The 126205-nt window shown below is 23.3% G+C and overlaps 10 protein-coding genes across 12 annotated transcripts; all 10 read right to left on the bottom strand.

The window, feature by feature from the left end:
- Positions 1 to 7410: 7410 nt before the first annotated feature.
- On the bottom strand, positions 7411 to 11962 carry LOC127284819 (zinc finger protein 271-like). The gene is made up of 3 exons (XM_051310520.1): positions 11950 to 11962; positions 10198 to 10443; positions 7411 to 7697 (listed from the first exon to the last, which is right to left on the bottom strand). The coding sequence occupies exons 1-3, from the start codon at positions 11960 to 11962 to the stop codon at positions 7411 to 7413; spliced, it is 546 nt and encodes a 181-aa protein (XP_051166477.1).
- A 547-nt stretch (positions 11963 to 12509) lies between these two features.
- On the bottom strand, positions 12510 to 32659 carry LOC127286096 (zinc finger protein 569-like). Of its 3 annotated transcripts, none has more exons than XM_051312402.1 (3): positions 32569 to 32659; positions 13833 to 16651; positions 12510 to 12779 (listed from the first exon to the last, which is right to left on the bottom strand). In XM_051312402.1, the coding sequence occupies exon 2, from the start codon at positions 16455 to 16457 to the stop codon at positions 13860 to 13862; it is 2598 nt and encodes an 865-aa protein (XP_051168359.1). In that variant the 5' UTR covers positions 16458 to 16651; positions 32569 to 32659; the 3' UTR covers positions 12510 to 12779; positions 13833 to 13859. The 3 variants fall into 3 exon arrangements, with proteins under 3 accessions (XP_051168359.1, XP_051168349.1, XP_051168368.1); XM_051312392.1 differs by lacking the exon at positions 32569 to 32659 and adding an exon at positions 18518 to 18664; XM_051312411.1 differs by lacking the exon at positions 32569 to 32659 and adding an exon at positions 18370 to 18498.
- On the bottom strand, positions 29564 to 32246 carry LOC127286488 (uncharacterized). The gene is made up of 2 exons (XM_051312927.1): positions 32031 to 32246; positions 29564 to 29861 (listed from the first exon to the last, which is right to left on the bottom strand). Exons 1-2 carry the CDS (start codon positions 32142 to 32144, stop codon positions 29607 to 29609), a joined length of 369 nt encoding a protein of 122 aa, XP_051168884.1. The 5' UTR covers positions 32145 to 32246; the 3' UTR covers positions 29564 to 29606.
- An 11145-nt stretch (positions 32660 to 43804) lies between the features above and the next one.
- On the bottom strand, positions 43805 to 50439 carry LOC127284808 (oocyte zinc finger protein XlCOF6-like). The gene is made up of 3 exons (XM_051310508.1): positions 50364 to 50439; positions 44490 to 44741; positions 43805 to 44097 (listed from the first exon to the last, which is right to left on the bottom strand). Exons 1-3 carry the CDS (start codon positions 50437 to 50439, stop codon positions 43805 to 43807), a joined length of 621 nt encoding a protein of 206 aa, XP_051166465.1.
- A 1843-nt stretch (positions 50440 to 52282) lies between these two features.
- LOC127284803 (longitudinals lacking protein, isoforms A/B/D/L-like) lies at positions 52283 to 52781 on the bottom strand. The gene is made up of 2 exons (XM_051310497.1): positions 52778 to 52781; positions 52283 to 52585 (listed from the first exon to the last, which is right to left on the bottom strand). The coding sequence occupies exons 1-2, from the start codon at positions 52779 to 52781 to the stop codon at positions 52308 to 52310; spliced, it is 282 nt and encodes a 93-aa protein (XP_051166454.1). The 3' UTR covers positions 52283 to 52307.
- A 1939-nt stretch (positions 52782 to 54720) lies between these two features.
- On the bottom strand, positions 54721 to 58762 carry LOC127286400 (uncharacterized). The gene is made up of 6 exons (XM_051312816.1): positions 58671 to 58762; positions 58346 to 58477; positions 58048 to 58101; positions 57696 to 57907; positions 55752 to 55911; positions 54721 to 55065 (listed from the first exon to the last, which is right to left on the bottom strand). Exons 2-6 carry the CDS (start codon positions 58443 to 58445, stop codon positions 54917 to 54919), a joined length of 675 nt encoding a protein of 224 aa, XP_051168773.1. The 5' UTR covers positions 58446 to 58477; positions 58671 to 58762; the 3' UTR covers positions 54721 to 54916.
- A 770-nt stretch (positions 58763 to 59532) lies between these two features.
- LOC127284800 (zinc finger protein 726-like) lies at positions 59533 to 85149 on the bottom strand. Its single transcript, XM_051310482.1, has 7 exons — positions 85110 to 85149; positions 84364 to 84680; positions 75934 to 75985; positions 75340 to 75480; positions 70511 to 70654; positions 62209 to 62286; positions 59533 to 60068 (listed from the first exon to the last, which is right to left on the bottom strand). The coding sequence occupies exons 1-7, from the start codon at positions 85147 to 85149 to the stop codon at positions 59785 to 59787; spliced, it is 1056 nt and encodes a 351-aa protein (XP_051166439.1). The 3' UTR covers positions 59533 to 59784.
- An 8431-nt stretch (positions 85150 to 93580) lies between these two features.
- LOC127284794 (zinc finger protein 154-like) lies at positions 93581 to 108684 on the bottom strand. The gene is made up of 6 exons (XM_051310468.1): positions 108501 to 108684; positions 105677 to 105840; positions 103545 to 103620; positions 98942 to 99031; positions 97844 to 97954; positions 93581 to 93852 (listed from the first exon to the last, which is right to left on the bottom strand). Exons 1-6 carry the CDS (start codon positions 108682 to 108684, stop codon positions 93581 to 93583), a joined length of 897 nt encoding a protein of 298 aa, XP_051166425.1.
- A 1232-nt stretch (positions 108685 to 109916) lies between these two features.
- On the bottom strand, positions 109917 to 111722 carry LOC127286540 (uncharacterized). The gene is made up of 5 exons (XM_051312998.1): positions 111542 to 111722; positions 111271 to 111381; positions 110778 to 111016; positions 110359 to 110539; positions 109917 to 110274 (listed from the first exon to the last, which is right to left on the bottom strand). Exons 2-5 carry the CDS (start codon positions 111344 to 111346, stop codon positions 110147 to 110149), a joined length of 624 nt encoding a protein of 207 aa, XP_051168955.1. The 5' UTR covers positions 111347 to 111381; positions 111542 to 111722; the 3' UTR covers positions 109917 to 110146.
- Positions 111723 to 115366: 3644 nt separating this feature from the next.
- On the bottom strand, positions 115367 to 121145 carry LOC127284788 (zinc finger and BTB domain-containing protein 17-like). The gene is made up of 4 exons (XM_051310457.1): positions 121136 to 121145; positions 120569 to 120904; positions 117025 to 117156; positions 115367 to 115715 (listed from the first exon to the last, which is right to left on the bottom strand). Exons 1-4 carry the CDS (start codon positions 121143 to 121145, stop codon positions 115390 to 115392), a joined length of 804 nt encoding a protein of 267 aa, XP_051166414.1. The 3' UTR covers positions 115367 to 115389.
- Between the last annotated feature and the right edge of the window lie 5060 nt (positions 121146 to 126205).

Raw genomic sequence — 126205 nt, 5'->3', positions numbered from 1 at the left:
TTTTTTTTTATTTTCATCAAAGAATAACTATTCTTTGATTTTATTGAAAATAATAATTAAAATAAAGACTGGTATGTAATTTGAAAAAAAATATTGCAAGTTTTTAATTTTTCAAATTTTTTTTTTTTTTTTTTTTTTTTTTTTTAATTTCCAACAAACAAACAAAAAATAAAACAGAGATTTAAAACATTTTTTTAATTACAAGAGGCAATTCAGAGTGCCATCGTCGTACATGTCTATAAACATTACTACTCGATTTATCTTTTTTATGACAATAGGGACACGCAAAACGAAGTGCTTGTCCGCATTTATGCCTTAATAGATCGAACATTCGACGAAAACCTGCATTGCACTGTGGACAAAGATAGCTGTCTAAAGGCGGTCGATTAACCCATTCTTGTGCTTTCATTTCTGAAACAAAAAAAATAAATTAATGAATGCAATTTCATTTTTTAAAAAAAATTTTTTCATTCAATTTCGTTTCGTTTATCTGTAAAAAATAAAATACATATATATATATATATAAAAATAAATAATATAGAAAGCCGTGCAAAAATGTATTGTAATGAAATTGCATGCAAAAAATTTATGAAAATGTATATGCGTATTTATAATAATAATAATAAATAATTTTACATTTTTATATTAGAAAATTATTCTATACGAAAAATTTCATGTGAAATTTTTATTCAAACTGTTTTTTTTTTTTGGAAAATTATTTTTCAAATTTTTCTCTACATCCATAGGGAAAAGATATATATTTTTCTCAGAGCTAAATAAATATTTTTGTTTCAAATAAATTTTATTAGAATTAAATAATAATTTTATTTGCTTAAAATAAAATTTTATTTATGCTAAATAATTTTTTTTTTAATTTAGTACAAATATATTTTTATTTGCTTCAAATAAAACGAAGCTGAAGTACGCAACGTTTATGAAAAACGATTTTTAAAGAAATAATTTTTTAAAATGAAAAATTCTATAAAAAATATTTTTCTATAATTTGTTGATTATTAAAAACTGCAATAAATATTTTTTTTAAGCAAAAAATTATAGAATTTTTCATTTTAAAAAATTATTTCTTTAAAAAGTCGTTTATCATAAACGTTGCGTATTTCAGCTTCGTCAAATAAAAAAGGCAATAAAATATTTTTTATTTTCTATAAAATCTTCCTATATAGTATTTACAGGTATTAGAAATAAAAAAAAATAATTTTAAACAACTCAAAAGTGAAAAAAAATAATTTTTTTTATATACGAATTTTTATTTTAAAAAAAGAAAATTTTTTTTTTAATAAAAATTTCACGTGAAATATCCCTTATATATTTATAATATTAATTATATTTCTTATAGTAGGAAATATAAGGATTTTTTTAAACTTGCCTGTATTTATCTGTTTTAATCTACTTTCGCGTCAATAAAGCAAACAACCCTTTGATTAAAATATATTTAATGTATATATATATTTTTTTTTGCATTTTCTTTAAATGTAAGTTTTTTGTTTTTTAGTTTTATGCACAATAAACTCAAATTTACAAACTACCGCTTCAATAATCATAAATCTTATTTCACAATATATTTTTACAATATTTGCTAAATAATTTGGTTCATTTTCACAAAATGTTGATATGTACAAAAAAATTACCATTTTTCTTTTTACAATTAAAAATCGAGTATGTCAAAACATTGGAGGAATCTCTATGTATAATAAATTAATAATATAGTCTTCATAATAAAAAATTAATTTTTCTATAATCAATTTTATTAATTAAAAAAATTAATAAAAGCAAAAATTGATTTCTTAAAAAATAAGAAGAAGGAAATTATTGATCGAATATTGAAAATGTTTATAAGAGACGCATGAATATTCATCACATTAGAAAAGTCGGAATTTTTGTGATGTCAAATTAAAAAATTATCCAATTTTTATTTAGCAGAATTTTATAAAGTCAATTTAATAATGAGACTAATTTTCATATCTAAGAATTTCTATTTAACTAAATTCTGATTTAAGGCCAGGTCCAAGTCGAGTCAGCTGTTCCTTTGAAGTTCAATGGAACAGCTGACACGACTTGGACCTGCACTGTAAAAAAAATTTTGTGTCGATTTACACGCCGAATGTAAAATAACTTATTCAACAATGTTAATTTATTATGCTTTGTAAATTTATAACGTTAAACATTTTAATTTTACACTGCTGAACGTTGTGAATTCACACGGTTGTGTAATTTTACAATGTTGGACATTGGAAAGTATGGCCACATATTTGTCTACAATTTTGAGAAATGATAGATTAGGGTACAAGGAATCTCGCTGTTCTCCGAGAAATACATAATTTTGCATTAAATTATTAAAAAATGAAGTTTAAAAAGTGTGATTTTTAAATGAAAATGAAAATAAAGATGGCGGCGCATACACAGACGTTGCTTGTGTGTATCAGTGCTTCAGTAAACTGCGCCAATTCGAGCGAGTAGCCACTGAATGAACTATGATATAATACATTATTTTACTATTTTTTTGCTTTATTTTTATTATTTTTGCGTTAAGTTATGGTAAATTAGTAGAACAGCGAGATTTCTTGTACCAAACAAAATCATTTCTCCAAAATTATTTTAACCCGAAATCATTTTTTATTTCAGAGAAAGTTTCAAACCACAAAAAAACGTCCTTTGCCCACATACCCTTAAAGGAAGAAACTTACATACGTAATTTGTGAAAAATAGCGATTTCATCCCCATTTACCCTAACTTACCCTACGTATTTTTTTAAATTTTTTTTTACAAGTGCCCAAAGTCTTTTATTTTAAAAAATTAAAAAAAAAATTCTTTTAAATACATGAAAAAAAATTAAAAATTTGGTACCAAAATATTCTGTAAAGTAAAAATTCATTTAAAAAATTCTGTTAAATGATAATTCGAAAAATGAAAATTCCTCCAAAAAAGTAATTACATATTTAATAAAATTCTTTAAAATAAAAATTCGGATAAAAGAACAATTCAGATAAATATAAATTCTTGTTTATGAAAATTTTGCTAAAAAAAATTCATAATATCCATAAAAAAAAATAAATGTAAATAATTGTATTATTTGAAAATTCGATCTATTAGAAAATTTTGCTATACAAAATTTCAGTTAAATAGAAATTCTATAAAATCAGAATTAAGTTACGATGGTAAATAGGTTTCTCCTATTAAGTATTTCATTAACCTAATCATATCTGATAAGGTAGAAATTTTATTGACCAACAGTCAAATTTGTATGTACGAAACTCGTACAAATATTTTCGTGCATGGTTTCTGAAAAAAGTGGATCGCCTCTCGCTGCTGGGGTATGATCCCAGAACCTTCTTATTGCCGGTAAGATGCTCTACCAATTGAGCTATAGAGAGACCCCATTATAATTGCTGAGCGAGGGTTCGCTTGGCCCACGTTGTGCGCAGTATCCGCTTATGGGTCCAGGTTTGTCAACATGAGGGAGGCGGGCGTGTTTGAGAAACCCGTGGAATCGATGTTCCGATCATAGGAATTTCGTCGGAATTCCATCGGAGCTCCAAAGAATTTCCGATGTGATTCCGACGGAATTCCGATTAATTTTTTCAAAATTTTTAGAGTCCTACATTAAGAAAATTATTATTATTATAAAATAGAACTTTTAACATAGAAACTTAACTAAAAAATTATCTTAGTGTATGACTCAGAAGATTGAATAATCAGAGAAACTTTGTAAAAAAAGTGTAATTTTGATGAAACATTTCCGACTTTAAAAGATTCCCCAGAAAGAGTTCCCTGGAGATTTCATCGGAGCTTTCTACAGAATTATATTCTAATATATAGTAATACTGGACAATGGAAAGCCAGTTGATTTCTAGCTCTGCTGATAAATATTTCATAAAAAATAAAATTCTTTTTAGTAAGGTTTCTATGACAAAAATTCTATTTTATAATAATAATAATTTTCTTAATGTAGGACTCTAAAAATTAAAAAAAAAGTAAATCGGAATCCCATCGGAAATTCTTTGGAACTCCGATGGAATTACGTTAAAAGTTCCGACGGAAATCTGATAGAACCTCCAGGGGGCACTTTCCGGAGAATCTTTCCAAGTGGGAGCTCGTGCTATTGTGGGCCGCTGATCGTCTGGGTGTACTGGAGGAGGATGACGATAGCGGCGATGAAGCGAAGGGAGGTCCCAGTGTCAGGCTGGAACCGAAGATGGACACTTACAAATGTGATGAGGCTGTGTCCACTGCCATAGGACGGTGTATTTCTTACGGCCGTATGGCTGCCGCAGTATCTAGCAGGCGTCTCTGTCCATTCTGCGTGTTCTGTTGCGTGGCGTCTGTAGACATTGGCGGACTGGTAGTGGCGGAGCACAGATCCAGTTCGTCGAAGAAGTCAGACCGCGAAATGTACGATCGGCTTGCTCGCGGACCTTCCTCCCATGATCCCATGATCTCCCATGACAATAAGGAGCAGCACGCCCTAAATGGTAACGTAGATTCGGTCGCGGGTAACGAGCCTACCAGGGCAGCGAAGGTGAAGAGGAGTTACACCGCATTCTGGGAGGGCCAAACGGAGATGGTGCGAGAGCTGGCTCCCTGGACAGATACTGAACTCAGGGTCAGTACCTCTGGTGTTGAAGAGGCTCTGGGGTTGATGGAGGTAGACGGAGACGGTGGTGGAGAAGCTGTCGAAGATAGTGATTCGTCCTCTGACATTGATTCGGAGGACGAGGGTCCCATCGGCGACGGTTTCAATGATACTTTGCAATTTAATAAGGACCGTCTTCCTCGGATGTCAAAGCACCCGATCAAATTACGTGCTTTTGCCCACCGGACAAGGTGGATTGGAATTGGGAGCAGTGGCTCTTTACACCACGGTGCTCTAGAATCAACATCAACTGGAATTGCGGAGAAATTGAGTGATGCTGGAGCTGGGGGCGGTGACGTGTCACATGAGCTTAACCCGGATCGGGCGTACTGGATATGGGGCCAATTGTGTTGCACGCCGCAATTGGCAGCCGGAGTATTGAGTTCTATCAAGGCCGAGAAAGTTGATTGGCGTGTCTTAGGTTTTAAGGTGGCATTATACGATTTGCTGCGTGAGGAAGTACTGACCATGCCCACTGGGGTTGATTGGGCATGGGCAGAGAAAGGGAGTCCGATCACGACAACGAGGCGGCCGACTATCTAGGGCACAGTACGTGGTTGTTGAGCCATCTCACCTACCCCCTGGCTTGGGTGATGGACCAGGTCAATGTACATACGCTGGGGAGGCGTTTAGCCGGACGGATGGTCTGGTAGATATTCACAGCCGTACGGATCGAATCATAATAGTGGTACCGTCGAAAACCAAAACTCACATCAGAGTGGGTAACACCACCCTGGCTGTGACACAGACGGACAGACACGGGGAAAGGCCTATCCCGGGAGTAATCTTGCCGGTTGATCTTACGCGGTCGGTAGGGGAGGCCGTCGTGAATGTGTTAAGCTCTAAGCGCAGTGTGCGTGCTGCATTCACGGCGTATGCGAATCCTTACTTTAGGAGCGGTTTCAACTGGTTGGAGATTGATAGTCTGGTTAGCGAGGCGACGGTACGATTTCATCCGCGCGTAGAGGTGGAGTGTGAGCCCGGGAAGAAAGGAGCCAAGTTTGCACAGGGCGCGCCAGTAGACGTTCTTAAGCGGTTGGGGCTGAAGCCGGCAGTCGCAGTTACCACTGAGACGCTTCACGACTACGGTGGTCAGAACGCGGTGACACCCATGAATCATAGGTTTGTCTGGAGGATGATGGCGCCGACGTTTCCAATTTTCAATCTTGGATTCTGGTTGAACATGGCGGAGGTGGCGGTGTGCACGGGGTGGGCCAAGTACAACACCTTTAATGTCGAGAAAGTGGACCTGATTGCTATCAGGATACACTCAAGCAACAGCGATAGATTGTAAAAAAATATATCAGATATGATTAGGTTAATGAAATACTTAATAGGAGAAACCTATTTACCATCGTAACTACAATATTAAAATCCAAAACAAAATTACCATCCTCACTAGATATTTTCTAAAGTTCTTAAAATATTGACGTTGAAAAGTCGTGTGCATGGTTTCTGAATTGAGTGGAATCGAGTCTCTCTGTAGCTCAATTGGTAGAGCATCTTACCGGCAATAAGAAGGTTCTGGGATCATTCCCCAGCAGCGAGAGACGATCCACTTTTTTCAGAAACCATGCACGAAAATATTTGTACGAGTTTCGTACATACAAATTTGACTGTTGGTCAATAAAATTTCTACCTTATTAGATATGATTAGGTTAATGAAATACTTAATAAGAGAAATAGGAAATATAAGTGAATCTAAATATAACCCTAGGTACAAGGAAATATTGACTGAAGGATTACCATATTATTTGAAAAAACTAAGGATAGGTTGGGAACAAGAAACTATAACGAGAATTAGATGTGGAAATATAGAAAGAACCAATAAATATTGGGCAAATGAAAGTGTATGGATTTGTAGAATATGTGAAAAAGGCTGGTGTTCTTTTAATCATTTGTTCAAAGAATGTTTAGGTACTAATAATTTAACTACGGATGTAAATATTGACAAGGTTAATTTATATATGATTGGATGTAATGATAAATATGATAAAAAAATAGTAAAAGCTGTATATAATATAGATAAAATACTTAAAAGTAAAGAGGTTTGGGGTTAAGTTTATTGTAAATTTATGTATAGATATGTATATGTTTAAGGATGGATGTGAATAGAGATGCACAGTAATTATATGTAAACCAAGTCCATTTCTGGGCCATTAGGCTGAAAATAAATAATATTATTTTATTACTTAATAAGAGAAACCTATTTACCATCGTAACTACAATAAATACACTAAAGCGTCAATCGAAAATACGTCAGTCACTTGTGGGGAAGCGGGTAGAATTTAGGTTATGACTGACGCCAGTGTCGTACTTGTGATTTTTAAAATTAAGGTGTATTCAGTGCCCACTAGTGAAAATTCCCTAGATAAAGTTCACATTGTTGCGCAAGGCACTTCATACGGCCCTGAGTGTTTTTATTTTCGAGCGATAAAAATCGTGTTAATCGAGAATAGCACTACACATTCGTCTGTTCTCGATTGACGTTTTAGTGTATTAAAATCCAAAACAAAATTACCATCCTCACTAAATCAGAATTTAGTTAAGTTTTTGGATACGAAAATTCGTCTCATTATAAAATCCACTTTATAAAATTCTGCTAAATAATAATAATTCGATAATTTTTAAACCCGATATTACAAAAATTCCGACAAATCTAAATGTGGGGAATATTAATGGGTCCCTAAATTTTTGTTCGAATGTTAAAAAATTGATAATGTATAATATAGTCGTCGTATTAAAAGAATATTTTTTTTTTTCTAATAAAGTTTTACGAGTGTTACAGTTTCACTGGGATGAACAGCTCTAACATGTTGATAAACATTGGAAGTCTTTTTACTGAGCAATTGACAATATGGACACTTGTATCTTGGCGGTTGATTGCATTCATAACGATAATGTCCCAACATTGTATCACGTCTTCCATAACCACTATTACATTTGGGACAATGAAATTTCCCCGTATATGAGTTGAAATGACTGTCATCTAATTTGGCTTTTCCAAATTTTGCAAAATGCCTCTGATGTGATCCACTGCGTTTTTTACCTGAAAACAATTTATAAACATGTCATTTATAATTTAAGAAAATAAATTTAATTTTTCAAAAAAAAAAATTCCATGTTTCAAGCTTATTTTAGTTTTTTTGTTTCATGCAATAAAAATAATATAAATCATGACGCTAAAAAAATGATAATTTTTTTTATAAATACATTCTTTGCTTTTTTATACCCTTTTTTTTAGCGTGAGAACGAAATGCATGAATATTGTAAAAAAAAAATAGAGAAGCGTTCTCATGATTTTTTTTTTAAACACTTTGTTTACATGAAATTGTTGATAAAGCACATTATGGGAGTTTTTACATTTTTATAAAAGGATATCGGAGTAATATTTTGCTTTATATATAAAAAAAATAGGTTTAATAAATATATATATTTAAATTATATATGATAAAAAACTTTATTTAATAAAGTTCAAAATAAATTTATATATTTGTAATTTATTTATATTTATACAATTTTTGTTCATTATTTTTTTTTACTTTTTTTAATATTAATAAATTTTCTCTATAAATATATTTTATTAGCTAATTAATAAACACATAAATAACAAATTTTTCATATTTTTTATCTAAAAATTTGAAATTTAATATTTTTGTTTCTCTTACGATTTTCACGAAACAGTAAAACCTGTTTTTTTTTTTTAATTTGTTACATCTTAAAATGTAAAGGTACTCTCACACCTTTTTGGCTGCCTGCCTGCAGGTTACCATGGCAACGCACGAGTGTGAGTGAGACAGAAAATTTGAATATTCAAATTTTTAAATTTTCTGTCGCACTCACTCTCATGCGTTGTCATGGTAACCTGCAGGCAGCCAAAAAGGTGTGAGAGTGCCTTAAAGCCTTTATGAAGGATTATGATCGTAACATAACTTCAAACTAATTGAAAAAATAGTTAAATTTCACTAAATTTATTTATTTTGACATAACTTAAAAATGAATTTAACTGATATTTATTTTTATAGTTATTTTTAACTAAATGATTAGTTGAAAAATTACTAATTTGTAATCATTTGGATTTGGTCTGATTTTTTTTTTATCAAATTAGTTATATTTTTACTAAATTCAGATTAAAAGTAAAAGTAAACAAACGGAAAAAGATTAAAATTTTCGGAGATAAAAAATAATTCCTGTAACATAACCTAAAAATTGTATCGTTTTTTAATCTGAGAGAAATTTTTAATTTTTTTAATTACACTTTCACAGAAACAGTTTTTAATTTTAAACGTAAAAAATTATATAGAGTTGGATTAACTATTGATTTGATTATCTAATTTCTTTTTAAATGAAAGTAGAATTTTTTTTTAAGGAGAATGGTAACAGTAACATAACCTTAATTTAAAAAATTATTTCCAACTATACATTTTTTTTGCGCAAGCTAAAATATAAGAAAAATTAATTTCAATCAATTTATGAAGATACACTTTTTGCAGAAGAAACGGTTTAATTTTTTTTTTAACGTTTTAAATGTTACGTGAAAAAATTCTTTTTTTTTAACATTTTGATTTTTTTTTCAACGCTGACAAAAATCGCAACTTTTATTCAATTTTTATCAAAAAAAATATTTTATTTTACTACTTGAAATATTATCTTCAATCGTAATTTTTTCAATGTCAAAAATATTTTCTTAAAAAATTATTTAATAAAAACAATTTGATTTATTTATAATTTTTGAAGAAAATATTTTTAAAAAAGGAAAAAATTACGATTATATAGAATGTTTAAGTGGATAAAATAATTTATTTTTTATTAAAATTGGATAGAAAATTGCAATTTTTGCCTGAGCTGAAAATAATATCAAAATATTAAAAAATCATTATTGAGGTTATGTTATACGATCACCAATCTCCAAATGTTAAATTTTGATCCTAAAATTTGGAAAATTTTGTTCATTAAATTTTACACACCTGAAGAAAAAATATAAATAATAATTTATCTCAGAGTTATATGAAAATATTTATTTATTTTAATAAAGAAGAATTTTATTTGTACCAAGAAAAATTTTTATTTGAAACAAATAAATAGTTTTTTTGCTCCGTGAAAAAATATATTTTTTTAAAATATATAATACCTTTTTTTATTCAAATACACACTAAAAGAAAAGATTTCTTTGATTTAAAGAAACCAATTTTTTTTTTACTTGTTTTCATTTATTCAAAATAAAATTTTCTTTGAAACAAAAAAAGCTTCTTAATTTCAAATAAAATTTCTTTAATTCAAAGAAATTCTAACACTAATATATAGGATCAAAAAAACATTTATTTGAATTAAATAAAAAATTTCTTTGAAACGAAGATAATTTTTTTTTTTTTTGTATCAAAGATAATTTGTCAAAGAAACCTTTTTTCTGGGTGTTCTATATATAATATTTGATTCAAATAAAATTTTCTCCAATTGCGTAAATTAAAAAAATTTGAATTTCAATGTAAAAATTAGATTTTCTTTTTATTTCTATGGCACATGATGAAATGTGCCTTGATTTACATCACCATATATATCAATGGCATAAACTTTCATAGTGACATGCCTTCTACGAACATGTCCATAAATACCCGAAGTCTTTTTACTTCGATGATCACAATAAGGACAGGCAAATCTTGGTTCTTGAAGACATTCATATTTCAAATGTCTCGTTAAACTTTGTTTTTGTCCAAAACTACTTGTACATTGTGGACAAGGAAATAATTTCTTGCCTATTCTTCGTGTATCGATGACGTAAGAACGTGTGCCTCTATCTGTAAAAATAAAAAACAAAAAATTACTCATTAAATAATCACCCAATTATGAAAATTTATATAAAAAAAAAAATATTTCTTACCAAAAAAAAAAAAATTTACAAACTTTATTTTTAAAAAATACTCTGAAAATATAAAGGAAAATAAAAAATTCTCGTTGATTTTTATAAATACAAATAAAAAAAAAAAGAAAATTGTTGAAAAAAAATTTTTTATAAATAAATAGTAAAGAAATAAAAAATTGTTAATTAAACGAAAAGGAAATTTTAGGAATATTATAAATATATATATATTTTAAAAATTAATTTTTTACAAAATATAATTACTAAACAATATTTTCTTTCTCTTTTTTTTTACGAATTTTCAAGGAGATCAATTACATAAACTTCATTCTCCTTATGTATTCTGAAAATATGTTTGCGTATATCGCCTTTAACTTTGCATTTATATTCACAATATGGACATTTATATCTTGGCAGTAAACCACAAGAATTTCGTAAATGCCAATTTAAATTATTTTTCCATGAAAAAGTTCTATTGCATCCTTCGTTTGGACAGATAAAAATATTTTGTATTCTTTGGTCTTCAATTGTTTCGCTTCCATGTTGAAAAGTAACATTTTGTTCGGCAGGATAAAATTGACTGTGAATTTCTTGTTGATCCCATTGTTGATAAATTACTGTAAAACAATGATACAATTGTGTTAATTAAAAATAAAATTACATTTTTTTTTTTTGTTATTTTCTAATTATTATAAAATATAATAAGAGACAAAAAATTTATTCAAATTAAAAAAACTCTGTTAAAACATTAATTTATCAATATTTACAAAAAAAAAAAAAATTCATAAACTTGGAAATATATAATTAATTTTTTTTAGAAATATAATTTATTTTTAAAATGTATTTCTAAAAAATGTGTATTGAAAAAAATTTGGTGCAACAGCTGCTCTAAACAAAAAATTTCTATATTCAACTAACTTCATAGTTAATATTTACTATAAGTTTTTATATGACTGAAGTTAACTGAATGTGGAAATTTTTCATTTGAGGCAATTATAGCACAAACATTATTTTCAATGTGGTTTCTAAAAAATATTATAAAAAAACAAAAACACTATGAAAAATAGTAATTAAATTAAATTTTTTAAATTGTATTTTAGTTTATTTTTTTAATAAAAGATGGATTTCAATTTTTTAAATTCAAATTATTTAGGTATTTTTTACAGTAATTAGAAAAAATTACTTTTTAAAATAATAATAACAATAATAATATAATAATAATAATAATATTTCTCAATGAATAGATATTAATTTTTGTTTCGATATAAATAATAATAATTTAATAATAATAAATAATAATAAATAAAGTAAATAATAATTTATTAGTAAATGAATAAAAAAAAATAATAATTTCTGATTGACTAGTAACAGAATTAAAAATCACAGTTGATAAAAACCTACTATGATTATTTATTTGAGAAGCAAATTTAACAAAACTTAAAACCTGATAAATCCATTTTTGACAAAAAAAATTTTACAATGATTTTTACAAATAATATGTTGTATTATGCATAAAAATTATGTTTGCCAAATAATGTTAAAAAATACATAGAAATTATGTTTGCCAAATAATGTTAAAAAATACATAGAAATTATGTTTGCAAAAAAAAAATGGTCAAAAATGGATTTAGCAGGTTTTGAAAAATTGCTTCTCATTTTTATTTCTTTCCCGCACAAATATTAATAAAAATCAACATTTGCGGAACAGTTTTTTCAAAAAAAAACCATGCAGATAATAAATATTGGAAAATAAAAATAAGAAAAGAAAATAAGCTGGAAGACGAGAAAAAAATATGAAATAAGTGAGAAAAAATTGAATTTAGAAACAAAATTATGAAAAGTTTTTTAAATTTAATTAAAAAAAAAAAAATTTGAATAACTGCATCTTTAATAGAAACTTTTCTCGTTTTCAAGCCATTTAATTTTTGTTTATCCCTTTTTTGTTTATGATTTAACTTAGAACACATTTTTATTATCCTTTTTTTTTTTAATTCATGTAATCAGTAGTATACAACAAACGAATAATTATTATATAATATATGTAGAAGATTTCAACTTTTAACATGAAATTACGGATATTTGAGAATAATTATTTTTAAATATAACTTTTGCTTCAAAAAACGAACACTTTAAATAACATCAATAAAAGTTTTAATATAATTTTAGAGTTCTTACAACTGTTTCTTTGGAAACAAAGATAACGAAATATTTATCAAAAAATATACCGATTGATGACTTGGAATGAATACATCAAAAATTGAGAAACGATGAATCCTGAAATAGAAGAATAAATATTTTTTGTTAATAAAAATTCTAGAATTGTTTTTTATTAAAAATAAAAATTTTAATTTATTTGCTAATCGAAAAAAAAATTAATTAAAATTTTTTCAATTTTTAAATTTCTTTTACGAATTTAATAAGTTAAAACTAAAAAAAATTTTTACTACCACTGTTTCTAATTTTCATTTTCACTTTCAGTTCCACTAATTATTATAAGTTTAACTCTTAATTTCACATTCACTAATTTCTAATCGGTGAAAGTGAAAATAAAAATGTAACTGAAAATAAGAATATCAGTGGAAGTAAAATATCTGAAATATTTTTCACTTTCAATAATTTCTTGTTGGCGGAAGTGAAAATTAGAATCAGTGGAACTCGAAATAAAAATAAAAAAAGAATTTGTTCATGTAAAATTTCTTTGATAGTGACTTCTTAAGAAAAAATTAATTTCTACAACAAAAAAAAATTGTTAATATATTTTGCAAAAAATGTAAAATAATAATAGAATTTTTTTTTACACTCGTTTTCCGTTTTTATTTAAATGCTTTATACATGGCCTTAAATACACTGAAAACAAAATTATTTGATTAAAATAATCGTTTACTTGACTGTTATCAAATAAATATTTTTAAATAATTATTATTTGTTTCAAATACAGAAAATGATTAGTTCAAATATAGTTTATTCGATTCAATTATTTGGTTTCAAAAATTTTTTTTGTTCAAGTAAATATTTATTTGATAATAATAAAATAACCGATTGAATCAAATAATTTCTTTTTCATTGTATTCTTTTCTTTAAATTTTCTAAGAATAAAAATTTATTTTTCCAGATTTTGATTTTATTTAAAAGATAAATCTGATGAGGATTCTTTTCGAGAATCGAAACATTGTATTTTTATTTATTTTATTAATATTAAATCCAAATTTACATTTTATTATCCTTTTAAAGCCAATGTAAAAAATACCTAAATAAAATTCTTTTGTTTTTTTTCAAAAGTATTAGTAATTTTTTTGTTAATAAAAAAAAATAAAGAATTTCAATTACCTGGAAAAAAATTAAATAATCAAAAATTCAATCAATTATTTCTATTTCATCGATGTTTGAAGACTTGACAGGAATCATGGAATTATTTTCATTAAAATGCTTCAGCTTCATATGTACATATCCTTCCTCTGGTTTTTTCGTTGTATAATCACAATAACGACATCGAAAGAACATTATTGAACTATCATCCGCTTCATTTGATTCAATAAATTCCATATTTTCTACACTATCATCATCATCATCGTCATCATCATCACTATCATCTGATTCACTGCTAACAATATCCACACATTCAATATCTTCATCATCAACATCAATGATTGTTTCTTTAATTTTTGGATGAACTTCTTTTCTTGTAATAAGATCAATAAGTGAAATATCTTCATTTGGATGTTGATTTTTAATATGATTAAAACCATTTAATTCCTCTTGCGTAAAATATTCACAATGTGGACATTTAAATCTTATTGGTTTTGATACACATAAACGTAAATGATATTTTAACATATGTTTTGTAAATTTACAACCACAATTATTTGGACATGGAATTTCATTTGAAGATGAATTTAATGTTTTTAATTTAGCATCATTTTCATTTTCCATTTGAACAAATTTTGTTATTTCTTCATTTAATGCCTCTTCGGTTAATTCTTTATCCGATAATTCCCCATCTGAATCACTGCCATTTGTAATATCAATTAAAGTCTCTTCTGGATCATCTAAAATATCCCAATAGCTAAGATCATTTGATTCACCATTTATTTCACGTGATTGTGAAAAATTTTCCGTCTCAGGAATATTTATAAATTCAATATCATCGAATGGATTTTTATCCAAATTTTTCTCATTTATTTGTAATTCGGAATTTTTTTTTGGAATTTTTTTCTCACAACTATTTTCTATTTTATTTTCTATTTCGGAATTTTTTTTTGGACATTTTTTAAAATGATCCCATAAATCATCAGTTTGTTGATCACATTTAGGACATTTGACATTTAATTTTCTCTTTTCAATAATAATTGGTGGATTTGCATTTTTATTTTCTTGATTCTCCATTTCTTCAATTAATGTATCGATAAAATAATTTTTCATACCACGATGTTGTCTTTTAATGTGCATATTAATATCGGCTATTACTTTACAAATTATTGGACAATATGGACATTGATAACGTTTTGGTAGTATGCAAAATTTCACATGTGATTTCATTGTATGTGGATAGGCAAAAAATTTACCACAACCATTTGAACAGAGAATTTTCTTTTTATTTATTGGCTTTTTTGATTCTTTTTTCACAGCTCTTTTTAAACGTTTTGAACGATCATTTTCATTTTCATTTTTTCCTTCCAATTCTTTGTTTTCATCAACTTTTATTTTCAAATTTTCATCATCTATTTCTATTTTTGTTTTTTTCAATGAATTTCCCAATGAATCATTTCGTTTACGTTTTTTTAATGAACCATCATCAATTGTTTCATTTGATCTTTGATAGATTTTGACTTTTTTACTTAAACTAATGGCACAAATTATTTCATTTGAATGTTCACTTTTAATATGATTGGCTGTTAATTTAAAAAGTGAAAATTTTTCCTCACAATATGCACATTTAAATCGTTTAACTTGTTCACAAAATTTTTTAACATGATGATTTGCTGTATTTTGATTTTTAAATAATTTACCACATTTTTCGGGACATTCAATTATTTCTGTTGTTTTTCCACTTACTACTGGAAGTTTTTTTCTATTTTGTTTCGTGGGATTTTCAATATTTATTTTTACCTCACTTTTTTTGCTAATTAATTTTTTACTATTATTATTATTATTTGTTGAATTGTTTAATTTTTCTTTATTTAAATCATCAACATTTGAATAACGAAATAGAGGAACGCTACATAAATATGTTTCCATTTTTCGATTAATTGTTAATTTATTGCCTTTTAATTTATTGATTAAATAAACTTTTAATCCGGGATGTTTTTTTAGAATATGACAAAATGCAAGAATTAATTTATCCTCTTGATAATCACAATATGGACATTTGTAATGATAATTTAAACATCCTTGAGAAATATGTCTAGCGAGTCCATATTCAATGTCAAATGATTTTCCACACGTTGAACATGTATTTGGTGATAATTTTTTAAAAGAATTTACTAAATTTGTTTTTAAATCTTCTTCACTTTTCTTTTTAGAATCATTAATTGTTGATTTTTCCAAATTTTCTCTAAATTGTATTGATTTATTTTCTGAATTTTTCGTTTCATTGAGAGATAAATTTTTTGAATTCTTTTTTAACTGGAATTTTTGAGAATTATTTTTGAATTTTAAATTTTTTCTTGTTTTATTAAATTTTGGAATTTTGAATTTTTCTTCTTTCTCTTCTTTTTTGACGCCGTCGTTGTCTTCATTAATGCAATTAAATTTTAAATGTGATGTAAAACTTAATTGTGTTTTATAACGTTTTTGACACTTTCGACATGAATATTTATCTTTCTTTTCTATTCTATTATTAAATTCACTAGATAAAAGATGATATTTGGAGTTTTCCATTTGAATTTTATTCCATGTTGACACTTTTGTACGCGATTGTAATTTAATTGAAAAATTTTTTTTCTCCTTCTTCATGAAACTATTGTTTCTATTGTGTAAGGCTAAAATTTTTGCTTCATTAGATAAATGTAAATTTTGCAAATTTTTCGTTTCATTGGAAATTTTTACATTTTTCGATGAAGCTGATCGTAATATCCTCACTGATTGGCCATGGTTTTTGATTTGATTTTTGATTTTCCTTGCGATTGATCCTTTACTCCGAATATAATCTAGGGAAAAAACAAAAAGAAAAACAGAAAATATTTATTAGAATGGATGTAAAAAAAAAAAAAAAAACAATTTATGACACAAAATATAATGAAAATTATAAAAAAAATAATTATTTTAAAAAATGTTATAAAAATAAATTATAATAAAGAAAAAAGGTAAATAAATACAAAATTTGAAAAAAAAATATATATATAGAAAATTTTGTCCCAGAAATACAGTTAAAATTTTTAGTTTACTTTTTATGATATAAAATTTAATTTTTAAAATAAAAAATTAATAAATAATAATTTTATAGTAAGTAATAATTTTAATACATGTTAGGAATAAATAAATATTATTAAAAATTAATTTATTTTGTTCTTTAAAAAATTTTCAAAATTGAACCAAAACTGGAAAAAATTTACTTAAACCAAATAAAATTTACTTGAAACGAATAAAATTTACTCGAAACAAATAAATATTTATTCAGCTCTAAAATAAACATATTTTTTTCTCTAGGTGTAATTTCAAAAATTATTTAAATTTACTGAAATTTATAAAGATATTAAAAATTAATTTTCTTCAAACTCAAATTTGCAAAAAAAAAACCAAAAAAAAAAAAAATTAAATCCAAAAGAAAAATAATTATGGATATTAGAAAAAAATTTATAAGTTGACATTAAAATGAAGAAAATTATTCTTTTACAAATAAAATCTGAAAATTGAAATTTAAGTTTGAAAAAAAATAATTAAAAATCAGATATAATTTACATTGAAATAAATTAATTTAGATTTCCTTCAGGTATTCGAAAACGAAACAAAAAGCAAAGAAATCATGCAATATATAGAGAAAAATAATACGAAATAAAATAAATATTATATGATTCAAATAAGAAATTCTTATTTCACTATAAAATTAATTATTATTATAAATAAAAATAGTAATAAAAGAATCAATTAAAAATAAATATAAAATCAATGCTTCTTAAAATATGCTTTATTAAATAAAATTACATAAGTACCGTTGTTGAACTAATTTTCGTCCAAGTTTAATAAATAAAATTCTTTTTTTTTGAATCGATTTACGTGAACTTTTTTAATTACAATAAATCGAAACAATTTTTAAGAGTAAAAAATAAATAAAAAACATGTCGAAAATTTTGACTTCACTAAATTTTCAAAAATGGACGGAAATTAGTACAACTACGATATAATAAAAAAAAAAAAATTAGAAAATTCAGAAAATTTTATCCATGAAAGGTAGAAATAGTAATTTAATTTCAGATTTGATTTTAAAAGGGTTTTTACTCTGTTTTTAAGTTGTAATATTTTTAATTCAAAAATTTAGAATAAACAAAATTTCCAACTGTTTTGGCCTAAACGACTTTATTTTTAAATATTAACAAAGACTTTGTTTGTGTAATTTTATTATTGTTTGCGTTGAAACGTTAAATAATAAAATTATATAAATATAAATAAAGTCGTTTAGGCCAAAATAAATGGAGATTTTTTTTTTATTATAATCTTTTGAATTAAATATATAATTTCAGGTTATCATAACCTCAATTAAAATGACAATTTGTTTGAATGACAAAAGAAATTGTATTTCCATGATTAAAATTACAATTAAAAATGACTTTCGTCAATGATTGAAGTTTCTTTGAATTAAATAGGAACAAAAAAGAAAAAATAAATTTTCTAAACTATTTATAATGAAAATTCAATAAAAAATATTTACTTGATACACTTTGTTTTCGGAAATGTTTGTTAGTACTTTTTGTCAATTTGTCATAGTTATTAGGTTAAAAAAAAAACTACACCAAATAAACAACACTTTTAAAAACACAAATTACACAGATTTTTAAATAAATTACAAATTAAATTACCTAACAATCAAATTATAATGTCACATAATGTCCAACAGTTCTAAAAGGCACGTCAGATCGTTGGAAGCAATTAAGTGAAAATTAATCAAAAATTAAATATACAGAAAGAATCAAAGAAGTAGTCAATAAACTGAAATGTAAACAAGTTGACGTATAAAACAAAACACTATTGACATGAATTTTATTTTCTAAATAGGAAAATAAATATTTTATTCAAATGTAAAATATCATTTTTTGTTTTTCTGTTGATGGTAAAATGGCAACTTGTTTTTAGGGGGAAAAAAAATCGTTTTAAAAAAATGAAAATTAAGAAAAAACGAAAATTTAAGAAAATAGAAACTCGTAGAAAAAAAGAAGCTAAAAGAAAAATGGTTAATTTCAGGAATTACCAAAAAATGGCGATAATTTAGTATCGATTGTAAAAAGTCAATAAATTTTCAAACAAAAAAGGAAATTTACAGAAAAAGAGTTTTTTTTTCCAATTACTCGACACCTCCTTAACATTTCAAAAACCAAAACCTTTTTATTTTATTACTTCAACCTTTGATGGATAAAATTTTCTTAATTTTCAACATTAATTCTGAAAGCAATTTTAATTCCTTTAAATAAAACAAAATTAAAAAAAAAGAAAACAAGTCAATGATTAAAAAACGTCTCTTAATTCTCCTTTTAAAGTACCATAAAACATATGGGGCATTCTATGGGAAATTTTCATTGAAAATTTTTTTTTGTCCGAAATATTTTTTTTCGAAATCTATATGAAAAATAAGGAAATACGTACTTTTTTATTTTTTTATTTGATGAAAATGAAGGAAGTTATGATTTTTTGAAATTTAACGTCAACGAAGAAAGTCGACGCCTCCCGTTGATAAGATGCCCGTTCATTTGTCAGAATAATAAAATGCCAACTCGAGCTCAGTTCAATATGAAGCTATAGTTCAATTGTCAAAATAATAAAAGGCTAACTCAGTTTCCGTATAATATAATCCTATCTCGCATTAAATTCGAATTCAAGTTTTCGTAAATTAAAAAAGAAGTTTAAGTCCATCAGAATATTAATTCATACTTTTTAATGATTAATTAGTGATTAATAATTATTAATAAAATAAGAAATAGAATAAAAAACAAATAATAAAATAAATGAAAATAAAAAATATTATTAAAAAAGAAAAAAATTAATTTAGCCTTGAATTAATTTATTACTAATATTATTTTTTGTACTAAGAAATTAAAAATTAGACATTTTCGATTTTTAATTTTTTTTTGCATTAAAATCTCTGATGATTGAAGAATTTTTTCCCCTATCTGTGATAGTGGTATTTTTAGTTTTTAAATTACTATTTTTAATTTTTTTAGTACTGCTCACAGAATTTAAGCATTTTTTCTACAAATATAACCTTTTTCCATTAACATTCATTTGTTTTTTTTTTTTAATTTTCATAAAAACATACTAAAAATCGTTGCGTCGAGCTTAAAAATTGTAAATAGTAACTTAAAAAATAAAAATACCACTTTCGCAGATAGGGGAAAAAATTCTTCAGTTATCAGAGATTGTAATGCAAAAAAAAAAAAAAATTAAAAATCGAAAGTGTCTCTTTTGAGAAAACTCACTTTATAAGTTTAATTTCAACTTTTTTTGTTGTTTCTGTTATAGGTACGTTATTTTTGAGCACATATTTTCAAAATTTGAGAAAAAATGAACAAATTTCATATATAGAATAATTTTTAATTTCTTAGTACAATAGATTAAAAAATGTTCCAAAAACATACTTTCTTCGTTGACGTTAAATTTCAAAAAATCATAACTTCCTTCATTTTCATCAAATAAAAAAATAAAAAAATATGGGTTATTCTATTTTATTTCACCTATAGTCGTTGCAGCCTATTTTTAGAAAAATTTGATATTTCGTATTAATGACTTTTAATATCCGCACAATTCATTTTTGACAATTATTTTATGAATTTTTTTTTATTTTTGCTGAAATTTAGTTTTTAATTTGAGTTGAACGGAAAATAGGTTAGTTTGACAGCTTTGGAAATTTTATAAAAAAGAACACAAATAATTCAGTTAGTAAATTTTTTTTTCATTGATATTTGTTGAAAATAGTCTAATTTACCTTGAATTTTACCTTGAATGATGAACTTTTCAGGATTTTATCAGATTTTGAACACTTATATCTTCGCAGGCGATTAATGAAAAAATCCCATTTTGATATTAAAATTTAAGTTAAATCTTCTTTATTCATCTTATCAAAATTTGGTGATGGAGAACGAGCTACTTTTTATTTTTATTCACTTCAAAAAATTCACCGTAAAATACAAATTTGAAGGTTAAAAAACAAGTACTTTTATAAATAAAATTCATACAAATAAATCCATTATGAGAAAACCAACTTCAGTTTTATAAAATTACTTGTTTTTTAACGTTTAAATTCATATTTTAAGGTGGATTTTTTAAAGTGAATAAAAATAAAAAGTAGCTCGTTCTCCATCACCAAATTTTGATAAGATAAATAAAGAAAACTTAACTTAAATTTTAATACCAAAATGGGATTTTTTCATTAATCGCCTGCGAAGATATAAGTGTTCAAAATCTGATAAAATCCTGAAAAGTTCAATATTCAAGGTAAAATTTCACATATTTCTATATTATACTAGGGGGCTATGCCCCCTGCGCGCTTCGCGCGCCAACCCCCATCCCCCCTCCTCTCTTCCCCTCCTTTTCCCCTCTCCCCACCCTAAATGTAAAGGTTAAGATCGTTTCAAGACTCTGAATATAGCCGTAAGTCCCCCCTTCCTTTTCTTCTACCCCCCTTCTCTTGACTTGCGGCTATATTCAGAGTCTTAGAACAGCGGCGGCAGCGGCTTCGCGCCCCAACCCCCATCCCCCTCCTCTCTTCCCCTCCTTTTCTCCTCCCCCCACCCTAAATTTAGAGGTTAATATCGTTTTAAGACTCTGAATATAGCCGCAAGTCCCCTCCCTTCTCTTCTATCCCCCTTCTCTTTACTTGCGGCTATATTCAGAGTCTTGGAACAGCGGCGTCGGCGGCGGCGGCGTTGGCGGCGATATCTTTTTGTAATATAGGTAGAAAAATAAAAAGCCAACATATCATGTGAAAGTACATGGAAAGTACTTATTGTTAGGTAGTAATAAATTTTATAAAATTTATAAACTTTCTTGGAAAATATAAATAAAATGTGACAAATTTTGACATTTTACATTTAAAAGTTTGAATATTAATTTTCACGTAGTATTTTGGCTTTTTTTACACAATTATCAATTAACATTGGTAAATTAGACTATTTTCTACAAATATCAATGAAAAAAAATTTACTAATTGAATTATTTCTGTTCTTTTTTATAAAATTTCCAAAGCTGTCAAACTAACCTATTTTCCGTTCAACTCAAATTAAAAACTAAATTTCAGCAAAAATAAAAAAAAAATTCATAAAATAATTGTCAAAAATGAATTGTACGGATATTAAAAGTCATTAATACAAAATACCAAATTTTTCTAAAAATAGACCGCAACGACTATAAGTGAAATAAAATGGAATGACCCATATATATTTCCTTATTTTTCATATAAATTTCGAAAAAAAAATGTTTCGGACAAAAAAAAATTTTCAATGAAAATTTCCCATAGAATGCCCCATATACTTTTCAAACATCCAGAAACCTGTAACAAAAAAAACAATACTTTAGTATAATTGCAAGAAAAAAAACAATGATAAAATATTAAATAATTTATATTCTTTTCTGTTCTAATTAATAAAAACATTTCTATATACATATGTGAATTTGACAATTTTATTATTTAAAGATTTTACATAAATTAAAATTTAAAAATTTTACAATAAATCAAAAAACCAAAAACACTATCCACAAAAAATTTTGTGGTATATTATATATATATATTTATTTATAATAAAATCTAAATGTTAACATTTTTCATAAAATATTTAATTACTCATTATTATAAATATCAATAGCATAAACATCATTTCCAGGATGTTTTCTTCTCACATGAGCGCGTACATTTGAAATATGTTTTGTTCTATAAAAACAATATGGACAATTAAAACGTGGCTCAAGTCCACATTCGTATCTCAAATGATATTTTAAATTATAATTATGTCGAAAAGCACTGGGACAATTTGGACAAGGAAATGCTTGTCCTTGTGAGTTACGTTTTTGAATGGGAACACGTCGTGTATAAGCTCGAGCTCTTCTCACCACGTAAGGTGGAAATGAAGCAATCTCTAATCCTGAAAAATAAAAAAAAAAATTTAATTAATTAATTATTTTCAATTTTAATATTTATTATATATATATAAAAATATTGAAAATGAATTTGTTTTTCTATTATAAATTGTAGAGAAAATAAAAAAAACTCTCTTATTATAACAAGAAAAATTTTCTATTAATATATAAATGTCAACAAATAATTTATACACAAACTTGCAATATATATATATATTACATGCTGATACTTAATTCTATGTAAATTATAATAATAATTATGATTAGTTACAGATTACATGCACATGAATGTGAATCTGTCGGTGAAATATATATATAAAAGTTAAATTTGTAGAGTTAAGGAGGTTGTTTGATGAAACGAAAAAAGGTTACAAGTATTTGGAAATTTACATATTTTAATACATTTTTTCTATAATTAAAAAAATTTTTTTTTAAATATATGGGACATTCCACGGGAACAGTTTTTTTCGAAATCGGTATGAAAAATAAGAAAATAATTTTTTTATTTCATAAAAATGAAGGAAGTTATGATTTTTTAAAATTTAATTTTTTAAATTTAATTTCAATTTTTTTATTGCTTCCATTATAGGGGGACGCATGATTATGTTCTAATCATTAGTTAGAATTTTCATTTTAAGGAATTTCAATTGTCATAATTATTTTTAAGTCGAATTTTTATTTGAATTAGTACTTTTCGGAATTTTCATAAAAAACGATTTTCTATATTACAGAATTTTTATTTAATCAAAAATTCACTTCACAAAATTTTTATTTGTTTGAATTTTTATTTGTTAGAATTTTTATTTGCTCGAATTTTCATTTTACATAATATAGGCATTTTAAAGAATTCTTATTGGGTAGAATTTCATTGCATAGAATTTATATTATATTCTTTCAGTTGAATTTTTATTTGTTCGAATTATTATTTGATAGAATTTTCATATAACCGATTTTTCATACTACAGAATTTTTATTTAACCGAAAAATTATTTAACAGAATTTCAATTTATCAATTTCTAATTGATAGAATTTTCATTTGTCCGAAATTGCAAATGGCCTAACAAACAATCGATTTTGGCGCGATTTTTAAAATCAACCAATCACAATATTTTATGGATAATTTTTGATTGGTTGATTTTAAAAATCGCGCCAAAATCGATTGTTGCTTCGGTCATTTGCAATTTCGGACAAATGAAAATTCTATCAATTAGAAATTTTGTTAAATTATTATTTTGGTTAAGTAAAAATTTTGTAGTATAAAAAGTCGGTTATATGGAAATTATATCAAATAATAATTCAAACAAATGAAAATTGTGACAAATAAAAATTCGAAGAAATAAAAATTCTGTGAAATAAATTTTAGTTCATATAAAAATTCTGTAATACAAAAAATCGTTTTGATGAAAATTCTGCAAAATACATTAATTCGAATAAATAAAAATTCGGCTCAAAAATAATTATGACAAATGAAATTCCATAAAATGAAAATTCTAATTAATGATTTTTAGAACATAATCATGCGTTTCGTTATAGGTACGTTATTTTTGAGCACATATTTGAAAAAATATTTCAAAAATACACTGCCTTTGATGACATTAAATTTTAAAAAATCATAACTTCCTTCGTTTTTATCAAATAAAAAATAAAAAAAAAATACGTATTTTCTTATTTTTCATGTAGATTTCGAAAAAAAATTATTCGGTCCAAAAAAAATTTAAATTAAGTCTAAAAAAATGACTTAACTCAAAAACCGAAGTAATCAATTTTCGAAATTTTTTCAGGAGAAAATTTTTTTATAGTGACCGTAACATAACTTTTGTTTTAAAATAAATATTAAAACTTCCATAATTTGTATTAAATGAAAAAATAAGAAAATACGTATTTTCTTATTTTAAAAAAAAAAATTTGACAAAAAAAAATTTTAAATAAAAACCTCACGTGGAATGCTCTATATTGGTTCTTATGAGAATTAAAGACAATTAAAATTAGATAAGTAGTAAAAGTATATACAAAAAGAAGTAGTATTGTTTAAAAAAACACAAAAATTGTAAAGTGGAATCAATCTTGATAATAAAACCTTAATAATAAAAATTATAAATTAATTAAAAATAATTCATGAAAAAGACATAAAAATCATACATTCTCTCAGCAGTTTGTACATTTGATCTCGGCAGTGTGTGATAACACTGAAAAATAAGAAGAAAAAAAATGAATTATCTAAAAATTTTACATAATTATGAACACTGTAAGTGATTGAATCGTAAATTTCGAAAAGGAATTAATTCAGAAAACCGTAAGAGCTATTTTCACTATTCATTGTTATGCGAAAATGACACGCATTTTCCAACTGTAAACTTTTCGAAATTCACGATTAAAATGTTTTCATTAGAGGCGCATGAATTTCACATAAATTTAATGATTTGTTATATTTTAAAAAAATTTATTAGATATAATTTATTTTTTTTTTTTTTGACTAAATTTTTTATTTTATTTATTTTTCGAATTATCATTTAACAGAATTTATTTTTTTTAACGAATTTTAACTAAACTGAATTTTTAGATACCGAGTTTTTATTTGGCAAAATTATCATTTAACAAAATTTTCCTTTTTAAATGAATTTTTACTAAACAGAATTTTTATTCCATAGAATTTTTCTTTATCCATCTTTGTATTTAAAAAAAAATTAATTTTAATTTAGCATAATTCTCGTTCAACAGAATTTTAACATTTTCAAATGCCACAATTTCCAATTCACCGAATCTTGATTTGTTCGAATTTTTATATACAAAAATTGTTAATTGAGAGAATTAAAAAAATTATAAAATTAGCATTTTTAATTGGCAGAATTTTTATTTGTCCGAAATTGCAAATGACCGAATAAAAAATTGACATAAAAATTTCGGCGCTTTTTTTTAAAATTGATCACAATCAGATCAACAAAAAAAAAATCGTGATTGAAAAAATTTTGTAAAATCGCGCCGAAATCTTTTTGCTGATTGTTTATTCGGTCATTTACATTTTCGGACAAATGAAAATTTTAAAAATTCTATCAAAATAAAATTCGGACAAATAAAGATTTGATAAATTTGAATTACTGGCATTTACAAATTTGAATCACATAAAATTGCGCAATGAATGAGAATTTTGTTAAATTGGAATTTTTTAAAATAAAAAGTTAGCAAAGATGAATTTTGTAAAATAAAAATTTTGTTAAGTTTTTGAATTTTTTTTTTTTTTGTTTTTCAATAAAAAGAAATTCTTTTCAAATGCTAATACAAGAAATGAAAATTCGAATATAAAAAATAGATTAATATCTTATAAAATTCATTAAAAATGGAAATTTTAACTAATTATTTTTATGGAAATTTCATGTGCCCCTATGAAACATTTAATGTGTTTTATTAACATAAATAAGGATATAAAAAAAAATATATAATTTTTTTTCAAAATGTTTTAGGAGGGAAAAAAGGCTCTTCCTCTTCATCCGCTTACCCCCAAAACAAGTTCTAAACAACCTCCTTAAGTAAATCGATGACCCAAACATTATTTCCCTTATGTTGTGCTCGAATATGTTTGTACATGTTTGAGCGAAGTTTCGAACGTTGAGAGCAATATGGACATTGAAATTGTGGCATTTTTCCACATTCATAAGCGACATGTTGATTGAGACCGCCTTTTCTTCGAAAGCAAGCGCCACAATTTGGACATGGATACCTCAGTATGTTATCAGTTTCAAATCTGAAAACTAAAATATAAACAAAATTTTATTATTTATCATTTTACAATTTCACCAAAATTAATTTTTTCTATAACATAATAATTTTTTTATGTGCGAATATTTATTATACATTATTATAATGGTCTAAAATTTTAATAAACTAAAGAAATACATACTTGTTTTATAGAGTGAGATTTTTTTTTTTTTTTTTTTTTTTATTGAAAACATATATATGTTTACACTTTTCAAAATTTCATATTCATTTCGAGACATATATTGCTTTATTTTTTTACGCGTCTATTGTTAATTGTATATTAATATGAAAAGCAATCACCTTACTAATATTTTAGATATTTACATATTATTATAGAATTTGCTTTTCTTGTCAAAAACGTTAATATAAATTTTGAAATGAGAAGGCCTAATAGGTAATGATGGTTTTAATAAATTTTTATTGTACTTTATTGTATTAGGCCTTCTTCTTACAAAAATTATTAATATTTGTCAAAAGTAAATTACATTCAATGAAAATTTTTTTTTACGGGAAAATTGTTCGTTTTTCTAATTTATTTTTTTGTAGAATATTGTAGAGAAAATTATATTTTACATCATAAAATATATGGCGAAATTTAAATTTTAAAATACTCATTCTAAAATTTTATTTCTATTTTGAATTAGTTAAAACTGATTTACAAGTTTTTTTTTTTACGTCATAACTAATAACTGATGAGATTTTTTTCGACTAAATATTATAATATTTATTTTCTAAATTTTTTTTTTTTAAGTACCTTTATTATTATTTTACTCAGTCTTGAACAATTCTATATTTCGTTTCTTTGAACTATTAATAATACTTCGGCAATTAATGGTATTTGTTTGTGACATATAAATTACATTAACATTGTGTACGATATTAATACACAAATCGAAGACAGTTTAGCACCTTTTTGTAAAAAAAAAAAAAAAATTTACAACTAAAAATAAAAATAAATTGTTTCTAATGTCAAAATAAAAAAAAAAAAAAAATGTAAATAAGATCGAAAAATTATGGAATTTTTAAGTTTCTTTTTTTTAATAGACAGTATTAAGGGGATGGATGAGTGAAATTTTTTTTTCCTACGTGACTAAAAATTATGAAATTAAAAAAAAAACATTTATTAGTTAATAAATTTTTTATCTATTCAAAAATTTTAAAATTCTGGAAAGATTAAAATTTAAACTTCTCTCAGAATTTCTATTATTTTTCATGGACAATTTTTTTTTCATTTTTATTTTATAATTTTAATCAAATAAATCGTATGGATTTTACAAAAATCTTAATCTTTACTACAAAAACTAAAATTGATAAATAAAAAAATTCTAAAATGGTAAAAAAAATTATTTTTTTTTTTAATTTTACAAAATGAAATCCGATTTTTAGATTTTTTAAAGTAAAGCAAGATAAAAAAAATTGCGACCAAAAAACATAAATGTTTGATTAAAAATTTTTCAGTATCATTATAATTATTATTAATATTATTATAATAACAAAAAAATTTACAAAAATTAAGAGGAAATTAAAATAAAAAAAATTATTTCTTTTATTTTAGTTTAATTTTTAGGATTTTATTTAAAAATCTTTTTTTTTTTTCAATTATGTTGTAAGTTGAACATTGTTTTTCTATTAAAATAATTTTTGTTAGAAATTTATTAATTTATTATAATATGATTTTATATAACTTTCTTTGAGAACATTACTCGACTTTTACCGAACCGTTAAAATGAAAACAAGTAAAATTGTCGTCTTTCATCCGACACAAATTTTGAATTATAAATTGAATTTTTTTAAAAGAAAAATTCGAATTAAATCATGATTCTTTGCAGAAATGTCGTCAATGAATCAATCGATTTTGTGAATAATTTTTGCCCACCAAAACGCAATTTTTGAGAACAAACTGTTTTTTTTGAAAAATGGCAATTTTTGAAAATTTTTACTCTAATATTGAAAATATTTTAAATTTCTTGCTACTTCTTTAAAAAAAAAAAGTTATTTGCTAAAAAAAAAATTTTTTTTTCTAAAAGATTTTCCAAAAAAACTTATTTTTTTCTACACTCTGCACCAAAATTTTTTTCATAAAATCTTTGGTAAATGGTTTTGCAGAATAATAATTTAAAAGAATCTTAATTTTGAAGAAAAAAAATTGTAAAGAATTTCAATTTTACAGATCATTTTTTTTTACATTTTTTCATTTGTTCGAATTTCCATTTAACCGATTATTATCTCAATGTTGGAGAATTTTTTATTTAAATCAAAATTAATTATCCAAAAATTCAATTTAATCGAATCTCAATTTTTGCGAAACATTGTTTCGTGTAAAATATTTATTTTTTTGTAGAATAGTAATTCAAAATAATACCAATTATTCTGAAAGAAAATCACTATTAAAATTAATATTCCAACATAAATGAATATTCTGCAAAAATTAATATACTACGAAAAAATGTTTCACACAAATTGAGATTCTATAAAATTGAATTTCTGGCTAATTAATTTTCGTCTAAATAAAAATTCGATTCTCCGACATTGATATAATCGATTAAAAATAAAAATTCCGTAAAATTAAAATTCTTTACATTTTTTTTTTCTGTAAAATTAAGATTCTTTTAAATTACTATTCCGGAAAAATAATATTCTACAGAATAAAATTCTATTAAAACATAATTTTAAAAAATTAGCTTTAGTGTTTATTCATGCGTCTCTTATAAAATGGATTTATCTGTACATTGACAACATTTCTACAAAGAATAATGACGATTTAATTCAAATTTTTCAAAAATTTGTGTATATGAAAAACCAAAAAATGATCTAAATTTCGAAAAATTCAAATAAAAGTAAAAAAAAAATTCAACTTCAACAAAACTCAACAAAGTTTTTGTAAAGAAATATTTTTGAAAAAAAAAATAATTGTCCAGTGTTACTTTGAGTTAATTAAATCAAATTTCTTTTACTATAATAATTTTTAACTAAAAAAATAAATGTTTAAAAATAATTTTAAATTACAAAATTACATTTATGAATTGGGCTCTAAATCAATAGCATAAATTTTTAAGCCAATATGCCTATGTTTCACATGTGTGTACATATTACTACGTTGCTTTGTCTTGTAATTGCAATAGGGACATTGAAAACGAGGACTACGATTACATTCATATTTAAAATGTCGCCAAAGGGCATTTTTTTGTTTATAAACTTTACCGCAACTCTTGCAAACATTACCACCAGGTTGTTGTGAATTGACGACATTTTTCTTTGCATCAATATTTGATGCTTGACGAACAGCAACATCTTCACGGAAGGCTGCATATCCATTCCAAAATGCAACTATCAACAAAATTGAAGCAAAAAATCAATAAATATTTAATTTTTTGTTAAACACACTTTTTTTTTTGCTTACTTTTTACAAATATGTGTTACATATGATTTTTAAGGATTAATTTTTTAATGGGCTATTTATATATAATTAAAATATAATTTGTTTTTAATTATTTAATTTTTATATATATTAAAAATTTTCATTTAAGCGATTTTAAATATTTTAAGGCTAAAAAAAACAATTACTAAAGCTAACATTAAATTGGTCAATGTAGAAACAGCATAAGTCTTTAGAATATCAAAAATTTTTCTCGAATCAATAAAAACTGGTTTTCTTATAAATATAAGGGTCGGTGTCTAGACACTTTCGTCTGTGAGCTGTTGCTGTTTTATTTTTCAAAAAATCTAGTTTCAAAATATTTTCAAACTTCAACATTTTTTTAATTCATTAATTATAATACTGTGATGTAATTTTTTAAAATTAGTTTTTCTTTTTTTTTGGTATTTTTCATTAAAAATTTCTATAAACTTTACCAATTTTTAACACTGAAATAAAAATTTAATTCAATTAATCGATTATCAAATAAATAATTATTAGTAGTGAATAATTTTTATTTAAGCCAATTAAATGGTATTTGTTGCAAATAGAGAAATTTTTGGTTTTTAAATACAGTTTATTTGATTCAAATAAAAATTATTTAATACAAAGAAATATTTATTTGATAATAGTAAAGTAGCGATTATTTGAATAAATTCAATTTTTTTTCAATGTAATTTTAAATAAAAAAACTTTTTTTTAATAAATAATAATTATAATTAAAAGCCGAAGGTTCAGACGATACTGAAATTTATGTTTGATTATCAACGATTTTTAGAGAAATATTCTTTAGAATGAAAAATTCTATAAATTTTCGAAAAATATTTCTTACAATGTTTATTTTTCATCAAAAAATTATAAAAAAAATTTATTTTAAAATTTTTATAATTTTCCGTCTTAAAAAATAATTTGCTTTTCTAATCGTTATGGACTTCAGCATCATAAGGTTCAAGACGTTTTTTTTTCAACTTCAAATTTTGAATCTTCAAAAGTAAAATATTATTCAAAGAGTTTTTAATATTAAATATTGAGACTTACGAAAAAAAAAAAAAAGAAGAAATTTCTTATTTCAATACTAAAAAATGCTAAAATTGTTCCAAAAATATTCAATTTTAAAATAAGTAATTTCAATTGTAATTTTCTTTTTTTCTAGAAAAAATTTCGAAATTTTTTCCTACTTTGTATCTTACAAAAGAAAAAATGAGCCAAAATTTCAGAAAACGTTCAAATGAACAAAATATATTTTTTTTAATCTATAAATTATTAAAAATTATACTGTCAATGTAAAATAAAACAGTAAATTTAAAAAAAATATTAAATTAATAACTTCTTTTTAGATATTTAAAACAATAGTTATTTGTAATAAAATTCCTATTTAAAGAAGTTAAAAAAAAAATAAATTTTTTTTTTCATTTGAACGTTCAAAATTTTTGACTCATAAAAAAAAATTGTTTCTTTACTAAAAAATAATAAAATTATTCTAGAAATATTCAATTTTAAAATAAATAATTCCAATTAAAACTACTTTTTCCCCAGGAAAAATTTCACAATTTTTTCTTGAATTAACTTTTTTTTTAAAAACGAAAAATTTAAGATTTTACACATATTGATATAACTTAGTTACTATTAAAAATAAACGTTAATTTAAAAGTTTTATTTAAGGAGAAATTTTCAACAAAAAAAAAAAATTGATTTTCGAAAAAATGCCGTTTCTACACTAACCGCCTCATTTTAATTGTTAAAAAAAAAATAGCACTAATTAATATACATAATATTTTCCAGGAAATCTTCATTGTAAAAAATCTTCACTGTTGTAATAAGCTTCGAAGAATGTATAAATTCTGCTGAAAATATAATATATATATTAATACAATATTAAATACAATATACAAAAAATACAAATTAACCTAAAAATTAAGATTTTTAAAAAATAATTTCTATTTTTTCTAATATCTTTTTGTTCGTCTATAGAAAAAAAAAAAATTCGCCACCTGAAAGTAAAAATTTTGATAAAAATTACAAAATTTCATATATAGCGTTTATAAAAAGTTATGTAAAAATATTAACATAAACACACTTACGACATTCATGAAATAAATATTTAAGACAGGAACAATAAATTCTCGATATTTTTTTGCGGTTTTTATAACATATATATTATCTATAAATAATATAGGCAAAATATAATGGTACATCACTGTCACAAATTCTTCTTTTTATCACATCAAAAAAATCAAGCATCACTTACATATATATGGCTTTAAATATGTCACTTTATTAAAAACACATATATATATATATATATAGTTTTTGAAAATCAGTAACGATAATTTTTGAAACACATTTTTTTGGGGGGGAAAAATAGAAGGGAAATAATAATAATTTTTTTGTTTAGCACAAACATTCATTGGCGCAGATATTTATTTGAAAGTTTGAAAAAAAAACAAAAATCTTGAAAATGTCATATTGTACACGAATCATTTGAACACGAAAATAACACAATTTCATAGTATATATATTTCGTATGGCTGGGCATTGAGTATAATTATTATATTATTAAGTCAATTTATTTGTAAATAAACAAGAAATATGGTTTATTTAATAAAATAAATGACTTACCGGCAATAACGCACAGGACATAACCTCTACACAACACATATATATACAACAACGAACAGCTGAAGCGGACGACTGATTATGATGATGATGGAAATAATCGATTTAAGGCCCATATGGCCACCTATCGAAATCGAATCGAGAGATCGATTCTAAATATTTTAAATTTAAAATCGGAATTAATTACATTTTTTTTATATAGGGAAATTGTAAATAAATAAAAATATTCGTTTTCAAAAAAATTTTTATATACAATTCAATTAAATTTTTTTATTTTTTTTTTCTTATATTCAAATAATAAAAACATAATATTTATACCTGATGAATCGCTATAATCGAATTCAAATCATAGAGTGCTCTAGTTAACTGCTCAAAATTTTTACTTTGAAATATTAATTATTTTTCATTATTTTAATTTGAAATTTTCTGATTGTCATGTACAGGAAATTTTGTTTACTGTAATTTTCAATTTAATACTATATATTTAGTATCTGATAAATATTTAATCACTAATTTATTTCTAATCAAATTTTTCCCATCGATTTTTTAATTATTAGCAAATAAAAAATTATAATTTTTATTTTTCATAATAAATTTTTTTTACATTGTGTATTAAAAGGAATTATGAGAAATAATTAATTTTTATTTATAAATAATGAATTATTATTATTATTATTACTATTATTATTACATTAAATCTGCATTTTGTTGCAGTTTGAATTGTGTTAAAATAAATAAATTTTGTATATAATTGATTATCTACTAAATAATAATTAATTTATAATAATAATTATTATTATTGTTATTATTATTATAAGTGAAATTAATTATTTACAGTCAATAAACAGGACACACAATTTTTGAATATTTTTCCAAGTTATTTCCATTAACAAATTATAAATTTTTTTTCTTTTACATATTTATAACTTTTTTCCTATTGACAATAGAGAAATTTTTTTTTTTTTTGCAGAAAATGTTAAACTTTTAGAAAAAAAATTTTGTGAACAAAAATTATGATTTTTTAATGAATTTGTTTAATTAAAAAAATTTATTTATAATTTTTAAACCTGTTCTCTCTGTTTTTCAATCTCAAAAAAAAAAAATCATGAATATTACTGAACTTATAATATTTTATTTATTATTTATTTTCGATAATTTTTTTTTTTAATTTTCTATTCCTTGCTCAATGTTGCATCAAAATTTATTCCATTGTTTTTTGAAAACAAAAAATAACGCTATTGTGAAATTTATGGTACTTAACTTTTTTTAAGTTAAATAATATTCATGATTTTTTTCGAAGTTAAAAAACAAAACGAACAAGTTTAAAAAATAATTTATTTATTTATATACATAAACGGATCTTGGGAAGAAATAAAAATTGCCCTCTCGTATGATAAGTACTCATAGAAAAAATAATGCAAAAATTAAAATTACAATAAAAAATTAATATATAAACAAATTTTATTATTTAAATACATTAATTTATAATTTCTTCTTGCAATAATTTTTTTAATTTAACATTTTTTACGTAAAAAAATTGACAACTTTTTTTTCTGTTAAACAATTAGAATTCTATAAATAGAAAAAAAGTTAGAAGTGAAAGAAAAAAAAAATTGTTTTTGTTAATGCAAATATTTTGAAAAATATATTAGAAATTTCAAATTAATATTTTGTATATCTAATTTCGATAAATTGAAAATTGTATAATAATAATAATTCTTTATTAGTTTATTTGGATAATTAAAAAATCAATGCGGAATAAAAATTAGATAAGTAAATTACTTTGAATAATTAATAGAAATAGAAGAATTATAGTAAACAGAACAATCAGAATGAAAAATAATTAAAAATATATCAAAGTATAAAGTTAATTAATAATTCTTTACGTTTTACCTGTTAATCCTCTGCCTACTAATGTGACCATAATCGTCTATTTGAACATCTTTAATAAATTTTTTCACTTCAATATTTTAAATTTTCAGTTGAAGGTAAGTCTGAAACAAATATTTTAATATTAGAAAAATATATTAAAAGTAGGTAAAGCATTTGTCATTGTAATAAATTATAATAAAGACATAAAATTATATGCATAATAAATAAAAAAGTAAATAATAGAAAACATAAAATAATTGTAATAAAATAATATTATAATAAAAATTATAATAAAAATTATTATAAAAATATTAGAAAAATATATTTTTATTTATTATAAAAATAAAATCATTTTTAGTCTTCTAAAATAATTTTAAAATTTTCTCTTCACTATCTGTTTCTTAAACAAAAAAGCAGAAATTTATTAATATAATTTACACAATTTTATTGAACTCAATTATGCTAAATAATATTTTGTTTTGGTATACAAAGGAGCAAAATATTTATTTTTAATATGACTAACATTAACTTAATAATATACTTAAGTTAAATGAATATTTAATAAATTATATTTTTGTTGCACTTTAATTATATAATAAACATATATCAGAGAGTTGTAAATATTTTCACGCACTATAAATATTTATATACAACAAATTAAAAAAAAAAAAATTCCCCTCAATTTTTGTAGTACAAAAATTTATTTAACAGTTAAAATAAAAATGTGAATAATTTCATTTTAATCAATACCAATCGTTATACAAATATTTTATTGTCTATATGAGTCAATCCATTATATTTTACCTGTTGTGGACTATTAGAAAAATATTATAATTCATAATAATCATTAAATAATTAATAATCAAAAAAATAATTATTACGAATTATAAGATTTTTCTAAAAATAGTCAAGGCTCATGATTATCAAATAAAAATAATTAATTAGAATTTTCCTTTTAAAGTATTTTATTAGAAATAATTATTTTTTAAACCAATTTTCAAATTAAAATTTAGCATATTTTCTTTTTATACGAATTTTTACAAAACAAAATTTTTTGCTATTAAATTTTTGTTTCGCAGAATTTTTATTTTACACTCATTTTCTTTAGATGACTTTATGAAAAAATTTTAATTTATTTGAATTTCAATGTAACAGAATTCTCATTCAATCGAATTTTATATGATTCGAATTTTTAAATGACAAAAATTCCAATTTATCGAATTTTAATTTCTCCGAACTTTTATTTGCACGAATTTTATTTTATCCGCAATTGCAAGTGGCCAAACAAACGATCGATAGAAAGAATTCGGTCCAATTTTTAAAATTGACCAATCACGATTTTCTTGATAATTTCTAATTGGTCAATTTAAAAAAAAAAATCGGCGTTTTAAAAATTCGTACAAATTAAAATTCGGTGAATTGGAATTTTTGTCATTTAAAAATTCGAATCTCGTAAAATTCATTTCAATGAGAATTTTGTTAATTTAAAATTCGCTTGAATTAAAATTCTTTTATAAATAAAAGTAACATAAAGAAAAGGACTAAAATAAAAATTTTGCCAAACAAAAATTCGGTAGCTAAAAATTTTATTATGTAAAAATTTGTATAAAAAGAAAATCTATCAAATTGTAATTTAAAAATTGAAAATCTGTCTAAAAAATTATTTCTAATAAAATACAAACTTTTAAAAAAAAATTTAATTAATGATTTTTATGAAAAATTTATGCGCCACAAATTTGTCTGCAAAGATTTTAGATGAAATATAATAAATTGACCCCCTAAAGTTAATAAATTCATGAAAGAATTATTTTTTCACCATAAAAATATTTTGCTGTTTAGACAATCTTTTAATATTGCCAAATGTTTTTTTTGTAATAACATCAATTGCATAAATATCCTTATATGGATGAAGAAATTTCACATGCGAAAGAATATTACGTGAATATTTACTAAGAAAATGACAATGGGGACATTTAAATCTTGGCCCTTGACCACATTCAAATTTACAATGACCACGTAATGAACGAATATTTTTATAAGAACTACCACAATTATTTGGACATGGATATTTTTTAATATCACTTGATGAATTTATTATTTCCACATCAACCGAAGGACCAGAATGAAAATTATTACTATCATCATTATTTGAAGGCAGAATTTCATGATCAATTTTTTCTTGTTCTGAATCATCAATATTTATAATTATATTGTGTTTCTGATTAGGATGTATACGTTTATAATGTCTATAGATATTACATCGTTTTTTACTGAGATAAGAACAATATGTGCATTTATATAATATTTTCGTACATTTCACTGATTTTTCAGATAATAATGAAAATGAATCATCTTTTGTCAATGAATCCTGATTTGAATATGGGATTTTTTCATTTTTTATCAATTCTAAATTATCTTCATTTGTCGTGAAATCTTGAATATAATTTAAATTTGTCCAATTGAGATTTGTGGAATTATTTGTATCGTCGAATGATGCATTATTGATGTCTACAAATGTGTAGTTATCCACATCTGAAAAAAAAAAATTTTTCATTATTAGAATTGAATAAAAAATTTTTAATTCAAAATTGGTTAATTGTTAAATTATATTTATTTGAAAAAATATATATATTATATATAATTCTAAAATTACTGTTTAAATAATTTATATTGTTTAACAATTGCACAAAAAGTCGGTAAAGTTCACAAACACAATCAACGATTTAGAAAAAAAAAATAAAAATTATTTTTCTAAGCAAAAAATTATAATTTACCAACAAAAATTTTTGTAACATTACTCTACCAAAAATTTAAAAAAAAATAATTAAATTCACAACGTTTATAATTGATCAACAATTTTTGAAGAAATATTTTTTTGAATGAAAAATTCTATCAATTTTTTTCTCAAAAATATTTCTTGCAATGTTTATTGATCAGAAAATTATAAAAAAAAAAATTAAAATTATTTTTTTATAATGTTTCGTCTTAAAAAATTTGTTTTCTAATCGTTGATCATAAACGTTGTAAATTTCGCCAACGTTACACAAAACAGTAAAATGATCTATTATACACATAGCACACTGTTAAAGCAATGTTTACAAAAAAAATGTTTATTTGGAAATTTAAATACATTTTACATCGTTGTATTATTAATTACTTACATATAATTAATGAACGTACATAGTAAAAAAATCTTATAATTTATATTTGAATATCAGTTACTTTGGAAACTATATATATATATAGTTTAAAATCTGAATTAGTATAAAAAATAACTAATTAGATAGCAAAAAGTCAGTCACTGATTCAAATATAGTAATATTTGAATCATTTAATCGAAAATAACAAATTATCAGTTAAATTCATTTTTAGGTTATGTCAAAGTAACGGAAAAATAAACTTTCTATTAACTAATATTCAATTACTTCTAGTCAAATTTCAATATTTCAGTTATTTTTTTTAAAACTAATAATTCGTAATTTTTTTTTACTAATTACTAAAGCAAAAATTTAGCCGTGATTTTACTAAAAACTAGTTCATTTTAACTATTTATAATTCAAATTTAGAGAGAAAGCCAATTTTCAAATTGTATTTTTTTCAAATCTTTTTCCAGGGCAAAAAATAAAATTATTTTTTATTAAAAAAAAAAAGAAAATTTTTTTTGAAAATATTTGTATAAATTAAAAAAAAATTCTTCCCCTTTTGAGTGGATTCCTCTCATTTTTGATGAAACTTTTTTAAAGAAGTGTTGTCTCAAAATACAATAATGTAAATACGCACAAGTGTCAAACAATTTTAGGTTATGTTTCCGACAATTATATAGGAAAACAAAACACGCGCACAATAATTAAATCGAAGACAAACACAAACACATAGGTACTATTCAAATTGCAGTTTTCTCTCAATATTATTCTCACAATTTATTCACTTTATTATTATTTTTTCGTATTATTTTTTGAAAAACAGTTCACAACTACTTATATATGTGAGAAATTCGCGACGTTTGCGTGACTGACGCCATAACTGTGACGTCAGTTTGCGCATGTGCAAATCTATACAGTGAAAAAAAGAATGTATGAGAAAGGCAATTTTTGCTTTCGATACATATGACAATAATTAATTGTATACAAAAAATATTGCACTTTTATATAAACCAAAGTAAAAATTGCCCTTTTTTGACAAAAAGAAGTATAAATATTATTTTTTTTAGTGCAAATTATACCTGCGCATTCTCTTAAAAAGGAAGATGAATATTCTTCAAGTGAGAATATTATTGTGAAAAAACGATATATATACACTGTAAAAAATCTTTTTGGAGATTGTACATTCACAATTTGTATTTGTGTTAAAATTTGTAAAATTACTATAATCAATAAGGTTATGTTATTAAATTAAAAAAAGTACTTTTTCAATTTTCTGTAAATTTACTACTTTCAAAGTGGGTATAAGGTAAAAGATAATTAGTTGTTGCATCCGTCACCTATTACCCACTTTGAAAGTAGTAAATTTACAGAAAATTGTAAAAGTGCTTTTTTTAATTTAGTAACATAACCTTATTGAATATAGTAATTTTACAAATTTTAACACAAATACAAATTGTGAATGTACAATCTCAAAAAAGATTTTTTACAGTGTATATGAGAGATTCTTTTTCAATCGCCCCAGCCCAAAAAGTCAATGTTCTGGGATTGGCTTCATACTTTGGTAAATTGTTGTCCTATATGATAGTAATAAATCCCTAAAATATAAACTCATTAAAAAAATATTTGTAGAAAGTAGAGGGGGTTGAAGTTTTGACGTTAAGGGTAACATTGTCATTTTCAAATCCGTATAACTATGACAAAAGTTAATGGATTTTAATTTATCTATAATGAATTTTATTGCATTTTTCACGTACTTTCCAAAAATGTATACGAAATTTAAAAAAAAAATTTTTAACCCCTTTTTTTTCAAAAACAACCCTTATTTTTCGATTTTCACCCCTTCGGGTATTTTTTTTTTTTTTTTTTTTATTTTCATTGGAAAGCTGAGGTTTTTTCCGATGAGCTATGTAAATATGAAAATGGGACAACAATAATTTTGTGAGTAACAGAATATTAAAGTAGGCGGTGCCGATAAGGGGTGTACCTGGAGATCATCTTTGAGGATTTAGATAGGCACCGCCTAATTTAATATTATGTTTCTCACAAAATTATTGTTGTCCCATTTTCATATTTACATAGCTCATGGGAAAAAACCTCATCTTTCCAATGAAAATAAAAAAAAAACAAAAAAAAATTCCCGAAGGGGTGAAAATCGAAAAATAAGGGTTGATTTTGAAAAAAAAGGGGTAAAAAATTTTTTTTTTTAAATTTTGTATACATTTTTGAAAAGTACGTGAAAAATGCAATAAAATTCATTATAGATAAATTAAAATCCATTAACTTTTGTCATAGTTATACGGATTTGAAAATGACAATGTTACCCTTAACGTCAAAACTTCAACCCCCTCTACTTTCTACAAATATTTTTTTAATGAGTTTATATTTTAGGGATTTATTACTATCATATAGGACAACAATTTACCAAAGTATGAAGCCAATCCCAGAACATTGACTTTTTGGGCTGGGGCGATTGAAAAAGAATCTCTCATATATATATATATATACAATATTTTCTTAAAAATAAATAATAATATCTAATAATATTATTATGTACTTATTGAAACAAATTAATTATATTTTTGCCACTTTGAAACATTAAAAGTTACTGTTGAAAGAAAATTGCTTTATTTCAAAAATTAAAAATATATGTATCGATATTATTGATATAGGTTACCATAACCTAATAATTTTATACTGATTTTTAATTTCGGAAATTTTTACTCATCATTCAATAGCAATTTTTTTTTTTTTTAATGTTTCAAAGTGACAAACTTTTTTTGCCGACTAGAAGAAATTGAATGTCAAATTTTTTGTTATTATTCAACTCTGAATAAGTCAGTGAACAAAAATATCATTTTCAATGTGAGTGAAAAATGATAAAATCACTTATAGGGGATTTTATAGAAAAGAATCCTTCATCTCAAACGAAGAATATTTTTTTTTGTCAAAAATTTTAAGAATATAATTCTTATTTTAAAAAAAGAATAATATTCTTCTTGATTTATTTTTTTTTTTTTATTTATACAAGAATAATATAGTTGAAATAAAAATAATAAAATTCTTTAAATCAGAATAATTTTCTTGAAATTAGAATAATATTCTTAAAATAAGAATAATTAAAAATATGAAAAATTTTTCTTGAAATAAGAATAATTTTATTGAAAAAAGAATAATATTCTTAAATTAAGAATAACTTTTCAGAAATAAGAATAATATTTTTAAAATAAGAATAATTTTTATGAGAAAAGAATAATATTCTTGAAATAAAAATATTTTTCTTGAAAATAGAATAATATTCTTAAAATAAGAATAATTTTATTGAAAAAAGAATAATATTCTTAAATTAAGAATAACTTTTCAGAAATAAGAATAATATTTTTAAAATAAGAATAATTATAAATAACAATATAAAAAAGTAGATAGATAAAATTCTAGTGGATCAAGTAGAATAATATTTTTCTTGATTTACCAAAGAATAATATTCTTGAAATAAGAATAATCTTCATCAAATAAGAATAATATTCTTAAAATAATTAGGATCAGTTAGGGTAAATGGGGACAAAATCGCTATTTTTCACAAATTACATAAGTTTCTTCCCTTAAAAGGTAATATGTATTTGCGGTTTTATTTTTTTTTTAAGTTGTTATTTAGATTCCCAGGATTAATTTTATGGAGCAGAAAAAAATTTAGATAAGCTTTAAACGCATGAAACTGACTGTCCCCATTTACCCCAAAAATTAAGAAAATTTCATAAAATTTGGGGTAAATGGGGACAACATAGTTTCTAAGAAAGTTTTCAGAAAAAAGTTTCCTTAAGTATATTACTGTATTAAGGGATGAAAAAACATGAAAAAAATTTGTAGTAGATATATAATAGTTGAACCAATTGAAATTTTTTTATTTTTCTTTATTTCAGTATTTTGTCTCGCATTTAAAAAAACAGTCTTAAAAATCACACCAAATTTTTTTCTTATTCCTTATGACTCCCATAACAGAAATTCACTTGAATTTTTGATTTTTGTTAATTTGGTTAATAATGACAAACTGTCCCCATTTACCCCAAAAATTTGAAAACTCAGGGTAAATGGGGACAGCTTGTCATTGTTAACCAAATTGACAAAAATCAAAAATTCAAGTGAATTTCTGTTATAGGAGTCATAAGGAATAAGAAAAAAAATTGGTATGATTTTTAAGTCTGTTTTCTTTGAAATGCGAGACAAAATACTGAAACAATTTGACTTTGATTTTAAAGTTTTTATGCATTAAGCAATAATTTTTTTTATCTTGCTGCCAATTGTCAAGATAAAAGCTTGGCAATACTCAAAATCTCTCGCAGGTAATCTGAGGTTAAAATATTGACGTTGAACTTAATTTTAAAACTGTAAATTAAGCTCCAAAACCTCTTGTCCCCATTTACCCCAACTGACCCTATAATTAATTATGTAATTAATTTTTTCTTTTACAAAAACTTAAAAGAAACGAAAATGCATTTATACAATTTTTTGGCATTAATCGTATAGTGATTTTTTTAATACAAAATATATATAAAAAAAAAGAAAGTCCATATATTCTTATTGTCGAAAAACATCAATGACATATGTTTCTATATCAGGATGTCTTCTTTTTTGATGAAGTCTCATATTCCACGCTTGTTTCGAACGAAAATTACAAATATTACATTTGAAGCGAGGAAAAACGCCACACTGAAAACGAAGATGTTTTTGTAAATTGCCCTTTCTTGAAAAAACACTTGTACAATTTGGACATGGTATTTTAAATTCTTCTCCAGCTTCTTTTTTACTTTGTCTTCTCCCCCGATAAGGATAGTAGTCTTCAAAATATTCTTGATAGTCTGCAAAAAAAAAAATTAATTTATTGATTATTAAACAAAATTTGAAAATTATTAAAAAAAAAAAAAAATTATATATATATACAAATTTCTTATATTACATTTTTATTAGTGAATGTGGAAAATAGCCAACAATTATGTGTGAATTAATCTTTATTTTAGTAAAATTTTTCTATAATAATAATAATAATAATAATAATAATTATAAATAGAATTTATAAATTTCTATCTAGTGTAACTATTTTATTCTTATGTTTAAAATACAAAAATTTGAACTGTCAATTAATTATAAATCATAAATAATACGTCTATATCTAATGGAACGCATGATTATGTTCTAAAAATTATTAGTTAGAATTTTCATTTTATGGAATTTTATTTGTCATAATTATTTTTGAGCCGAATTTTTATTTGTTCAAATTAGTATATTTTGAAGAATTTTCATCAAAACGTTTTTCTATATTATAGAATTTTTATACAACCGAAAATTCACTTCACAGAATTTTTATTTGTTCGAATTTTTATTTGACAGAATTTTTATTTGCTCGAATTTTCATTTAACAGAATAGGCATTTTAAAGAATTTTTATTGGGTAGAATTTAATTGCATAGAATTTTCATTTTATTCTTTCAGATGAATTTTCATTTGTTCAAATTATTATTTGATATAATTTCTATATAATCGATTTTTCATACTATAAAGAATTTTTACTGAACTGAAAAATCATTTAACAGAATTTCTAATTGATAGAATTTTCATTTGTCCGAAATTGCAAATGACCGAAGCAACAATCGATTTTGGCGCGATTTCTAAAATCAACCAATCAAAAATTATCCATAAAATTGTGATTGGTTGATTTTAAAAATCGCGCCAAAATCGATTGTTTGTTCGGCCATTTGCAATTTTGGACAAATGAAAATTCTATCAATTAGAAATTCTGTTAAATAAATTTTCGGTTAAGTAAAAATTCTATGCTATAAAAAATCGGTAATATGGAAATTATATCAAATAATAATTCGAACAAATTAAAATTCATCTGAAAGAATAAAATGAAAATTCTATGCAATTAAATTCTACCCAATAAAAATTCTTTAAAATTCCTATTCTGTTAAATGAAAATTCGAGCAAATAAAAATTCTGACAAATAAAAATTCTCACAAATAAAAATTCTGTGAAGCAAATTTTCGGTTATATAAAAATTCTCTAATATAAAAAATCGTTTAGATGAAAATTCTACAAAATATACTAATTTGAATAAATAAAAATTCGACTCAAAAATAATTATATGACAAATGAAATTCCATAAAATGAAAATTCAAACTAATAATTTTTAAAAACATAATTCCCTATCAATAATGACAAATATGAGAATTATTAAACATTTTCTTGCGGTTGATACATATCGACGAAATATACTTTAAAATCGGGATGCTTTCTTCTAATGTGAGCGCGAGCATTTGATGGATGTCGCGTTTTATATTCACAATATGGACACAAAAAACGTGGATTTTGACCACATTTAAATTTCATGTGATATCGTAAATTATCCTTACGACTGAATACACTCGGACAATTTGGACAGCCAAATTTTCTCGTTGAATCTCTTGATGTATTTCTTGCATTCAACATTTCATAAGACATTGCACCATCATTTCCATAATAGAGATCTGAAATAAAAAAAAGATAAAATATATTTCTATTGATTCTGAAAAAAAATTTTGTACATATAAATATGGAAAAAAACACAATTTTTTAAAAACTATATTACAATTTTTTTTTTAAAGAAAACATTTAATATCATTCAAATATAATGTGTAAGTGTAAAAAAAAAATATTTACAAATACAGAAGAAATTATTTACAAAATTTGGGACATTACAAATTTTTGTATTTGAAAAAAAAAAATTCGATTAATAAACATGATGATTAATAATTTGTTCTTTATTTACGAAAGTCTATTTAGTCTTTTACAAGATAATACTTATTAATGATGAATATATAATATATATTTTTTTTTTTTTATTAAAGATGACAAATGTCAATAACACGAATTTCTTCACCGGGATGAGTTCTACGAATATGTTTTCGTGTATTTGAAACATGTCTCGCTCGATACGAACAATAACTACAATAAAATCGTGGCGGTTGTGAACATTCGAATTTTTCGTGATATTTCAATCCACCTTTATAGCTAAAGACACTTGTACATTTTGAACAGGGGAATTTTTTATCTTTTTGTTTATCTTCAGTGAAGGCGAATGTCGGTCCACTTGGCAGTAATACTTCATGAAATTTTGTATTCACATCGAAACCTGTAACAAAAAAAAAAATTTATTAGTCCAAAACAAAAAAAAAAAAAAAAAGAAATGAATGTCAATTACATCGAAAAATAAATAAAATCGCAATCCTATATTTTTGCGGCCTATAAAAATGGAAAAAAATATGTTATGTCGTATTTTATATAGCGATGAAGAATATTCTGAAATTTTTAAAATAAATAGTTATTTATGTTTACATATATGTATATGTAAATATTAAATACTATTTTAATTATAAATATTATACTCTCTAAATATGAATGAGTAAAAATGTTTACTAATTTGAATTAGTGACTCACTTTTTGCTTCTGAATTAGTAAAATTTTACTAATTATTAGTAACTTTTACTAAAAATTAGTAAAATTTTACTAATTTAGAAGCAAAAAGTGAGTCACTAATTCAAATTAGTAAACATTTTTACTAATTCAGATTTAGAGAGTATAAAAATTAATTATATAAATTACAAATTAAATATTTAATATGAATTGATGAAAAATTTTTAAACTTTTATTTGCTTACAAATGTTTATTTGCAAATATATATATATATATATACAATTTGGTACAACCTAATGTAGTACAATATTTTATGAAAATTATTCTACAATATAAAAGTATAGTTCACTTAAATATTAAGAAACTAAACGTTCGTGGAAAAAGAATTTTTTTTCTATGAATTCTGCTACTAATTTTCTGTCGTTGATTGAAGTCAATTTGTCATTTTTTAAACTTATTTATTTTAGTAATTCATCACTGAGAAAAAAAATTTAGTATTTGCAACAAAATTGTTTGATTAGGCAATTTTGGTTCTTGTAACCAAATTTTGGTAGGCTGAAACAAAGTCGTAGAATTATCTCAACCAAACATTTGGTTAGGCCAACAAAATTATTTGGTTGAACATTTTTAAATTCTAACCAAATTTCGGTTACGACAACAAAATAATTTGGTTAACACAACAAAATAGTTTGGTCTAAAAAATCAAATGATCGTTTGTTGTCCTAACGAAAATTTGGTTGCGACAACCAAATAATTTTGATTCGCTCTCAGCTCATAGCTTAAGAGAACAGTTAGTTTAAATCTCTCACAAAGAAGGGTAGTACAGTGGTCAGAGCTCCCGATCTTCAGTTTTAAAACAGAGGTTCGATCCCAGGCGGAGATGAGATTTTTCAAAATCCACAAATATTTCAATTGGATAAATATAAATTCAATGTCAAATTGATAATAAATAAATAATGAATTAAATAAAAAAAAGATAAAAAGAAAAGAAATAAGGTAGAATAAAAATTTTAATTTTTCAAAAAAAAAACTGTTTGTTTGATCAATCAAACATTTTTGTTGACCTAACAAAAAAAATTTGATTGAGCTAACCAAACATTTTTGTTATGCCAACAAAAAACACTCAATCAAATTTTTTGGTTGACTCAAACAAATAGTTTAAATACCAACAAAATTTTTTTGTTGACCCAACCAAATTTTGGTTGCTCTGACTAAACATTTTTCTCAGTGATTTTTTATAGTTTTTTTTTTATTCGCAATTATTTTTTGGAAAATTATTGATATTTAATTGAAAAACGTTATAACACTGGGAAATTATTTTCCGTTTACCATGTCACAACATAACCTCAAATGTCGTAATATTGTAAACTTTGTATACTTTGAACACTTTAATTAAATTCAGGTTGAATCCACAATTAATAGACAACTTTTTTTCTTAATCGTTGAAAAAAAGATCGAAATCTAAAAATTCGAATTATTAAAATTTGGAATAATCAAAAAGTCGAATTTTCAAAAATTCAAATTTCTAAATTTCGATCTTTTGATAATTCCAACTTTTGTGAATAAATTCGATTTTCTGGATCATTTAAATTTTAAATAATTCGAATTTCTAAAAATTCAATTTATTTTGTAATTTGAATTTTTAAAAATTTAAACTTTTGATAATTCGAAGTTTTAAAAATTTCAATCGTTTGGTTATTTGATGTTATATAACAAATTAGATAAAATTCGATTTTTTTGATAATTCGGTCTTTTAAGATTTATGACAAAATAAGGCGAGTCAAAAATTCGTCTATATTGCGGTGTCAACCTTACAGCAGAAAATGTGAAATTCTATTACCTATGTAATTCTCTTCATCTAAAAATCTATTACTTTAACCCCTTGACTGTCTATGGCCCATATTGTATAGCCAAAAAAAATCGTGCCACCTTTGTGATTTTGGACATATATGTCCACATTAGAAAAAAAAATACTAAAGATAATTAAAATTGAGTGTCAATGTGTATACAAAGGTTTTCTGGGTCGCTGAATCCAAATTAAAGGTCAGATTTAAAAAATTCAAAATGGCGGACCCAATATGGCGGAAAATTTTAAAATTGATTCGATTCGTTCAAAATTCGGTAGTCGGGGGTTTTTGGGGTTGATGAATCCAAATTTGATGTCAGATTTAAAAAATTCAAAATGGCGGACCCAATATGTCGGAAAAAATTTTTAATTGATTCAATTCGTTCAAAATTCGGTACTCGGGGGTTTTTAGGGTTGCTGAATTCAAATTTGAGGTCAGATTTGGATTCAGCGACCCAAAAAACCCCCAAGTACCGAATTTTAAACGAATCGAACCAATTTAAAAATTTTTCCGCCATATTGGGTTCGCCATTTTGAATTTTTTTTAAATCTGACATCAAATTTGGATTCAGCAACCCCAAAAACCCCCGAGTACCGAATTTTAAAAGAATCGAATAAATTTTTAATTTTTCCGCCATATTAGGTCGCCATATTGGGTCCGCCATTTTGAATTTTTTTAAATCTGACATCAAATTTGGATCCAGCAACCCCAAAAACCCCCGAGTACCGAATTTTGAACGAATCGAATCAATTTTAAATTTTTCCGCCATATTGGGTCCGCCATTTTGAATGTTTAAAATCTGACCCCGAATTCGGATTCAGCGACCCCAAAAACCTTTAATATGATGATATAAAATTTTTTTGGAATCTTTTTTTTTTTGACCGTTTTGGGCCTACAAACGATTTTTCTACTCGACTACAAAGGGGTTAAAGGAAGTCTACAACTTATGATCAGCCTTAATTTTTTTCTGGTAAATTAATTAATTAATTAATTAATTATTTCTATTATTACTATTTTCATTTAGATTCCTATAGAGATATAATTCTAATCAATTTTAAATAAACATTTTTTATAAAAATTATATTTCTTATCTGAACAATTCTTTCAGATTTATTGAGTATTATGGATAATAATACCGTTTTTAATATATTTATTTATATGATTTTTATTGTAATATTAAGAAGGCTTTTAACACTCAGTATATATAATATGAGCTAATAAAACAATCGTCCGAGTAGGTTTAATATTTTCATTTAAAAAATTAGCGCTTTTTACCCGGTCTGTCAGACCGCTATTTTTTGCTTTTTTAGTGACTTTAACTTATATAATGACAATTGTCGTATATATCATTTGTTTTTTTTTACACTGAAAAGAATAAATAATTAAACTATATATTTACATGGTTACAGAATCACAAAAACGTCAAAATAGTTGGAGGTTATGATGACTGACAGAACAATAGTTGCGCGTTTAAAGGTAAATTTTTTCTTTTCATTATTGCTCTTATAACTGCTTGTTAATACTTGGGCGATTATCCAAAAAAAAGGGCATTTTCATGTTGTGATATAATTTATAAAAACTATAATTTTTTAAGTGAAAAATAACATTTAACAGCTGAAAAATAGCATTTCGTCGAAACAAAAAAAAAGTGCCCCTTGATGCTACGTGTCTGAATCACTAATTGAGGTTAGTTTCTCGTATTTTAGTTTGACAGTTGAAAGATTCTTTATCAGTAAAAGTCTTCTGCCTTTAAAATAATTTTGTGATCACTTCAAGTATAACTCTATATTTGATGCAAATAAATAGAAATTGATAAAAGAAATCGAATTTCCAGTTACTTTTGTTTTTAAATTTCTCCCTCGAAAATTTCTGGTGAATCACCCGCACATATCAATGACTATATTCAGTGATATTTCATTAAATATTTAATCTGTTTTTTAAATAAATATATATAAAATAATTTCATAAATATTAAAATTCTATTCATGTTCTGTTTGTACACTTAAATTTTAGTCCTAAATTTAAAATTTCTTTTTTTGTATTCTTTTTCGCATGTTATTCAGGTGAGTTTTTATTTTCTTTTTTTTTTAAATTTGTTCAAATATATTTTGTTCTAAAAAATTTACGAAAACGCCTTCTGGATGAACTACAAATAATACTTATAGAGAATTTTGTTTCGTAAATTGTAATTTTTATAGATAATATAAACATATATATATATATTATTTAAAATAAAAATTCCTATAAATAAAATTTCAATACAATAAAAATTTTGTCACTGATATTAATTATAGTATAGAAATTTAAAATTCGAGATTGTTTTTAATTTTAAATTAAGAAAAATATTAAAATTTTTATTATATAGTAATAAAAATATAATAAAAATAATATTAGGTGAGGCATGACTAATTTATAATTATTCTAGAAACAAAATGCATCCGATTAAAGTCCCTTTTACTCTGTAAAATTTTCATATATGAAATAAATATCACTTACGAGGTTTAAGGTCATGTAATTGTTGTGACTTCACATGTAAATGTTCTCCGTATAGGTTTTTTCACAAAATATTTAATAAATAATTGAACTAAAATTTTGTGGAAAACTCAAAAATAGTAGGCAAAAAATTCATATAGGCACTCTCACAGCTTTTTGGCTGCCTGCCTGCCTGCAGGTTACCATGGCAACGTACGAGTGTGAGTGAGACAGAAAATTTGAATATTCAAATTTTTAAATTTTCTGTCGCACTCAGTCTCATGCGTTGCCATGGTAACCTGCAGGCAGCCAAAAAGGTGTGAGAGTGCCTTATTTGAGGAAAATTTATAGTAAGGCGGCAATATATGATTTTAGTCATTTCTCCAAATATGTAATTATTTAATGAAATGCACCACCTTTATTTTAATCCGTTTAAATTTTAATCATCGCACGATTTTATTTTATTGTATTATTTGGGTCCCAAAAACATACAAGGTGATAAAAGAAAATCTTAATTTTTGAAAATTTTAGTATTTTGTACATAAACACACTGAAAAAAAATTTATTTGATTCAAATAATCGGTTGCTTGACTATTATCAAATAAATATTTACTTGAACCAAATAAATTTTATTTGAATTAAATAAATTGTACTTGAACCAATAATTTTTGTATTTGAAACAAGTGCCATTTCATCAACTCAAATAATAATTATTTGATATACAAATAAATATTTATTCGATTATGATCAAATAACCGATTATTTGAATCAAATAAATTTTTTTTCAGTGCATAAAATTAGAATAAACTGACAATAATTTCCAAACAATTGAATTTTAAAACAAAATGCCACTGTATTGCCCATTACTAAAATGTTGCCCAGGAATAATATCAAAACATAACCTTAATTATGGATTTACTCTGCTCAAGAATTGTGGTGGACCAGTTAATTATAACAATTCTTGAACAGAATACATCCATGATTGAGGTTATGTTTTGATATTATTCCAGACTACACTACACGATCGCGGATCGCTCCACATTTTTTTCCTCGAATAACGATACGAAAACAAAACAAAGTGACAGCTTCGGCAGCCATGTTTACTTTGACTATTATACACAGGGTTGCCAGAGTTTCAACGCGCCGAACCGCGGATAGACGGCACTGACGTAGCCCAAAAACCGCGGGAAGCTTCAAATATTTACAAATTTATAAAAAATTTGTAAATAATTTTTTTTTAATAACAATTTTATATATATATATGAAAAAATAGATGTAAGACTAATTTAAAAGTTACTTTTTTTATTTCTTTTTATTATTATGCTAATAAAATTTTTATTTTTATATATTAAATAACTTTAATATACAGGTATCGCAGGTATTAAAATTTTTCAATAAAAACTGAAACAACATTTTAACATGAACAGGAACGTAAATTTAGAAAAACGTAGCACTGGCAACCGATGAACACTTTTCGAAGTGATTTTCAAACAAATTCACTACAAGGCGCCAATTGACAGTTTTCATACTTTTAATGATTTACTATTCGATTTTCTAGTATTGTTAAAAAAAATGTCCTAGTAGCCCAAAAAAGCAATTTTATAAGAAAAAATAGCCCAAATTGCTACTTTTAGCGAAACTGAAATTTAAGCCGCGAAACATTCCCAAAAAATAGCCCAAATCGCGCTTTGTAGCCCAATCTGGCAACCCTGATTATACATATATGTATATAGGTATAGTGGATACTGTCAGTAGTGGCGCTGTAAACTAACATGTTAAACATTTAACCGGTCGGTAACATAGAAAACTATAAAAAATTTAATTTCCAAATTTGACAAAAATAAGTTTGGCATCGACATTAGATCGAAAGTAATCGAATAACCCAAAAATCTTGAAAATATTACTTATAGTTTTAACTTCAAAACTGAAAAATTGTTTTTTTTTTTAACAATTTAACGCAAACAAAATTATGATTGAAATTAATTGAAACCAATTTTAAAAGATCTTGTTATGCATTTTGCAGAAAAACGATGTTGATTGAAAATCTTTTTTTAAAATAATTATTTTTTTAAAAATTTTAATGTTTTTTCTTTCAGCTCAGACAAAAATCATAATTTTTATCTAATTTTAATAAACAACTAAAATTAGTTGCAATTAATTTTAATCGTAATTTTTTTTTGCGTTAAATTGTTAAAAAACAATTTCTTAGTTTTGAGGTTATGTTAACGGGTACCATTCCTCCTTAAGGAAGTTGAACCCATTTAACATAACCTCAAACTAAAACGTAGTTTTTGACAGAACTAAAAAAATGTTTAAATTATCTACAACAACAATTCTATTTATTTAATTTGGTTAATAAATATTTTGTTAAAAAATTATTAAATAAGTCAATTTTATTTATTTAATAATTTTTGAACAACATTTTTTAAATTAAATTCAACAAACAGGCTTTTAGAGAATTTTTCGGAGAATAAAATGATTTTGTTAAAATTTGTTATTAAATAATAATTATTATTTAACAACAAATTTTAATAAAATCATTTTTTTTTGAAAATTGTACAACTGGATCTTTCGAAGTTGGGTGAAATAAATTTTAAAAATTATTTTTGTTTTGTTAAAAACTACTTTGTAGTTTGAGGTTATGTTAGTGGATTTTAAAAAATTAAATTTTTTTTCCGATTTCAAATTGTTCACATTTTCTTTATCAAGGAAATGTAATTTAATTTAGATTAATTGAGTATTTTTACATAAAAATGTATCCTATTGGGATTTAATTTCAACAGAAATAATAATTAATATTTCAGAATTCATTTCATATATGAAAATTTCTGATGCAATTATAAATAAAAGTACAAAAAAAAAATTAACGTCTCATCTTTTAAAGAAAATTATTGACAAACTGTACAGTATTTATAATATCGATTCTTGATTCAGGTCAGAGTTTTAGTATTTTTTTTTTTTAATTTTTATATAAAAAGATAAGAAACAGGACATCCTTGATGTTTTCGACGAACGTGTTTTTGAATATTACTAGATTTTTTAGAAACATATTCACAATAGGGACATTTGAAATGTGGTTTTTGACCACATTCAAAACGTTGATGACAAACAAGCCCTGATTTTTGACTAAAAACACTGGGACATCCTGGACAGGGAAATTTTGTTGTCGATTGATTTTGATCTCCTGAAACCACATAAGCTTTTGATGATGATATTGGAGACATTTGGAAGCCCCATTTGAAACCTGAAACAAATAAATAAAAATATTATCAGAATTATTAATTTGGATTTTATTTTATTTTTTCTATTTTTAAAGAATCACGCAATTATTTTAAATACTTTAAATTCATAAATATTGAATTTAAAACTACAGTTATAAACTACTTGATTTAAATTTTATTGAAAGTCAAAAAAAAAAAATAAATAAATAATCTACGCATCCTTTACGCACTAATTTACATAATAAATTTTGTTCCTATCTGAATGGAAAATTTGTAAAAATTATTTTTATTCGTTTCTTTAGACTAGAAAATATGATTTTGAAATTGTTTTAATTTTGTAATGCATATCTATTAAATTTTGAAAATAAATTTAATAGAAATAATTTTTTTTTAATTATTGCATTATAATTTCGACTTAATAAAATAAATGAAATTATTCAATGAATATATTTTTTTTTATTAATTTTGATAATATTACATTAACGCAAAAGTGTTTTAAACAATATGTTTCGTATTATAGATAAAAACTAAAATAAATCTAATTTTTATTTTCAGAGAAAAAGAAAATGTATTTTTGAAAAATCAGCCAAAAAGGTGAAAGTAACAAAAAATATTGTTTAAAAATTAATTAGAAATTTTAAATAAAGAATATTTTTTTAAATATTTTTAAATATTGTTATTGTTTCGTTTAATTTTTGGTAATGTTTCAAAAATATATTTTTCTTTTTTTTTCAATGAAACGATAAAAAGTTGTAAATTTCGATAATATTAAAAATTAATTAATCGATTAATTAATAAAAATTAACATTCGATGATATTGATAATAATTAATCAATTAATTAAAATTGACATGAAAATTTACAGAAAAAAAAATATTTTTGTCATTAAGTATATACACAAATATATTAAGTAATTGACTGTTTGACATTGCATATAATATATAAACTATTTTAATATAGTTATTAAACTTTTAATAAATTATAATTTAGGCCAATAAAACATTGACTTTTTATTATTATTATTTTTTTCAATTTTTGAATTAAAATTTAACAGATTTTCTTTTTATACGAATTTTTACAATAACAAAATTTTTAGCTACCGAATTTTTGTTTTGCAGAATTTTTATTTTACAATTTTTTTTTTTTTTTATTTTCTTTACGTGACTGTTTATTTAAAAGAATTTTAATGTTATCGAATATCAATTTAACATAATTCTCATTCAATTGTTTTTTCGGTAATTTGAAATTTTGAAGTCTTAATAATTCTATCAATAAAAAATTTGTACAAATTAAAATTCGGTGAATTGGAATTTCTGTCATTTAAAAATTCGAATCACATAAAATTCGATTGAATGAGAATTCTGTTAAATTAAAATTCGATTAAATAAATGAAATTAAAATTCTTTTAAATAAAAAGTCATGTAAATTAAAAATTCTGCCAAACAAAAATTTGATAGCAAAAAATTTTGTTAAGTGAAAATTCGTATTAAAAGAAATTCTGTCAAATGCTAATTCGAGAAATGAAAATAAAATTCTTTGAAATGAAAATTTTAGTTAATGATTTTAATGGGATAATCATGAGCTCCAAACAAAAGTTTGTAAAAAGTAAATTTAAGAAATTTAGGAAATAAAATAAAAACTTTAATTAATTAGTTTTCAATTATTTTTTAACTCATAAATGAATAACTTTTTATCGACATAGATTTAGAGGAGAAAAAAAATATCAAAATAATAAAAATTAAATGTTTTTTTAACTGAAAATTAAATTATTGTTTATAAACATAAATTTCGACAAAATCTCTGTAAGGTAACGATTTTAAATAATATTGCATATTCTGTAATACATATATTAATTAACTTTTAATTAAAATAAACTAAATAACTATATAATGACTGTCATTTTATAAATCATTAAATTAAATTTCACCTCAATATCTTTAATAAAATACGAAGCTGAAGTAAGTAACGTTTATATAAACAATTTTTAAAGAAATAATTTTTTAAAATGAAAAATTCTATAATCTTTTGTCTAAAAAATATTTTTTTATAGTTTGTTGATTAATGAAAATTACAAGAAATATTGTTTAGGCAAAAAATTATAGAATTTTTCATTTTAAAAAATTATTTCTTTAAAAATCGTTTATATAAACGTTGCGTACTTCAGCTACGTATTAAAATACCAAATAATTATAATTATAGTATATATAACGAAAATATTTTCATATTATAAAAAATTATTTTATATGTAACAAATTTTCATAATATGTTCTTTTTTTCTTTTTTTCCCCTCCACAGTTAATTTTTAATGAAAAACTTTTTAAACTAATAATGAATATTATTTATGTTTAATTAATTTTAATTTTGATCGGATTGTAAAGGATCTGTTCTGTTCATCATTCTTGTTTCTTCTCTGGTTAATCTCTGTTTTGCAAATCTAAACCATTCAGCGGCAATAGCTTCAAATTCTGCCTCAGTCAAGTGTGGAAAAGTTGTACAAAATGTTTCTGAAAAATTCAAAAATAATTGTAAACTTTTTAAATTGATAAAATATAGTATACACAAATTGAACAAAATTTAACAGTACGTAATTAATGTTATTAATTTTATTCTTAACAACATTTTTTTTTTCAAAACCTACTTATAAACAAAAAATTTTCAAAAACATTTGATTTCTAAGAGAAATTTTTGGTTTTAACAAAATAATTTTAATTTACATATCATAAAAAACAACTGATAAGATTTCTGTAAACTTTTTTATAAATAACTGCAAATTTTTTCTCTGTAATTATTTAGAAAAAATGTTACAATGAAAAAAATTTTTTTATTTGATTTAAAATAATCGGTTACTTGACTATATTATCAAGTAAATATTTACTTGAATCAAATAATTTTTATTTGAATTAAATAAATTGTATTTGAATCAATTAAATGGTATTTGTTTCAAATAAAAATTATTTGGTTCAAGCATACAATTTATTTAATTTAAATAAAAATTATTTAGTTCAAGTAAATATTTATTTGATAATATAATCAAATAACAGAGTATTTACATGAAATAAATTTTTTTCACAGTAGAATAAAAAAAAATTTATCCTTAAAAGTAAATATTTATAAATGGAATTTCATTTTACAAAAAATATGACATTTTATTTTTAATTGTTATTTTAGATTAATATTTATTAACTTTTACCTTTCATAATGCGCATAAATGACAAATTTGACACTTTGAAATTATTCTTTCTTCCCTGCCAAGAACATTGTATAGCACATGAATTGGTGAAAATTTTTCTCAATGATCTATAAATGCAATCTTTGACAGATCGACCACCAGTTTGATTTAACATTTTTCTCTGCAAGTTTAATTTAATATTATAGGATTTATATTAAATTTAGAAAAAAAAATAGTGGATAAAATAATTTTTATTTTATTATGATTTATTTATTGAAAATATACGAACAAAGCCCATTAATTTATAAAATTTAATCTAAATAAAATATTCTTCTTTTGGAATGCATGAATACATCATTTTAAAATTCATTAGTTAATTTTTTCATTTCAAAGAATTTCATATTAGATTGAATTTTCATTTGTTCGAATTATTATTTGATATAATTTCCATATAACCGATTTTTCACACTACAGAATTTTCACTTAATCGAAAAATCATTTAACAGAATTTCTAATTGATAGAATTTTCATTTGTCCGAAATTGCAAATGGCCGAACAAACAATCGATTTTGGCGCCATTTTTAAAATCAACCAATCACAATTTTATGGATAATTTTTTATTGATTGATTTTAAAAATTGCGCCGAAATCTTTCTGTCGACTGTTTGTTGGGCCAATTGCAATTTCGGACAAATGAAAATTCTATCAATTAGAAGGCAGCCAAAAAAGGTGTGAGTGCGCCATTAATGGTATCATTTTGGAATGCAATGTTTTGATTCAATATAAGGTATCAAATTGATCCAAATATTTGAATCATTTTCAAGAAATGATCCAGAATATGGGATCATTTTTTCATACCTGAATTGGTATCAAAGTATAACTGTCATGGCTGGCATGCTCTTATTGACAAGTTTATTAATTAATTTATTCACTGCACTGAATATTCAGATATTAAAAATACTTTTATTATGAATTTTAAGAAAGAGAGAAGCGAAAACTTATAAATTGCGAGCAATTAAATAAGAAAAAATTTATTTCGAAATAAAATGAAATACACTAACCTTTATTTATGTTTATCACATAAGATTTAAGTTAAGTTCACAATCACAACACTTGAAAATTTTTAATTATTTTTATGGTTCAAATAATTATCAATAATTTATTTATTATAAATGAACAAAATTTAAGCAATGCACGCTTGATAAATATTTCTAATGCGTTGTCAATTAATGCAATTAATAATTTCCTATTACACAATATCATAATCGACATATATGACATTTGTAAACAAACAGGGTTGGGAAACAAGAGTCCAAAATATATTCGTTCAAAGCGAATTTCAAGCCTACCCAACTCTGCTTTGGACGAACATATTTTGGGCTCTTGTTTCCCAACCCTGTTTGTTTACAAATGTCATATATGTCGATTATGATATTGTGTAATAGGAAATTATTAATTGCATTAATTGACAACGCATTAGAAATATTTATCAAGCGTGTATTGCTTAAATTTTTTTCATTTATAATAAATAAATTATTGATAATTATTTGAACCATAAAAATAATTACAAATTTTAAATTAATTAATAAACTTGTCAATAAGAGAAAAATCGGTTTTATGGAAACTATATCAAATAATAATTCGAATAAATAAAAAAAATTTGGCTCAAAAATAATTGTGACAAATGAAATTCCATAAAATGAAAATTCTAACTAATGATTCTTAGAACATATTCATGCGTCCCGAAAAAAATAGAATTTATTTATGAGTAAGAATCTCTCATCGTTTTAAGTAAAAAATTGTAGAGAATTTTAAATTAAAATTTTTAATTTTAAAAGAAGAAACATCCTCTCTCAAAAGTAGAATTTTTTTTTTTCAGTGAATAAAACATAAAAAAATATAGGGGTATCCAAATATAGAAAAAATGATACATAAAAAAAATTACGAATATTAATTTTACACTTACAAATTGAATAACAGCATCATTGTCGGTAGTAATTAACATCTCAAAATGATTAATGCTCATAATATTATTTACAGGAATAAAATGTGAAAGAATCGTAAAATCATTGGCCGTTGTTGAGACTTGTGTTCTTTCTGAATTATCCAATTTTTTATCAATATTTTGTAAATTATAGTGAATAATTGTAAATAAACGAACAATTTTTTTGAAGTATTCTGCAAAATAATTTCAATTAATTAATTAATAATTATTTTTTTATATAAATATTATAAAATATATAATTTATTAACTATATGATTAATTAAATTCCATTTAAAATTACGAAAAATTATTTATTATAAAAAAAATTCTATACCTTGTACAATTGAGTCAGACGCATCATCAGAAGGCTGATTTTGATTTTTCGATGCTGAAACACAATAAAGAGTTTTTGGTTAGAAATTAATTTTTTGCAATTTTAAAAATTTTTCCAATTCATGAAATTTGTTAATTTTTATTATATAAAATATAGATTATATAATTGTATATTGAAAATTTATTTTTAAAAAATATTAAATATTGAAAATATATTTGAGGATAATTTTTTTTTTTTTTTTTTTAAAAAAAAGTATTTCTTAAACCTAAAGAAAAATAAATTTTTTCTTATAAATTACCTCCAAAAATATTTTGATCCTTTGTTGAAATTTCCTGTTTATCACTTTTATTTAAAAATGAAGTTTCCTCAGAAGTGAGATTTATTAGTTCATAAAACATTGAACTGCTTTCAGATGAAGGTCCAGCGTCATCTATAAATATGGAAAATTATTGTAAAAAAAATAAACAAAAATTAAATATTATTATTATATTAATTAATTAATTATTAAATAAAGTATATTAATAATATTTATTATTATGCTAATAAAAATAATAATAATAATATGTAACGAAAAAAAATTCAAAAAAAAGTTCTCAGTTTCTGAAAATAATTATTTATCTTACTTCCAAGAGATGATGATCGTTGAATTTTTAAAGATCCTGTAGATTTTTGGCCTAGTGTCAAAAGACTTGACGTTGGTTTTGCACGAATTTGACCTGAAATTTTAATAAAAAAAAGAAATATCACGTATTATATTTTCAACAATTGTTTATAAGAATATTAATTAATAAATATTAAACTTAATTAATAATTAGTATTAGAACATGCTTTTTTGATTTTTTAATATTTTTATTATATTTTTAATTTATACAGTATATATTTTTTCTAGATACAAAATTTTCTGTTTTTTTTCTTTTTCCCGTATAATTTTTTGTCCATTTATATAAAATAAAATCAGTTTTAAACGAACATCAAAATTGTATTTAACATACATTATGAATAAAAGCTTTAGAGAATATGCAATTATTTACGTAAACGATTTTTTTTTTTCAATAAAAAAAGACATCAATTCATTGTTTTAATTTTTTATTCGTCATATTGTAATTACTAACACAAAAAATCATTATAATATTACAAATTATATTTAAAAAATAATTCAACAAATTGAATACTAAGAAATTTTACTTTCAATCACATTACTAAATTTAATATATAATTTCTGTGGAATAAATATATTATAAGATTAATAATTATAGAATACAAGGGGGCTACGCCATTCTCTAGAATTTTCGAGACAAATTCTGAACGGTACGTGAATTGCATGGTGGGCGAGTACAGCGAATTCCAGCGTAGTGTCGAAATCCCCCCCCCTTCCCTCTATCCCTCCTTTTCCCCTCCCCCCACCCTAAATTTAGAGGTTAAGATCGTTTCAAGACTCTGAATATAGCCGCAAGTTCCCCCCCCCCTCCCTTCTCTTCTACCCCCCTTCTCATGACTTGCGGCTATATTCAGAGTCTTGAAACAGCGGCGGCGTTGGCGGCGATATCTTTTTGTAATATAGGTAGATATATAGCTTATAATTATAAAATATATACATAGTATTATATTATATTATACATAATATGTTATATTTCGTCAATTTTATATTAATTATTTTATCTGATTAATTAAAGAACCTATTTCTTTCATATATTTCGAAAAAAAAAATAAAATAAATGGTTTTTATTTTTTAATTACCTATTTACTATTTTCTACATAATATTCATTATGTTTCGATGCTAAATGATTTTTCCACTCGTACTTTCTGTAAAATGCTTTAGGACAATGTGGACAGAACAAATTCTTTTTTTTACCACAATGAAGTCTTTGATGTCGCCTTAAATTATCCATCCACTTGTAACCTTTACCACATTCTCCACAAAGAAATTGTTGATCTTCAATTGCAGTTGTATATCCACGAGATGAATTTGCTTCTTCAAATAAATTCACTGGATTTAAAATAACCTCGTTTCTATTTGGATCTGCAATGTATAAATAATAAAAAAAAATATCAGTAATTTAATCAATTAATTATGAAAAAAATTGCCATTATAGCTAGTTAATATTATTAATATTTATTATTTTATTTTATAATAATTGTTTTTTTTAATTAGTCTAAAAACAATTTGATGATAAAACTGAAAAGTTCATGTTTTGTCAACAATTTTGAGGTTATGTCATATCGAAATAGATATAAACTAAGTTTTTTTGAAAAAGGTCATTTAATTTTATTGTTATAATTAAATATTTTGTTGTGCAAAAATTTCATTGACTTTTTGAAAAAAACTTATTTTAAATATTTCGATTTGACATAACCTCAAAATTGTGGGATGCATGATTATATTCTAAAAATATCATTAGTTATAATTTTCATTTTATGGAATTTCATTTGTCATAATTACTTTTTGAGACGAATTTTTATTTGTTCGAATTAGTATTTTGTAGAATTTTCAACAAACGAAATTTTTAATATTAGAGAATTTTTATATAACCGAAAATTCACTTCACAGAATTTTTATTTGTTCGAATTTTTATTTGTCAGAATTTTTATTTGCTCGAATTTTCATTGCATTTAAAAGAATTTTCATTGGGTAGAATTTCATTGCATAGAATTTTTTTTCAGAAGAATTTTCATTTATTCGAATTATTATTTGATATAATTTCCATATAACCGATTTTTCATACTAAAGAATTTTTACTTAACCGAAAAATCATTTAACAGAATTTTTAATTGATAAAATTTTCATTTGTCCGAAAATGCAAATCACCGAACAAACAATCGATTTTGGCGCGATTTTTAAAATCAACCAATCACAATTTTATGGATAATTTTTGATTGGTTGATTTTAAAAATCGCGCCAAAATCGATTGTTTGTTCGGTCATTTGAATTTTCGGACAAATGAAAATTCTATCAATTAGAAATTCTGTTAAATGATTTTTCGGTTAAATAAAAATTCTGTAGTATGAAAAATCGGTTATATGGAAATAATATCAAAATAATAATTCGAACAAATGAAAATTCATTTGAAATAATAAAATGAAAATTCTATGCAATGAAATTCAATAAAAATTCTTAAAAATGCCTATTATGTTAAATGAAAATTCGAGCAAATAAAAATTGTGAGAAATAAAAATTCGAATAAATAAAAATTCTGTGAAGTGAATTTTCGGTTTTATATAAATATTCTGTAAAATAGAAAATTGTTTAGATAAAAATTCTGCAAAATACTTGAACAAATAAAAATTCGGCTCAAAAATGAATAAAATTCCATAAAATGAAAATTCTAACTAATGATTTTTAGAACATAATCATGCGTCCCTAAAAAACTTATTTTATATACTTTGATCTGACATAACCTCAAAATTGTTGACAAATATGAACTTTTCACATTTAAATGTTAAACATTTTTAGATTACATCAAAATTTTAATCTGATGAAGATGCAGAATATTGTATAATATAATATTAAAATATATTATAATTTTTATATTACAATATAATTAATATTTTTATATTTAAAATATATTTAAATTATAACATAAACAATATAAGCAATAAGAAGCACAACAAACGAATATAAAAAAGTAATTATAATTTTGAGAAAAGTACATTTAATCATTTTTAATGATGAAATTACACTTGTATACAATAATATTTAATTGCTTTTTCTTTCTTCAATTGGAAATTTTTTTTTTTTTATATAACACTATTTTGAAAAAATAGTTATAATTATAAAAAATACTTTTATAAGATAAATGTTTTGATGAATATTCAATTATTGCGTTTTTTTTAAAACAATATTTAAGTTTTATGTTTTGTTGAATAAACATCGATAATATATATATGTAATATATAGTTTCAATTGTCATACATGACACCACTTCGAGTTCTTTTAAAATGAACATTAACTGCACATTTAGTGTGACGACTTTTTTGATGTCTCTCAAGTTGTTCCTTGGAAACAAAACGTTGTTTACAACCATAGCATTTAATTTTACCAAACGAAGAACTATAATCTACGCCACATATTGATTGATGATAATTAATTTTTTTCAAATATTTATAAGTCTTTCCACAAAATTGACATTTCCATAAATTTTCAGCAGCGTGTGTTCCATTACTTGTAATATTGCTGGCTTTTAATCCAAATGGTACAATAATGAATTTACATTCATCGATAATATCCATTTCATTATGATCTGTTGACAAAAAAAAAAAAAAAAATAAAAAAACAAATGAAAAATTACAATTAGCTAATTATATTATAAATATTTTCCATTATATATTTTATATTTTCCATTGTTATATCAAAAAAGATAAATCAATATATTGTATAATTGAAAAAATAAAAAAGAAAAAATGTGGAATTTTGGTAAAAAAAAATTTTTTTCTCCAATCGTGCTCAAACTTGGGTAATTTCCAGATAGCACAGAAACTTACAGCAAGTTTGCGGCAAGCTTACCGTGCAAGCTTGCTGCAAGCTTGTCTGAGCTAGCGAAATGTCCCACCCGCAAGCTTGCTGTAAGCTTTCCAGGAAAGGTTGCTGAAATCTTGCCATGAAAGATTGCTGCCAGCATACTAAGAATGATTGCGGCAAGCTTGCTGTGAAAGATTGCAGTAAGCTTGCTAAGTAAGGTTGCAGGAGAATTTCAACAAGCTTCTGGAAAGGTTGCTGCAAGCTTGCTGCAATTTTTAAAAAATACATTTTAAATTTAAAAAAAATTTATTTGTTTTCTAAATTTGAAAATCCTTGTGACGTTTATTATTATTAATTATGTCCTGTTTATTTTCATTTGGAAACTTAACGAGAAAATTTTCGGAACAAATTTGAGGGGACTGGGAATTGAACCCGGGTTCGACAAACACTAACCAAAGACCCTAACCGAGAACCTACTCGACCAACTATCAGAGAATAAAAAAATCTTGCTCTTAACGCTCGACTGTTTAGTGTTTAGTCCCAGTCCCCTCAAATTTGTTTCGAAAATTTTCTCGTTAAGTTTCCAAATGAAAATAAACAGGACATAATTAATAATAATACACGTCACAAGGATTTTCAAATTTAGAAAAGAAATAAATTTTTTTTAAATTTAAAATGTATTTTTTAAAAATTGCAGCAAGCTTTGCAGCAACCTTTCCAGAAGCTTGTTGAAATTCTCCTGCAACCTTACGTAGCAAGCTTACAGCAATCTTTCACGGCAAGCTTGCCGCAATCATTCTTAGTATGCTTGCAGCAATCTTGTAGCAATCTTTCATGGCAAGATTGCAGCAACCTTTCCTGGAAAGCTTACGGCAAGCTTACCCTGGATGGGACAGTTCGCTAGCTCAGATAAGCTTGCTGCAAGTTTCCGTGCTAACTGGGTTTATTTTATGATTTACCTATTCTTCGTATAAATAAAATAAAAGAGAACAAATTTATAGTCATTTCTATAATATTGTTAAAAGCAAAGCCGCGAACATTCCAGCCAATAAAAAGAAAATCACATTTATAGTTTTTTTTTTTTTTTTTGTATTTTCATGCAACAGCACAATTTTAAAAACAAAAGAATGAGATCAAGAATAGTAATAGAAAAATAAAGAAAATAATAAAATCATGTATTCTTGGTATTATTATATTTAAGGGTTATAAATTTTCGGAAAATAAATTTTTTAATTAAAAACTATGATTGTTTATATAAGAAAAAATTCTAGACCGTTTTCACAACACTTTTGCCATCGGTTAATCAGCTGACAAAAACTGCGCTCGTCGCTCCCTTCACGATACATATATTTATGAAGTGCTCCGTCCATGCTTCTGCCATCTGACGGTGGCAGGACGTAATGAACCTGTAATTATATTAATTTCCTACTTTTCCTTTTTTTAATCGCGTTTTTGTATAATTAGTCAAATTTAACTATTTTTTCAGTTTACTTTTTCCATTGAAAATAAGTTACTTTTTACTAATTGTTGTAGGATAAAGTCAGACAAAATTTTATTAAGTTATTTTTAACTAATAAAATTCAAAAGAGAGTTGTATCATAAAAAACATTGTTTTGACTTAAAAAGTTAATTTTAAGAAATTAATTTTTTCTGAAACTTTATTCCCATAAATATAATATTACCAATTAATAAGAACGTGTCTTCTTTAAGTGTCAAGAAAAATAAATCGTAAAGTGAAAATATTAATAAAAAAAAAAAGAAATAATGTTTATTCCATTAAGTATTACAAGTATATTTATATTTATTTTATTTTCAATAAATCCAACGGTCAAAGAACCAATTACATAATTATTGTATATAATTATCAATTAATAATAATAATTTATTTCTATCAATAACGGCTATGTAAAAAGTCACAAGTGTGTAAAGTGATCTTTTTCACACAGTGTTTAATAATAAGTTACTTCACACACAGTTTAGCGTGTGCAAAATTCAACTTCACAGGTGGGCATAGCATTAAAAAAAAATTAAAATACAAAATTGTATGCTGCTTGGATTTAAAAGAGTATATGTAATTTACACTGAAAAAAATATTCTTCGTTTAAGAATATTATAATGGCAAGTACTAATGTTATTCTATTATTTCCATTCTTAAAATAATATTTCTTTAAATAAAAGAATAAATCAATTTATTGAAAAATAAGGGACGCAAGTTCTAAATATTATTAGTTAGAATTTTCATTTGTCAGAATTATTTTTGAGCCAAATTTTTATTTATTCAAATTAGTATTTTGCAGAATTTTCATCAAAACGATTTTCTATATTACACAATTAGTCGGTAAGGTAGATTCCTGTGTCGGTAATTTTTGTATTTTTATTTTTCATAAAAAAAACTATTTTACCATCAGTCGGTAAGGTAGATTTTTGAGTCGGTAAAAATTTGGCTCAAAAATAATTATGACAAATGAAATTCCATAAAATGAAGAATAACTAATGATTTTTAGAACATAATCGTGCGTCCCAAAAGTAATACAAAGGGATTTTTTGGATTCCGTAGGATTCTTTTCAGAAAAAAAAGAGAAATCCTCTCAAATGAAGAAATTTTTTTTCTTTGTAATATATTTGCAACAATTTCTATAATATTGTCCATTGCATATGAAATATTTCATTTCTAATTAATTTAAGAATTAGTTTAATATAATTAGTATAATAATAATATTTTAAATTTATCACTCAGCGGTATTTAATAATTAAGATGATGATATTTTATTATTTTTTTTAATTTAACCTAATTCGAAGTGATCGATATCATCATCTTAATTATTAATATAAAATTAGTTATAATACAAAACTATTTTTTAGTTTTTTTGCGTCTATTTATGAATTACACACTATTATATGCATTAGTGAAATAAATAATAAAATGAGTACATATTAATGTTTAATGGCATATGTCATTTCGAGAAATGTGATTTATTAATTACACTTTTGTCATAAGTTTTAATAGTAATTGTCCATGATGTTTGTTTTTAGTTGATCATCGTCACACTCAAATGTCATATGTTTTAATAGAGATTTTGCCCAATGACATCGCTTGCCACATTTCGTGCAAATCCAGAAACTTGGATGAAAAGTATCTGAAAAAAAAATATTTTTTTTTTTTTTAGTACAAGTAAATATATAAAATTTCTATTCGTCTAAAAATTTCTAAATATCACACACTATTCAAACGAAAGATAGACATTTTTTTTTGTTATTAAACATTCTCTATACATATACAAAGAAATTAAACTTGTATTTTTAAATATATACATTAGACATTTATTTTATTTACTAAACTAAGAAAAAAATGATTTTGATTCAAATAATCGTTTACTTGACTATTATCAAATAAATATTCAAGTACTTGAACCAAATAATTTTTTTTTTTTAATCAAATAAATTGTATTTGAACCAAAAATTTCTCTATTTGAAACAAATACCATTTAATTGATTCGAATAGAATTTATTTAATTCAAATAAAAATTATTTGGTTCAAGTAAATATTTATTTGATAATAGTCAAGTAACCGATTATTTAAATCGAATAATTTTTTTCAGTGTATTATTATTTTTCATTTTTTGCAAAAATTTTAATTCAATTTTTTAAAATATTTTTTAAATTCAAAATAGAGGGAAATTTTTATACAGTGGTTGGTGTAAACATCTTTTATAGATAAAGAAGCATTTTGTAAAATTTATATATTTATTATAATAGTGTAATAATATAATAATTTAATAATAAAAATAATAAGTAAATATAATTAAAAATAATAATATAATAATATATTATAATAAAATAATCATAATAATCATATAATAATGATATTATTATTATTATATTAATATAATAATATTAATTATTATATAATTATTTAGGTTAAATATATAAAAAAAAACCGTTTATATATTACAGAAATAATATTTTACAGACGTAATATTGGCAGACAGTAATCATGTAAGTTTAAGGACATGCGTGACATGTGACATCACAGCTGCATGTCCTTAAAAGTCACTTAATTATTTTTTATAAATATTTTTTTCGACAAAATAATACTTTTAATTGTACCTACTAATTAAAAAAACACGAAAATTTAACAAATTTGTTGAAATTTTATCACATTACTCTTTTTTTGAACAATTTTTAGAAATTCTTTAGCTTATAAACTTTTCAAGGATATAAGTTTGAAAATCAAAAATATATATGGGTGATTCTCCAAAAAAGATAATAAATATTTGAATGCTCATAACTTCCTTAAAAAGGCATTAATTTTAAAAGTCTTTTTTATTCAAAATGTGTGTTTTTAAACGTACTTTTCAAAAAAAAAAAATCGAAAATTTTTTCAAAAAAAATACTTCTTTTTACGAAACTTTTAAGTCTAGCCCGATAATGGACAAACGATTTTTACAATATTTTCGGAATTTTTCAAAAATATTTTTGAATTTTTTAAAAATATTTTTGGTTTTTTTTATACTACGTACTTTTATGTATTTTGATACGTTGATTACGAAAATCATAGTGACAATACCCAAAAATTTGATTTTTATGGTGAAAACCGTAAAAAAGTCACAAAATTTATGGTTTTTTTCGTTTATTGGGTAAAATATGCAAAAATAAAAAAAAACGTTCAAACAAAAGTTATAGATCTTATTAAAGTACATTTTTTATATCTGATGAATTTTTTTTATTTTTGCATATTTTACCCAATAAACGAAAAAAACCATAATTTTTGTGACTTTTTTACGGTTTTCACCATAAAAATCAAATTTTTGGGTATAGTCACTATGATTTTCGTAATCAGCGCATCAAAATACATAAAAGTACGTAGTATAAAAAAGAACCAAAAATATTTTTAAAAAATTCAAAAATTTTTGAAAAATTCCGAAAATATTGTAAAAATCGTTTGCCCATTATCGGGCTAGACTTGAAAGTTTCGTAAAAAGAAGTATTTTTTTTGAAAAAATTTTGAAAAAAATCGATCAGTACGTCAAATGAGAAAAATGACTTTTTATCATTAAAACTCAAAATTTTTATAATAATATCGTTTAAAAAAAATTTTCGATTTTTTTTTTGAAAAGTACGTTTAAAAACACACATTTTGAAAAAAAAAGACTTTTAAAATTGATGCATTTTTAAGGAAGTTATAAGAGCATTCAAAAATTAAAAGTCATGAAAATTCTCCAATTTTCAAAATTCCATTACTCGAAAACGGCTTGCTAAAAAAATTTGAAAAAATTCATGGAAGCTAGTCTCAATTAGTATACTAAAAGAAAAAAAAAATCTCAAAAAAATCGAAGATGGAATCGCATCTATATATTCATATTTCAGTACCCCTTGACGTTACGTTCCTGGATCAATAAGTGAGGTTAGTTTTCCGTATTTAATTTTGACAGCTGATAGGGCTGAAAGTACTTTATCAATAAAAGTTTTTTGCCTTTTAATTTTGTTTTCACTCCAACTATATTTGATGCCAATAAATAGAAATTTTTTTTTAAAAAAATCGAATTTCCATTCCAGTTACTTTGAAAAAAAAATTTCTCCCTCGAAAATGACCAGTTTCTGGAGAATCACCCATTTTTTTTTCTATTTTTTTTTTAAATTCTTTCTAAAAAATTAGTTCAACAATTTTATCATGATTTATAATTTATTTGATGTTGACTTTTTAAATGAGATATCCAACGATGTTTATATTTAAATTTTCGATAACACACATAACATTGAAATTTTGGTTCTTTTAAACATTCAAAACGTATATGATTCTGAAGAGATTTTCGCCACCAGTAATTTTTTCCACATTGAAAGCAAGTCCATATTTTATCTGTAACATCTGAAAAAAATAAATTAAAATTTATTTTTTGTAATATATAAAAGTAAAAGAATTTTCTTTTCAGAAAAAAAAATTTAAAATACAAAAAATAATTTTTTAATCTAATCTAATTTATAAAACTCTGTGTGTTAAGAATATATTCAATATTTTTATTTATAAAAAAATTAATTAATTTTTATTTACAGAAATTCAATTTTTTCTAAATTAAATAACTTTTTTTATGACAATTAAAAAAAATAGCGTACATCATAATTTGTATACTCTTCTAATAATTATAGACAAATCTTCAAATTAGTATTTTATACATTTTATTTTCAATATTTTAAGAATACATGCCAATTTTCTTATCATATATTTATATAAATACAATTTTTAGAAAAAAAAAAAACACTTTTAACAAGCAAATGTATGTTAAACAGTTTATTAGAGTGTTTTATTCGATGAAAACAACCAACAATCCTTCATGAAAAATTCTAACATTAAAAAAAATATTGTTTAAAATTTTAAATAAAAAAGAAAAATATCATTTTTATTAATAGGGTGATCAAAGGCATTTTTTTTTTAAATTTTGACCCACGCCTATAAAGAAAACGTAATCTTATGGTTCTTTGTTTCTATAAAATTACGTCAACACTTAATTTTTTAAACAAAAAATTATTTTTTCCTCAGTAAAGAATATTAAACAAAAAAGAAATTTATTTGATTCAAATATTCGGTTACTTGACTATTATAATTAAATAAATATTTTCCTAAAATAAATAATTTTTATTTGAATCGAATAAATTGCATTCGAAGCAATAATTTCTGTATTTGAAACAAATAATTCAATTAAATTGATATTATTTTGAATTTATCACTCGGCAGTATTAAATAATAGAAATGAATTTTAGGAAATAATTATTTGATAATTTACAAATTTTTACAATAAAAAAATTTTTAGCTACCGAATTTTTTTTGGCAGAATTTTTATTTTATATTCATTTATACTTTACATGATTTTTTATTTAAGAGAATTTTAAAATAATCGAATTTTAATTTAACAGAATTTTCATTCAATCAAATTTTATATGATTCGAATTTTTAAATGACAGAAATTCCAATTCACTGAACTTTAATTTCTATACGAATTTTTAGACGCCGAATTTTCATTTGTCGAAAATTACAAATGACCGAACAAACAATCGACAAATAGATTTAAAAATTTTAAAATTAACCAATTAGAAAGTATCAAGAAAATCGTGATTGGTTAATTTTAAAAATTTTGCTGAAATCTTTCTGTCGATTGTTTGTTTGGCTATTTGTAATTTCGGACAATTGAAAATTCGGCGACTTATTGAGTCATTTGAAGGTTAGAAAAAATTGTTTTTTGAAAACCAGAAAAGACATTTTTGTGTTTTACAGTTTTTGCATGCTACATTGAGGACTTTTACAGGTAAGAAAAAAAGAATTATTGAAAACCAGAAAAGACATTTGCAGGGTGGAAAAATGTTGTAAACCTAGATTTCCATTAAAATATTCATTTATTATGAATTTATATAACAAAATAACAATTTTACAGAATTATTTGTAGAATTTTTATTTCACCCAAGTTTTATCTGATCAAAATTTCATTTAACAAAATTTTTATCTGGAAATCAGAGAAAATTATTTTGAATTTTTTGTGGCAACCGTGAAAAAATTTATTTTAGTACAAATAAAAGTTCATTTTCGCATATATACAAATGAATATTTATATGACGTAATAACCAAATAACCGATTGTTTGAAAATAATTTTTATTTTTCTTTAATGGAAATTAGAAAAATATTTTATTCTATGGATTTTAAATAAATTATAAATAACCCCGTATAGAAAAAAGTGAAAATAATAATAAAAAATATATATTTTTATATAACTTTATTTTGTATTTTTTTCATTTCAAATAATTAAATGAACATATATATAATAACGATATTTATTTAGAAATTATTATCATGATAATAAATTTTTTAATAATATAATTTTTTTTCAAATAGTTTTAATTTTTTTTAAAAAAAATTAAATATATATGCAAAATTATTTTTTTCCATCATTAATAACAATATTGTGCACTTTAATTAAATGTTTTTTCAACATCCATTTATGTCTAATTCGTGTTTTACAAATTGGACAGGGATGCTGTGGCTCCTTGCAACATTCTTCTCTTTTATGTCTCACTAGAGATTGCAACCATTTATATCCCTTTCCACAATTTTGACACATATGACGTCCCCAAGTTTTTGCATTAGTCTCAGCATCACTATAACCTAAAAAAAAAAATAAACAAATTTATGAAATATATTTTTATTATACATTTATGTAATATTAGTATATATATATATATGAACAGTTCCAGTGAAATAAATATACATTTTTGATGTTATTAAAATGAAAATCATTTAAATTAAAAATACAATCTTAAAATTAATTATATAGCCTTATCTAATATATATAAAATAAATAACTAATTTACAATTATATAATTACAAAAATTTATTAAATAAAACAAATCTTACATTTACAAAAAATTATTAAAAATATTGTATGTACAAAAAGAAAATTTTTTTTGTAAAATTATTTTCATTAATATTGAATTTTTAATGTCAATTAAATGTTTCTTGAAGATGGAAATTATTAAAATGTGCAGTGAGAACTTGTTTATGTCTAAATTGTCGATTGCATACAGAACAAGTGAATTTTGGTTCAACTCCACATTCAAATTTTAAATGTTTATTTAATGAATCCCTCCATCGATATACTTTTCCACAATTTCGACATTTTTGAACATTTATTTTTCCACATTCTTCACGTTGATGACGATAATATGAACTTTTCCAGTTGTAAGATTTACCACATTTGCAATGATAAATACGACGATTTAACCATTCTGAAAATAAAACAAAAAAATGCTTTTTGTATATAAATCGAAAATCATATACATCTCGATCAGAAATGGGTTTGAAAATATTTTTTTGTTCTTTAATAAAATATAATTAAAAACGAAGGCATATTTTTTTTTTTTTAATGATAATTTATATATAAAATTATTATTTGGCATCTTTTCTTACATTTTTAATTACAAAATCGACATCGAATATACAAAATGTATATAGTCTTTATTTTTCTTTTTTTTTTATATAAAAAAAATTTTAATTCATTACTATCGCAATTATATATATATATAGATACAATTTGTTTTTAAAAAATAATCGATTGTTAGTTTTGTATAAATACATGTTTGTTATGCAATAAAAAAAAAAATACAAAAATACATTTGCGGAATTAATTAATGATGAAAATTAATTATGATGATGAGTTAATAAGCTAACTCAATATTTAGTCGTTTATTTAAACGTTTTTAGAAGCACACAAAAATGTAATAAAATATTTTCTTTTTTTTCCTATTAAAAGTTAAATCAGATCATTGAAGGAAAAAAAGTTTTGTAAAATTTAAGTTTTTGTACAATTAGCACCGGTTTTATAATAATAATAATAATAATAATAATAATAATAATAATAATAATAATAAAATAAAAATAAAAGGAAAATTGTTGCGCAAGCGAAGCTAGCGGATATTTTTTCCAAAATGCCTTATAAACGCCACTTTCCGTACTTTTATTGAGGGCGAAAAGTATACTCTTGCCGCCGATTAACGACGAGCTAAAAAAAAACCTTTCTCGCCAGCTATTATTTTAGAGGTCATATCCACACAATTAATTTGTAATAAAATTATATTAACCCTTGCGTGCCTGAGCTGGGTCCCTCGGACCCAGACAATTTGCTTTTTTATCTACTTCTATTTAAGAAATTTTTTTTTTCAAAAACATCAAATTGGATAAGCTGATGCTATAACCTACATTTTAAAAAAGAAAGAGAATTTTTTTATGTAAAATTCTTTCTAATACATTATTTTATAGCTCTTATGTACTTCAACATATTCGCTTGAAAATCGTTACTCGGTGGTTATCGGGGTCGTTGATTACGAATCCGGTGTCCGTTTTTCAAAATTCAAAATGGCCGATCCAATATGGCGGAAGAATTTTAAAAAAAAATCGTTCGGTATCGCTTGAAAATCGTTAATCGAGGGGGTTTTTGGGGTCGCTGATTACAAATCTGATGTTACTTTTTAAAAATTCAAAATGGCGGATTCTATAATTATGACGAACAGGAAAATTAAAAATCAATACAATTTATTAATATCAGATTCGTAATCAGCGACCTTGAGTACCTCTGAATAACGAGTTTCAAGCAAAACCGTCAAATTAAAAAAATATATCCGCCATATTGGTTCCGCCATTTTGAATTTTTAACCCCTTCGCAGTCCAGTTAAAAATCGCTGGTGGGCCTAAAACGGTCCGAAAAAAAAGTTTCCAAAAAAATATGACTTCATCATATTTAAGGTTTTTGTGGTCGCTGAATTCGAATTTGAGGTCAGTTTTTCAAAATTCAAAATGGCGGATCCAATATGTCGGACAAATTTTTAAAAAATCAATCCAATTTGCCTGAAATTTGTTACTCGGGGGTTTTTGGGGTCGCTAAATTCAAATTTGAGGTCAGTTTTTCAAAATTCAAAATGGCGGATCCAATATGGCGGACAAATTTTTAAAAAATCAAACCGATTTGCCTGAAATTTGTTACTCAGGGGTTTTTGTGGTCGCTGAATTCGAATTTGAGGTCAGTTTTTCAAAATTCAAAATGGCGGATCCAATATGGCGGACAAATTTAAAAAAAAATTTTTTTATTCAGCGACTACGAAAACCCCCGAGTAACAATTTGTGGTCAAAACGCATTAATTTTTAAATTATCCGCCATATTGGGTTGCCATATTGGATCCGCCATTTTGAATTTTGAAAAACCGACCTCAGATTCGTAATCAGAGACCCCGAAAACCCTTGAGCAACGAGTTTCATGTAAATCTGATAAATTTTAAGTTTTCATGGTCGCCATTTTGGGTCCGCCATTTTGTTTTTTTGAAATCTGATTTCGAATTTGGATTCAGCGACCCTAAAAACCCCCGAGTAACAAATTTCAGGCGAATCAAATTAAATTTAGTATTATTTTTTTGCGATGGCCATATATGGCCACTTGCACAAAGGTGGCACGACTTTTTCTGGCCACATATGGGCCCTGGACTGTCAAGGGGTTAAAAAGTAACATCAGATTTGTAATCAGCGACCCCAAAAACCCCCTCAATTAACGATTTTCAAGCGATACCGAACGATTTTTTAAAAATTCTTCCGCCATATTGGATCTGCCATTTTGAATTTTGAAAAACGGACACCGGATTCGTAGTCAGCGACCCCAAAAACCCCCGAGTAACAATTTTCAAGAAAATATGTATAATTTTTGCAAAATTCGTCCACCATATTGGATCCGCCATTTTGAATTTTCCAAATCTGACGCCAAAATAAAATATTTTTTGCAAATAAAATTTGTAAAATATTATAATTATTATTTAGAATTAAAATATTGAATATCCTGATATTAAATCTATTGTTTTTTATGGAATTTAAGCAACTGGGTCCCTCGGACCCAGCACGTCAAAAAATGAACTCAGGCACGTGAGGGTTAAATTATTTAATTTTATGAATTATCATTATATAACTTCACTGAAAAATTTTTGGTGAAGGTTATATAGCCTTTTAACTTTCCGTTTTGTAAATTTACAACTTGATGACGCAATATTTTTTCTGCGTCCGCACGTGGTGACTTTTCTCCAACGTCCGACGTAGTAAAATTACACTTGGCATTTTTTTGTGTGCATGTAAAAAGTAAGGTTATGTTTTCAAATTGTTGAATTGTTTTTCACATTTTTTTTAAAATTATTTCATTTTTTCTCATTATTTAATAAGAAAGATGCGTGTAAAACAATTCAACAAGTTGATAACATAACCTCACATTTCACATGTTTCTTTCATATAGGAATTTATGTGAGATTTTATTTAAAAATATTTATCAAGTGATTCAGAAGAAATTTCATATGGATTTTAATGTGTGTGATTTCATAATTGAGGAATAAAAAAAAATTAAATATTTTTATATAATATGAGGCGTTTCATATGAGAACGACATATAAGATATAAGTCTCAGATTTTTATTAACTTTTGGATTTTGAGAGACACTTTGGTGTTAAATAAGTATGTAAATTTTGAATTAAAATTTTTTAATATTTTTAGAGATATTTGCATTAAAAAATATTTCTTCCTATATTACAAAAAGATATCGCCGCCTCCGCCGCTGTTTCAAGAATTCTTGACCTAGGAGGGGGGAGTCCCCCCTCCTAAATTTTGAGGTTATGTTCGTTTCAAGGCTCTGAATTTAGCCGCAAGTCCCCCCTCCCTCCTCTCATTTCCCCTCCTCCGCCAAAAATTGACCTAAATTTTGAGGTTATGTTTGTTTAAACAAAAATTATGTAAAACTTAACAACTGCCTAAAAAAGACTTTATAGGGCAGTTTTTTGCCTAAAAAATCCTTTTTTAGGCAGTTGGCCCAAACTGCCTTAAAAAGTGATACTTTATCTGCCCAAAACAGGCACAAAAAAGACACTTTTTCATGTCAATAACGAAAAAATTTTATTTTTAATCCAAAATCACAAACATAACCTCTAAAATTTTTTGCATTTAAGGTCTCTTTTCTCATGGAGCGTCACTTATACATTTTACGTAAAGTCATTCCTGTAAAATATTAAAAATATCTAGTCATAATTTATTAATTCAATTTTTACATAAATACGTAAAGTTATCAAAATATGTCAATTTTTATTATTATTATTATTATTATTATTATTATTATTATTATTTTACTGCAAAAATGTATTCATATTGATATGTTACTATGTACAATTATTATTATTATTATTATTGATTAGTGTTATTCCAATTCATATTGTGTACATTAACCATGTGCCTCATAAAGCTACTTCTTTGTTTAAATTTTTTTCCACAATAAATACAAGAATGTTTTGGCATTTGTCCACATTCCTCGCGTAGATGACGATTCAGTGATATTTTCCAGGCATAACTTTTACCACATTGGTTGCAGTTAAACGGTCGTTCAGAAATCGGGCAAGGAATTTGTATTTTGTAACTGTCATCTGAAATCAAAAATTTTGTTTCTCAAGTTTTATTCTGTTATTTTATTAGAAAAAATTTCAACCTTATTAACGTATCAACTACAAAAAGTTCAAAAAAGAAAAACAATTTTTTTTTTCAGTTATTTATAATAATGACAACACTAAATTTTTATTTACTACTCATCAATATATATATATATATGTAAGTACACATGATTTTTCACACAATTTTTGGAGTTATAAAAAATAGTTATCAGAAACAAAATTATACTTCAAATCTTCAAATTACTTACTTGATTTAGTGAAAATTCTAAAATTTTTAATTTTGGAAATTAAACAATTTTATTAAAGTTTTATTAAATTTATTGCAGAATTATAAATATTTAGCTAGAGTAAAAAAAAAATATTGTACAATATTAATAGAAATTATTTTTTAGTGATGAAATTTTTTTTCTCCTGGTTATTTTGAAAAACCTTCTTTTGAAAAAAACGCGCGAACCTTTATGTAATTTGAACTTCTTTGTACCTGAAAAAACAAAAACGAAACAAGTATTAAAAAAAAGTTTTTTAGCGCAAAAAATTTAATTTATACATAATTCTAAATACTCACCAATTTTGTTTTTGTTTAAATATAATTATTACTTGTTTATACAATTGTAATATTTTAAACAAATTTTCGTTTGACGCAGTGACCAATATTGATTTTTTTAGCTAAAAGAAAAATAAAGACAAATTAATATAATAAAAATCATTATAAAATAAATAGTAAAATATTTTCCAAATTTTTTTTTTCTGTAAAAAAATAATTATAATAAATTATAATAATTATTATTAAAAAATTTAATTATCTATATAATAATAATAATAATTAATACGCCAATTAAAAGAAATTTATAATAATAATAATAAATACAAAATTTAAAACCAGCAAAATTTCTTTAAATTTATTTTTTCTATACAATTTGTACATTTATAAAATAACAATAATAATTTTTCCACATAAGTGGAATTAAATTATTTATATATATATATATATATAATTTATTAGTTATAAATAATCCGAGCACAATAAAGTTATATTAAAAATTTGAAATTTAATAATAAAAACTATTATTTGGATCGTAGGCATGAACATTGGTATGAATTGTATGAACATTGGCTATATGAGGACGTAATTGATATTTGTGTTTAAATTTTTTTAAACATATAGGACAACCAAATTGTGGTTCCTTTCCACATTCAACACGTTTATGTCTGACAAGTCCTTTTCGATATTTGTAGATTTTTCCACAAGCGTTGCACAAAAAATGTTTTTCTCCTGCAATCAAAAGAAAGAAATGTTCGAAAAATATACGGATAACGGGATAAGAACAATAATTATAAAAATAATAATAATTGTTATTATTATTATTATCATTGTATGTTATTTAATTAATTTTTTTTTCCTACACTGTAATCCAGAGAAAGCACAATACAAAATAAAGCAACGTCAATTCATGCTTCATGTTTCTTTTTTTTTTATGTTCATGAAGCAAAAAATTTCAGGAAATATATTTTTTTTTTTTGAATTGAAGGAAAAAAAATAATTTTATAATAAAACGACCATAAGGGACATTCCATGTGAGATTTTTATTTGAAATTTTTTTTTGATTTTTTTTCTAAATTTTTGTAAAAAATAAGAAAATGTGTATTTTTTTATTTTTTGATTTGATAAAAATTATGGAAGTTATGATTTTTTTAAATTTTCTGTTTTTCAGAAGCCGAATACTTTTGAAATACATTTTTCTCTGTCATGCTAACAGATAAAAAGTAATGTTATATATGAAATTTGTTCGATTTTTATTTAATATTTTAAACATTATATTATTCTATAATATTAATTTGTAATATAATAATTATAATATACCTATAATTATAACATAATTATAATATACCTATTAATATAATATTATAATACTATATTACATTTTTTACCACATATTTGGCCAGGTCCAAGTGAGGCAGCGCCATCTAACATTGAAACTAAAATTTTGGAAAATTTTCAACAGCCTTTTCTTGAAAACAAGAAGGTAAAATGCTTTTTCCTTTATGGATAATTGATTATTGGCAAGATATACACCAGCTAAAACTTTTTTTGAGTTAAAATAATAAATAAAATTTCATGTCAATAAATTAAATATGAGCACTTTTTTCACAAAAACTGTAACAGTACTTTCTCAGAAATTACAATCAAAAATGCAATTTCCATTTGGAAAATTAATAAACGCTAAAAAATACACGACCTAAGATTTACCAATCACGAAAATAACAAAAAAAAGTATTTTAACATAACATATTTTACTCATTATGACAGCCGTTTGGCAGGTTATATATGTCACCAGACGTTTCGCGGTTTTGCCGAAAGGAGGAGATTGGCGCTGTTGCTAACCACCTGAAATACATAATCTACCAAAGGGCTGTCACAATCAGTAAAGCAGTACCAATATGTTAAATATTTAATAAAATTTTTTTTTGTTATTTTCGTGATTGGTAAATCTTAGGTGGTGTATTTTTTAGCGTTTATTAATTTTCCAAATGGAAATTGCATTTTTGATTGTAATTTCTGAGAAAGTACTGTTACAGTTTTTGTGAAAAAAGTGCTCATATTTAATTTATTGACTTGAAATTTTTTTTATTATTTTAACTCAAAAAAAGTTTTAGCTGGTGTATATCTTGCCAATAATCAATTATCCATAAAGGAAAAAGCATTTTACCTTCTTGTTTTCAAGAAAAGGCTGTTGAAAATTTTCCAAAATTTTAGTTTCAATGTAGATGGCGCTGCCTCACTTGGACCTGGCCTTCGAACGAATTTCATATAAAATCATGTTATCTGTTATCATGACAGAGAAAAATGTATTTCAAAAGTATTCGGCTTCTGAAAAACGGAAAATTTAAAAAAATCATAACTTCCATAATTTTTATCGAATCAAAAAATAAAATAATACATATTTTCTTATTTTTTATAGAAATTTCGAAAAAAAATAGTTCGGTCAAAAAAAAAATTTCAAATAAAAATCTCACATAGAATGCCCCTTATGGTTGTTTTATTATAAAATTATTTTTAACAAAAAGCAAATATGGAAAAAAAACATAATGTTTGCTCGCAAATGAAGTAAAATGGAAGGATATCATTGGAAAATAATCAACAACATTTGAAAGTTAAATTTATTTAAAGAAATTAGAAATTAATTCTTTTTTTTTAACTAAAACTGTAAATAACTGGGTTACTCTTCTTTTTTTTATATTATCCATCCTTGTAAAATAATGATGAATGAAACCTGAAAAATATAAGTAATTATATAAGTACAATAATCAGTTTGATAAAAAAAAAAAATTTTTAATGAAAATTTTTATTAAAAAATAAAATAAAATTATAATTTAGTGTATTAAAGGTCGTTTTTTTCTCTTTTCTAACAGTAAAAATAAATAAATTTTTATTATATAAAAAAACAATTCATGAAAAATTTGAAAATACTTATAATGAATAATGAAGTCAATAAAGTGAATATATTCTCGAAATTTTTATTTGTTGCGATAATAAAATACAAAAATTCATTTCTGATGAATAAAAATACATGAAAATAAGCAAAAAAAAAAAGAAAAAAATATATCTAAACTAAAATTAATGATTTATATATAATTATAAAGCTTGACAAAATGACGAATTTAAATAAAAGAATGAATATAAATTCGTAGTGGAAATACATATATTAAATACAAATCACTAGTTTATGTATGTAAAAAATAATTGAGTGAGGAAAAAATATGTATTTTTTTTTACTTATTCTCTGAGAGAATTTATTTCTATTAAATATACCATTATTTAAATATCTACTGGAATATAATAAAAAAAAAAATTTTTCATTAAAAGCATATTTTTGCCACACTCGGCGCGCGTATAATAAAATCATCAGCAAGTGCCACCTTATATTTTTATATTATAATATTAAATTTTTATATTTTAATATAATATTATGTATTTTAATATAATATTATAATGTTTAATGGATAAGTAATATCGGAAGGCACAATGTTTTAAGGCATACATTAATTTAACCTTTGACCATATATAATTATAAATTTTTTAAATTTTGTTTGACATTTTAAAATATTTTTTTTTTTATATAATATATATATGTTATATATCTCAATAAATTAAGGTTACATAAACAATTTAGAATCATTTTTGTTATATCTTAAAATATTAAAAAGCATTTTGTTATACAATTTTCAAATAATGTAGCAATAAGAAAAAACAATAATGTCAAATTTAATAAAAACAAACACCACTTTTAAAAAAAAAAATTATTTCTATAAAAACGAGCGCAATAGATAAATTAAAAAAAAAAAAATACAGTAGAATATAAATGTCGATATGCAAAATATGAATTGACAGTCACTGTGTTTTTTGTATGCACATTATATTCACTGAGAGAAATATTTTCTGAGGTATTGTTTACAATTATGGATAGTAAAAAATTGTCATTTTAATGCATTATCAAATTATAGAGCAGAATTAAATTTTTTGTTAATTTAAACAAAAAAAAATCAGTTTCATTGACTTGCTTTTTTTTATTTAAAATCAATTTTTCTTTGATTCATATGAAAAAATTTGTTTAAAAAAAAAATCCAAAAAACCAAAAAAAATTGTTTCGAAAAAAAATTTTTTTTGCTTCAAACAATGAAAAATTTATTTATTTCGAAAGAAAATATTTTTATTAAAGAAATTTTTATTTTTACATTGAATTTTGAAATAAATTGAAACTAAAAAATGAAAAATTTATTTATTTCGAAAGAAAATATTTTTATTAAAGAAATTTTTATTTTTGTATTAAATTTTGAAATAAATTGAAACTAAAAAAGTAAAAATTAAATTTATTTAAATTAAAGAAATGTTTTGTTTGGCCTTATAGCAATATTAGCGAATTTCTTTGATTTAACGAACAATTTTTTTTTTTGAATTCAAAAAACGTTCCTTGAAAGAAAGAATTTTTTTTAATAAAATATATTTTGTATGAAACAAAAAAAAAAAAAAATCGAAGAAAATGATTTCTTTAAATTAACAAAAACTTTTTTGTTTCTGTGTATAGCCAAAATGATGGAAATTGCAATTCTACATTTTTTTACTAATACTAACAAAAAAGTCTCAAGCATACTTTTATGTCTAATATCACTATGGCATTTCTTTCAGTGTTTATAGTATGTGCATCCATTTACATTATTACTAATACATTTTTATTTATGTAATATCAAATTAAAACTTAAATCTATTTATAATAGAAAAGTTCCCTGCAGTTCCTAAAAGCATTTTATTATTTAAAATTAAATACTCTCACAATTTAAATTAATTAAAAATAACTTTTTTTTTTATTTCATTCAAAAAATTTTTTCTATTTGCATCGAGTTAAAAAATCATAATAAATCATTAATAAACTGAAAAAAAAATTTGATTCAAATAATCAGTTGACTATTATCAAATAAATATTTATTTATTTTATTTTATTTGAGTCAATTAACTAGTTTTTGAATCAAATAAAGAAATTATTGATTCAAATACAGTTTTGTTTAATTCAAATAAAAATTATTTTTAGTTCAAATAAATATTTTTTTGATAATAATAAAGTAACCAATTTTTTGAATTAAATAAATATTTTTCAGTGTAGAATGCAAAATTAATATTATTATTATTATTATTTTATTTATTCGAGAGCTTTGGAGTTGCATTGATTAAATTTCCACTTCCAATTGAAATAAAAAAAAATTAATATTTCAATTAATTTAGATTTAGAGAGTATAAATTTTCTAAAGCTAATGTTTAAAATACGTTCTTCATTATACTGATTTTTATTACTAATATAAAAATATCACTGATTATTATTATTATTATTATTATTATTTTTAATATTATTATTATTTCAATAAAGACTGTAAGCATAAAAAAAATTAAGCGTAGTTCCTATAAGCAAATATCTATCACCTTATAATGCATAAAAAATAAAAAATTTTTATTTAATAAAATTTTTTTAAAAAACAATTTAGAAAAAAGTGAATCAAGAGGCCATCAATATAAAAATTATTTATATTGGAATTATTATTTTTTTTTCGTTGTACATTTTTGAAATTTTCTCTCTTGATCCACTTTTTTCTATAACATTTTATAGAAATTATTAGTGAATTAAAATTTAATAACGTCGAAAAAATCCTTTTTTTAAATCACTTTTTGTAAACATTTTTAGTCAAGTGAAATCTTGAAGTTATAATTATTTTTTTTTTCATTTAAATCTCTTTTTTTCAAATATAACATTTTCCTAAGCAAATGTGATTTTTGACAAAAGGAAGACATTTTTGTTTAAATCGTACATTTCATGACAAAATATTATTCAAAATCAACATTTAAAAAACAAAAATAAAAAAAAAATTTAAAAAAAAGCTAAAATAATCATAATAATGTCTCTATTTGTAATAATGGCGTTATAATTATTAAAAATTATAATTAAATCTACGAATATGTTTTTCTATTTGGAGTATCTTAATGCTTATTATATTTTTTTTTTAATAATAATAATTAATAAGCAATATAATGATGATATTACTGCAAATATGTAATTAGCAATACATCCGAATTTCAAAAATGTTTTTATAAAGCAATATTTTTATTGCAATTGTGAGTATTTTTATTTATTTTTTTCTTATTAATGTAATTCACTGTCTGTGTTGTAAAGTGAATTATATTATAAAAAATAACGATAAGGAAAAATTTCTAGATAATTTCTTAAATTAATAAGAATTATATAAAATAAAATTTGTTTTTCATTTTCTCTATAAAAAATGTTTAAAAAATTTGAAAAAAAATTATTTAGAGTAATAAAGTTTAAAAAAAAAAAACATACATAATATAATACGTAACAAAAGACATACAAAAAATGATACAAATGAAAATTTTTATATAAAAATATTAAATGAAGAAAGCTATTAGTTACGATTTTATAAAAAGTTCATCAATGAATTCTTTGAAAAAAAATATTTCCAAAAAAAATGAAAAGAAAATTCGTTTGTAAGTAACAAAAATAATAATTTTTGAAATAAGTTTAAAAGAAAAATCAGACAAATAATCGAAAATCAATATTTTCGAATTTTTAAATTAAAAAACAAAAAATTTAATTCTTAAGTGTTTCAATGCATGTGTAAATAATTTATTTTTTTGCATTTTAAATGTTGTATTTTAATAAAATTTATATAATTTTATAGTAGAAGTAGATTTTAGGGTTACATAACCTAAAATTTCAAAAAATTTTTTTAAGTATGAGAAATTTTTAATTTTCACCCAAATGCAATTTTTAATTATTTAAAATATTAATATTATTCAGAATTTAACTACAAAACTTTTAAAATTAAAATTTTTTTTTTTTTGAATTAAAAATACAAAAATGTGGAACGCATGATTATGTTCTAAAAATCATTAGTTAGAATTTTCATTTTTTGGAATATCATTAAAATCATCATCAAAACGATTTTCTATATTATACAATTTTTATATAACCGAAAATTCACTTCGCAGAATTTTTATTTCTTCAAATTTTTATTTCTTAGAATTTTTATTTGTCATAATTTTTATTTGCTCAAATTTTCATTTAACATAATAGGCATTTTAAAAAATTTTTATTGGGTTGAATTTTATTGCATAGAATTTTCTTTTAGATGAATTTTCATTTGTTCGAATTATTATTTGTTTGAATTTCCATTTAACCGATTTTTCACACTACAGAATTTTCACTTAATCGAAAAATCATTTAACAGAATTTCTAATTGATAATAGAATTTTCATTTGTCCGAAATTGCAAATGACCGAAGCAACAATCGATTTTGGCGCGATTTTTTAAAAATCGACCAATCAAAAATTATCCATAATATTGTAATTGGTTGATTTTAAAAATCGCGCCAAAATTGATTGTTTGTTCGGACATTTGCAATTTCGGACAAATGAAAATTCTATTATCAATTAGAAATTCTGTTAAATGATTTTTCGGTTCAGTAAAAATTCTTTAGTATGAAAAATTGATTATATGGAAATTATATCAAATAATAATTCAAACAAATTAAAATTCATCTAAAAGAATAAAATGAAAATTCTATGCAATGAAATTCTACCCAATAAAAATTCTTTAAAATGCAATGAAAATTCGAGCCAATAAAAATTCTGACAAATAAAAATTCTGTGAAGTTAATTTTCGGTTATATAAAAATTGTGTAATATAGAAAATCGGTTTGATGAAAATTCTGCAAAATACAAATTCGAACAAATAAAAATTCAGTTCAAAAATAATTATGACAAATATGAAATTCCACAAAATAAAAATTCTAACTAATGATTTTTAGAAAATAATTATGCGTCCCAAAAATGTTGGGACTAATTATTGTTTTGACTGTTCATCTGATTCTTCTTTTTTCTTCAAGTTTTAATTTCATAGCAAAAAAAAAAACCTCAAAATTTCGATTTTCAAATTGAAAATTTGAATTGAAATTTTTAATATTTTTACATTATTATTTTTAATGTATTCCTATAAACAATAGAATTTTCTTTCACTTCTTAAAGAATTTATGAAAAAAAAAATACAAATTTTTGTAAAAATTGTATTTTTTTTGCGAAATTCAAATGCAACTACAATATATGATCATTGAAAAAGCACATATAAAAGTTATAAAAATATGTATATAAAACTATCTCACAACTAATTTTTTTCTTTCTATATATTTCTAAAAGAAAATTAGATTTTCTTAATTTATGGGAAAAAAAATGGTTTTTTGTAAAAAAAAAAAGAAAAAAAAAAAGTAGTGATTATATAAACTATATATGGACTCTTATACCACTTCTTCCTGATAACGTTTGTCTTTATGCATTCGCTCCATGTGACGAGCAATGTGCATTTTTTGTTTTGCCCGATAAACACAATGGGGACATTGAAATTGTGGATCTTTACCGCATTCCCACTTGGTGTGATTGCGAAGACTGCTCTTTAATTTATAAACTCTGCCACAAGCCTGACAACTGAAACCCTCTCCATTTGGCGATGATGATCCTTTGCCTGAATCTGATCCCGATCGCCATACGCCCGATGAAACTGCTCCCCATCTTGGCCAATTTGATGCTGTCCATTTAATTGCAGAAAAACTGAGGTCCTCGGCTAAAACAAAATTTTCCAATTTTTGTTAATAAAAAAAAAATAAATAAATATATTAATTTAGCCTTTCGGGGGTATTGCATAAATTATTTTTTTTAGAAAGAGTTTTTATTTTTTTCTCATTAAATATTTTGCAAAAAAAAAAAAATACCATTTTCAAAAAAAAAAAAATGAATACCCCTTTGGCTAATTTTTAAAGACAAAATTAAAATTTTGTGTAAATAAATAAAAACAAAATATCATTTGAAAATAAAGATATCAATTCAAAATAGATTTCGAATATTTTGAAGTCCAGTATTTTGAATTAATATCCCGCTTGTTATGAATTGAAATTAAAAGAAATTTCAATTTATTGATTTTTAGTTTCTACAATTAAAAATCAATGCCTTCTATATAAAAATTCGCTACATATAGGAAAATTGTTATATTTACCTATTTCTAATTTATCCAAAATATTTACAATATTTTTCATCTATATAAAAAAATTCTAAAATTTACCAGAGTTCAAAAATTTTAAATTCCCATTTTTTTCACACCAAAGAAAGAAAAAATTGTGTCTTGAAAAAAATTGAATGAATAATTTTCAAATTTTTATTTTTTTTTTAATCAATTTATAAAATTTCAATAATTTTTTTCTTATCGATAATTTAAATAAAGTATAGTAAAAATTGCAAATTGAAAAATATTCATTACTATTTTTTTCGATGCACCAAGAATATATTTTAGATTTCTATTTACAGTTTTAGAATGTAAGTTAGTATGCATGCTTATTTTCAAAAATATATCTAAAGAAAGTAAAAGAAATAGCAAAAACATAGTTTTTTTTGTTAAAGAATTATTACAATTTTGAATCACTACTTCAAGATTGTATATTTTATTGAAGTCATAAGTGAATAATAAATTGAATAATAATTAAGTTTAAAAATCCACTCAGAATAATTTATTTTTATTTTTTTTTATTCGCATACACTGTGGGACACTAAAAATAAAAAACCGTAGAGGATAATTTTTTTTTTTTTCTAAAAATATACCTTTCCAATAACAAAATCCTCGTTGAGTTTTGTTTAGCTCAAATTTTTTTTAAGGCCAGGTCCAAGTTAGGCAGCGCCATCTACATTGAAACTAAAATTTTGGAAAATTTGCAACAGCCTTTTCTTGAAAACAAGAAGGTAAAATGCTTTTTCCATTACGGATAATTGATTATTGGCAAGATATACACCAGCTAAAACTTTTTTTGAGTTAAAATAATGAAAAAAATTTCATGTAGATAAATTAAATATGAGCACTTTTTTCACAAAAACTGTAACAGTACTTTCTCAGAAATTGCATTTTTGATTGCATATATTATAATAATTATAATAAAATTAGTAAATCTTTTGACATACTGTAACAGTACTTTCTCAGAAATTGCAATCAAAAATGCAATTTCCATTTGGAAAATTAATAAATGCTAAAAAATACACGACCTAAGATTTTCCAATCACGAAAATAACAAAAAAAAATTTTATTAAATATTTAACATATTGATACTGCTTTACTGATTGTGACAGCCCTTTGGTAGATTATGTATTTCAGGTGGTTAGCAACAGCGCCAATCTCCTCCTTTCGGCAAAACTGCGAAACGTCTGGTGACATATATAACCTGCCAAACGGCTGTCATAATGAGTAAAATGTGTTATGTTAAAATACTTTTTTTTTGTTATTTTCGAGATTGGTAAATCTTAGGTCGTGTTTTTTTTAGCGTTTATTAATTTTCCAAATGGAAATTGCATTTTTGATTGTAATTTCTGAGAAAGTACTGTTACAGTTTTTCTAAAAAAAAGTGCTCATATTTAATTTATTGACATAAAATTTGTTTATTATTTTAACTCAAAAAAAGTTTTAGCTGGTGCATATCTTGCCAATAATCAATTATCCATAAAGAAAAAAGCATTTTACCATCTTGTTTTAAAGAAAAGGCCGTTGAAAATTTTCCAAAATTTTAGAATCAATATAGATGGCGCTGCCTCACTTGGACAACCCATTAACATAACCTCAAACTAAAAAGTAGTTTTTTAACTGAACTAAAATTATATTTAAAATTTATTACATCCAAATTCGACAGATCCAATTGTACAATTATGGAAAAAAATTATAAATGATCGACATTTAAAGTGGTCGAAATTTTATTAGTTCAACCTTCATAAATATCGATTATTTAGAATTTCGACCGAATAAAAAATCGACTGAATAAAATGTCGACCTTCATAAATGTCTATCATTTAGAATTTCGATAAAATAAAATATTGACTAAATAAAATATCGACCAAATAAAATGTTGACCATTTTAAATATCGATCATTTATAATTCCGTTTAAATAAAATATCGACTTAAGGGCAGGTCAAAGTCGATGCGATTTTTCCATTGAAGTTCTATGTAAAAATTGCTTCGACTTTGACCTGCCCTTAATGTAATTCGATCAATTAAAATTTTCGACCTTTTTAATTTTTGGGAAAAATCAAGCGCCTCAAAAGTATTAGTGAACAATAGCTTATTTTTCTCTTTGAAAAATTATTTACAATTTTGATTTTGATGTTTTTGTTAAATAATGGTTTTTGTTTAAAAAATATAAAAAATAAAAATTTTTTTTGTTTATTGACTTTTGAACAAAATATTTTTCATAAAATTCAACAAACAGAATTGTAAAAAATCTTTCAAAGAACAAAATGAGCTATTTTTTGTAAGAATTACATAAAAATTTACAATTGTTCACTAACTTTTAAACAAAAAATATAAAAAGTTAAATAATTATTAATTAACAACAAATTTTTGAGCAAAATAATTTATTTTGAAAATTGTACAACTAAATCTTTCAAAATTTTGATAAAATAAATTTCATTTGCGTATAGTTTTATTTGTTGTTAAAAACAATTTTTTAATTTGAGGTTATGTTAATGGGTTGAACCTCCTTAAGGTCATTTGAATTTTTGGAACTTGAGACCACTTTGTAGTTTTTCATTTACCAAAATTTTCACTTATAAAACAATTTTTTATTCAAAAATATTCGAATTAAATCGTCATGATTCTTTGTAAAAATGTCGTCAATGTACAAATTAACCCATTTTCTGAAGAACCTAAATTCTAAAACGCAATTTTTTTTTAAAAACCAAATGTTTGAAAAATTGCAATTTAAAAAAAAAATTTCACTCTAAGTTTGAAAATCTTTTAAATTTCTTACTGCTTTTTTGAGCAAAAATTTAGTAAAATATACTAGATGAAAAACCTAATTTATAAAATACCATCACTAAATTGATTTTATTTGCTGACAAAAAAAATTTTCTATTTTTATAAAATGAAACCAAAAAATAAGGAAAATAAAAGTCTCTGTACTTTTTTACAACACTATTTTATCTATTTAATAATATTAATAAAAAAAACTAGTTTAGAGTATAGAAAGAAAAGTTTTTTAGAAAATCTTGTAAAAAATTTTTTTTTATTATTATTTTTATTTTTTTTTTAGAAAACTTTTAGTTTAATTAATTTTTGTATTTTATTAATTACTTTTTCTAATATATTTTACATTTTTGTTTTAAAAGTAACAATTGAGAATAGTTACAAAATCAGAATGAAAAAAATTAAAAATTGCCATTTTTTAAAAATTTGTTTTCTAAAATTGCATTTTGATACATAAAAAAAAATTCGAGACAACTTTTACAAAACTTAACAAAGAATTTTGCTATAAAAATGATATATTTTCAGTAAAAAAAGAATTGTCCGATGTGATTTAATTTTGTTGATCCGAAAATTTTTGTACAGTGATTAATATATGTATTTGCTTTGAATAAAAATATATTTGTCTCAGAACTAACATCGCCAATTTATTTAAAACTTGGTAATATATTTCTGGGTATAAAATTTCAGAAAATCAACTTTTTAAGTAAAAACAATTGTTTATTTATAAGATACAATAATTTTTCAAAATTATTTAAATCGATCTTTTGAATCTGTAAAAATAAATAATAAACTAATTATTAGGTAAATTCACTTTTAGGTTATGTTAAAATAAAAAAAATTTCTTGTAACTAGTCAAATTTGACTATTTTTTCAGTTACTTTTTTTTACACTGAGAATAAAATTAAATTTTACTAATAATTAGTTTTTTTTTTAATAATAATTGCTGAAGCAGAAAGTCAACAAAATTTTTAATAACATGTTATTTTTTACTAATTCAAATTTAGAGAGTTTTACTTTATAAATAACAATTATTTTTATTTAAAAAATTGATTTTCTGAAACTTTATTAATATAATATTATCAAGTTACAAAAAAAGAATTAGTGGCAATACTCCAGAAAATTAGTAAATTTCTCCTGGATTAAAACTAATTAAAATTTCGAAATAAATATATTTATTTATACAAAGAACTGAGGCAAATATTTTTTTTTCTCTGAGTGAAATATTATGTAAAATGAAAAATTATAATTTTAAAATGTAATTTATTTTTTAATTTGAAAAATTTTCAATTATTATTCAATTATTTCTTTCCATTACCATATATATATATTTATTATAACCCAATATTTCTAATCAACTTTTAAGCCAAATTATTTATATGCAAGAAAAATGTGTGTTCAAAATTTTGCTAAGTCCCTATAAAATTTAGGGTAAATTAACAAATTGGTAAAATAAATTTCAGTTTAGTATGGTAATAATAAATAATGTTTAAAAATAAAATAACATTTTTTAATTTCAAAAATTTTTTTTTTTTAATATTTATTTCCATTTACTAGTTTTTTTTTTCTTTTTTTTTTTCTTCCATCGTTTTATAAAGAATCGGGTGCGCCTATACAATGCAGTTGATTAAACCTAAAAAACATTGATTTAGTAATTTTTTATTTTTTGATTAGTTTTTATCAATTAGTATAATATTTTAGTTACCATTTTTTCTTTTTTTTTAATATAGTTTTTCATATTTTTGCACACAATAATATGTGTAAATTTTTATTTTTTATTATTGTGTGAATTTTTAATAAAAATTAGTTACAAATATGCACATTTTAATTAAAAGCATACAATTTATTTGTTTACCTTTCATTGTTTAAATTATTAAAATTCCTCAAAAAATCTTCTTTTGTTTTATCAAGTCGAATGAAAGTCGAAATAAAAAATATTCCCCAATGGTATAGTAACTGCTGTTGATAAATTTTCGACTTTCTCCAAAAATACGAACCTGCAAAAATATATAACATAATGAATTTTTGTTCCACTCATTTAAAAAAAAAAAAAAAAAAAAAAAATTATAACAAAATAAATAAATTTTTTTTATTATATTAAAATTATAATAATTATTATAAATAAATTTGTATAAAATATATTAAAATTAATTATAAACGTAATTAAACTAAAATATTAAAAATTATTAAGACAGAAATTTCTAGAGAGATATTTCAATGGAATTTATTTGTTTATTTAATTCGTCGATTATTTAATAACAAATAAAAAACAAACAAATTCAAAATAACGATTTACATTTAATTCAACAAAATTCTTTTTTTATCCCTGGCTATTTATTTTTAAAAAAAAATCTAAACTAACAATAAGTAACATAACACAGAGATAAATCACTTATATATATAATTATAATAATTACAATTAAATCTATTTTAAATTCTAAACTCGAATAAATCAAAATTAATTTCATGATTTATATATATACAAAGAATCTCAACAAATACGATATATTTTTCAGATGATGAAAAGTTCGCAAAATGTAAATTTTGTAAAAAATTTACATCAATCGAAAAATTATAAAGAAAAAAAAATTATTTTCCATTATGGAAAAATTAAAATTGTTTTCATTTACAAATTTAGGGAAAAAAATATATATTTTTTTTTTCATGAAAAACTCGTACAATCTGAGAAGGTAAAATATATTTTAAATATTATATATTATTTAATTTCGTTGCTTAGGAACTTTTTTGTATCAAAAATACAATTTCACGCTCATGGAACCTATTTTTTTTTTTTTAAGTTAATAACTTTTTCAAGTTTTCAGTTTGACTTAGTTTTCTCTTATATGTATATAATTAAAGTATTGAGAAAAAATAGAAACTGTATTATTTCATTACACTTGTATTATTAAAAAAAAAACAAAACAAGATAATTAATTCTTTATAGAAAAATTGGAATTTTTTTTTTTTTTTTGAAAAAAAGTTATTAATCTCCTACAGTACAGGTGTAGAAAGAAGAAAACATTTTTAAAAACTTATATGGTAACTTGAGGATTTTATATTGTTTAGTTATTTACGAATACGAGTTTGAATTTGCGAAATTCAAAATTATTGAGGAAAAACTTTTTATTCTCGAAAAAATAAAAACAGATCACATACTTCATTTTCTGAGTTTATGAATTATGATTACGAATTTGTGGTCAATTTTATACATAATTATTATTTTATAAAAATTTATTTATAATTAATAATAATTAAGCAATAAAAAAATTAATAAATAAAAAATAATTAATTATAATTAATTAATTAATAATAGTAATTAATATATAATATTTAATTGATTTCTAAATAAATACTAAATTTCACTTTTTATAGTTGACAGCTATTAAAAAAAAATTGAATATTTTTTCAAATCAATATTAAAAAAAATATATATTTAAAAATTTACATTTTTCAAGAATAACGACAAATATATGAAATATGCGAAAGTGTGCAAAATATTTTTTTTTCACACATGCTCAAAAAACTCGTGTTTTTGTGCTTTGTGCATAATATAATATTTGTATAGTCTGTTAGCTGTCAAAAATAAAAAAAAAAACCCACAAATTCCTAATCACAGCAAACATGAAATTTTCCCTTTACATCTGAATTATTAAAAATTTTTAATTTTAAATTTAATTCGTGACAATAATATTTTTACAAATTCACACTAGTAAAAATTAAATAATTCGTGACTTATTTCTTACTATGTATTAATTTTAAAAAAAATCAACTAATTCGTGAATAATCCTTTTCTATGAATTAGTTAAAATTTAATTAATTCGTGCTTAAAATTTTGCCACGAACTAGTAAAATTTAACTATAATTCGTGAGTCACTATTTGTTTTACTTCGAATCAGTTGAATTTAATTAATTCGTGACTTATTTTTATCTACGAATTAATTATTTTTAGTAATAAATTTTTTTTTGACTAATTCAATAGATAAAAAAATTATTTAATTCGTGACTTAACTTTTACCATATGCGAATTAATTGAATTGAACTAATTCGTGAATAACTTTTATTACAAATTATGTAAATTTAACTAATTCGGTTCTTTTCTAAAATTTTCGATATGATTTAGTTAAATTTAATTAATTTGTCTTTAATTTTATTTTACATTGAATTCAACTAATTCGTGACTAATTTTCACTTTAAAATATACTATGTAAATTTATCTAATTCGTGACTGACTTTTTTTAATCCAAATTAATTAAAATTAACTAATTCGTGACTAACTTTCTCTTCAAAATATTATGTGAATTTTTCTAATTCGTGACTGGCTATTTTTACTCCGAATTAGTTGAATTTAACTAATTCGTGGCCTATTTTTTATAATATTTTTACAAATTCACAAAGGTAAAAATTAAATAATTCGTGACTTATTTCTTACTATGTATTAATTTTAAAAAAAATCAACTATTTCGTGAATAATACTTTTCTATGAATCAGTTAAAATTTAATTAATTCGTGCTTAAAATTTTGCCACGAACTAGTAAAATTTAACTATAATTTGTAAGTCACTATTTTTTACTTCGAATCAGTTGAATTTAATTAATTCGTGACTTATTTTTATCTACGAATTAATTATTTTTATTAATAAATTTTTTTTGACTAATTCAATAGATAAAAAAAATTATTTAATTCGTGACTTAACTTTTACCATATGCGAAGTAATTGAATTGAACTAATTCGTGAACTTTTACTATGATTTAGATAAATTTAACTAATTCGTGACTATTTTTTATTATTTTTATTTAAAATTAATTGAATTTAACTAATTCCTGTATAATTTTTACTACAAAATATGTAAATTTAGCTAATTCGTGCGACTAACTAATTTTTTTACTCCGAATTAGTTGAAATTAACTAATTCGTGACGGAAATGTTTCACTATGATTTAGTTAAATTTCAGTAATTTCTAATTTATTTAATTTTATTTTGAATTAAATAGTAAAGAAAAATTTATTTAATTCGTGACTAACTTTTACTATGAATTAATTAAATTTAACTAATTCGTGACTGAAATTTTTAACTATAATTTAGTTAAATTTAAGTAATTAGTGATTAATTTAATTTTTTTTGATTTAATTAAATTCAACTAATTCGTGAATCGCTTTTTTTTACTTCGAATCAGTTGAATTTAACTAATTCGTGATAAAAATGTTCACTTTTATTTAACTAAATGTAACTAATTCGTGACTCACTATTTTTTTACTTTAAATTAATTAAATTTAACTAATTCGTGACTCACTTTTTTTACTTTGAATTAATTAAATTTAAGTAATTCGTGATAAAAAAATTTTCATTCTGATTTAGTTAAATTTAACTAATTCGTGATTAATTTTATTTTACTTTGAATCAGTAGAATTTAACTAATTCGTAATTAATTTTATTTTACTTTGAATTAATTGAATTTAATTAATTCGTGATTAATTTTATTTTACTTTTAATTAATTATATTCAACTAATTCGTGATTAATTTTGTTTTTACTACGAATTAGTCATATAAATTCAACTAATTCGTGACTAATTTTTGTTACTACAAACAAGTCACGAATTCAAAGTTGTTAAAAATTTTTACTAATTCAGATTTAAAGATTTTTTTTTTCACATAAAATCAGAGTAATTTTTTTTTTTTTTATTATTATAATATCTATGTCCAATTTGGTCTTGATGTTATGGGATTAAATGATTTTAATTCGGCAATAGTATTAATTTCCTCTTGTAATGCAACATGAACTTTATAATGTCTCTGTAAACTGTGCTTATGTTTAAATCGTGAATGACAAACGACACATTCAAATTGTGCTGCAACACCGCATTCAAATTTTTTGTGCCTCTGTAATGAAATAATCCGTCGATATTGTCTTCCACACGTTTCACATGGATAGGTCGAACCATTATGTGGATATTGAAATAATGCATCTGAAAAATACAATAAAAATTTATCAGACAATTTTTTTTTTTTTTATAATATCAATAATGAAATAGTATATTATGTGGCAAGCACGTAAAGTAGTACTTTTTAGGTGAGGATGTAATTTTCAGTACGAGCTGTCGTTAGTGCGACGTAGGTGAGACGAAGGCGAGCTGTAGGTGAGATGAAGACGAGCCGAAGGCGAGTCGAGTCGAGCCGAAAGCGAGCCGAGTCGAACCGAAGTCGCACAGACAGCGAGTATTGAAATCATCCGAACCTAAAAATTACTACGTGCGAGCCACATACGCTATTTTTTTCGCCATTGTTATGAAAAAGTGAAACAATTTTAAAGAAAAAAAATAATAAAAATTGATAAATAAAATAAAAGCAAAAAAAAAAATTATGCAAAAATTAACAACTGCCTAAAAAAGACTTTATAGGGCAGTTTACTGCCTAAAAAAGACTTTATACGGCAGTTTGCTGCCTAAAAAAGTCTTTTTTAGGCAGTTGGCCCAAACTGCCTTAAAAAGTGCTACTTTATCTGCCCAAAACAGGCACAAAAAAGACACTTTTTCATGTCAATGGCGAAAAAAATTTATTTTACACCATAAACTAATATTATTATTATTATTATTATTGATGCGGAGCAGTAAATTATTTGCCAATTATGTAACTTTCACCCAAAATATAATCAAAAGACACTACTTTTAAGGAAAGAAATACATTTTTTTTTGTTTTTATTATAATAAATTATGATTGCTATATATTTAAAAAAAAAATTAATGTAAATTTCTCTCCTTTTTTTTGAAAGTATAAAAAAACGAATTAAAATAATGAATGTCTATCAAAAGAGGTGCAGAAGTAAAAGCGAAAAATGAAATAAGAAAAAAAATAGAAAAACAGAAATTTTATTAACAAAACATGATCATTTTTTTTTTAATGATTATTATAAATAAGGATATGAGAGAAAGCAAAAAAATAAATTTGTTTTATTGAAAAAGAGTAAAACGATTTTTAATAAAATATTTTTTATTTTTATTTAAAAATAAATTTACCAAATCTAACATTTTATATACAATTGTTTTGAATCGTATTTTTTTAAAATATATATATATTTTCTGGACCAATTTTTTTTTGTTCTTTTACAATCAACTTTTTTTTTATGTAATATATATATAAATAACATAAAATTTGTTGGATTACATGAAAAGGACTTTATGCCTATGTCGAATATGATAATCCAAACTATATTTTCTTTTGGTACAATAATGACAATATGGACAACGAAATATTGGAAATTTGCCGCACTCAAAATTAATATGTCTCGTTAAACTTGATTTCTGATTGTAAGACCGGAAACATTGATTGCAGAAAAAGTTCCGATTTCCCCTCAGTATTGATCCTAAAATATAAACAAAAAAAATTAATAAAATATTCCAAAAAAATTTTTTTTTTATTTTACATAGTGAAAAAGAATTTATAATAATTATATTTAAAAAAAAATAATAACAAATTTAAATAATAAAATTCAGTAATTTATTCAATAGGTGGGTTTTATAAATATTATTAATTTTGTTATAGAAATAAAATATTTGAGACAACAATATTTTCATGGTATACGTAGACAACATTTATTCCTTAGAAAAATATAATCAACAATAAGTTCTATTCAAACGTTTCGTATTCACAAATATACAACTAAGAAGACATTTTTGTTAATAATATTAATTTTTTGTTACATCAGATTTTTACACGTTGGTCATATATAATATTATAGTTATAGACACATTGAAAAAAATTATTTTTGTAAATATTACAAAAATGGAATTTCTTTTTTTTTTTAATATACTTATAATTGCAAGTGAAATATTAACGTGTTATGATAATTAAACTATTATGTTTATTATAATATTATATAAATTGAAGCTCAGATTTTTTTAATAAATTAACGAAAAAAATTCTTTTTATTTTAAAAAACAATTATGTTTGTTAGTTTTTTGTTAAATAAATAATTGATTTTTAATATGTGTGACGCGCTTTGAAGAAAGGAAAGAAAACAAAAAATTTTTAGGTTAGGTAATTTTATACTCTTAAAAGCTTTTTTTATTAGTTAATATGTAAAGTGAAAATCAATTTTTATTGAATATTTTTGATGTAATAAAAATTAAAGTATTAATTATTTATATTTTGAAATATGTTCTTTTATAACCTTTGAAAAATATACACTTTTCGGAAAAAATAATCTTAGATCAAAATCTTTGCGTCAAATAATAATTTTTTTTTACATGTTTAATTTTTTCTTTTAGCTGCACACAAAAATGGAAATTTTTCTCCAATTTTTATATAAACAATAAAAATAATTTATTGTTTATATAAAAATTGGAATAATAATAATATTAATATTAATATTTATTATTATTATTAATAATTATTATTATTATTTTATACTCCTTGAAACATTCTCTACAATCGTAATTTTTTCAATGTTGAAAATATTTTCTTCAAAAATTACGAAAAAAAGCATAATTTTTTTATTAAATAATTTTTTAAAATTTTGATTATAAAAAATGTTCAACGGCCTCTGAAATTTTTTTGGCAAAAAGAGACTTTTAATTATCGCCCTATAAAAACGACACTGAACGTGAAAATGATAAACATGATTTTAAAATACTTTTTTCTCGAAACATGGACACTTTTAACAAAATCGATAAAAACACCAAGGATCCTTATTTTATAAATTTCCTAAATCCGAATGATTGTGTGAACCCATACAAAAAATGCGATTTCAAAACGAAAAGTAGGAAAGTAAATAATAACAGCTGCGATTTTGAACTCCCTGCATGCCTCTTCCATCTGGCGGCAGCAGGACGAAATGAACCTGTCACTATATTACTTTTCTACTTTTAGTTTTGCAACCGCATTTTTTTTATGGATTAGCACAATTTTTCGGATTTAGGAAATTTATAAGATAAGGATCCTTGGCGTTTTGATCGTTTTTTGTAAAAAGTGTCCGTGTTTCGAGAAAAAAGTATTTTAAAATCAATGTTTATCATTTTCACGTTCAGTGCTATTTTTATAGGGCGATAAAGGGCCAAAGAATTTCAGAGACCGTTCGACACTCTTATGTTAACGTTTATTCAGATAAATATTGCTATTCTTATCTCGGCTGAAAGAAAAAATCGAAATGTTAAAAAAAAATAATTATACGGAAGATTTTGATAATTCAACGTAAATTTTTCTGAAAAATGTATAACAATATCTTTCAAAATTGATAGAAATTAATTTTTAATTTTAGCTTTCTTTAAAAATCATTTTTTAATTTGAGGTTATGTTACAGTGACCATCCTTCTTAAAAAAAACCAAAAAAAAATTTATTATTTAACAAATTTTGGTTGCAAATACCTTTTTTTTGAATTATACAATTGAATCTTTCAAAATTCGATGAAATCAATATTTTAATTGATATCTATTTATAAATAAAAGCAATTTTTAGTTTGAGGTTATGTGAATAAAGTAAAACCTCCTTAAATAATCAAACACACTCAAAAATAGAAAAAAAAAACAATTAAAACTTGTCTTAAAATTAAAAACAGATAATTTCGAAATAAAAATTGAATTTAATAATAAATTTTGTTCTTCAAATCAAAATTGGATTTATTAATACAAAAAAAAAAAATTTTTTTCCAATTTTTTTCATAATAATACTGAAGAAAATACTAATATTTCGAAATTTTTATATTTAAATTGTACACATTTAATTTTTTTTGCACTTAAAACATTTTTTAGAAATTTTCTTTTTTTTCAATAACTATACAATATCACTTTTTCCCTTTTTTTTCAAATTTCATAATCATATTTATGTTTAATATTTATATATTTATATATATAATTATGTGTGAAATTTTCGTTACAAGTGCATAAAATTGGATTCAGTTTTTTCTAACAATGAACTATTTACGTTATAAAACATTTTATGATGAATTTGCTTAATAATTTCACTATTTCCTGATGTGAGTAAAATTGGCCAACATTCTGGACTTTCACGTACATGACGATGAAGTGACTTTTTCCATTTGTATGATTTCGTACATGAAATGCAGGTATTGTGTTCTGTAAAATAAATTAATACATTACATCATATTATGTTTAAAAAAAAAAAAAAATTAAAGAGAATACAAAAAATTTATTAAAGATAATGTATATATATATATATATAAAGTACGAAAAAATATATTACAAAAGGACGATTTTATATGAAAAAAAAAAAAAATATGAGCACCTTTAAAAGTTTGACCTTTATTTCTACATGGCAATTAAAACATCAAACTGAGTGCAATTATTATTAACCCTTTGTGCAAACTGAAAAAAATTTATTCTAAAATTAAGAATAACAAAATTTATTCTAATTTTAAATAATAATTTTATTTTTTCTCTTCAAAATTATTTTAAGAGAATAAATTTTTTTCGATAAGTGATTTTCAAAAAAAATCCATAATATTTACGTGAATAAATTCGTGCAAAAATTTGAAAGAAACAAACAAGAAATTAGGTTTCATTTATAACATTCAGATATTATTTGTATATATCTTTATATTAAAGAAAATACAACAATCAATAATGTGTGTTTTTTTTTATTTTATTTAAAACATTACATTTTTTTAAAATTATGTACATGAAAGAACCGCAGAATTATATTTTTCTATAGAAAAAATATATGAACATTTTTTTTAAGAAAAAAAGTAAGAAATGTAAAATTTTAAATTAAATCTCTTTTGGGTAAAAAATACTTGTAAAAAAAACTTTTTTTTTATTAATTAATAGAAAAACGAATATAATTTGTAAGTAACAAAAATATTTTATGACAAGCACGAAATATTAATTAATATTGTTAATTAATTAATATGAATATAATACATTATTATTATTATTTAGATAATTATCAAGAGTTTCGAGATGCAACAAATGTCGAATGCTCTCGAAGAATATGATATTTTAATAAAGTATTAACTCTTGCTCTATGAGAACAAAATGGACATGGATAAAGTGGTTCGACACCACAAAAAAAATTCATATGCTTTTTTAAACTTCTCCAATCACTGTAACGTTTGCCACACTTGAGACACAAAAGATTAGTCTTGCAATTTTTCCAAACATCACTTGATAGTGTACTGCAAAAAAGTGGAATTCCTGAAACACAATAACAATAAAATTAATTACAATGTTTTATTTTTATTAAACTTTTTTTTTTATTTGCACACTCACGGAAAATTATTATTATTAGCATCAATTTATAGTTGCAAGTTACTATATTATTATACTTATAGAAATTAAGCAAGCGTTTTAGAAATTTTTTTTTTTTATTTTTATGTGCCATTCCAGTTTTTTTTTCATATTTCGAAGTAAGTTTATGAATTTAAATAAAACTTGATTTATTTATTGATATAAAGATCGAAATTAATTTTTTGAATAAAAAAAAAAGGTTTACTTGCTTAAAATTTTATAATTTTTTTTTTATTTTGTAGGTATTATTTTAATCGAATGTTTTAGCGTTTTTAAGAATCTTTTTTCGTTTCTGAAAAGAGAGAGAGATACCAACATGATGTGTGAAAAAATACGTATAATACTGTAGAAAAGAAACCAGTATTTCGACTTTGTGTCAACATCAACGGCAACATAACCTCTTTTTCTTATTTACTTTCTGATTTATTGTTGGTAAATAAGTATTAATTAATAAATAAAATATTGAAATATTGGTCAATTGAAAACTTTCAGTTGAGTTAAATAATATTATCTTATTTGCAATAATTTCGTAGAAAATTTTAACATTTTAAATGTGCTTTTAAGTTCTCAATTTAGAAGAGAAATACTAATATAATTTAAATTTTATCAAAGCATCGATAATTAATTTTTGCCAATATCAGAACTTTTGAAAATTGGAAATTCGAAACAAGCAGATTTGGGGTTACGTTTCTTAAAATTAGCCTTATGTATAATACACAATACACATGTAGAAAACTCATGTATAATACGTGTACATTACAGGTAAAATACCTTGTATTATACTCGAGGTTTTCTCTGAAAATATGGTAAACATAACCTTAATTTTCAGAATTATGTTGGTAACACTGACTGTTGATGAGAAAGGTCGCGCGCAACCATAACAGCTGATTACACTAAATCCGAAAAACGCAAAACACAATTTCTAAAATTTTGAGAAAATTAACACAAGCCTTCTAAATTTTTTTTAGGCCATGAAGACTGGAAACGTGAGAAATATTTGAAACTTTAAGTACTTTCTTTCTTTTTATTTGGTTTGCTAAATATTAATATTTTTAGCGAACATTAAAAGTTAACTTTTTCATTTATTGTATTGTATTGTTATATTTTTAAAATAAAGAATTGGTTTTAGTCAAAAATATTTTTTTTTCGCCATTGACATGAAAAAGTGTCTTTTTTGTGCCTGTTTTGGGCAGATAAAGTAGCACTTTTTAAGGCAGTTTGGGCCAACTGCCTAAAAAAGACTTTTTTAGGCAGCAAACTGCCGTATAAAGTCTTTTTTAGGCAGTAAACTGCCCTATAAAGTCTTTTTTAGGCAGTTGTTAATTTTTGCATAATTTTTTTTTTTGCTTTTATTTTATTTATCAATTTTTATTATTTTTTTTCTTTAAAATTGTTTCACTTTTTCATAACAATGGCGAAAAAAATAGCGTATGTGGCTCGCACGTAGTAATTTTTAGGTTCGGATGATTTCAATACTCGCTGTCTGTGCGACTTCGGTTCGACTCGGCTCGCTTTCGGCTCGACTCGACTCGCCTTCGGCTCGTCTTCATCTCACCTACAGCTCGCCTTCGTCTCACCTACGTCGCACTAACGACAGCTCGTACTGAAAATTACATCCTCACCTAAAAAGTACTACTTTACGTGCTTGCCACATAATATACTATTTTTTTTACTTTTTTATTAATATAAATATACTACTGCGTTTCATTTAAATTGGTGAGGTTAATCTAAAACAGTAAAAAAAAACTTCTGGAATGGCACTTATAAACTATACTTTTTGATGTCTTATTTTCCAAATATTACACTACCGGTAAAAAATTATGCGATCACTTATAAAAATGCTGTAAAAAACACTGTATTTTAAAAGTTGATAACTCTGTTCATAACTATCGTAGAAAGTTTTTTTAAACTACTTTTTGGAAAGATTATTAAATTTGCCGTAAAGTGATCCAATACACAAGCTTTTTTGGTAAATAAAAACCGAGATATAAAGTGATAAAGACAAGTGTAATTTTCAATTTTACTAAATTTTCATTGTCCGAGTTTGATGGGCTGCATTTTGTAAACAAGTAAATAAAAAAAAAAAATTGAAATTAAGCTAAATAGCAGCTTGAACTTTAAGCTTTCAATTAAGCTCGAGAACTTTTTATATTATTGTCTGGTTATTAAGTTATAACAAATTTAATACAACAATGCACGAACGATTTTTAATGCAGCGACTTCACTGTTCGGTGATCGCTTGACTCACAGCTGACTGATAGGTCCGTAATAGGTTTCAAAAGGCTAGTGACACTAAAAGGGGGCACCGTCAAAATAATAATTATTTTACTTTTATCATAACATTTTGTAAATATTTCATTAAAATTTTATTGTTATTATTATTTTTATTATTAAGTATTAGATTTTACTTCAAAATTATCAACAAATTGATAATAACAATATAAATAAATTGAATACTCATAAATAGAATAAATAAATACATAATGAACAAAGCAAAAAATAAAAAATTTAATAAAAAATAATAAAATAAATATTTTTTTGTAATTTCTTGTTTACTTCATTCATTATTATTCTATTTATGAGTATTCAATTTATTTACTTTTTAATATCAATTTGTTCAAATGAAGTAAAATAAAATAATAATATTAAAAAGAATATAAAAATTATTTAAATAAAATATTTGCAAAATTATTTTGACACGAACGTGTCAGTGTCCCTTTTAGTGCCTCTAATCTTCTGACTTATTACGGACCTGTCAGTCAGCTGTGAGACTCGCAGATAGGTCGAGTGAACAGTAAATTCGCTGCATTAAAAATCGTCGGTACATTGTTTTAATAAATTAGTCATAATTTAATAACTTTTCAATATTTTAAAGTGTTTTTGGACCTAATTAAAAGCTAAAAGTTCAAGCTTTTATTTAGCTTAATTTCAATTTTTTTTTTATTTACTTGTTCAGAAATTCCCGTCAAACTCAATAAAATACATTAGACACAATACAAATTCAGTAAAATTGAAAATTAGACCTGTCTTTATCACATCATATTTCCGTTTCTATTCATCGAAAAAACTTGTATATAGAATTATTTTACGGCAAATTTAAAAATCTTTCCGAAAATTGTTTAAAAAAAAGTTTCAACGATATTTATGAACAGTTATTAATTTTTAAAGAGAGACGTATTTTTAATAGCATTTTTAGTAATTTCACATAATTTTTGACCGGTAGTGTACATTGAAACGAAAATAATATAAATTCGAATTTATTTACTTTATATCTCAGCAACGTTTATTTTTCATAAAAAATAAACAAAAAAAAATTAATTTTTTTCTTATTAAAAATAACACAACTAATTAAATTTTTCATAAAGGTATTTGGAATCAATTTATCGTCGAGAAAGTAAAAATAAAATATCTTTTAAAAATTTTATTATTCTTCATTTCCACACATGAAACAAAATTAATAAATATATTTTTCTTTTTTTTTTTTTTTTTTTTTTTATTTAAAAATTCAACATTATTTATCAAGGCGTAACTAGAAATTTTTTATTGGCCGGTATTTTTAAATTATGATTATTTATTAAATGTCTTCTTAAGCTTCCATTTTGTGTATAAGAAGCTGAACATAAATAACATGAATATTTCCGACGACCTCCACATTCAAATTTAACATGACGAATTAAACTCCTCTGTAATGCATATCTTCTTCCACACGATGTACAAATTAATGTTTTATTCAATTCATCCTCGTAATTCAAATTTAATTCATCTCCAATTTTACTTTTTCTCTGTCGTAATTCTCTTGTTGAATTATCATCTTTATAATAATTCTCCAGTATAACTAAAAAAAGAAAATATATATTTCGTTAATAAGAAGACAAAAACACAATACAAATTATTTCTTTCAATTCGAGAATATCGAAAAATATTTAATGTTTAAATTAAAAAAAAAATGCAATATTAAAATATGTTAAAGTTAAATTAACGACATTTCTACACGTGCGTAAAAAAAAAACTATTTTTCAAAATTCCTTACCCATGGTTATTATATTTGAAAAAATTAATTTTTAAAAAGAAGTGATAAAATAAATATATACATTTTTCATCAAACTTTTTTTTATTTCGATTTATTGCAACAAAATAGGAACCATAATGTTAATTAAATTACAAAAAATATACAATTAATATATATAATTACATTTTAAATATATAATTTTTTTTACAAGATATTTTTAATATACAGAGTGTCCCATTTTAATCTATCAGGCAAAATAACTTTTAATCAGTTGATTTTACAAAAAAATGTTTTAGACAAAAGTTATTGTGTTCAGAAGGGGACATCCAGTGGTAAACTTGAATTTGTCCTAAATGACCTAATTTAGGTCATTTCAAGGTCAACTCATTTTTTTAAAATGGAACCACCTACTTTTTATGCCAGAAATCGATAAAGCAGGAAATTCCACGTCGAAATCGTTGATGCACTTTTTTTTCGATAGATCGACCTATTTAGGACAAATAGGTCATTAAATTATTATTGTATTTGGGGAAATAACTTTAAACTAATTAATTTTACAAAGACATGTTTCAGTCAAAAGTTGTTGGGCTTAAAGGGGAATATTCAGTGATGACCCTAAATTTGTCCTAAATGACCTGAATTAGGTCATTTCAATTTCAACTCATTTTTTTTAATGGAACCATCTACTTTTTATGTTACAAATCGGAAGAGCAAGAAATTCCACGTTGAAATCGTCTAAGTACTTTTTTCGACGGGTCGACCTATCCAGGTCAAATAGGTCATAATCAATTTTACCTACAAGGCCTTGGTTAGATCTAGTGTTTTTTACATAAAAATTTTTGCCCTGACGATTCCTTGCATAAAAACTTCATCTTTCTTCATGAAAAATTATTTGACATAGACTAGATCTAACCAAGGCCTTGTAGGTGATATTAATTATGACCTATTTGACCTGAAAAGGTCGACCCGTCGAAAAAAGTACTTGGACGATTTCAACGTGGAATTTCCTGCTCTTCCGATTTGTAACATGAAAAGTAGATGGTTCCATTAAAAAAAATGAGTTAAAATTGAAATGACCTAATTCAGGTCATTTAGGACAAATTTAGGGTCATCACTGAATATTCCCCTTTAAGCACAACAACTTTTGACTGAAATATGTTTTTGGTGAAATTAATTAGTTTAAAGTTATTTCCCCAAATACAATAATAATTAAATGACCTATTTGTCCTAAATAGGTCGATATATCGAAAAAAAGTGCATCAACGATTTTGACGTGGAATTTCCTGCATTATCGTTTTCCGGCATAAAAAGTAGGTGGTTCCATTTTAAAAAAATGAGTTGACCTTGAAATGACCTAAATTAGGTCAAATTCAAGTTTACCACTGGATGTCCCCCTGTGAGCACAATAACTTTTGTCTAAAACATTTTTTTGTAAAATCAACTGATTAAAAGTTATTTTGCCTGATAGATTAAAATGGGACACACTGTATTGGGACGCATTAATAAGCTCTAAAACAAATTTGTTAAAAGTTACATTTGATAGAATTCTAATCAGCAAAATATTAATTTGCCAGAATGTCAATTTGATTGATTTTTAATTGGGTAGAAAATCAATTTGATCGAATTTTAATTTGACATAAATTTAATTTAGTCGAATTTTAATTTGATAGAAATTAAATTTCACCGAATTTAAATTTTCCCGAAACGTTGTTTTTTAGAATATTAATAGTACAGAAAAACAATTTGACAGAAATCTACTTTACCAGAATGTACATTTGTTCGGATATTAATTTGCCAGAAACTCAATTTCACCGAAAATCAATTTGACCGAAATATTTCGGCGCGAATTTTAAAATTAACCAATCACAATTTTCTTGATAATTTCCTATTGGTCAATTTTTAAATTTGCGCCGAAATATTTCGGTCAAATTTATTTTCGATGAAATTGAGTTTCTGGCAAATTAAAATTCGATTAAATTGGAATTCTGCCAAATTAATTTTCGATCAAGTTAACTTTTTGAGAAATTAATAATCGAACAAATATACATTCTGGTAAAGTAGATTTCTGTCAAATTTGTTTTTCTGTACTATTAATATTCAAAAAAACAACGTTTCGGTAAAATTTAAATTCGGTCAAATTTATAATTTGTGTCAAATTAAAATTCGATCAAATTGAATTTATGTCAAATTAAAATTCGATCAAATTGATTTACTGACAAATTAAAATTCGATTAAATTGACTTTCTGGCAAATTAATATTCTGCTGATTAGAATTCTATCAAATGTAACTTCTAACAAATTTGTTTTAGAGCTATTCATGCGTCACAATATTATATTTTTAGGGGCATTTTTCAATTAAAATTTTTTTTTTTTAATCTCAATTATTGAATTTTTGGATAAAAACAACGTGGACCTTTTTTTTTAGGTGGTACATAAACATTGTGAAATTTCATTAAATGTTGTCTTAATGTTCCATTTTGTGTATATTTCGCTGGACACATGTGACATGAAAATCTTCTCAATCCATCACATTCAAAATTTACATGTCTCATTAAATTTTTTTTATTTCGATAAACTTTTCCACATGTCGAACAATTAAAATCTGATGAATTGAATAATTCCGTTGCTCCATTTCGTCCAACTATTGATGTTGATTGCCAATTATTTAATGCACTCATGTCAATGTATGAGAATTCGTCATTTAAATCTGAAAAAACAAATACTTTAAATTAGTAAAAATATTCTTTTTATAATATATAATTATAAAGAAATTTTCCAATTTGTCGTTATGGTGAATTAAAAAAAAAACATTTAATTGGTTGCAAATCAATAATAACAGATTATATTTATTATAAATGTAGTAGTAAAAAAAAAAATAACCTGAAATTGAAAAAAAATATAATTTTGTCTATTAAAAATTATTTTTTAAATTATTTTTTTAATTATTTTTAAAAATAAATATATAATTTAAAAATATTTATAAAAGATATTTATAAAAAAATTAAAGTGTGGGTCTGTATTTATTATACGGACGGAGAAATTTGAGCGTGACAACATCTTTTTTAATTAATTAAAATACATTTTATGAGATTTTTATTTAGTATTTATTTTGTATTTAAACACACTGAAAAAAAATTTGATTCAAATACTTCATTACTTGACTGTATTATCAAATAAATATTTACTTGAATCAAATAACTATTATTTGAATTAAATAAATTGTATTTGAATCAATAATAATTTTTGTATTTGAAACAAATATCATTTAATTGACAAAATGGTCGAAAGATAATATTATAAAAATTTTAAATTAAATATAGATTTACATATATAAAAAAAATTAATATATTTACTACAATTAAAAAAATTTCAATTAGTTAACATCTACTAAAATAAATATTAACGATTAATTTGAATTCCTGTTTTAAAAATTTATTTAACATTATATAATTTAAAAATTAATAAATTATTGCGGTTTTTTTATTAAAAAATAATAATAGAAATAAATAATTAAAATTTAAATAAAGTAGGTAGTAATAATTAGAAAATAAAAATTATTATTATTGTTATTATTATTGCCTAATAATTAAAATAAGACAAAAATTTTATTCAAAATAATAACTAATTTTTGAACAGTGATAGGAATAGTGTAAAAATGTGATTATTTCATCAATAATTAACATTGATTTTATTACATACTGTTATTTTATTTACTTACACAAAAGTTAAAATCTAAAAATTTATTTTTCAGAAAATTAACAATAAATATATATATATATTTTTTTTTTACCACCTAAACACACTACTTACATTGAAAAAAAATTTATTTGATTCAAATAATCGTTTACTTAAATTATCAAATATAAGATTTAATTGAACTAAATAATTTTTATTTGAATTAAATAAATTCTATTTGTACCAATATAATAGTCAAGTAACCGATTATTTTTAAGGGGGGAAACCACATTACGGGGTTCAAAAAATCGAATTGTTCTTTTTTGCATAAATAGTCAGCTTATGTATTCAAAAGTATGTTGAAAAAGCTTTTTACAGCGAAATTCGGTGTCCTCTCTGTGCTACAGGCAATGAATGAAGCTTGCTCCGAGTAGCGAAGCAGGTTTGTAACGGCGTCACTGAGGAAGTCCCTTTGTGAATTTATGATTTGACTTATGAAGAAGAGGAAGGACTAATGCATGGTGCAGGAATAGCATCAGATTAAAGTGTAAGCACTTTAAATGGTTTTTTTCTTATCATTATTTTCAAATTTTCGATACTTTTTTCAAGCGCATTTTTCTCGAAACAGGATTTTTGAAATTGCTGTGCAGAATAGCTCAAAATGTTATTGATCGATTTCAAAAAAGAAAATTGCAAATTTCTTGTTATTAAATTTATTTAATTTCGTGAACTAAACGTTAGAAAGAAAAAAAATTTTTAATACCTTCTTTTTTAATCTCAAAGACGCAAAAAAATATGCCAAAAATCAAACATTAACTTAAAAGTAGTGTCAATTTTTCAATTTTCAATATTTTCACTTAAAAATTAGTTCAATTAATAATAAAATTTGTATAAAATGTGAATAACCTTCTTTTTTTGCTTTTAGATCAAATTTGTGGACTCCACCTTGCACAGCAATCAAAAACTCAAACGGCACAGCTCCAGGTTTAATGGCTGCTAACTAGGAATATTTTTAATAAAAATGATTAAAAAAAAATTGTGAGACACAGATAAATATATGTGCAACATAATGTCATTCTTGCATTTCATTTAAAAAAAATTTATCCCTTTTGAAAAAAATCCCGAAAAACGGCTAAAAACCAGCGTCCTAATGTGGTTTCCCCCCCTTAAATAAATTTTTTTTCACCTTGAAATTTAATATTTACAAAGCTTAATATATTTAAATTTTTTGGTTTTATATTTGAAAAAAGGATGTTTTTCAAACATTAACTTTTTTTCAAATTTTAAAACTAAATAATTATTACTAATATCGCAAAATTTTCTGTACTTAAAAATCTAAACATTAACGAAATTTTCAAATTCTTTATAAATATATAATTATTACCCTGAAATATTTAAAGCAATATTAGAAAAATAGCGATAATTATTTTTCTATAAAAATTTATTGTTCCAAGAAACATTAAATTTTCTTTTCTTTTTAATGTCGATTTCGAACGTGCCTGTCGAGATTACTTTTTTGTTTACATTTAATATGGCAAACGGGACAAGAAAATTTCGGTTCCTTATTACATTCAAATCTTTTATGACGATATAATGATGTGAACAATGCATAACTACGATTACATTGATCGCAAACATACATTTTATTATTCTCTCCAATAGTTGTTTCTTGTTGAGAATTTTTTTTCTTACATATTTCTTTATGACGTTTCAATGATGTTTTCAGTGAAAATGATTTACCACAATCGGTGCAGAGATATTTTTTAAATGCATAACTTTCTGATTCAATGAATGAACTACTTGATGTTGAACAGGCAAAATTATTAGTGAAAATTTGTTTAGAACGAATGAGTGATTGTTTTTGATAAAAACCCATTGTTGTTGGTGACAATGTTTCTTCGTACCAGTATCTTGTATTGTAATTACCTTCTGGAAAAAACAAAATTTATTATTAAATTTTATTAAATTATTAAAGAGAAAAAGAAAAAAATTTTTTTTTTTGCGTGACAAAACTTACGAATGATAACACACTACAACAATGAAGCATCGCTTGAGCTAGAAAAATACATAAAATTATATGTATTATGAAAATGAATTCAACACCCAGAGAAATGATTTATTTGAATCAAATAAAATATATTTGAATTAAATAAACGTATATATGTCTCAGAACCTACTAACTTATTTATTTGGTGCAAATAAAAATTTTATTTGTCATAAATAAATTTTTCTTTATAGTTTAAATAAATTTTTTATTCAAATGAAATAAAATATATTTGCAACAAATAAATGAGTTAGTAGGCTCTGAGACAAATATACTATTTCTCTGAGTGTAATTTTTAATTGAATATAGACGTCAATTCTATTTTTTTCAGATGTTTAATTTTTATGAAATAATAAATTACATTATATGTAATTGACAAGTGAAATACAAAAAAGTAATTAAAAACGAAAAAAATAGAAAAATTCCCAGGCGGAAATTTACAACCGGCGCGGATCCCGGCCTATTTTAATCTAACGCACCGAAGTCTAATCCGTTAACCACTACGCTATTCGCTCGCTTGATAACTTGAGCAAAACAATGCTGATATAAATTACTGCAAACAAATTTTTTTTATTATTGAATGTTTTGATTATTTGTATTTATTTATTTTGATTAATAATATTTATAAATAATATATATGGTATAATTTATTTCTAATTATATAAAATGAATTGAAAAATATTTATGAAAAATTTATATAAAAAACAAAATTAATGTATCATGTAAATATAGCATATATATATATATATATATATATATATATATATATATATATATATATATATATATATATATATATATATATATATAGCATATTAAAAAAAACAGTTATGAATAAAAATAAATTAATTTAAATATAACAATAAATTTTAACCGTATAAATTTTTTTGAATTTAATTAATCATTTCGATTACTTTTTAATTAATTAAATTTCTTATTGAATTAACAGAAATCACAATACTTTTTTCTTTAAAAGGAAAAAGTGAATAAGTTTTGAAAAGGTAAATGGATAAATTAAATTTTTATGCAGTTGAAATTTTATATAGTAAATTTTTTTGCAAATTAAAATTGAATTATTGACAATTTGAAATAATTAAATTTTTTGAATAATTTTATTTTTAACAAATTAAAATTTGGAATATTTAAATTTATTAATGATCCTAGTGACACTCGATAAAATTCATAAATTGAAATTTAAATTCACGTTGTTTAATAATACTTATTTATTAAAAACAAGCTTACAATGTTAATATGTACAATATGATGACATTAAACCTTATAATTCTGCTGGATTTTACTTATGTTGCTTTGATTTTCTGTTCTTTTTTCCGCCTTCTCTGTCCACTGCATTAGAAAACCAGCGGGTTATATAATTATTAAAATCTTTTAGCGGAACATCTGGATATTTTTCAAGATGAATTTCTGTAATGATAAATAATCAATTTAGTTGTAAATAATAGGAGATTTTTACGGAAGTTAGAGAAAAATAATTTATTAAAGGTTTACCTTTTAAAATCTTATACGTCTCAGTCGATGAAAAATCTTTTTTTTTTTCTCCTTTATAATTGATACGACCAAATCCACTGAATTCGGATTGGACTTCTTTCGTTAAAATCATAGGTAATATGGTACTAACAACAGTTTTATAACATGCCAATGCCCTTGTCTGAAGACGCATGAATGTTTTCTGTAAAATTCATATAATTTAATTATTTAATAAATTATTATTAAATTAAGTAATTTTTTACTCGATTCTCTTTATCTTCTAACCATTTTGAAAAATTACAGTGCCGAATACTAAATATATAGTCAATAATTAATTTTCCCGAGATAAAATTTAGTTTATACTTTAAATTATAAATTATACTATAAACATAAATATATAAGTTAATAAATTAAACTAATATCGAATTTTTTCTAATTACCATTGCGGATTTAATTTCTTGATTATCAATCAATTGTTGATTAAACTCAATAAAGTTGAGTATATTATTTTTGGGTAGTTGTGGCAGGTTCTCTAGTTCTTTTGCAACCTCCGTCGAAGTAAAATTACTTGTTATCAAATGAGCAAGCTGGTCGAATCTCACTTTTATATCATATTGAATACTCCTCTTAAGTTTATTTAATTTTTCATAAACATGTACTTCAAATTCCTCCATTTTCACTAAAAAAAAAAACGTGTGAAATATTAAAATTTGCAAAACATAAAGATTATAATTAACAGGTTATCCAGAAACTTTTGGATAAAATTTCAAACTCAATTCAAATTTGCTGAACATAAAAAGGTTAATTCAACAACTTATCCATCAACTTTTGAAAATAACTCAAGACCCTTCCAAGCTTTTTAAGAATTAAAAACAATGTAATCAAATTTAATCTTACTGACATATTAACACTTAATATTTTGTGATTAGTTACCATTTAATTCATTTAATTGAGCAACCAATGACTCGATCGACAGATTATCGCTGATAAATAGTTGATTTTTCTGCATCAACTGATTAAATTCATTCAAAGTCGTTACGGAACCTGGATAGAAAACATTTTTATGTAATTACAATAATTATTTATTTTATTATTTTATTTATTATAGTATTATTTTATTTATTAAAATCATTATAAAAAATAAATAATAATAAAAAATTATTATTTTTTTTATTAATAAACAAACAAATTAATTACGACTAACCTTCTCGTTCACTTAAATCACTAGCTAATGACTCGTTTGATGATTCTTCATTTCTTGATGATTGTCCTGCTTTCTGTTTCACTTTAAATTTTGTTCCAGTAATGCTGAAAGCAGAACCTAAAACAAATAATATTTTTATGAATATAAAATAATAATGTACAATGTAAGGGTTGCCACAAAACTTTTGGTTTTATTTTTTTGACTTTCCTCTGATATCCATATGAAATGTAGTCCTTTTCCCTGATCCAAATGAAAAAAAAAATGTAGATTTTCAATTACAAAAAAGTATACAAGAATTTTTTAAAGTCAAATTTGAAATAAAAATTTAAAAAAAACCAAATTTTTGTAAAACTTGTAAACATTTTCTATTTTTCCAGTACTTGTTATAAAATTCCTGACAATTTCATTTTTTCCTTGACCTGTGACAATCCTTAATATAAAATATATTATAATATTATATTAATATATTTTTTATAAAGCAGAATATAAAAGTAATTATTGCTCATAGAATTCGTGAAAGAATCTGCAGTCAAGTCTACGTCCATAGGTTTATCAAGTATCCCATTATCAACCTTAGGTAATAGTGTTTTTTTAACTGTATCATCTTCTGATCCCTCAGAAGATGGCGATGACAGTGATGATTTCAATATAGAATTTGGGTTTTCAAATGGCACAGAAGTCTTGGGCATGTTTTTTGTTCAAAATTTTTGTTGACTGTTTTGTAGTTTTAGAAGTTGGTACTATTAAAAATAATTTTTTGCACCGTTAATGTATAGATCTTTTTAGTTAGTTAAAACAGCTGTCCTCATCAGAAACTAAAAAAATTGTTTTTTTTTATTAAAAAATATTAGAATAACAATAATTTAGAATTACTATAGTTAATTAATTTTAAAATTTTGAATATTACCGAAAAAAAGTCTGTGACTTCTGTTCAGTGTTCACTGACAAACTAATCACAAACAATTTTTCATATAATACGGATTTGACAAACGAAAAGTTAGTGTACATTCTTATAGGTCATTGAATTCGTCGTAGTTGTATACAGATTATGACGTTTCAAGTATAATTGTATTGATAGAAACTCATCTATGAAAAGTAAATTAATAAACTCTATTATTTGAATTTATGATAAGAAAAGAAGTTTATATAGTTTTTGTTCAAATTTTTAATATCATCCTTTTTGTTAAGAGGTTTCTTTTGTAGCCCTATATGTATCATTTCAGAGATGACTCTTTTTCGCCAATTTTGTTCATTGTCGAGAATTGAACAACCATCCCAATCAAAATCGTGCTTAAGATCTTGTTTATGTGTTGCTGGTAGTAGTTCGCCAGCTTATTTTGTTTAGTGTTTTCCTTTTTTTTTTTTTACCAACCCCACATAACCTTGGCATGCGGAAGCCAAGGTATCTGTATACAGATTTCCCAATAGTCCCTAAGCAAAAAAATAAAAAAAAAAAAAAAGCATTCTCTTTCAAATTTTTGAGATAATTGCAAAAAAAACGCAAGTAACAAAAAACTCAAAATCAGTTTTTTGGAATTATCTTCAAAATTTAAGCCAATCTGTCAATTCTGACTTCGAATTCGGATTCAGCGTGAAAAAATACATGAAAATGCACTATCGTAGTGTTTTGGCAAAAAAAAATTATCTGTGCCCCTAATTCAGAATTTTTATCAGTTTTTGGCGATTTTAGCTCAAAGAAATTTTTTTTTGCCGAAACACTACGATAGTACTTTTCATGTATTTTTTCACGCTGAATCCGAATTGGAAGTCAGAATTGACAGATTGGCTCAAATTTTGAAGATAATTCCAAAAAACTGATTTTGAGTTTTTTGTTACTTGCGTTTTTTTGCAATTATCTCAAAAATTGGAGCGAATCTAACAATTCTGACTTTGGATTCGGATTCAGCGACAAAAAATACATGGAATTCACTATCGCAGTGACATTCAAAAATTTTTTAACTTTTTGATTTTATTTTTCTTTCTGAGCAGTTTTTTGAGTTTATCTCAAAAATAAAAGCCAATCTGATAATTCTGACTTCGGATTCGGATTCAGCGTGAAAAAATACATGAAAATAGACTAGTGTAATATATATATATATATATATATATATAAATGTTTAATTTTAAATTAAAGTTGAATTTAATTAAATTTTAAAGTCTTTAAGCTCATGAACTTAATTATAATAAATGTAACATTTTTCAAATTAATTATTTAATTAATTAAGTTTCACAAATTAATTTTGTTTTTATTGATAACTTTTTTTTAATATACTCTCTAAAAATTAAAAACAAAATATTTACGTGATGCATTAATTTTGTTTTTTATATAAATATTTCATAAATATTCGATTTATTATCTAAGAAATTTCTGGACAATTATTATTAATAAATTAGAAATTGTATTTTATTAAACATCCGAAAGTCGGAACCGCTTCAGTACAGAACCAGTATTGACCTATCAAACAGTATATTCTTCCAACATTGGGAGTAAATCGGATCCGAAAATCGGTATTGGCGATTCAAACAGCTACACTAGCGCCACAGTTGAACTAATTTAGGTGTGACACGCTCTGTAGCACTCCATGTGTTTTAAATTATTTTTTTTTATTTAACGCTTAAAAATAATTTTACAAACGCAATAAAAATATCAGAATAATTAAATAATTTGAAATAAAATGTCAAAACAGAGACTGCTTTAGAGCGAGTCACACCTAAATTAGTTCAACTGTGGCGCTAGTGTAGCTGTTTGAATCGCCAATAAATCCGTTCGATCCGGCAATAGTCCGACTTTTCCCCCTGGGATTAAATTTTATTTGCTATTTATGTGTGGAAAAAAGGGATTAATACATTTTTGTTTTATTTTTATATAGGACAATTTTCTGTCAATATGTTTTATTTACGTTTAATTACATACAATAATAATAATAATATACATATCTGTGATTTTTTTTTCTAATTTTAATTTACATATAGGTACATATTTGTATTTTCAAAACTAGAAATGAACACATTACAAAATTTTTTTAGTATCTTTGAACTTTGCTACTTTTTCAAAGTATTTTGTGTTATTTCAAGTATTCTAAAAAAATAAGAAAATTTACAATTCGAAATAATGTTCTTTAATAACAAAAAAAAAAATTAAAATTATAATAAAATTAAATTAAAAAAAAATAAAACAAAAAAAAATTAAAAATGCACTGCATAGAAGTTATTCTAAATTTAAAAAGAAATATAATTTTTTATCTAAGATACAATTTTATACAATTGAACTAAAAATATTAAAAACTTTACCCCTGAATTAAAAATATAATATTTTGATTTCAAATAAAATTTTATTTGACGTAAATAAAAGTAATTTGAATAAAAAACTAATTAATTTAAAACAAATATTTAGTACTAAGACCCAAGACAAATATATTTTTTTTCTCAGTGTAAACTTTGTCAATTTTAATCGAATTTACACTGAAAAAAAAATTTTTAATCCAACCAAATATATTTTTAAATTAAAGCAGAACAAAATATAACACAGAGCTTAATATACATATATTTATAACTATTTATTTGTTTCAAATAAAAATTTTATTAGGCACAAACTATTTGGCGCAAATAAAATTTGTAATTTAAACTAAATAAAAATTAATTTTAACCAAAGAAAATCAATTTGAAACAAATATTTATTACTAAGTCAAATATATTTTTTTTTCTCGTCGCAAATTTTTGCGTAATTTTAACTCAATAACCGAATTATTATTACTGCATCGAATTTAAGTACTTATAAATATAATTATACATAATAATTTTTTTTTACAATGGAAGTGTTTCAATTTTTTTTTTTTTCTTTACATATTTTATTGGAATTCATTGTACGTCTCATAAACAGAATCTGAAATTTGCAAAGAAGTTTCAAGATCTGTTGAAGCGTCATAAATTTGTGAATGGCCATTATTTTCATATTGCGATGTATGTTGTTCCCAAAGACCTTGATGTCTTGCCAATATATGTTTCATTAAACTTTCCTTATATCTCGTTCTATGAGGGCAAAATGAACAAATAAACTTGGGCTCAACTTGACATTCAAAATCGATGTGTCTTTTGAGATGATGTTTGTGTTTATAGGACTTAAAACAAACAATGCATGTGTGCTTTCCATTTCTGAAGGCATATTTCAGCTCGGCTGAAACAAAAAAAAAGAGAAACAAATTTTTTAAAAATGAAAAATTACTGAAAACAAGAATTTAATTTACATTTTTTATAGACGACACTTTGAAAGCTTGACGATTGAAATGAATTTTTAATTATTGTAAATAATATTATGTATAAGAAAAATTAAAATTATTATCACAGGATTATTAAAAATAATTGTCATTGGAAATTAGAAAAGTGCAATATTTATAAATTCTTTTTTCATTTATTATTTATTTGTATAAAAAATTCATATAGAATTTTTTTTTTCTATTTACATTTTGAAATTTTTTTATTTACTAATTGCAAATTTTTTTTTTTTCGTGGCCTTTGGTTGTAATAGTGAAAAGTTTATATTTTGTCAGAAATCATAGGTTAAGTGAATCTTGTCATTGTATAATTATCACTAATTTGATTAGTCTGATTATTATTATTATTGTTATTATTAATCGTCCATAATTAATAAATTTAAAAATAATGATTATTAAAGATGTACAACAAGGTGTTTACATATTTTTATAACTTCGAAAAAATGTTCACACGGTATGTCATAATTATTTTTGAGCCGAATTTTTATTAGTATTTTGCTGAATTTTCATTAAAACGATTTTCTATATTACAGAATTTTTATGTAACCGAAAATTCACTTCTCAGAATTTTTATTTGTTCGAATTTTTATTTGTCAGAATTTTTATTTGCTCGAATTTTCATTTAACATAATAGGCATTTTAAATGAAAATTCAAGCAAATAAAAATTCGAATAAATAAAAATTGTGTGAAGTGAATTTTTGGTTATATAAAAATTGAGTAATATAGAAAATCATTTTGGCTCAAAAATTGTGTTTCGACTATTTTAGGGTACGATCACAGCTGAGCCACTTAAGTTGTGTCGTCATGGTAACGTATAAGAGTGAGAGAAATAAAAAACATTCTTTATTTCTCTCACTCCTATACGTTACCATGACGACCCCACTTAAGTAGCTGAACTGCGGCCATACTCTTATAATCGCTTACATTGCAGTGAAAAATGACAATTTAAATAGTGAAATATAAATTTCTAACATTAAAAAAATATACAACTTTTTCATTTATGATCAAAGGCCACAACAAAAATGACCAATTATTTGAATAAAAGGTCTGTAAATAAGGAAAAAATACATTTATTTATTTACATTCAGGTTGATCAATTTTTTTTTTTTAAGAATTATAGTAGTTTTGGATGTTTAGAGGCTGTATAGAATGTTGTGTTACGTGAACTTCTAAATAAGATTTATAAGTTGATTTATAGGGACAAAAATTGCATTGGAAAATTGGTCGCTTTCCACATTCGTGTAAAACATGTCTTTTAAGATTTTTCGCCTCGTAATATCTTCTCCCACATGTTTCACATGTATAACGTCCCTGTCCACGTGATCTTCTTCGTCTTATAGGATCTGAAAAAAAAAATTTTTATTTTATTTTCTAAACAATAAATTATTGTCAATTCTCAACTGTTACATTTTGACTTACTTTACTTGATATTTTTAATATTAGTTACAGGATAATTGTATTTTATATTCTATTCTTACTGTAAAAAATTTATACAATTAAATAATTTTCTAAATAATAATACTCTGATAATAATAATGATAAAAATAAAGATAATAATAATAATAATAATAATAATAATAATAATAATTTTCTATAATAATTATAACAAGGATGATAATGGAATGAAAAAGAAAAACGTTTACAAAAGAAATACTTTTTATTAAAGATATAAATTTTCTTAAAGCAGAGAAAATTTTTATCAATGCTGACAATAATACTTTATTGAGGTGAAAAATGACAATTTAACTTTTTAGATTTGAATAAAAAGCGTAGATAGTAAAATAAAGATTTTTTTTTTGTTTTTTACTAGAGTGAAAATTCTACGATTTTTATAAATTATTTTTTTTTATCTATTATTCAACTAATATTAAACTTTTATTTATATAATTCGATGACAATATCTTAAATCTAAAAAAAAAAAACAATTTTTAAGCTTTATCTCATTTTATAATAATTAATTATGTAATAAATTTACAAGTAAGAAAAAATAATTTTTCTTAAAAAATATAGATAAAAATTTTATTCTACAACATTTTAATATTTGTTTTGTGTTTTCCAACTAAATGCGTAATTAAGTTTGATTTATGTTTTGCCTTATATGGACACAAATGACAATTAAATTTTGGTTCCAAACCGCATTCAAATTTTAGATGTCTTATTAAACTTGAATGATGATTGTAAACTTTTTTGCAATTGTAGCATATGTGAAGTGGTCCCTCTTTCCGATTCATGAAGAATTCAAATCCTGTGTAAAAGAAAAAAATGAATAATAATTAGAAAAATTTTTTTTTACTTTTTTCAAAAAAAAAATTAATAATTCTTACATAACTATATAAAATTTATTTTCTACAAAATAATCTAATTTTTTTTTTGTTATGTACAATACAATAAATAAAAGAGGTTAAAATAAAATACTACGACTTTTTTTTTTTATAACGTAAAATTCGTTTACTTATACACCTCAATATTAAGTATTACAATATAAATATACGTCATTTCTTATTTATTATATATATAATATATATATTATAAAATAAAGCACCAACTGTGTGTTATAACTTTTATGTTAAATTGTTTAAATCTTCTAAAATCTTTATATAATAATCTATTATTTTTAATTATTCTTAATGAAAACATACAACAATTATTTAGAGAAACATTGTATAATAGAAATAGAGTGGAGAAATTATGATTGAAAATAATTTCTTTTTTTTTTTAGTGTACTGTAACTAAAAATTTGATATGGTTTTTTTTTAGTTTGCACATAGTAACCCAGATAGCACGTAAGCTTGCAGCAACCTTGCGGCAAGCTTGCCGCGCAATGTTGCCAACCTTGCATAGAAAGTTTACCGCAAGCTTGCAGCAAGCTTCAAATGCCCCACCTAACCAAAGCATACATGGTAAGGTTGCCGAAAGATTGCAGTGTAAGGTCGCGGCAAGGTTGCACAGTAAGATTATCGCAAGATTGCATGGTAAGCTTACCGAAAGATTGCAGTGTAAGGTTATTGCAAGATTGCACAGTAATTTGGCAACCTTGCACCAATCTTGCGACAAGCTTACCGTGCAAGCTTACGGAGCAATCTTGCGATAATCTTACTGTGCAACCTTGCCGCGACCTTACACTGCAATCTTTCGGCAAGCTTACCATGCAAGGTTGGGTTAGATGAGACATTTGAAGCTTGCTACAAGCTTGCGACAAACTTGCCATGCAAGGTTTGCAATATTGCGCGGCAAGCTTGCCGCAAGTTTGCTGCAAGCTTATGTGCTATCTGGGAAAGACCCCTAAAATTTTTTGTTTGTAATTTTCGATATCGGAGTGGTTTTCAATGTATTTTTAGCCGCTAAACACGATTCCGTGTTCCAAAATTGGCTAGCATATCAGGATTTTGAGAAAAGTGGGGGTAAAAACGTGTTTTTAGAGGTTTTCAATAAGTTTTTCTCTTTATCCTCACTTATTTCAAAATTCTGCCATGCTAGACAATTTTGGCACACGGAATCGTGTTCAGCAGCTAAAAATACATTGAAAACCATTCCGATATTGATTTTTGAAAATTCTCAAAAACACGTTTTTTTGGGGTTTTTACCCCCACTTTTCTCAAAATTTTTATGAGCTAGGAAATTTTGGGATCGTATTTAGCGGAGTAAAATATATTGACAACTCGGATATCAAATCATAAAATAAAAGTTGAATTTTGCAGGCCTGTGTAATTTAAAAAAAATAAATAAATAAATAATAATAATAATAAATCAATAAAAAATTAGATATTGCGTTTTTTTCGTTTTCATACAATTTTCAAAAGAAAAAGGAAAGTAATAATAAAAAATCAAAATACAATTAGATATTATTGTATTTTTTTAGATTTCACATATAATTAAACAAAAAAAAAAATAGAAAACAATGAGATATTGTTGTATTTTATTTAGTTTTCAAAAGATTTTCAAAAAGGAAAAAAAAAAGATTAATCAGTAAATATGAAACTTAAAATTATTTTGCAAAAATAAAGAGCGCTTATTATCAATTATAACGTTTGGCAACGTTGCATCTTATAGGTTATGTTACACAAGTAACAAGAAGCCGCCTAACGAAAGTTTCGAATAATTAAATTTTAATGAGTTTTAATTCATTTTCAATTCTTTTTCTTTCTGAAACAATTCGTTTCATTTCGAATTTAAATTTTTAAATCCTTTTTGTATTTAAATATCCTTTTGAATCCTGAAATTTTATTCCTATTCAATACTATACATATTTTAATATATTCAGGAAAATTGGAGGGAAAAAAATAAATTTATGTATATAAAGTGAAATATTTTTTGAATTTTTATTCAAAAATTAGAAATTCCGAAAATTTTAGACTTGAAAACGGATTAATTGGAAATAAAATTTCATGATTCAAAAGAATTAAATTCTTGAACGTATTTACAAATTGGACAGTTTATTAAAATTTTTTTATATGAAACAGTGTAACATAAGAAATATTCTAAATTTTTTGTCCTTTACATTAAAATTTAAAAATTTATTAATTTACCGTTTATAAATGGAAGAAATTTGCTATAACAATTATTATAACTGAAAAAAAATTATAACTAAATTTTTCCCTTATTTTCGATATAATAATTTTTTTTGTTGTCTTAACTCAAAAACCCTTTGCGATATATCATTATTTTCACCACTCTATCCCTATAATATAATTATTATTACTATTATTATTAAAGAACATTAGAATTAAAAATTTCATTGTTGAATATTGTGTCTACGTTTCATATGAGATTTAAGATTCCATTTGCGATCAGTTCGATAATCACAAAACGGACAACATTCACATTTATTTCCACCGCACGATAATTTTAAATGATGAACAAGATCAATTTTCCAACGGAATGATTTTTTACATTTTGAACATTTAAATTTTTCCATTTCAGGTAGCCAATATTTTTCTTCATCTTGATTTGATGTTTTTCTCTCAGCCGAACTGCATCTTATATTATAATCATCATGCGATATAAATATATCATCATTAATGTCCGATGAAAAATCAAGTCCTTCACTTTTCACTGATGAACGACGACAATTGACCCACAGTAATCCCGATTCTGAAACAAACAAAATTATTTTATATACAAGTAAAACAAATTAACGGTTATTATTAAAATAAAAATAAAAAAAAAGAAGAAGATAAATTCATAAAGCTAAATAGAAAAAAATATTTACAATAAACAAGCACACAGATTATTAATAATAATTTGCATATTATTTAATATTAAATAAATAGCAAAAATTGTTAATTTTTTCAAAAATTTATTTTCAGATAAAATTGTACAAACTTTCCCCCATATTTGTCTATTATTAAAAACAAAATCACCGTTGTTTTAATATTAAAAATAAATTTAAAAAAAAAAATCTTTATTGCCTCATGACGTCATCAATCAAAAATTTTTAGTCGTTTAATTATTAAATAGAAATTTTTTATTTACAACATAATCTGATTTTATTAATAACTATGGTAGACCATAACTATTAATAATAATAATAACAATAATAACAATAATAATAATAATAATAATAATAATAATAATAATAATAATAATAATAATAAAATTATAAAATAATAATAAAATAATTATGAAAAAAGTAGAAAATTTTTTTAAAACACTTAAAATTTTTTTAACATTTTAATTTGTAGTCGTTTAAAAATTAAACGTCTGAAAATTTTGTAATTTGATGTCATATAAATATATATTAAATCTCTATAGAAAATAATACTTCAATGAGCTTGTTTTCACTGGGTGGATAAATTTAATCTTCCGAGAGGTTAAAGTCTGCGTCTGCGCTGAAGCAAACATTCTGCGCAGACGCAGAATATATCTACTGTCTTTAACCTCTTTGGAAGATTAAATTTATCCACTCAGTAAAAATGGGCCCTCCTAAAATAGCATCAAAAATAATTTATTTTAAATTTAAGTATATATTCTTGGTATCAATTTAAACTTTAAACTGCAACGTGGAAAAAAATCACGCGGTCTAGCAGACCGCTATTAATTTTTTTTTGTGTTTTTCTAGTGATTTTAAATTATTTAATGACAACTGTCGTATATATTTTTATTTTACATTAAAAAGTTTATTTTTGTAATACTTTGTTGCAATTTTTTTATTTTTTTTATTTATGTTGCAATACTGAAAAGCTAAACCTTCTATTGTACTTTGAAAAAAAGTAATAAGCGAAATAATTTTAGATAGTGGTCTCACAGACCGATAAAGCAAAGAAAGAAGCTAAAGCTAAAAATAATTTAAAAATACTAAGAATATTTGTTTTTATTTTTAATTCGAAATATATTAAATTTATGAAAAAATTGCATTTAAATATTTCTAAATAGATACCAAAGATATCATCTTAATTTTAGAATAAATTTCTTTCGGTGAGTATATATTTTTTTCTAATTTTCTAAAATGCAAATTCAATACATTTCTATATTGAATTATCTCATATTCATTAAAGATAATTTTATTTTACAATATTTATAAAAGATAAGTGATTTTCCAAAAATCTTGCTAGCTTTAAATTTTCTTTAAAAAAAAAAAATCATTAGTTAAAATTTTTATTTTAATGAATTTTATTATAAAGCTGAATTTTCATTTTTTGAAATAACATTTGACAGAATTTCTTTTTAAACAAATTTTTATATAAATTTTTAATTTGCAAAATTTCTCATTACCCAACGGATTATTTTTAAAAAAAAATTCTAATTTAACCAAATATTAATTTAGCAAAATTCTCATTCGAGAGAATTTTTAAGTTATTCGAATTTTTCTATTTTAAATTTCTCTCCGAATTGTTATTTAAGGGGAGTCCTATCATAACCTCAAAACTGAAAAATGGTTTTTAACTCAAATATAAAAATTAAATTCAAACATAATTTTAGAAAATCTAGTTATACAAATATTTTGAAAAAAAATATGTTGAGTTAGAATCTTTAGTTAAATTATTATTTTGTTTATCATTTTGATTTTTTTCAGAGACAAAAATCACAATTTTTATAAATTTATTATTTTACTCGGTGAAACATTCTCTACAATCGTAAAATTTTTTCAAATTATTGTTAAAAATATGTTGCTAAAAAAATTATTTAATAAATAAAATTTGTATTGTTTAAAATTTTTTTTAACAATATGTTTTTAACTATATTGAAAAATGTTTAAAAAATAATTAATTAACTACAAAATTTTAACAAAACATAATTTTTTCCGAAAAGTGTATGATTAAATCTTCTAAAATTGTTCGATATTTATTTTATATTTGTTTTGTTTGCATTGAAACACAGAAAATTATAAGGTATTAAAATAAGCTGCGACGCTTATTATTTTAATCGAATTTTGCTTATTTTAATACCAAAATGGATTAAAATATGAAAAATTGGATTAAAATAATAAGCGTTGCAGCTTATTTTAATGCCTTTTAGTTTTCTGTGAAATCATTTTTCAATTTTCAGGTTATGTTTGGACCTTCATAGAATTCTTAAAACGTCGAATTTCTATTTTTCCAAAACTGCAAATACCCGATAAACATTCGTTAAAATTATTTTGGAACGATTTTTTCTTAGCCAATCATAATTTTTTTAAAAGCAAATTCCGATTGGCTAATTTTAAAAATCGCGTCAAAATCATTCTTGTATTTAAAAATTCGAATCACTTAAAATTCTGTTGAATGAAAATTCTGCTAAATTATTATTCGGTTAAATTAGAATTTATAAAAAAAAATTTGATTTAGAGAGATTCTGTAAAATAAAAATTTGATAAAAATTTTGTAGAGTAAAAATTCATTTAAGGCCAGGTGGAACTCATCAAATGTAAACAAACCGAAAATGTACGAAAGCATTGACAAATTTTGCGACAGCCTTTTTTTAAATAGAAAATAAAAATTGTTCTTTTTCTATGTGAAAATGGAAAATTCATATATAAAACTACAGCCTGTCACTGTATTTGACTAATAATATGAATAATATTAATAATTATAATAAAATGAAAATTACACTGAAACAACAATTTTCTCAAGGTTACGAAAAAATAACCATTCGAGTATATCTGAGGCACGGACGTTGAGAACCTAGGTGGGAGAAATAGTGTGGGAAGGGGTAAAAGACCTAGTCTCTGTCCTCTGGTGGGGGTATAATTTCAGAATTTTACCCTTTCCACGATGTCACAGTCCAATCGCTCAACTATTTCTCCCACCTAGGTTCACAACGTCCGTGCCTCAGATATACTCAAATGGTTATTTTTTCATAACATTGAGAAAATTGTTGTTTCACTGTAATTTTCATTTTATTATAATTATTAATATTATTCATATTATTAGTCAAATACAGTGTTAGGCTGTAGTTTTATATATGAATTTTCCATTTTCACATAGAAAAAGAACAATTTTTATTTTCTATTAAAAAAAAGGCTGTCGCAAAATTTGTCAATGCTTTCGTAAATTTTCAGTTTGTTTACATTATTGATGAGTTCCATCTGGCCATAAAAAGAATTTCTCTTAACCTTCATTCTCAAAAATGAAAATTCGTTTTAAAATTAATTATATTAAAATTCTTTAAAATAATAATTTTCCAACAATTTATTTTTATATAAAAACATGCGTCTCTTTATTTTTTTCTGGAGAATCACATATCTCTATTTAATTTTTATCTAATCTGACAAAATCTCTGCCAAGTTCACAGTCTGATTTATTAACTTTATGTTTGCCCTCAATATGAACTCTGATGTCCCAAATTCGTTTTGCACGATAATTACAATAACAACACATAATATTGGCAATAACTCCACAATAACGTGTTGTATGAGAATGAAGATGATTGTATGTAAAAAAATATTTTCCACAATTTTGACATTGATAATCAGTTTTGTCACCCCATCTTGGTGGTAGTCCCATTTTCCATGCAGATAATTGATTTAATTCTGAATTTTGTCCATGAATGTCGTGTATATTATTTGAAAAATCCCATTGAACTGTAACAAAATTTCATATAATTAGTAATGGAAAAAAAGTAAATAAATTAAAAACTAAATTATAAAAAAAAAAATTAATTTTATTTTCAAATAAAGTCATTTTTAATGCACCATAAGTTAAAAATTGAAAATAACAAAAAAATTACAATAACTTAATATATAGAGAGATAATAAGATTTACTGTGGATAAAATTGTTTTTTTATTATTAAAAAAGTTTTTTTTTCAGCTATTTTCTACATTGTTGATTTTCTTTTTTTTTGATTTATTTCTGTATTATTATTCTATATAGAAATCATCATCATCGTATAAAAAGAAACCTTATTTTGGTGCATTCACATTCATTGGATAGACATTTGATTATTTTTATATTATATATATATATGACATGTTACAAATGATATGAGAGAAAATCTTTTTTTTTTCTTTCAAAACCTATAAAGCCACACGCAGGATACATTCATCTTTTTTCTTTAATTATTATTACTCTAGAACATTTTCTTTTATATTGTATGTTCTACGACGGACAATAAACCTTATTTGTTTTTTTTTATAATAAACATTCATTACTTTCTGCTGAATACATTTTTTTTTTTTTTTTGACTAGATTCTCTTCATTATTATCAATCACTACAATTATAATATAATACTAGAAGGATACATGTTACATTAGCATACTTTTCAAAAAAAGGATTTCAAATAAAAAAAAGAAAAATATTTTGCAATTTTTCAAAAAAAAAAATACTAATTCTATACTTATAAAATCCTATTGTAATTTATGAAATTTTTTTTTCTCGAAATTTCGAAATAAATGGTTTATTTTTTATCTGGGGTGCGATTGTGTAATTTCACTTTCACATTCATTTCCACATTTTATTTTTCATTGAAAACTCTCCATTACAATAAAAATAAAAATGACGCATGATTATCAAATAAAAATCATTACTTAAAATATAATTAGTTAGATATAATTATTTTTTAAATGAATTTTCATTTTTCGCATTAAAATTTGATAGAATTTTCTTTTTATATGAATTTTTACTAAATAAAAATTTTATTTTCAAATAAAGAAAATGTCATTTTTAATGCACCGTAAGTTAAAAAGTTTTAGCTATCGAATTTTTGTTTGGCAGAATTTATATTTTACAGTTATTTACTTTACACGATTTTTTACTCAACACAGTAAACTTGGTTGTATCTTTTCTATTGCAACGTTTTGATGCACATAAGTTATATCAAAAAGAGATCGTTTTGTGTATCATTTTTAGAAATGATACACGAAACGGTCTCATTTTTTGATGCAAAAAATTTAATCAATTTATATCAATCATGGCCGAATTGAATCGACTCAAAATTAAACGAATTTTTTTCAGATATTTTGGTAATAGTACAATTG

This window comes from Leptopilina boulardi, unplaced genomic scaffold, assembly GCF_019393585.1.
Source record: "Leptopilina boulardi isolate dan_hultmark-lab unplaced genomic scaffold, ZJU_Lbou_2.1 LbouV2_121, whole genome shotgun sequence".
Taxonomy (NCBI): domain Eukaryota; kingdom Metazoa; phylum Arthropoda; class Insecta; order Hymenoptera; family Figitidae; genus Leptopilina; species Leptopilina boulardi.
Note: the sequence above shows the minus strand (reverse complement) of the source record. Positions and strands in the feature narration are given on the sequence as shown.

What these genes read in the sequence shown, in the direction of transcription:
- LOC127284794 (XM_051310468.1), bottom strand. Translation starts at nt 108,684, where the DNA reads ATGGGTTTTTATCAAAAACAATCACTCATTCGTTCTAAACAAATTTTC. An exon ending in AAAAAAATTTAATGAGACAT is followed by an intron (nt 103,621 to 105,676) that starts GTAAATTTTGAA and finishes TGTCCTAAATAG; the next exon opens with GTCGATCTATCGAAAAAAAA. An exon ending in CAAGTGTGGCAAACGTTACA is followed by an intron (nt 97,955 to 98,941) that starts GTGATTGGAGAA and finishes TTTATTTTACAG; the next exon opens with AACACAATACCTGCATTTCA.
- LOC127286540 (XM_051312998.1), bottom strand. Translation starts at nt 111,346, where the DNA reads ATGCAGAAAAATCAACTATTTATCAGCGATAATCTGTCGATCGAGTCA. An exon ending in TCAATTAAATGAATTAAATG is followed by an intron (nt 111,017 to 111,270) that starts GTAACTAATCAC and finishes TTTTTTTTTTAG; the next exon opens with TGAAAATGGAGGAATTTGAA. An exon ending in AAGAAATTAAATCCGCAATG is followed by an intron (nt 110,540 to 110,777) that starts GTAATTAGAAAA and finishes TGAATTTTACAG; the next exon opens with AAAACATTCATGCGTCTTCA.
- LOC127284808 (XM_051310508.1), bottom strand. Translation starts at nt 50,439, where the DNA reads ATGGCTGCCGAAGCTGTCACTTTGTTTTGTTTTCGTATCGTTATTCGA. An exon ending in ATGTGGAGCGATCCGCGATC is followed by an intron (nt 44,742 to 50,363) that starts GTGTAGTGTAGT and finishes TTTTTGTTACAG; the next exon opens with GTTTCGATGTGAATACAAAA. An exon ending in TATTCGTAGAACTCATCCCG is followed by an intron (nt 44,098 to 44,489) that starts GTGAAGAAATTC and finishes TTTTTATTTCAG; the next exon opens with ATCTCTATTATGGAAATGAT.
- LOC127284788 (XM_051310457.1), bottom strand. An exon ending in TCTTAAATCTCATATGAAAC is followed by an intron (nt 117,157 to 120,568) that starts GTAGACACAATA and finishes TTTTTTTTTCAG; the next exon opens with ATCCTATAAGACGAAGAAGA. An exon ending in AAAGCGACCAATTTTCCAAT is followed by an intron (nt 115,716 to 117,024) that starts GCAATTTTTGTC and finishes TTTTTGTTTCAG; the next exon opens with CCGAGCTGAAATATGCCTTC.
- LOC127286400 (XM_051312816.1), bottom strand. Translation starts at nt 58,445, where the DNA reads ATGTTTTATGAACTAATAAATCTCACTTCTGAGGAAACTTCATTTTTA. An exon ending in GGATCAAAATATTTTTGGAG is followed by an intron (nt 58,102 to 58,345) that starts GTAATTTATAAG and finishes ATTGTGTTTCAG; the next exon opens with CATCGAAAAATCAAAATCAG. An exon ending in ATGATGCTGTTATTCAATTT is followed by an intron (nt 55,912 to 57,695) that starts GTAAGTGTAAAA and finishes TTAAACTTGCAG; the next exon opens with AGAAAAATGTTAAATCAAAC.
- LOC127286096 (XM_051312402.1), bottom strand. Translation starts at nt 16,457, where the DNA reads ATGAAGAAGGAGAAAAAAAATTTTTCAATTAAATTACAATCGCGTACA.
- LOC127284819 (XM_051310520.1), bottom strand. An exon ending in TTATGCCATTGATATATATG is followed by an intron (nt 7,698 to 10,197) that starts GTGATGTAAATC and finishes AATTGTTTTCAG; the next exon opens with GTAAAAAACGCAGTGGATCA.
- LOC127286488 (XM_051312927.1), bottom strand. Translation starts at nt 32,144, where the DNA reads ATGTACCATTATATTTTGCCTATATTATTTATAGATAATATATATGTT. An exon ending in ATATTTATTTCATGAATGTC is followed by an intron (nt 29,862 to 32,030) that starts GTAAGTGTGTTT and finishes TTTTGTTGATAG; the next exon opens with TTGCATTTTGGAATGGATAT.
- LOC127284800 (XM_051310482.1), bottom strand. Translation starts at nt 85,149, where the DNA reads ATGAAAAATATTGTAAATATTTTGGATAAATTAGAAATAG. An exon ending in TTTGGATAAATTAGAAATAG is followed by an intron (nt 84,681 to 85,109) that starts GTAAATATAACA and finishes ATTTTGTTTTAG; the next exon opens with CCGAGGACCTCAGTTTTTCT. An exon ending in AAAAGCCAGCAATATTACAA is followed by an intron (nt 60,069 to 62,208) that starts GTAATGGAACAC and finishes TATACATTGCAG; the next exon opens with ATCCAAATAGAAACGAGGTT.